The 122,180-nt window shown below is 43.6% G+C and overlaps 1 protein-coding gene across 7 annotated transcripts; it reads right to left on the reverse strand.

Moving 5' to 3' along the window:
• Positions 1-3,026: 3,026 nt before the first annotated feature.
• On the reverse strand, positions 3,027-116,893 carry LOC132394578 (large proline-rich protein BAG6-like). Of its 7 annotated transcripts, none has more exons than XM_059970887.1 (27): positions 116,701-116,893; positions 99,340-99,428; positions 97,341-97,458; positions 93,578-93,789; positions 90,454-90,525; positions 64,561-64,614; positions 60,060-60,134; positions 53,378-53,649; positions 49,385-49,514; positions 47,177-47,371; positions 43,713-43,962; positions 42,818-42,880; positions 42,081-42,185; positions 35,737-35,849; positions 28,142-28,262; positions 25,082-25,380; positions 23,287-23,602; positions 19,267-19,436; positions 18,162-18,215; positions 16,963-17,065; positions 15,854-15,978; positions 13,383-13,547; positions 10,981-11,049; positions 8,610-8,750; positions 7,006-7,113; positions 4,488-4,634; positions 3,027-3,324 (listed from the first exon to the last, which is right to left on the reverse strand). In XM_059970887.1, exons 2-27 carry the CDS (start codon positions 99,400-99,402, stop codon positions 3,229-3,231), a joined length of 3,636 nt encoding a protein of 1,211 aa, XP_059826870.1. In that variant the 5' UTR covers positions 99,403-99,428; positions 116,701-116,893; the 3' UTR covers positions 3,027-3,228. The 7 variants fall into 7 exon arrangements, with proteins under 7 accessions (XP_059826870.1, XP_059826869.1, XP_059826868.1 ...); XM_059970886.1 differs by having other exon boundaries at positions 43,713-43,965; XM_059970885.1 differs by having other exon boundaries at positions 47,177-47,401.
• Positions 116,894-122,180: the final 5,287 nt, after the last annotated feature.

Here is a 122,180-nt window from a genome sequence, read left to right on the forward strand (position 1 = left end):
TCATAAGCGAGTTGGCAGGGTGGATGTTGGCGAGTCACAAACAAAAAGATGTACCTTCAAAATAAGGCGCTGGTCATTTGAAACTGAGGTGTGTAGAATTTTTTTCTGTTAGGGTAGTGATTCTCTGCTATCAAGGATGTTGGTGGCCAGACTATTAGATAGATTTAAGATGGAAATCGAGCAGAGTATGAAAGATCGAGCAATTCGGTGCTCTGGGGATCTGGCACAGAAGGGGAGTAATGGATCAGCCATACTGAATGGCAGGACAGGCATGAGTGACCAAGCTGCCTACTTTTACTCCTATTTTTCTGTTAACAGCTTACAATCATCTCTTAACATGAGTAGGAGAGCAAAGGAGACTGACAAGTTTGTATACTGGGGTCGCTGATCTGCAAGGTCCAACTAAGGCTGTAGTTTCTGTTTTTACAATGACGAGAATCAAACAGAGAATTGATTGATTTGATTTAACTCAAAAAGAACCTACATCTCAAGTCAGACAATAAATTAACAAACAAGGATTGAAATTACACACAAATGCACTGAAGGAACTCAAAAGGGTCAGGAAACAGCTTTGGAGGGAAATGGACAGTCGATGTTTCAGGTCGAGACACTTCATCAGAAACCAGTCTAGATGAAGGTCTCAACTTGCAATTTCAACTGTCCATACTCCCTCTGTAGTGTGTTGCTCAAGATTTCCATATCTGCAGTCTCCTGTGTTTCCAATGATTGAGCTTCGTTGGTAAGAGGAGAAAAGGAGAATGTTGAGGGGAGAAAAGGATGCGTGATCCAGAACTCACTGCCCAAGAGGACATGGGGGTAGAGCTGCTGCCACATAACTCCAGAAACTTGAGTTCAATACTGACCTCTGGTGCTGTGTTGAATCTATATGTTCGCCCTGTTTCCGTGTGGGTTTCCCAACTTCTCCATACCCCTGCTCTTTGTAACAAACCTGGCTCAGAACCAATATTCTGCAGCTGTCTTGAGATTATTCGATAAAGCCAACCATGGATTCACCTAGGAGTCCATTTCTCCAGAGAAACTGCATTTGGTTTGCATTGGAGAGATTCTGTTGTCTGCTCTATTCAAACAGTGATCATGTTGCTGTCAGCCAAGCAGTGAGGCATTTCAAGGAGGTGGCACTGCTGGTAGAGCTCCAATGACCCAGGTTCGATCCTGATCTCCAGCACAGTTTATGTAGAGTCTGTACTTTCTTCCTGGGATCGTGTGGGTCTCCCCGGGCACTCCAAATTCTTCCCACGCCCAAAGCCAGTAGGTTGATTGACAGCTGTAAATGGACCCTAATGTATATTCGAGAAACATAATCTGGAGAGGGACAGTTGTTGGGAATGTGTGGGCAAATAGTGGGATTAGTGTATGTGGGTGGTTAATGATCAGCATGGACTCAGTAGGCCAAAGGGCTTCTTTCTGAGTTGCATGATGTCTCACGGCAAGGCCAATCAACAGAGGGACCTGTCATTGGCTCTGGAACTGTCATGACATAGTGAAGGCGACACAGAAGACAGAACTATCACACATTGTAAGGTCCTCTCACACCAGAGGAACAGAACTCTGGAAGAACTTAAACAGCATCTGAGGAGGTTCAAGATCCAGGTCGCATTTTGGGGATGAGGGGAAACTTCCTGTATCAGTGTAAGGGAGGGTTGAGTGGGTGGAACAAGGCAGGAAGAGGATAGTGGGCAGATGGAACTGGGTGGAGGATGGGGGAGGGTGGGTATAATAGGTAAGGAAGGAGATGATGAGAGAGGTGGATGGAGAGGTGTACGAGTCTGGGAGGAGAGCAGAGGGAAGGAATGAAAATTCAGCTTTCATAACAATGGGTTGCAGGTTACCCAAGCGGAATTTTAACTCCCCTCGCCATTCCTACAACAAGCCAGTCTGTCTTCAGTCCTTCAGGGTACTACCAAGCATTTAGTAATGGGATTGAAAGGTGATAGGGAGAAGACAGAGAAATAGAGTTGAAAAATAAAGCAGCCAATGTTGGATAGGGCTCAGACTTAATGGGCTGATGGCCTAATTTTGCTCCTCTCTCTTATGGCCTCAAAGAAAAACAAGAACAACAGCACCTGGCGTAGTCCACAACCTGATGGCATAACCATTCAATTCTCCAAATTCAGGTAACCCACACTTCCTTCCGTCCCGTCCTATATTCTCTTTTTCAGTCAGGTCCTCACAAAAGCCGGGGGGGGGGGGGGGGGGGATTTTTAATACTCCCTAATCCTCTGTTTCCCAGTTCCCCTCCCCTTCTTCAACCTGGTTCCATCTGCATATCATCTCACTCTAGCCTCAGGCCCCCAAACCCTGTGTCCTGCCATAGTTCCAGCTTTACCCACATCCCTCCAGTATGTGGTTCCCCTCATCCCCCTTAACCAGGTTCCACCATCTGTAGTCTTGTTGTCTCTGCCAATCCCTTCCATGCTCCACCCATCTCCAATCTCCCTTCCATCCCCTACCTCACCTGGATCCACCTATAAGCTTGCCAGCTCTTGCCCTAACAATACCACCCCCTTTCCCATTTCCTCTCTACATACTCAATCCTGTTACAGGGTCTCGACCTGAGATGTCGATTATACCTCCCGCTCCGCAGATCGCACCACCCACTAATTTTCTCCTGCAACCCTTCCTTTACTGCATTCTGGAATACAGCATGTCCATTTCCATTTGAGATTCAAGGACAGCCAACATGGGAGAATTGCAATCTCACTTAGAACCATAAAACACTACAGCACAGTACAGGTCCTTCAGCCCTCCATGTTGTGCTGAGCTATATAATCCTTGAAAAAAAGTACTAAACCCACACTACCCCATAACCCTCCATTTTTCTTTCATCCATGTGACGACTTGATGGGAAGCTCAGGATGGCTGCTGCGGACAGGACCTTAGATGTGCCTTGTACCTTGAGATGTGCAAGAATTTGGGAGGTGCTCCCTTCCACCAGCTAGTGGGAAAGGAGCAGAGTAGGGTGACAAAGAGCAGCTTTCCATTCACAGCAAAATGGGGATAGGCTGTCGAGTTTGTCAAGCTTCAGTGCAGCTTTGGACTGTGGTACTTTATTCAAGGCTTGTGACAAGAGAAAGTGCAACACCCAGAGTCCGGCAGAGAGAAATAATTAAAACACCACGTACAACGAGCGAATTCACGCAGGGTACAGGCTAGATGAAGCTCGAGGCCCGGTTCAGATGGAGGGAGAGAGGTTCGTCCCCGCTGGCACTAGGAACGCTCCTCGAAAGCGGTATGCGTGTTCGGGAACCGCTGGGGGTTGTACTCGGGGTCCTCTCTTATCCGCTTCTGGATGTCGGAATGGATCTGCCGGAAGAGAGGAGGAAAGATGATTGGGCTCAGGTATAATGTGTTTGAAACATTCAGCAGATGGGCAGCATCGGCGGGGGTGGGGGAACAGAGCCACAGCCAACACTTCAGGTTTATTCCCTGCTTTTGGCTTTTGTGAAATATCAATACTGCTCTTCCCTCCGCAGATGCTGCCTAACCTGCTGAGCGTTTTTAGCACTTACGGTTTAATCACCAATAACCCTCACCAATTTTTACAGACACATGATAAGAAGCATCCAATCCAGATACATGACGGCATGTATGTCAAATGCACTGCCCGAGACCACAAGGGATTGTAAACAGAAACCAGTCCATCACGCTAACCAGACTCTCCTCCAGAGATTCTGTCTACACTTCTCGCTGCTTTAGAAAAGCAGCCAACATAATCACAGATCCCTCCCACCCATCTCTCCTCCCACACCAGCCATTGAACATTAGATACAACAGCCTGAGAGCAAACCCACCAGACTGAAGGCCAGCTCCTATCCCATTGTTATCAGACTTTTGAACAGTTCTCTATGATGGACTCTTGAACTAACACTTTCCCTGTAACTGCAACACTATATTCTGTATTGTTATTGCTTTTCCCTTTGTACTACCTTTGTGTTTCGAAATGATCTACTGGATGACATGCAAAGAAATGCTTTTCACTGTATCTTGCCTACATCGCAGTACACAGCTTCTGCTCTGCCCCTTCCCAAAGGCTCCACAATGGGATGGAATGAGAGAAGGAGGCTGTGCTGCAGTGCCCTCCTGCATTGCATCCTTACTGACATTAATCAACCCTCTTCATCCTCCCCTCCAGTTTGCCCATCTGTGCTATTGCTGCCTGCTTACTGATACCCAGCTGAATGGGCTGTCCCCTGCTACTTTTAGCACAGGAACAGACTGAAACAAATGAAGGGGGGGGGGGGGCAGAGAACAGGAAGAGGGTAGTGGGGGGCAAGAGGGAGAGGCGAGCGTGGAGTGGGAGAGCACAGAGGGAGGGGGAGGGAAGGAGTGAGTGGGGATAGAGATTAATCGTTTTAGTTTAAACACAACGGGGGCACCCTCTCCCTCCCACCCACATCTCTTCCTTATTCCTTTGCCCCCTCCTTCCCCCCTTGTAGAAGCTGGAAATTAAGATAACAGTACACTACCTGTTGCCTGTAGGCCTCCTGTGCCTCAGTTCTCTCTAGGTCTCTGGCCAGGCTCTCTGCACTGGTGAGCGGCTTGACCCCGGCGGCCTTTGCGGCTTTACCCACGGCGTCAGCCAGCGAGAGTGGCGGACCCTCACACTGCATCGTCTGTAACAGATAGAGAGGTCAGGTGGGAGGTACTTGAAGCCTGGGGCACCCACACCATATCCAGGATGTAACCAGGGTCCCCAGGCAGAATGGCTCCCTGAAGAGACTTCCACACTCTTCCACCCGATAGACCATGTCCCATTGTGGACACTTGTGGAAGGGTTGGTTGTGCAGGTGGGTTGAGAGACAAGCTTTCTGGGTAACAGAGGTGGAGAGGGTCAGTAGCTTTAAATTTCTCAGCATTAATATAGAGGATCCATCTTGGGACCACCTCACAAAATAAGACACAAAAGCTCCTCTGCCTTCATTGAAAGTTTGTGTAGATTTGACATGTCACCAAAAACTTAACAAACCCCTAGAGGTGAACACTGGAGAGCATCCAATCTGGTTCCATCATGGCCCGGTATGGATACACCAATGCGCTAGAACAGAGGAGGCTACAAAAATTGGTGGATACAAGTAGTGCATCATGGACAAAGCCTTCCCCATCAATGAGCACATCTATAAGGAGTATTGCCACAAGAATGCATCATCCACCATCAAAACCCCCTCCATCCAGGACATGCTCTCTTCTCCCTACTACCATTGGGCAGAAGGCACAGAAGCCTTGGGTCCACCATCACCAGATGCAGGAACAGTTATTACTCACAAGCATCAGGATCCTGAACTGATGTGGATGACTTGATCAGCACAACTGTGAATAAATTCTACAACCTACAGATTCACTTCAAGCACTCTTTACAATCCATGGACTCAGTATAACTTAATTTGCACAGTTTGTCTTTTGCACACTGGTTGTTTGACAATTTCTGTCCATGTGTGGAGTTTTAATGATTTCTATTTTATTTCTCTTCTTTCCTGTAAATGGTTGCAAGAAAATAAATCTCAAGGTAGTACACGGCAACCTAAAAAGATGATTGTACACTTCCTTACATAGATGCTGCCTAACTCGCTGAGTTGCTCCAGTGTTTTGTGTACTGCCGTGTGTCTATGATGTCTGTTTCTGCCCCTTTAGCTGGCATCAAGTTTTAACACTAGTATTCAGACCTGTCATTACGCCACCATCGTGTAGCTTTCTCCAGCAATTGGACCCTGGCCAACAACAAACTGAGGCTGCGGGATGCCCAGCATTTCTAAATATCTACATATCGTGAGCAGAGGCAGCGCCTTGGGGTCAGAGAAGTGCAGCTTCTCTCCTTCATGATTCAAAAGCTTACTGAGATGCTTCTTAAGTGTTCTGAATCTCTGTCTCTGGCACCTCCTCAATGCAGTTGTTTCTAGATTCCAACCTCACTCTCCTTCAGATACTCTCCAAACCTCCTACATCTCAGACAGAAGCAATGCGCCTTCATCTTCAACACCTCCACAATGGAAACAGGTTCTTACCATTTACCCTATCTCGCCCCACTCATAATTTGGTATACCTGCTGATAAGCCAAAGCACTGCCTGAACTTGCTGACAATTTGCAGATGACTTCAGAACAAAATGCTGAAGAAATCTTTAATATTCTACAGTCATAAGGCACATCCCTCTAAACCATTAGTATCAACAGGAGTCACTGCCTTAAGAAGGCAACATCCATCGTCAAGGAGCCCCACCATTGGGGCCATACCACTGTCTAACAGCTACCATCGGGCAGGAGATAAAAAAGCCTGAAGTTCCACCCAACCAAGTTAAAAAAAAACAATTCCCTTCAACTATTCAGTTTTTGATTCAACCAGTACAAGTTCACTATGTCCAGTTAGGCTCTATCAATGGTGACACCTTGGATGTTGATGGTGGGAAGCTGGGAGCACCTGATGTCACAGGAACGGTGGCTGAAAGTAGTCACTGCTTGGCACGTTCACACCCCGACTATCAATTTCAACCTTGCTTAGTATCGTAGAGCACTACAACACACAATAGCCCTTCAGCCCATCTAGTCTGTGCTGACCTGATCTTCTGCCCAGTCTCATTTCATCCACATACCTATCCAAGCACCTCTTAAATGTTACAATTGAACCTGCACCTACTAGTTCTGCTGGCAGTTCATTCCACACTGCACCACCTTCTGACTGAAGATGATGCCCCTCAGGTTCCCCTGAAATATTGCGCTTTTCACCCTAATCCCATTATCTTTAGTTCTAGTCTCACGCAAAACTGAAGGGAAAAGGCCTGCATGCATTCATCCTATCTATACCCGTGATAACTTTGTGTGCCACTATAAGATCTCCCATCATCTCAGGTGATCCAGGGAATAAAGTCCTAACCTATTCAACTTTCCCCTTTCTCCATCTCCTGCGATACTTTCCAGATTAACTAAGAAACAATGTTCCATGGTGGAACGAGGAGCCAATGGATGACGGATAGGGTCAGAGAGGAGTTATCTACCTTTCGACGCTTGGCTGGCATGCCGCTGAGGTAGGCATCACTGAGAGGTGGCTGAGGTTTCATCTTCCTCTGGCTCTGGATATCTTGCCGGATGACAGGCACCCACTCCTGCAAGAGAAAACCATCAAGATATTCTCACTCTTCGTCACTCACGAAAGACCACAATTCCGGGGTCAATTAGTGACCCACTACCCACATCACACAAAAGGACTGCGAGATACATTGAAGGCATTCTTCAGGGAGCCATTCTGACAGAATCAAATTAAGTAAACTAGGGTGCTTTTCTCTTGCAAAGAGGAGAATGGCATAGGTAACACATACAAATGCTGGAGGAACTCAGCAAGTCAGGCAGCTTCTGTGGAGGGGCATAAACAGTCAACATTTCAGGCTCAGACCCTTCATCAGAACTGGAAAGGACAGGGGCAGAAACCAAAGCAAGTAGAAGGCAGGTGATGGGTGAGACCAGATGAGGGGGAAGGTGGGTGGGTGAAGTTGCTGCAGCAAGAAGCTGGGAGGAGATAGATGGAAAAGGGGATGAAGGAGGAATCTAATAGAGAGAGGGCAGTGGTCCAATGAAGAAATACAAGAGGGGAATCAGATGTGATGGCAGGCAGGAGAGGGGAAGACAAAGGGTGAGAGGATAACCAGCATAGAGAATGAAGGCGGGGGGGGGGTTATTACCAGAAATTAGACAAATTGATGTTGATGCCATCAGGTTCGAGGCTACTCAGATGGAATATGAGTGTTGCTCCGCCAACCTAAATTTGGCTTCATCATGGCAGTAGGTGGCATGGACACAGAGGTCTCCACAATTATAGCCAGGTTAGGTGGAGTACGTGGAGGGAAACTGTCTTGGGTCCAAGTCCATAGCTTCCTTAAAGTGGCCATACAAGCAGATAGGGTGGTAAGAAAGCCATACAGTATGCTTGCCTTCACTGCAGAGGGAATGAGTATCGAAGTCAGGTAGTCATGCTGCAACTTTAGCTAGAATGCACTTGGAACAGTGCTTGTAATTCTGAGAACCCCATTACAGAAAGGATGTGATGCTTTGGAAAGGGAGAAGAAGAGATTTGCCAGTACGCTGCCTGGGTTACAGGGTATGAGTAATTGGAAGAAGTTAGACAAGTTTGATTTTACTGCAGTATCAGAGGCTGAAAGGAGATGCCAGTTTATAAAATTATGAGAGGACGAGAAAAATACAGAATCTTTTTCTGAGGTGGAACTGCCAAGTTCTAGAGGAAACACATGTAAGCCGAGAGGGACAAAGTTTAAAGGAGATGTGCAAGGCAAATTTTCATTTTAAGAGCGGCAGTTGCTTGGAACAGGCTGCAAGGGATGGTACATAGTGGCATTTAAAAGACTTTTAGACAAACACATGGATATGTAGGGTAGGGAGGCATCTATATCATGTGTAGGCAGAAAGGGCTTAGTTTAATATGGCATTGTACCCATCACAGATATTGTAAGCTAAAGGGCCTGCTTTGTACCGTTCTATGTTCTTAGATATATGATCAAAACTATCAGTCACTAATAAATCCAATTAGGATGGCGCACACTTCCAGAGGGTACAGAGTACTAAGGAACTAAGTTAGTACACAACTCACCGGTGGAACAGCAGCCACCCAAGGCTCTGCCTCCGCTCCTTCCCTCTGTGTTGTGTCTGCACCCATGGACGCCACCGGCTCTGTCGACATCACCTCCTCCGCGGTGGTGGCTGGAGCAGGAGAAGCTGTTGAGTCCTTCCTCTGATGGCAAAGACAGGGGGAACATAAGAAATAGGAGCAGGAACTGGCCATCTGGCAGGTTGAGCCTGCTACACCATTCATCGATGATTTGGCCATTGACCCAGCTCCATGTACCTGCCATTTCCCCGTAATCATTAATTCCTCTTATATGGAATAATATCTGATTGTGTCTTAACCATTTTCAATGAGGTAGTCTCTACTACCTTCCCAGACACAGAGAATCAGAATCAGGTTTATTGTCACTGACAAGTCATGAAATTTGTTTTTCTGTGGCAGCAGTACCTTGTAAGATAAAGAAAAATTATTAAAAGCTCCAACAAAAAAAAAAATCACTAAAATCTAATTTCAAGAGGAATAGCAAGAATGTTCATGGATTGTTCAGAAATCTGATAGCAGAGGGGAAGGACATTGAGTGTAGGCCTTCAAGCTTGTGTACATCTTTCATGACGGTAGTGATGAGAAAAGGGTGTGTTATCAATGGTGAGGGTCCTTCATTTATTTAGTATTTTTTTAAAATTTAGAGATACAGCACAGCACCGTCCAGCAACCCACCAATTTAACATAAGCCTCATCTCAGAACAATTTACAATGACCAATTAACCTACTAACTGGTATCTTTGGACTGTGGAAAGAAACCACAGGAAGGAAACCCATGTGGTTACAGGGAGAATGTACAAACTCTTTACAGATGTTGGAGGAATTGAGCTCCAAACCCCAGAATGCCCCATGCTGTGAAAGCATCACACTAACTATGTGACCATGGTGCCTCAAATTTAATGATGGACATCATCTTCTTGAGAACACTACCTTTCAAAGATCTGCTACAACAAGGCACTGGAGAGGTTATGCCTGTTTGTCTTGGCGGTTGAGAAGGTTCTTGATCTAAGTCAATAAAATGTGCACAGAGGATAGTCTGCAGGAAATTTACCTTATGAGAGGTAAATAAAACTCAGGGAAACAGATTTAGGGTAAGAGGCAAGAGATTCAGACAGAATCTGAGGTAGACATCTATCACCAAGCCAGTAGCTGGAACACACTGCCTCCCTACCAGCAGAATATCTTTAAGAGGCACTGCCTAAAGGCATCCATCTCCAGTGACTTTCACCATATGAAACATACAGCTTCTTCATCTCCACCACCTTATTCCTGAATGGTCCATAATCCCATGAACATGACTTCTCAATTCATTTTTATTTGTATGATTTGCTTATTTTGCAATTTATAGCAATTTTATGTCTCGACATTGTACTGCTGCTACAAAACAACAAACTTTACATCACCTAAGTCAGTGATAATAAATCCTGATTCAGAGTGTAGAAGCAGAGTCATTGAGAGGATTTAAATGTGCAGACAAGCACCAAAATCACCTAGGCATTGAGGGCTGGGGGGGGTGGGGGAGAGCAAGAGAGTGACGGTGGGATTAACAAACAAAGTGCCTACTGGGGCAGTTAGAGTTATTTCCAATTTAAATGTATCTAAATCATAAGTCTAAGTACAGAACAGAACCAGGCCATTCAGCCCATCTAGTCCAGACAGAACCATTTAATCTGCCCTCTCCCATTGCCCTACACTGGGACCATAGCCCTACTGTCCATGTACCTATCTAAACTTCTTTTAAACGTTGAAATCAAGCTCACATGCACCACTTGTGCTGGAAGGTTGTTCCACACTCTCATGATTCTCTGAGTGAAAAAGTTTCCCTTCATGTCCCCCTTAAACTTTTTACCTCTCAACTTCAGTGGAAAAAGCCTGTCTGCATTTACCCTATCTATACCCCTCATAATTTTGTATAACTATCAAATAATCTTCTCTCAGTCTTCTATATCCCAATTAATAAAGTCCTAATCTATTCAGTTTTTCTTTAAGTGTTGGAGGGTGTGAGGAAATTTTCTAATCAGCTTGTTAATAAATACAGATTATGCACTGTAGTTGCATACAGCTTTTGCCGGCAGGTAAATACTCGGGACTGTGACTGTCCTTTTGTTCACAGCCCAAAAACGATTTGTGCCTCTTTGCTGCTGCCAGGTGCCCTGGGCTAAAGGCTCAGGGATGTAATGGGGTATGAGAAGGTTACCCGGGCTGGCGTGCATAGTGGGGCTACAACTCCTCAAGGAACAAGGAGGCAAACCAGTTTGAAATTCACTTTCATGCTTTCAAAATGGAGAGAGTGCGGTGAGGCGGGGGACAGAGCAGACACAGTGTGGGGATGGTTCATGGTGGTTCCCATTACCTGTGGCACTTCCTGCACATTCTCTTCAGATTCCATGGGATGATCCTCCACGTGTTCCTCTGGGACACTCTGAAAAAAAGTGCCATCAACATCAATTATGTGACTGGAGATAAGTGAAAAGCCCTCCAGCCCATCACATCCTGCTGTCTTTTACCCCGATTGTGTCCGTAGCCTTCTATGTACCTTCAGTAGTAGCACAGGGTGCTTCATCTGACCAGACTCTATCATTAGTCATACTGGAGGTTATCAAGTGCAGATGCTCAAGAACAAGTCCTATAACAAAGCTTTTAGGACATCTTTAGCAGCCATCCAACTGGTATCAGAGGATTTGACCTGGGACCAGCACACAAGTGTCTTCACAAAGAAGGCATGGCAGTGCCTCTACATTCTTAGAAGTTTGTGTAGATTCGGCATGTCACCAAAATCTTTATCAAGCTTCCACAGATGCACAGTGAAGAGAATTCTAACTGGTTGCAACATGGCCTGGTATGGAAACACCAATGCCCAGGAATGGGAAAAGTCTAGAGAACGTGACGGATAGTAATGCGAGGGAAAGCTTCCCATCATTGAGCATATTTACATGGAGCTCTAGCAGCATCTGTCATCAAAGACCCCAAACCATCTAAGACCATGTCTGCTTCCCACTACTACCATCGGGCAGAAGGTACCGAAGCCTTAGGTCCCACACCAGGGGGTTCAGGAAGTTATTACCCAACAACCATCAGGGTTCTGAACCAGTGTGGATAACTTCACTCGATACTGAATTGATTCTACAATCTGCTGACTCTACATTCAAGGATTCTTTACAACTTATGTTCTCAGTATTATTTTATTTGCAAAGTTTGTCTTCAGTTGGTCAGTGTTTATCTGCTTATGTAGAATTATTTTCACAAACTCTATTGTAGTTCATTTATTTCCCCTGCAAATGTCAGCAAAAAAATGCATCTCTAAGTAGCATATATGTACTCTGATAATACATATACTTTGAACTTGGGCAGCACCACTGCCTCAAAGCACCAGCACCCTGGAGTCAACCCTAACCTCGGATGCCATGTGGAGTTTTCACGTTCTCCCTATGGGTTCCTCCCACATCCCAAAGATGCGTGGGTTGTCGGGTAAATTGGCCACTGTAGATTGGCCCCAGTGTGCAGGTCGGTGGGAGAACCTGGGTGGAGTTGATGGGAATGTGTGAAGAATGGGCGTGATGTAGGATTAGTGTAAATGGGTGACTGATGGTCCTCATGGACTTGACTGGCCAAATGGCCCATTTCTGCACTTAGTGACTCCAAGAGGAGTAGTTGTGGGGCTTTAAAGAGCGAATTCCTCTCATGAGCTGGGCAGCTGACACAGCTACAAAAGATCTGAATAATGCAAGAAGAAACATTGCTGGAGGCAACCATCCTCATGCAGTCGCGAAGGAGGTGGGGCTTACACAATAAATGCCTCTCAGTGCTTCCAATCATCTTCAGGCAGTAAATGGAACATACAAACGAAACTAGATGCTGAAATAAAAACAGGAAATGCTGGTAACACTTAGCAGGTCAGCCAGCACCTGCTGAGAGAGGTACAAGTTCACAATCTCTTTCTTAGTTCTAAAGAAGGGCTCTTGATCTATATCGCAAATGGTCTCATTTTCCACAGATGCTGCCAGATCTGCTGTTCATTCCTAGCACTTTGCTTTCATTTCAAATTTTCAACATTTGCAATAAATAACAATATATATAAAAACAGCAGATGCTGGAAATCTGAACTAAAAACAAAAAGCTGTAAACACTCAGGTTTCCAGCAAGTCAGGCAGCATCCATGGAGAGGAGTAAACAGTTGATATTTCAGGCAGAGACTCTTCATCAGATGAATAATCAGGTCCTAATGAAGGGGCTAGGCCTGACTATTCCTTCCATAGATGTTGTCTGACCTGCTGAGTTTCTCTAGCACTGTGTGATCTGCAACACTTTTACTGCATGTGAAATAGAAATGGATATCGCTGATAATACTCAGCAGGCCAGGCAGCATCTATGGAGAGAAAACAGCCAGTGCCTTAGGGTCCTGGACCCGTCTGTAGCATGCTTCCCCTTTCCCCCACTACAGATGCTGCCCGGCTTGCTGGGTCTTTCCAATATATCCTGGTGTTCTAACTTTGATGCAAACCTTTTTTACAGAGTAAGGTGCAAAAGAGCCAGCTTCCAGTAGAGACTTTCCTGCAGAGTACAGGGAGTTAGGTCAGCGAGATGGTAAACAGATTATCAGTAGAATCTAGTTAAGAAGCAGTAGATTGATAAATCTTTCCACAACAAAAAAAATCTAAGGCACTGCAATCCTTCAGGGGACTAAGCCTCATTCCCAAGTACACAGCAGTGGGATGCAACGTGGCCCGCTTCATCATCAACCGGCTCCCCACTCACCTGCTGTGTCTCAGCCTCCTGTTGCTGAGATTCCCTCCTCCTGACATACTGTAGAATCTGCTCCTCCGTCACCGGCATGTGCTCCATGATCACCTGCAGCCGCATTGCCATCATGGTGGTCAGCCAGTTCACCAGGGAGGGGTTCACATCCACCGACATTCGGCGCTGGGCAGGCGGAGGGTGGGGGGGGAATGGGAGGAGAGATTAGATTACTAAGGGCAAATATCTGCTGCCTGTGTAAACGGAGAATGGTGGGTGGGGGGCACTAGTGAAGGAGAACAGATGTGGTGGCAGCTTCCAAGAGATCAGAACAAGGGGAACAATGATACGGGAACCTAAACAGGGCACTGAACTCCCAGAGCAACATGGACAGAATGCTGAAGGAACGCAACAGGTAGGCAGCATCAATAGAAAGGAATAAACATTCAACAGCCAAGACCCTTCTTCAGGACTGGAAAGGAAGATATCAAGACTAAAAAGGTGGGTGGGGGGGGGGGTGCAGGAGGAGAAGGACTGGCTTGAAGATGATAGGTGAAGCCAGGTGGGTGGGAAAGGTAAAGGGCTGGAATCTGATAGGAGGGCAGATTGGAACATGGGAGAAAGGGAAGGAGGGACACCAGAGAGAGGTGCTAGACAGGTGAGGAGAAGAGGCAAAGAGGCCAGAGTGGGGAATGGAAGGAGAGGGGGAAATTTTTTTTACTGTAAGGAGAAATCAGTGTTCATGCCATCATGTTGGCATCTACCCAAATGGAAAATCAGGTGTTGTTCCTCCACCCTGAGAATGGCCTCATCACGGCAAAAAAGCAGGCCACAGACTGACATGCCGGAATTGAATTAACTTCATTTCTTACGTCTTTCACATATATGAGGAGTAAAAATCTTTATGTTACGCCTCCATCTAAATGTGCAATCATACTAATTTATAATAAATAGAGCAGTCAACGTAATATAGAGTATACTCAAATCAGCGTGAGTTAATCAGTCTGATGGCATGGTGTAAGATAACTGTCCTGGAACCTGTTGTCTAGGCTTTTAAGCTGTGATACCGTTTCCCGGATGGTAGTAGCTGGAATAGATCGTGGTTGGGGTGACTCGGGTCCCCAATGATCCTACAGGCCCTTTTTAAACACCTGTCCTTGTAAATGCCCTGAATCATGAGAAGTTCACAACTACAGATGTGCCTGGCTGTCCGCACCACTCTCTGCAGACACCTGCGATTAAGCGAGGTACAGTTCCCATACCAGGCAGTGTTAGGAAAAAGGAAGGGGGATTGAATTAAAAATTTTGGCTGTTAGGAAATTCCGCTTTTGGCAGATAGTGTGAAGGAATTCCCAGTGTGTTTGGCCATTCAGTGATCAACCTTGTTAATTCTCCTGAATCCTACTATAAAATTCCAATCCCAACAAAATCGTCTAGATCTGTCTAGTCCACCCCAGGAGCAAAAATATATCAGCTTGTTGACCATCCCCAAGGTCATCCAGAGTAGTGAATACTTCAGATTTATGATCCTCCAAGGCAAGGTATTCTCATCTCAGATACTTGCCTTTGTCCTCGAGTGGTAGAGGTCAGATGTTGGGAGCAGCCCAAGTAACTGTAGTGCAAGCAACACACACAAAATGCTGGTGGCCTGACCTGCTGTGTTCCACCAGCATTTTGTGTGTGTTGCTTGAATTTCCAGCATCTGCAGATTTCGTGTTTGTAACTGCAGTGCAAGTTGTATTTGGTACACACTAATGGATGTGGTGGAGGGAGTGAATGTTTAGGGTGGTGGACAAGGTACCAATCAACTGGGCTGCTTTGCCCCACATGGTGCCGAGCTTCAACATCAGTGGTGCTATACTCATCCAGGCAAGTGGAGAGTGCTCCATTAAACACCTTTGATGGATGTTTGAGAATAAAGCCCTCCAGACCATTGAGCACATCTACAAAGAACGCTGCCACAAGATAGCAGCCTCCATGATCAAGGACCCCACCATCCAGGACATGCTCTCTACTTACTCCTGCCATCAGGAAGGAGGTACAGGAGGCTTAGGAACCACACTACCAGGTTGAGGAACAGTTATTACCCTTCAACAATCAGGCTGCTCATCTCATCACTGAACTGATTCCAAAAACTATGGACTCACTTTCAAGTACTCTACAACTCATGTTCTCAGTATGTATTTATAATTATTATTGTATTTGCACAGATTGTCTTCTTTTGCACATTGGCTGTTTGTCAGTCATTGTGTGTAGTTTTTCATTGATTCTACAGTATTTCGTTCTACTGTGAATATCTGCAAAAATGAATATTTTATGATGACATAAACATACTTTAATAATGAATTTACTTTGAACTATGTTGGTGGAAAGGCTTTGGGTTATTGGTAGGAAGAGGTTTCCCAACAAACTGAGTGAAAGGCTTAAATAACCGGCAAGGCTGATGCCGGCCTGGATCCCACTCTCTCCGCTTTGTCATACAGTTTACTTACGATCCTGTCATTGATCACGTTGGTCAGCGCACTTTGCTCCCCTTGGAGACTGTAGAGATTCAGAGCCAAGCACTCGAACAGTGCCTGATTACACAGCTCCAGGAGTCGGTGACCGAATGTGGCATCTGTGAGGACAAGAGTGACAGAGAAGAGTGCTGGTGGGCGAAAATGAGTTTATAAACATGCTGGCATAGGGGCCAAATATTATCTGACCTACTGATTACACTAAGCACCCACAGACAGCTTTTGGCTGTCTAACCCTGGGTCTGCGGGGACGGATGGGTGGGATTTCCAGGGTGACTATCCTCTCCCAATTGCCATTCACCAGGCTCTGGTGAGTTGCTCTGGTAAAGACAGAAATCTCCCAGCCCTTAGGTACCTAGCTGATTGTCTGTCAGGAATTCCATTAACAAGTACTTGGAAAAAGAACACAGGACTTCTGAGCAGCCTGTCAAAAATAATCCAGAAACAAGTCATAGAAAGTCATACACCATGGAAACAGGCTCTTTGGCCCATCAAACCCATTCTAACCACCAATATTTACACTAACCACTTATTCTCTTCCTGCACCCCTCCCCCATTCTCATGAACTCTGCTCCCAACTTTTCTACCTATTCATTGGAGACAATTTGCAGTGACTAATTAACCTACCCACCTGCGCACCTTTAGGAAGTGGGAGGTAAATGGAGCACAAGTTGGAAACCCACTGTTATACTGGAGTAAGCTGGCACTTCTGGCCCCTCGAGTCACACCACCTATCAACCCCCACTTTAATCACAGGACAATTTACAATGACCAATTCACCTACCAACCAGTACGCCTTCAGACTGTGGGATGAAGCCAGAGCACCTGGAGGAGACCCATGTGGTCACAGGGAGAATGTACAAACTCCTTACAGACAGCAGCAGGAATTGAACCTAGATTGCTGGATCTGTAAAACTTTGTGCTTACCACTGTGATGAAGAAATCATCAAATTGCACCAGAGGTCAGAATCGAACCCAGATCTCTGGCACTGCAAAGCGGTGTCTCCACCCGCAGTACCACTCCGCCAGCCAGAACAAAAGCAATATTCATTGACTATGATGGCAGAACCCTACTTGGTACGTACCAGTGCACTGGAGAATGTGGGTGGCTATCCTGTTGAATTGCTCCCGCAGGAAGTCCAAGTTTGTTCGCGTTATATCCACATCATCACGCACTACAACAGATGACTAGAAGGGCAGATAAGTAGAGTCAGATAAGATGATCAGGCAACCTGTTTTCTGGATAACAATCCAAGCTCTGCAATGGCCTCTAAACCACTATAGCTGGCCACAGAGTAAGGGCTGTGACAACCCTGACTCCTTTGCACATGCTCTCTCATGGCTCTGTGGAGCACTCGCTCTAAATTACAGGAGCTGTTAGCACCCTAGAACTTTTATCAAGGAATATGAATACTACCATACAATCCTCCAGCAGTTAGATATATATGGAACGTACAGACAGAATCATTAATAGTGACTGTTGAAAACCAAAAGGGTCAACCTTTGGGGAAGAATATTTGTTGCTCTCATCCAGTGTCTAGACTTTAGGTAACCTCACAGTGCGTCTTAAGAGATACAGCAGGGAAACACATCTTCGAAGTCCGACCAGGGTCTCGGACTGAAACATTCACTGCTTTTTCCTTTCCATGGATGCTGCATGACCTTCTGAGTTCTTCCAGCGTTTTGTACGTGTTATTTTGGATTTCCAGCAACTGCAGAATCTTTTGTTTATAACCACGCAGTTTACAGCAATCCTACAGTATTATTCTCCCCATACACTCATCAACTCCTCCCAGATTCTGTCTCTCACCTACATAGGAGGAATTTACAGTGGCCAATTATCCCACCAACCTGTATGTGGAAGGAAATTGGAGCATCTCTGGGAAACCCCATGTGGTCACAGGGAGAACGTGTGACATCCAGGCAGATAACAGCCAATGTCAGGATTGAACTAGGGTCTCAGTGCTGCAGGACAGCAGTTCTACCACCTGTACCACCCAGCGGTCGGCTCCTGTCCTCTGCCGTGCATTGAAATTGACAGCCTCTTATATGCACTTGACAGGGCAGATGGCTCACCTGGGAGGCAGAAATGGCATCAACCACAAACCTTTAAAACTGGTTTCTAGGACGAGGCAAATTGCAGGTCTCAAGAGGGGGAGAAAGGCATAAAAACTGAGTTAGAAGAGCAAATACACATCTGCACAAGGCAACTATCCATCCTGAATAACAATCTGGCTTCAAAGTAACTCCAAACTACTACTCCAATAGCTTGTTTCGTACTTACAAAACTTTCATGGATGTACTCCTCCAGACCATTTATCAACACGTTTGTTGATGCCTGAACAAAAGAAAAGAGATTTCATGAACTCTGCAGGAAAACTGAATTCTCCAATTAGATTCTGGTTTGTAGCACACTCCAGGGCAACAATAAGTATGACATACTCAAAGTATAAAAAACAATCTGAGTCCCTCAATTAGACGGCAGCCTGCACCCAACTTTCTGGTACCGATTATTCAATATATGAGCAACTTGAACCCTTTTAAGTTTCCAGAACATAGGTAGCACCCAGATATCCATTAAGCTAGGGGTCACCAACCTTTTTTTAATGTCATGGACCAATATCATTAAGCAAGGGGTCCGTGCACCCCAGTTGGGAACATCTGCATTAAACCACCTGAACCCCCATTTAGATTCCAAGATGTAGATGATTCCTAGGTACATGGAGCCCAGCGAGGGAGGGAGGGAGGGAGGGAGGGGCACTATCCCAGGGTTTGATAGGATTTAAAAACTGTGTCCAAGATCCATCTCCTCCTTATCCTTTTTATTCTCTTTCAGTGAAACCATACTGACGAACCAGTTAGGGTCTTATTTACAAAATATAGAACATTACAGCACAGTTCAAGCCCTTTAATGTCGTGCTGACCAACTTTTTAATCTGCCCTAAAATCAAACTTCCCTTCTACATAACCCCCCTTTTTAAAAAATTATCCATGTGCCTATCTAAGAGTCTCTTAAAAGTCCCTAATGTATCTGCCTCTAACATCATCCCTGGCAGGCATTCCACACACCTAATACTCATTCTATGAAAAACTTACCTCTGACACCCCCTTCCAATCACCGTAAAATTATACTCTTCTATCAGCCATTTCTGCCCTGGCAAAGTCTCTGGTTATACATTCAACAAGCTTCTTTTCACCTTGCACACCATCATCATGTCACCTCTCATCCTCATTTAGACCAACCTCATCCCTGAGAAGCTGGACTATTGGCTGCCAATAGTCCACTACCGACTATTCTTCATTACCGACTATGTGGCATCCTAGCATTTTAGGAGGGAGAGCCTAGTGAGTGGGTGCAGCCCCTCTCCCTCAGTCTGGCAACTCCTTACCCGGATGTTCTGCTCTGTAGGCTCCTGGTTGTTGAGGTACTGCTCTTGGAAGAATCGGTTGAGCTGAGGCTGGATGCGCTGCAGTGGCTGGAACTGGCCGTGAAGCAGCATGATCATGTCCACCATGGAGAAGTTTTGGCAGATGAGTGAGAGCAAGTCTCCGAAAAACCCTGCCGAGGGAACAGATTGCTCAAGAAACTCAGAAGGCACGGGATCAGGAGGAAAGTGTGGCTAAATTTTTAAGCCCCAAGAGGGATAGGACAACAAAGAAAGTTACCAGTGGAAGGTTGGGCACTGACACAATTCAGTACTAAGAAACTTAGAAAAATTGAACAGCACAACACAGTACACGCCCTTCAGCCATGATGCTATGCTAACCTTTAAACCTACATGTTTGATCTCACATTTATTCCTACACAGCTTCAGACCCTTCATTTTCTCGTTCATGTGCCTATCTTAAATGCCCCTAACGTACAAGCCTCTACCACCACACCTAGTGGTGTATTCCAGGCACCCACCACTCTGTATAAATAAACTCACCTCTGACATCTTCCCTAAACTTTCCCCCACTCTGCTTAAACAGATGTCCTCAGATATTGCTCACTGCCACCCCGGGGAAAAGGCGATAGCTGTCCACTCTATGAATCTTAAGTTGCCCTTCATCCTCTTCCACTCCAAAAAGAAAAGCCCTAGCTCACTCAACCTTTCCTCATAAGACATGCTCTCTAATCCTAATAGATCTCCTCTGCACCTTCTCTAAAGCTTCCATATCCTTCTTATAATGAGGTGACAATTCCCCAAGTGCAGTCCAACCAGTTTTATAGAGCTGCAACATTACCTCACAGCTCTTGAGTTCAATTCCACCTCCCTCAGATCCTAACTAATGAAGACCAACATACCATTCGCCTTTTCAACCATGCTATCAACAAGATTCCTGCTATTAACCTTGTGTTCTGTCTTCAACTTTGATCCTTCAAAGTGTATCAGTTCACACTTTTCTGGATTGAACTCCATCTGCTTCTTCAGCTTTGCAACCTATTCTATATCCCGTTGTGACCAAACAGCCTTCTACATTATACACAACGTCACCAACCTTCATGTCACAGACAGTCAGATATATTCCAACAAAAGGATCAAAGGGATGATGGAATCACGGGTTTGATCTATTCTCCCTCCGAGGAATTGCTAATAAAAAAATTAAATGTATAAAATTTGACCAACAAACTTCTCAACCTCTTTCCAAGTATATTGTTAAATCCTTACAGACAACTTGGTCTGTTGTTTCAAAGGCTGTCAGGGAGGAGCTTTCCAATACCATGGCCTGCTACTTCGTGTGGCCATGTCGGTGTATCAACCCACTATACTTACTGATGTCTCCCTCTGCATAACTCACATTACTCAACATCAACCTATTTAGCATCAAGGATACTTGGATGTGTGTTAATATCAGCTGCAGGCCTGGTAGGTCAAGACTCAATGGACAGGCATCATGTCTATGACTCAAGTCTACTTCTGAAGTCTGGAGGCCACATTCTAGTACTACACAGTACTGTGTAAACCCAAGACTTTTGCACAATACTGTATATTATGTGTGACCAAATAACACTTGATACCTCAGAGCTAATATAAAGCTAAGCACTTTTATGTATGTTTCCCAACTACCTTCCTATTTTAACCAATATGTTTAGTATTGTGCATAGTCTTTTGCACAGCACAGTTCATTTCTAGGATTCAATGACAATGCTCAAAGGTCTTCAGGGTGGATGTGAAGAGGTTGTTTCCTCCTGTTGGATAATCCAGAATCAAGGGGCTACTTTAAAAATAGGGGATTACCCACTTACAGTGAAGACTCTTTTCCTCTAAGTTATAACTGTGGCTTTTGCAATTCCTTTTGCATAGGATTTAAGATGATGGCCTGAGGCCATACAGGTGGACAAGAACATTTCAAATTAAGAGCTAGTGTAGGCTCCTTGGTCCTGCTTAAGGTTGTTGTATCATTGAATAAGACAATATGGCACACTGGATGGAGCCACTGCCCTGTGACACAGTTCTCTTGCTGGAGCTCTGGGTTCCTCCCACATCCCAAAGATGTGCGGGTTGGAAGATAAATTGGATATTGTAAACTGGCCCTAGCGTTTTGTGGTAGAATCTGGGGGACAATGATGGGAAAACTTTAAAAGATGGGAATAATGCAGGATTAGTGTAAATGGGTGGTAAATACTCAATGGCTGAAGGGCCCATTTTCATGCTGTTTTTCCTCCATGTCTCTAAAATCTCCTTGAAACCAACAGAAACTGAAGCCCACATCTCCATCGACCCATGCACCCCTTTCAACCACCTACCTCCAGCTCAAAAACATTCAAAGATTTTCTTTCTCTTCACTTTGAGGAAAAGAGCTCCAAAGACTTAAGACTTTCAGAAAAGGTGTGCGGGTTCATTGGTCTTAAATTGCTGATCCATTATTTTTAAAGGGATCCCTTAACACTAGATTCTCTCACTTCCATTCTAAGCATACTAATTGAATCTTAGAAATGTACAGTATAGTATCAAATGTACAATACCCCTTTTGCTCCATTTTGTCCACACCAACTAGGATGGTTGTCTACAGTAATTTTATTTGTTTGCATTGGGCTTGGATCTCTCTTCCTTTCCCATCCATGGAACACCTCTCCAAATGCCTTTTTAAACACTGTAACTGTATCCACTATCCCTCAGATCTCCTTTAAATTTCACCCCTCATTTTAAACCTACCTCAGTATTTTTTACACTAATTATATATTTTTGTAAATTTGAGTAATATTATCTCTTTGCACTGTACTGCTGCTGCAAAACAGCAAATTTCACATCATACAAAGTCAGTGCTAATAAACCTGACTCTGCCTTACGACGAGTGGCGGGGTACAGATACAACTCTACTAAGGAAGTGTAAGACACTCCTTCCCTCCGCTAGCCTGCAGGTCATCCTTGGGCAAAGTATATCATTGCTTAGCACCACCTCCACCCCCAGATCAGGGTCACGTGAAGCCATAGGAGCAGATGCTGGAAGGTTGTATGAGCAGCTGGTGCACAGCACAAGTTCTGGTTATGGACCACTGACTCCAGGCAATCTCTGAAGAGTATTGTTAATGGCTGGGGTCATTAATCTTGTAAACACCATGATTGTCGATGTCATAGGACATGGCACATGATGACGACCATGAGGAAAAGACTGATCATCCGTCTTTTCTTTAACTCCGATGAGTTTGTATGCCTCTGTAAGGTTACCCCTCAGCCTCCTTCACTCCAGCGAAAATAGTCCCAGCCAATCCAGTCACTAAACTCAAGCCTTTGAGGAGAGCCTGAATAAAACATGGAAACATGCCCACATTTGGACCGTATTCCCCCTAAACCATGTAATCATTCAAACTTATTTTATATGCTGTCACTGTACCTGCCTCAATCACTTCCACTGGCAGCTCATTCCACACACTGACCACCCTCTGGGTGAAAAGTTGCCCCTCAGATTCCTTCAAATCTTTCCCCTCTCACCTTATCACCTTAAACCTAAGCCCTCTGATTCTTGATTTCCCAAAGCTGGAAAAGCATTCACCTTGTCCATGTTTCTCATGATTTTACACATCTCTATAAAGTTGCCGTCCGTCTTATAGGAATAAGGTCTCAGCCTGCCCAACCTGTCCCCATAGCTCATGCCCTCATAAATCTTCTCTGCACTCTTTCCCACTTTAATGATTTCTTTCCTATAACAGGGCAACCAAAACTGTATATGGTACTCCAAGTGGGGCTTCACCAGTCTCAACAGACCCAAGAGTTTAATTCTACACTAAGATTCAAGGTACCATACTCTCTAACAGTGACTCCCATCCTTCCCGCTCTCTCACCACTACACACTCATCACTCTCACCACTACACAGTTTGGTCAGCAGGGTAGAACAACAATGAGAATTGCCTAGTAGCAATCCCCTGAGCACCCCAATGCCGCACCCAGAAACTGCTCCTTGGCCTGGCTAGTGCCAGTCATACCTATAGCTCCATCAGCACCCGGCTCGAAGATGTTGCTGGTGCCACTGAGCCGCTGGATGAAATCGGCGATGCTCTCTGTGCTGCCCTGCTGGGCATTGAGTGAACCCATCATGGAAGAGAGCACGCCCTGCACCACACTGGTGAAGAACTCCGGCGGCAGTGTATCTACCCCTGTCTGCTGCCGGCTCTCTCTGCCTTGACCCGGCTGTGACGTAGGTGGATCTTGCGTTGGGGCTGGGGTCTGAGGGGCCTGTGGGGCCTGTGGGGGAGCTCCTTGGGCAGGAGTCTGAGGAACTGTTGCTGCTCCCTGGGCTGCCTAGGGGAGAAAGGATGAGAAAAAGTGAGTTCCCAGTGTCAAAGCAGGCAACTGACCCATTCAAATAAACAGTTAAGTTGATTTATTGTCGTACAGTATTGTACAAATGTATTAGGCACATATATTTAGCTAGGGTGCCTAAGACTTTTGCACAGTACTTTGTCAATTTGGAGCATACAGCGAGTTTGTAAACCTGGCGGGATCAAAGAATGTTGGGAATGGCGAGGGTGAAGCATCACGGAAGGGGTGTGGGGAAGCGGGCAGAGAAAAAGTGCCAGGATTTGGGCGGGAGTGGTAGCAGGTGTACAGATACACCCAGTGCTGAGACACCAGACAAAATAATTGACTTGGTTTATTGATCATTACAGAACATGTCTCTGGTCCTTCCCGCTCTGTCTCCTCCCCCTTTCCCAACCACAATTAACAAATTTCACGTCACATGCCAGTAATAATAAACCTGATTCTGATTCCCCCCTCTCTGCCCCACTCCCACTCTGTTACAATAGATCCCAGATCAGAATCAGGTTTATCATAACTCACATATGTCACGAAATATGAATTTTTTGCAGCAGCAGCAGTGTAATCCTCTATTACAGTACACTCCAAAAGTCTTAGGCACCCTAGCTATATATATATGTGCCTAAGACTTTCGCACAGTAATGTATGTACTGAGGTACAGTTGAAAAGCTTGCCTTGCGTACAGATCCATTCATTACAAAAATGCACTCAGGAATTATGAAATAAAATTACTGTGTAAAGTTAAACCTACCAAGATAAACACTGTGCAGAATAAAGTGTCAGAGCTACCAAGAAAATGCAGTGCAGGTGGACAATAAAGTGCAAGGTTACAACTGAGGCAACTAATGAGGTCAAGCGTATAGCTTATCACATTAGGGAATATTCAATATTCCTATAACAGCAGAGTAAAAGCTGCATAGGGCACATTTAGAATATTGCATGTTGTTGTGGTCACCCCTTTAGAGGAAGGATATGGAAGTAGTGGAGAAGAGGTTCACCAGCATCTCAAAGATCCTGTTTCCATGCCAAACTACTGACTATTGTGAATCAATGACTTAATGTACTAGGGGACTGTTCACCAGTCTTCGAGCAGTTGGATTGAAGCTGTCCTGGAGACTGGTGATAGGTGCTTTCAGGCTTCTGCGTCTTCAGCCCAATGGGAGGGGACAGTAAAGAGAATCTTTGCGTCCCCTCATCCAGTGAGTACAGGCCCAAAACTCATTAAATAATCCTCATGTCAACCCTTTCATTCCACGAATCATTCTTGTGATCATCCCCTGGACCCTGAACAATGCTAGCACACCCTTTCTCAGATATGCGCCCATGTGTAGATACCAGAGGTCATTTGGCCCATTAAGCTTATATTGACCCTTTGAATTGGCCATCCAAATTCATCGCGCAGCTCTGCTCTTGCTCTGTAGACCCCAACCTCTGCGACTACAGGAACAGCCATCCACTCACCTGCAGAAACTCTGTCATCCCCTGCACAAAAGCTGGCATCCCCGGCAGGGTCACAGTGATGGTGGGTGAGCCTACGCTGGCCATGCCGGTACCAGCTGACCCCAGCAAAGTGCCCAGGAGCTGCGAGAGCTGGACATCGGGCTGGGTGCCAGAGTCTGGTGCAGCTGAACTGCTGGTGGTGGTCCCAGTGGAGCTGGTAGTGGTAGTAGTGGTGGATGTTCTGCTTGCCGTGGCGGAGGTGGTCGCAGAGCTGGTGTTGGTGGTGTCTGAGGGAGTGCTTCCTGCTGTCGTGGGTTGGGCTGCAGAGATGGAGAAAAGGGAGTGAGAGACAACATGATGGCCGTGGGACAAAACTCTCTCACAGTGAGGGGTACTGGAAGGCAGGACACCTGGTATTTTATACCAAAGCATCGCAGGGCCAACCTAAATTCCTTAGACTCCCCAGAACAGAGTTAAACTAACTGGTGTGTCCTGCTGTTACGGAGTCACAGAGAACTACAGCACACAGACCCTTCGGCCCATCCTGTCCCTACTGACCTGATCTCCTGCACAGTTGTATCTCCTTGAACATAGCCCCCCAAACCCATGTAGCCATATGGCTATACCTGGACAACAATCCTCCATTCATTTACTTATCCAAACCTTTTCTTCACTATCACAATTGAATCTGCACTTACCACTTCCACCGGCAGCTTGGACCACTTTCACACCACTCTCTGAATGAATAAGTTCCTCTTCACATTGCACTTTAAATATTTCGCCTTTCACCCCAAACCTATGACCTCCAGTTCTAATCTTACCCAAACCTGAAGGGATAGACCCTGCATGTATTCGCCTCATCCATACCCCTCATAATTTTATGTACGTCTATAAGATCTCCCCTCATTCTCCTGCACTCCAGGGAATACAGTCCTAACCTATTCAATCTTACTCTTAGCTTCCTTCAACCCCTCCCCTGTCTTCAACTCTCATAACAACGCCCAAATTCTCTAAGAAACAATGAGCTCCATGGTGGAATGAGGAGCCAGTAAGTCATGGATAAGTTCAAAGAGAAGGTGCCTGTCTTTTGACACTTGGCTGACATGCTGCCGAGGTAGGTGCCACTGAGAGGTGAGAATAAACCAGCCGATCCCACCCCTCCTTATGACTACAGCCCTCTATTCCAGGCAATGGAGACTCAGAGCACAGAAACAAGCTCTTTGGCCCAGCCAATCCTGGCTGACCTAGTCCAATCTACCTGCACCCTGACCACATCTCTCCAAACCCCTCCCATCATAGATCTGCCCAAACTTCTATTAAATGTTACTATTGAACCCATATTCACCACTTCAACAGCAGCTCGTCCCACACTGACCGGCCTGTGCTGTGCCCTTTTTAACAAGGTGTTACTACCCTCAGCATCATTCCACACTTACACAGACATATAGGACTAGAGCCAACATTTCCACAAGAGCAAGCAAGACTGGAATTGGGATTTGGTTTATCAATGCCACTGCAAAGCTTTTGTTTGAATGCCTCCAGGCAGATCACTCCATACGAGGTAGTGAAAAGAAAGCAGCAACTACTGTGTCCATGCCAGCGTTCTCCCAAATCAACATCCTATTTCTTCCTTCTAGCCCAGCGATTCCCAGCTTGGGATTCAGACTCCTCGGTTAATGGTAGGCGTCCATGGCATTAAAAATTATTTGGGAACCCCGATTCACCTCCTTTTCTGTAGCTTTGCATATTTTTCCATTGGCAATTTCCCCTCATACTGGAAATTGCCCCTGCTGCATTTCCAGGAGGTAAGATTCCAGATTTTAACCATGCCAGAAATATCAACAACTACTGTCTGCCAGCTGACTATCCTCACCTCTCCTGATCCACTCAGACCCTCCGACACACATGCCAGCCCAATGACCCTGATTCTTCCCCCTCCTCCACCAATCCACATGCCCATCAGCCACACACACCACTCACTGATTTTCCTTTCCCTCGGCTCCTCTTTTTGTGCCGTACTCCCTCACCAGGGGATCTCGCATGACTGGCACCAAGTAACAATGAACACTACTGGTTCATAGTGTAACACTTTCAAAAGTGATCAGGATTCAATTCCCGCTGCGGTCTGTACACCCTTCCCGTGACTGTGTGGTGTTCTGGTTCCCACACTCAAAAGGTGCACGGGTTTAGGGATAGTAAATGTGGGCATGCTAGGCCGTGGACTGCCCCCAGCATATCGTCAGGGTATGTTCATCACTGTTGCAAATGACACTTTGTCACTGTGTCGTCATTCTTGATGAATACATACCAAATAAAGCTAGTCTTTTACAACATGAAGCTATTTCCCAAACGCTTTTGGCACCATCATTCAGCAGCAGGTGAATTACAGGTTCTAACCACGTCGGTTAAAAACACTTTTCCCCATGACAGCTTTTCACTTCCTTTTAATCAGTCTAAATCTAATAAATAGTGATATTGCTCCACACACAAAATGCTCCCACAGGCTGGCCACAACTCTTATTTGCTAGCAGCTGACTTTCACCTCCTGATCTACTCGGTTCCTCATAAACACCTGTCAGTCTCTAAATTCTGTTTCTTTCCCCTCCTCCACTCACTGTACAACTCTACTCCTCTTACTGGTTCTCCTTCCAACTCTGTTCCCATCTGCTTTCCCCACGTTCCTCACGATCACATGCTGCAATTTCCTCTCTTATCAGCTTCCATTATCCATGGTGCTGTTGCCTTCATTTCAACCTCGATATCAATATTTACAATCCCCACCCCGACTTATAGCTCTTGCTCATCCCTTTCCCCCACCTCTGAGTACTGGCTACCTCGCAGTCCAGATAAGAGTCTCAATCTGAAATGTTGGAATGTCTATTCCCCCTGCTTATGCTGTCTGACCCAAGTTTCTCCCTCCATCATCTCATATCCTGGGACAGGAGGGGTTGGATAAGGGAGAAAAAGTATGTTCATATATGCAATCTATAGCCTGAGGCAGTTCAACCAGGCTGGACTACACAGCAACGGGAAGCAAGCGAGGACAAAGCAACAGCGAGGTCATGAAGAGCAACTACTCACCGACAGTAGCAGGCTGCATCAGAAGCTGTCCAACCAGCCCGGTGATCATCTGCGCCAGGGTGGCCGGGCCGGGACCAGGAGGTGGAGCAGGAGCAGGGGCACGAGCGGAGCCAGGAGGAACCTGCAGCAGGAAGTAATAGAAACAGTCTGGAAATAACACAAAACACAAAGTAACACAACGGATACGTCGCAGCGTTGACTCAGTATCTCAAGCTGCATGGGGCTCCAGGTTGCAAGATGTGCAATTGTGGCCCCTTGACTATCTTTGAGCATCTCCTGTTAACTGTTTAGTGGGTTTGGAAACAGTGAAACAGAAAATGCTCAAAAACTGTCAAGTCCCTTTTACTTCTGAACCAGGGTGGGGGTTGGTAGTGGAAATTAGAGTGCTAGAGCAGACAGAGGAGTGATTGTAGGGAAAGATATTGTGAAGCCTATATAGAAAGCCAGGATACGAAAGGGTCGAGCATGGTGGGACTAATGTTCTGAGGTGTCTACATTTCAAAGCAAGGAGTATAGTAGGAAAGACTGATGAGCTTAGGGCTGATCCACATGGAATTATTGCATTGTAGCCATTAGTGAGATGTGGCTGCAGGAGGGACAGGACTGGAAGCTCAATGTTCCCAGGTTCCGATGTTGCAGACACGATAGAGCAGGAGGTATTGAAGGAGGAAGGGTGGCATTATTAATCAGGGGAAGTATCACGGCAGTGCTCAGACTGGACAGGTTGCACAGCTCATCTGTATGGGGGAAACTGAAGAATAAGAAAAGGATGACCACATTAATGGGATTATATTACAAACAGCCCAATAGTCAGCGGGACTTAGAGGAGCAAATTTGCCAACTGCTGCAAGAAACATATGGTAGTGGGTGATTTTAACTTCCCACATATTGACTAGGATTTCCATACTGTAAGAGGGCTGGATGGGATACAGTTTGTCAAACTTCCTTAATCAGTACATAGAGGACCCAACTAGAGGGACAGCATTACTAGATCTCCCTTCAGGGAATGAGACAGGGCAGGTGACAGAAGGTTGTATAGGATAACACTTTGCCATTAGCGCCATTAGTTTCAAGGTAAATTATGGAAAAAGATAGATCTGGTCCTCATGTTGAGATTCTAAATTGGAGAAAGACCAATTTTGATGGTATCAGAAAGGATTTGGCAAGTGTGGATTGGGACAGGTGAAATTCCCAGAGCACAGAATTTGCATGTTCCTCTCAGAATAAAAGGCAAGCATAACAGGTGCAGGGAACCTTAGTTTTTGAGATATTGGGTTCCTGGCTAAGGAAGAGGAGGAGGAGGAGGTACATTGCAGGTATAGGCAAGCAGGAACCAGTGAGGTACTTGAGTATAAGAAATAAAAAAAAAACAAAGGAGGAGGAAATCAGGAGGACTTCTACAGATATATTATGAGCGAAAATATATCAAGGGACAAAAGTGGTCCTCTCTTGAGGAGCAGAGTCTGCCTGGAGCCGAAAGAAATGGAGGAGATCTTAAAAGGATTTTTGCATCTGTATTTACTCAAGTCTTTAGAAGTGAGACAAAATAGTCGTGAGGTCATGGGCCGTACACAGATGAGAGGATGAGGCGTTTGCTGTCTTGAAGCAAATTAGAATAGATAAATCCCCCAAGGCCTAACAAGGTGTTTCTTTGAACCCTGTGAGGGTCGTGCAGAAATTGCAGGGGCCCTAATAGAAATGTTTAAAGCGGCCTCAGCATTGGAGATTGGAGGATAGCAAATGTTGTTCTGTTGTTTAAGAAAGACTATAAAAATCTGGGATATTATAGACCAGTAAGCCTGATGTGAATAGTCTGTAAGTTATTGGAAGGAATTGTAAGGAACTGTATATACAAGTATTTGAATAGATAGGGACTGATAGGGGTAGTCAACATGACTTTGTGTATGGCAGGTTGTATCTAACCAACTTTATAGTGTTTTTTCTGAAGGAGTTACAAGGAAAGTTGATGGAGGAAAGGCAATGGATGTTGTCTATATGGACCTTAGCAAGACTTTCGACAAAGCCCTGCATGGCAGGTTGGTCAAAGTTCAGTCATTTAATTTCACGATGAGGTAATAAACTGGATTAGACAGTAGCTTTGAGGCAGAAGCCAGAGCAGTAGTAGATGGCTGCCTCTCTGACTAGAGGCTTATGACAAACATTGTGCCACAGGGATTCGTGCTGGGTCTGTTGTTGTTTGTCATCTAAATCAACAATCTGGATGATAATGTAGTAACTTGGATCAGCAAATTTGCAGACGATACCAAGGCTGAGTGGGGATTTGGACAGCAAGGAAGGCTATCAAAGCCTGCAACAGGATCTGGACCGGATGGAAATTTCGGCTGAAATTTAATGCAGACAAGTATGAGGTGTTATAATAAAAGCCTACAAAAAGTAGTGAATACAGCCCAGTCCATCATGGGTAAAGACTTCCCCAGCACTGAGCACATCTATAAGAGTGCTGTGGCAGCTAATCAGCATCTGTCATCAAGGACAACCACCAATCAGGTCATGCTCTCTTTTCGTTCTGCCATTAGGAAGAGGTACAGTAGCCTCGTGACCCACACCACCAGGTTCAAGAAGCTTTATTACCCCCCAACTATCAAGCTCTTGAATCAGAGGGGTTAACTTCATTCACCCCAATACTGAACTCTTCTAATAATCTATGGACTCACTTTCAAGGAATCATCTTATGTTCTCAATATTTATTGCTCATTTATTTATCATTTTGTTTTCTTCTTTTTGTATTTGCAGTATTAGTTGTCTTTTGCACACTGGCTGTTTGTCTGTCTTGTGTGCGGTTCTTCATTGATTTTACTGAGTTTGTATTTACAGTCGTCCCTTGGTATCCGCGGGGATTGATTCCAGGACCCCACACGGATACCAAAATCCATGGATGCTCGAGTCCCTTATATAAAATGGCGTAGTATTTGCATATAAACTACGCAATCCTCCCGCATATTTTAAATCATCTCTAGATTACTTAATAATATCTAATACAATGCAAATACTATGTAAATAGTTGTTATGCTGTATTGTTTAGGGAATAATGACAAGAGGCAAAAAGTCTGTACATGTCCAGTACAGACAATAGACAATAGGTGCAGAAGTACACCATTCGGCCCTTCGAGCGTGCACCGCCATTCTCAGATCATGGCTGATCATCTACTATCAATACCCAGTTCCTGCCTTGACCCCATATCCCTATCCATAAGATATCTATCGAGCTCCTTCTTGAAAGCATCCAGAGAATTGGCTTCCACTGCCTTCCGAGGCAGTGCATTCCAGACCCCCACAACTCTCTGGGAGAAGAAGTTTTTCCTCAACTCTGTCCTAAATGACCTACCCCTTATTTTCAAACCATGCCCTCTGGTACTGGACTCTCCCAGCATCTGGAACATATTTTCTGCCTCTATCTTGTCCAATCCCTTAATAATCTTATATGTTGCAATCAGATCCCCTCTCAATCTCAATTCCAGCGTGTACAAGCCCAGTCTCTCTAACCTCTCCTGCGTAAGACAGTCTGGACATCCCAGGAATTAACCTCGTGAATCTACGCTGCACTTCCTCTATAGCCAGGATGTCCTTCCTTAACCCTGGAGACCAAAACTGTACACAATACTCCAGTCGTGGTCTCACCAGGGCCCTGTACAAATGCAAAAGGATTTCCTTGCTCTTGTACTCAATTCCCTTTGTAATAAAGGCCAACATTCCATTAGCCTTCTTCACTGCCTGCTGCACTTGCTCATTCACCTTCAGTGACTGATGAACAAGATCTCCTAGATCTCTTTGTATTTCTCCCTTACCCAACTCTACACCATTCAGATAATAATCTGCCTTCCTGTTCTTACTCCCAAAGTGGATAACCTCACACTTATTCACATTAAACGTCATCTGCCAAGTATCTGCCCACTCACTCAGCCTATCCAAGTCACCCTGAATTCTCCTAACATCCTCATCACATGTCACACTGCCACCCAGCTTAGTATCATCAGCAAACTTGCTGATGTTATTCTCAATGCCTTCATCTAAATCGTTGATGTAAATCGTAAACAGCTGTGATCCCAATACCAAGCCCTGTGGCACCCCACTAGTCACCACCTGCCATTCCGAGAAACACCCATTCACTGCTACCCTTTGCTTTCTATTTGCCAACCAGTTTTCTGTCCATGTCAATATCTTCCCGCCCCCCCCCACCCCCCCCAATGCCATGAGCTCTGATTTTACCCACCAATCTCCTATATGGGACCTTGCCTTCTAAAAATCGGGGTACACTACATCCACTGGATCTCCCCCGTCTAACTTCCTGGTTACATCCTCGAAAAACTCCAATAGATTAGTCAAGCATGATTTGCCCTTGGTAAATCCATGCTGGCTCGGCCCAATCCTATCACTGCTATCTAGATATGCCACTATTTCATCTTTAATAATGGACTCTATCATCTTCCCCACTACTGATGTTAGGCTGACAGGACAACAGTTCTCTGTTTTCTCCCTCCCTCCTTTCTTAAAAAGTGGGATAACATTAGCCAGTCTCCAATCCTCAGGAACTGATCCTGAATCTAAGGAGCATTGGAAAATGATTACCAATGCATCCGCAATTTCCAGGGCTACCTCCTTCAGTACCCTAGGATGCAGACCATCTGGACCTGGGGATTTGTCAGCCTTCAGTCCCATCAGTCTACTCATCACTGTTTCCTTCCTAATGTCAATCTGTTTCATTTCCTCTGTTACCCTATGTCCTTGGCCCATCCATACATCTGGGAGATTGCTTGTGTCTTCCCTAGAGAAGACAGATCTAAAGTACTTATTAAATTCTTCTGTCATTTCTCTGTTTCCCATAAAAATTTCACCCAATTCATTCTTCAAGGGCCCAACATTGTTCTTAACTATCTTCTTTCTCTTCACATACCTAAAAAAGCTTTTGCTATCCTCCTTTATATTCCTGGCTAGCTTGCATTCGTACCTCATTTTTCCTCCCCTTATTGACTTTTTAGTTAAGTTCTGCTGTTCCTTAAAAATTTCCCAATCATCTGTCCTCCCACTCACCTTAGCTCTGTCATACTTCCTTTTTTTTTAATGCTATGCAATCTCTGATCTCCTTTTTCAACCACTGTGGCCCCTTCCCCCCTTTGAATCCTTCCTTCTCTGGGGGTGAACTGATTTTGCACCTTGTGCATTATTCCCAAGAATACCTGCCATTGCTGTTCCACTGTCTTGTCTGCTAGGATATCCGTCCAGTTAACTTTGGCCAGCTCCTCCCTCATGGCTCCATAGTTTCCCCATTCAACTGCAACACTGACACCTCTGATCCGCCCTTATCCTTCATAAATTGCAGATAAAAACTTATCATATTATGGTCTCTACCTCCTAATGGCTCCTTTACTTCAATCCTGTTCATTACACAAGACTAAATCCAGAATAGCCTTGTCTCTGGTTGGTTCTCATATAAGCTGTTCCAAGAATGCATCCCGTAGGCACTCTACAAACTCCCTATCCTGGGGTCCAGCACCAACCTGATTCTCCCAGTTCACCTGCATGTTGAAATCCCCCATAACTACTGCAACATTACCTTTGCCACATGCCAATGTTAACTCCCTATTCAACTTGCACCCAATATCCATGCTACTGTTTGGTGGCCTGTAGACAACACCCATTAGGGTCTTTTTGCCCTTAGTGTTCCTCAGTTCTATCCACACAGACTCTACTTCTCCTGATCCTACGTCCCCCCTTGCAAAGGACTGAATCTCATTCCTCACCAACAGGGCCACCCCACCCCCTCTGCCCACATTTCTGTCCCTATGATAGGACGTATACCCTTGTACATTTGTTTCCCAGGTCTGATCTTCCTGCAGCCATGTCTCAGTTATCCCAACAACATCATAGTTACCCATTCGCACCTGAGCTTCAAGCTCATCCGCCTTATTTCTGACACTTCATGCATTCAGATATAGAACTTTTAGCCCATTTCTCCTCTCTCTGCTTAAATCGCTTCCTATTGTGCTTAACCCAGCTCCCCGAACTCCCATCGGGCTATATGCCCCTTGAATTTTGTTGTCCTTCCAAAATTTACTTATTCTTTCTGCACATTTAACTACAAGTTCCGTCAGACCATCCCTCTGTACATGTGTCCTCCTTATTGCTTGTTCCGCCTCACCTTTCTCTACCACACACTTAAGATTCCAGAACCATGTAGTCCCCACCTGTCCTTTATTCTTCATCTCGCTATCCTCTCTTGCATTCTGGATCCCTGCCCCCTGCAAATTTAGTTTAAAACCTTCCCCCCCCCCCCCCCCGAGAAGCACTGGCAAACTTTCCTGCAAGAATGTTAGTACTGCTACAGTTCAGGTGTAAACTGTCTCATCGGAACAGATCCCACCTTCCCTGGAACAAAGCCCAATTATCTAAAAACCTGAAGCCCTCCCTCCTGCACCATCCTCTCAGCCACGTATTAATCTATATAATCCTTCTGTTCCTTGCCTCACTCGCAAGTGGCACAGGTAGCAATCCTGAGATTGTTACCCTGGAGGTCCTGCCCTTCAGCTTCACATCTAACTCCCTGAACTCACTACGCAGGACCCCCTCACTCATCCTACCCATGTCGTTGGTCCCTACATGGATCACAACATTTGGGTTCTTGCCCCCCCCCTCGAGAATAAACCGCACCCAATCTGAGATATCCCGGACCCCGGCACCAGGGAGGCAACATACCATCCGAGACTTCCGATCTTCCCCACAAAATCTCCTATCCGCCCCCCTGACTGTAGAATCCCCTATCACTACCAGACGCAACCATCGTAGCTCGTCTGGGAACTCTGATGCTGCCTCAGCATCAGCTGATGCCGATTCTCCTGTGATCTTTAAGTTCTTGAGGCTGTTGCACTTTACATAGCTAGCCAGCCATCCATTACTAGCCTTAAACTCCTTTGTCTCACTCCTTCGTAAACGAACGAGATGCAAGGCGAGCAATGCTCAAACAACAAGTGCTGGAGAGAGACTGAGGATCTGTGAGATGGCGGGAGGCTACATAAGGTATGCCTACACATCACTTCATTCAGGTGGATTCAGCGTAGTGCTCGGCATGTAGCAAATTCAAGTTTTGCTTTTTGGAACTTCCTGGAATGTTTTTTTCAAATATTTTCTGTCTGGTTGGCTGCATCCCCGGATGCGGAACCTGCAGATACAGAGGGCCGACTGTACTGTGAATACCCATAAGAAAATGAATTTCAGGTAGTATATTATGACATATATGCAGTTTGATAATAAATTTACTTTGAACTTTTGGGAATACAAACCAGGATAGGACTTGCATGATGAGTGACAGGGCATTGAAGAATGTGGTAGAACTGAAGGATCGGTAAACGTAGATCCATAATTCTTTGGAACTGGCGTCACAAGTAGACAAGAGTATAAATTAGCATTAGGCACATTGGCCTTCATAAATCAATGCATTGAGTAAAGGAGTTGGGATGTTATGTTGAAATTATATAAGAGATTGGCAAAACCAAATTCGCAGTACTGTGCGCAGCTCTATGCACTGGAAACAAGTTAGCATTGCAGCACCTGTCACCTTGCACACTTGTCCTGCCTGTTACCTGTGCTCCTGCTTGTGGCCCAGGTGCTGGCTGAGTCTGCCGTGGGGGAGGAGGTGGAGGTCTGGTTATTACCACCCTGGCCGGAGAAGGTTGAAAGCCTGTCACCTGCTGCCCTGTTGGGAGGGGACAAAAATAAATGAGAAATGAAGTGCAGGGACTTGGGTGTAAGAAACTTTTGACCAAGTCACCTCACTCCAAGCAGTAATACCTCCCTACCTACAGCCCACAATAACCCTCCTGACAGACACGCTGATCTACAGCAATTATCTAGACAGACATACTTTACTGATCCCGAGGGAGATTGGGTTTTGTTATAGTCGCAACAACCAAGAATAGTGTAGAAATATAGCAAAATAAAACCATAAATAATTAAATAGTAAGTAAATTAACATCGTCCGGCAGATGTTAAAGGACCGCAGTCTCCTCAGGAAGTAGAGACTGCTCTGACCCTTCTTGTAGACAGCCTCAGTGTTCTTTATTGTCAATTCGTATCCCCAGGTATCTGTAATCCTCCACCATGTCCACACCGAACCCTTGGATGGAAACAGGGGTCATCGGTGCCTTAGCCCTCCTCAGGTCCACCACCAGCTCCTTAGTCTTTTTCACATTAAGCTGCAGATGATTCTGCTCACACCATGTGACAAAGTATCCCACCATAGCCCTGTACTCTGCCTCATCTCCCTTGCTGAAGCATCCAACTATGGCAGAGAAATCAGAAAACTTCTGAAGATGGCAAAACTCTGTGCAGTAGTTGAAGTCCAAGGTGTAGATGGTGAAGAGAAAGGGAGACAGGACAGTCCCCTGTGGAGCCCCAGTGCTGCTGACCACTCTGTCTGACACACAGTGTTGCAAGTGCACATGCTGTGGTCTGCCAGTCAGGTAATCAATAATCCATGACACCGGGGGAAGAATCCACCTGCATCACTGTCAGCTTCTCACCCAGCAGAGCAGGGCGGATGCTGTTGAACGCACTGGAGAAGTCAAAAAACATGACCCTCACAGTGCTCGCTGGCTTGTCCAGGTGGGCGTAGACACAGTTCAGCAGGTAGACGATGGCACCCTCAACTCCTAGTCGGGGCTGGTAGGTGAACTGGAGGGGGTCAAAGTGTGGCTGAACCATAGGCTGGTGCTGCTCTAGAACAAGTCTCTCCAGGGTCTTCATGATGTGGGAGGTCAATGCCACTGGTCTGTAGTCATTGGAGCGCAGCGTCTTCAGTACAGGGACGAAGCAGGACGTCTTCCACAGAACAGGAACCCTCTGGAGACTCAGGCTCAGGTTGAAGACATGGTGAAGTACCCCACATAGCTGGGGGGCACAGGCTTTGAGCACCCTGGGGCTGACACCATCTGGGCCTGCAGCCTTGCTTGGGTGGAGACGTTTCAGCTGTCTTCTCAGCTGTTCAGCTGTGAAGCCCACTGTGGTGGTTTCAGGTGTGGGAGGGGTGTAGTCATGAGAGCAGGGTGGGGGCTGTGAGGAGGGGTAGGAGGGGAGAGTGGAGTATGAGTTATCATACCTGAACCAACAAGAAACCCAGATCTCGCCACAACAGCGAGGTAATAACAAACCTGTCTTTCCTGGCAATACAGAGTATAAACTACTTTAAGAACATAGACATTCAACACAAAAACAGACACATCAAACTTCTATTTAAACTAATCCTAAGAAAGAAAATCTGTGGGAACTCATGGTGAGCCACAACTGTTAATGGTTTGGGCTGAAACCCTGCATGTTAATCCTATAATTTTATTCTCCCAGATCCTCACCAATTAAGCCGCAGGTTGGATGTAGAAGCTTTAAAGAGGGTGCAGAGGAGACTTACCAAGATGCAGCCTATTTTAAAGTGCATGTCTTATAAGGATAGACTGAGTGAGCTAGGGCTTTTCCCTCAGGAGCAAAGGAGAATGAGAGGTGACATGATCGAGGTGGATATGTTGATAAGAGGCATAGATAGAGTGTAAATCATGAAGATGAGAAAGTCTGCAGAAATCCAGAGCAACACACACAAAATGCTGGAGGAACTCAACAGGTCAGGCGGCATCTATGGAAATGAATAAAGTCAATATTTCAAGCCGAAACCCCACTTCAGGACAGAAAGGGAAGAAGACTCCAGAATAAAAAGGTGGGGGAGGGGGAAGGAGGATAGCTAGAAGGCAAGTAAAGCAGGTGGGTGAGCAAGATACAGGGCTGGAGAAGAAGGAACCTGATAGGAAAGGAGAGTGGTTCATAGGGGAAAGGAAAGAAGCGGAAGTCCCAGTGAGAGGTGTTAGGCAGGTGAGAAGAGGTAAGAGGCAAGAGTGGTGAATGGAAGATGGGAGGGGAGGGGAGGGGGAGGAGGGGGAAAAAAAAAATCGGAAGAGAAATCAAAATCCATGCCATCAGGTTGGCGGTTCCCAAACGGAAGATAAGGTGTTGGTCTTCCACCATGAGGGTAGACTCATCCTGGCACAATAGGGTACCACGGATTGACAAATCAGAATGGAAATCAGAATTAAAATGTTCAGTCATCAGTAAGTTCTGCTTTTGGCAGATGGAGCAGAAGTGCTCAATGAAGTGGTCCCCTAATTTCCCACAGGTCTTAACAATGTAGAGGAGCTTGCATCTGGAGAACCAGACACAATAGACAACCCCAGCAGATTTGCAGGTAAAGTGTTGCCTCAGCTTAAAGGACTGCTTTGGGCACCGAGTGGAGGTGAGAGAGAAGAAAAATGGGGCAGGTGTAGCACTTAGGCCACTTGTAGGGATACAGTGACACTAAAAGTTTATTAACCCTAAAACTAGATAGAGAACCCAATTAAATAACACAAAAAACATTACACTTGCTTATCTATTTATTAAGAAAAATGATCCAGTATTACTTGTATTTGTTAGAAAAAGTATGTGAACCTTTGCTTTCAGTAACTGGTGTGACCCCGTTTCATAAACATTAACTTCAACTGGATGTTTCCAATAACTGTTATCAGTTCTGCTCATTGGCTTGGAGGAATTTCAGGCCATTCCTGCTGATAAAACCGCTTCAACTCTTGGAGGTTGGTGGGCTTCCTTGCGTGAACTACTTACTTCAAGTCCTACAACATTTCTTTCAGATCATTGTCTTGTTGCATTATCCAACTTCTTCAGGTGACCAACTGCTACCCTGATATTCTCCTGTAAAATGTCTTGCTACAATTTTGAATTCATTGTTCCCTCAACGATTGCAAGCTGTCCAGGCCCTGAGGCAGCAAAGCAGCCACAAACCATGCTTCTTCCTTCATTTGCTTCACAATTGGGATAAGGTTTTGGTGTTGATGTACAGTGCCCCTTTTTTCTCCAAACATAGCAATGTGTATTTCTGCCAAAACATTCAACTTTTGTCTCATCTGTCCACACAACACTGTCCCAGAAGTGGTGTGAACATCCAGGTGGTCTTTTGCAAACTTGAGACGTGCAGTAACTTTTTTTTGGAGAGCAGTGGTATCCTTCCATGAATATCATTCTTATTCACTATTTTTCTTATAGTGGACACATGAACAGAGACTTTTAACAAGTTCTGGTGATTTCTGCAGGTCTTTTGCTGTTACCCTTGGGTTCTTTTTCACCTGGTTTGGCATTGCACATTGTGCTCTTGGTGTGATCTTTGCAGGATGCCTCTAGGGAGAGCAGCAACAGTACTGAGTTCTCTCCATTTGTAGACAATTTCTCTTACTGTGGACTAAGAACACGCAGCTCTTTAGAAATGCTTTTGTAGCTTTTTCCAGCTTCATGCATCTCTACAAGTCTTCCAAGGTCCTCTGAAAGTTGTTTTGATCGAGGCATGGTGCACATAAACAGATTTTTCTTGAGAAGTGCAGGCACTGACTTTGTTTGTCTTTTTTATAGAGCAGGGCACTTCCACAGCCCGCACCTTCGATCTCATCTCATTGATTGGAACACCCGACTCCAAATAGCTCTTGTAGAAGGCATTACCGCAGAGATTCACATACTTTTTCCAAAAAAAATATCATCATTGGATAATTTTTTCAATAAATGAATGAAAAAGTATAATGTTTTTTGTGTTATTTAATTAATTGGGTTCTCTTTATCTAATGTAGGACTTGTGTGAAGATCTGATCACATTTTAGGTCATACTTATGAAGAAATAGAGAACATGCTACAGGGTTCACAAATTTTTAACACCAGACTTTTTAGCCTGCCCGGGGGGGGGGAGGGAGGGCAGAGAGATTAGTGGGGACTGACAAATGAACAAGGGAATCCCAGAGGGAGCAATCCCTGTGGAAATCAGAGGTGTTGGGGTGGCGGGGTAAGATATGTTTAGTGGTAGGATCTCTTTGGAGATCACAGAATTTGTGGAGGGAGACAAAGTGGACAGCCAGCACTTTTCTCCCAGAGCGGAAATGGCTAATAAAGGAGGGCATCATTTTAAGGTATTAGACAGAGTATGAGGAGGGGATGAATATCAGAGGTGAGTGTTTTCTTTAAAAACACTGAGTGTGGTAGGTGCGTGGAACGCATTGCTGGAGGTGGCGGTAGGGCAGATACATTCCAGACATTTAAGAGACTCTTAAACAGGCACATGGCTAAAAGAAAAATGGAGGACTAGATGGGAGTAAAGCACTGGATTCATCTCAGAGTAGGTTAAAAGTTCAGTACAACAATGTGAGCTGTAGGGACTGTACTATGCTGTTCTGTTCTATGATCTGTGTGTATACTGGGGCACAAGATGAAGTGCAAAGTTCTTAATTATGGTATTCCCAAGATCTCTCCCTGGCCGGGACACGTAATGCCAAACACAAGGAAACTGTTTTGATATTTATGCGTGTTAAATCTCCTTGCCCTATCCTTCAAAATTGCCCTTGGACAAAAAAAAACACAATTACTCTTTCACAAGAATTATGACATGCTCTATAATTACTTCCTGCTTCATTATGCAATGCAAATTCATGGATCCCACATCTCTCTCCACGAGCCCTAGAGCTATTTACATTAACATTTTACAGTGTAATTTTAATGCCCATGCTGTGCAAGTTACATAATGTGTGCATGCAAGAGGCGGCCAGTCAGCCCACTGGCTCTCTCTCTCTCTCTCTCTCCCCCCAGTTGAACCCACTTCCCAGTTTCTTTCCCTATTACCCAGAACTGCTTCTCTGTTACTTTGAAAATTACTGCAGTATTTGATTCCCAACCTGACAATGTGAAACCACTTTTCTCAAATTCCTCTATCAATTAATTGGACCCTATTACACAGTTGAGAGACAGTTAGAACCTTTGTCTCAGAGTAGAATGTTAAATACTATAGGATATGCATTTAAATTGAGAGGAAGGAAATTTAAAGAAGTGTGAGGCACTTCCAATGCACTGCCAAGTGTAGCGGTAGCAGATATGATATTGATGTTTAAGAGGCTGTTAGAGGTGAATGCTCAGGGAACAGAGGAATTTTGATCATGTGTAGGCAGAAAAGATTATGTCTAATTTTGGTATCATGGGCCAAAGGAAACACAAGTTTCAACCCAAAACATTGACAATTTTATTTTCTCCACAGATGCCACATGATCTACTAAACTTGCCCCAGCACACAGCTGTTGGCCAGAGGACTGCTTTGTATACTGTACTATTGTATCACCCTATCAGAGTTAAAATATTTCTCCAACCATGCTACATCATCAAATCCCCTCATTCACTTCAAAAACTTCCAGTATGTTGACATTACTGCATGTACCTCCCTCCCTAGTATAGGTGCTTGATTTGGAGTATTGTGAGTCCCATATCCAAGGAAGGATATTCTAGCATTAGTGGGTCCAGAGGAAGGTTACAAGAATAATCCTGGGAAAGGAAGGGTTAAGGTATGAAAAACGTTTGATGGCTCTGGGCCACTACACACTGGAGTGGCAGGGGGATCTGACTGAAATCTATCATATATTGAAGAGCATGGAGAGGATGTTTCCATTAGTGGGATAATCTAGGACCAGAGGGCACAGCCTCAGAATACAAAGATACCTCTAGAAGAGAGAGAAGAAGGAATCTCTTAAACAGAGAATGGTGAATTTATGGAATTCATTGCCACAACTGGCTGTTGAGGTCAAGTCATTTTTTTGACATATTTAAAACAGAGGTCGATAGTTTCTCGATTAGTAAAGGCGTCAAAGGTTTTGGGGGGGGGGAGGCAGAAGATTGGGGTTGAGGGATAATAAATCAGCCAAAACAGCATGACAGAGCAGACTCAATGGGCTGAATGGCCTAATTCTGCTCCAATGTCTTATGGTAGCCATAAGATGTCAATGTCAGTAGGTCCCTAAAACTGGACTGAGATTGACAAAAGGACTGCTTGGTTTCTACTCATTTACAGAGGCGTGGGGATGCTCGACCATACCTGAGCTTGCTCCGGCTGCTGCCATGGCTTGCTGGGTGATCTGGTGCATGATGGTCTGCATGAATTCAGTTGACATCCCTGGAATCTGGATATGCGGCATCCCACCTGACAGCAAAAATGGAGGACGTGGGGTTTAGAGATCACTACGTGCTTGCTGCCAGATCACAATTACAATTTAGAGATAAGCAAAAAGTAGTAAAACGATGCAAAGATAGTGCAAAAAGTAGCGCTGAGGTGACAATCACAGAAGAGGTAGAATGAGAAGCCCAAGAACACAGGAGCACCACCAGGAAGGGGATGTGAAAGAGCAACAAAAGATTATGCCTTCAAACGGTGCTACCCATCAGTAAGGACCCAGTCACTCAGGACATGATTTCCTCATTGCTACCATCAGGGAGGAGCTATAGGAGCTTGAGTTTTAGGAACAGCTTCTTCCCCTCTGCCATCTGAGTTCTGAAAGGACAATGAACCAACCCATGAACAGCACTTCACTATTTTTCCCTTATTTTTGTCCTACTATTTTTAAATATAATTCCTTATTGTAAATTATAGGGGTTTTTTTTTTTTAGGTATTGCACCGTACTACTGCTTCAAAACAGCAAATTTCACGACATGTACCAGTGAACCTGATTCTGATTCTGACTGATAACAGTGGGGAAGAAGCCATTCTGGGAGCGAGTGTAAAGGACTTGACACATCTTGCAGAGGTAGCATTACGATCAGCTAAATGGCATTACCTGGCCCAGAGGTCCCTGTGGCAGAAGAGGCTGTTGTAGAAGAATTACCCTGTGTGGCGGAATCTGTCAAAGAATGAATGAGTAAGAAGGTTGTAGTCGCAAACTGCTACACACGGCTGAAACTGTGAAGTTTGACAATAGATCAGATTCAATGAGAAGGGCAGGTTTATCACATACATTGAGAATAATGCACACATGTCCAAAAGAACCCTGTTAATCCAACACACTCAGGACTTGGGGGTGCCAGACAAGCAGATCTTCTGGAATATTGAAAATTATTAAAATGAATTCTCCAACATAATTTCAATTTTTGAGTTGTACATGGTAAAAACAATGTTTAGCGAAAATAAGGACCATAGTAACTGAGGCCTCATGTGAACCGAGGGCTCACTGGCTCAGAGGCAAGAATGGAAACAGTGCCCCATTGGCTCAGAAGCAAGCAGGGGAGTGGCATCCCATTGGCTCAGAAGCAAGCAGGGCAATGGGGCCCTGTGGGGTTCAAAAGTATGGCAAAGCAGGACTGAAGGAAGGCAAAACAGCAGTTCAAAGGGAGAACGAAGGCCACACTGATTAAGAACTGGGCTTCATTGATTCAGAAAGGAGTGCTGGAACCAGCACCCTGCTTGGTACAAGGGAACATAACTGGACCCCCATGAGTCAGAAGAGAGTCAAACTGTCAGGATTTTCAAACAGTTGGAAAGCAGAGTGCTGAAGATTCTCTGTGCCATGTCAGTGGCTCTCCAAGAGCAGTCAGGTATGAACCCATATGAAGATACTTTAGATGGTGGTCATTTCAACGTCACTAGAGATCCACCCATCAGATGGCAGACCACCTGCTCTCCCACCCCTCCCCAGGACAGGGATTCAACACAACTAGAGAGTTCTCTGGACGCACCTCCTTGTAGGTTCATCTGCATCATGACGACGGGCTCCATTGTTTGGTGAGTGATGCGAATGACCCGGGGGTGGGAGCCCTGGCTCTGGCTCTGCTGCCCCTGGTTCTCTGGGGCCTCCTGCGTCTCAGCACCTGATGACTGTGTGGGGGGAACAGTGCCAGAGGCTGCTGGGGCTGGTGACTGCCCCTCAGCATTGTGTTGCGCTCGGTTGCCATTGGTTGTCATGGTGACCGTCGTTCCGACATTGATCTGCTGGAAGGAGGAAGAGCTGAAATTTTAGTATCAGAGGAGATGGCGAGGGGTTGGGGGAAGGTGCAGAACAGACTGCACGTGTACAACCCACCCCCAACTATGGAGGCATGCTACTGTAATCTTTACACTGGCAGGGACACGTACAGGTAGAGGTTGGCCACCTCAGACCATAAAGTGAACAGAGACTTCTTTACTCAAGGAGATCATTAACCACTCCACTTGATTGAGAAATAGTAAGTAAGTTTGCAGGTGACGCTAAAAGTGGTGGGAGTTTTGGACAGTGAAGGTTATCCAAGATTACAACAGATCAACTAATCCCGTGGGCTGAGGAAAGGCAGACAGCATTTTAAAAAGATAAGTAAGAGTTTTTGCCTTCGATCTTGCAAGACGAACCACAGCAGAACTTGTGCAGGAAATGTTAGGGCTCTGGGGAGTATCAGAGCAGTTAGCTAGTTCCTTGAAAGTGATGACCCAGGTAGACAGGGTTGTGAAAGTAGCACTTGACACAGTGGCTGTGATCGGTCAGAATACTGAGCACAGGAGTTTGCACATCCTGATATACAAGACACTGACAAAGGTTCATTTGGAGTACTGCGTGCAGTTCTTGTGTCCCTGCTATAGGGAGAATGTTGTCAAACTAGAGAAGGCACAGAAAGGATTTACAAGGATGCTACCGAGACCGGAGGAGACTGGATGGGCTGGAACGTAGGAAGCTGAGGGTGACGTTAGAGACTTATAAAATCACGCACAGGGTGAACAGCTAAGGTTTTCTCCACAGGGTATCAGAAAGGCCTAATATAAAAAGGGAAAAATGTAAACAAGGCCTGAGGGGCAACTTCTTCACACAGAGGGTAGTGGGTATGTGGAATGAGTTACCCAAGCAGGTGGCAGAGGCAGGTACAGTACTGTGCAAATGTCTTAGGCACATACATGTAGCTAGGGTGCCTAAGCTATTTGCAAAGTATTCTATTCATAGTAACCTGGAGCAGAGAGCAAGTTCGTAAATTTAGCGGGAGTGAAGTATACTGGGAATGGCGAGGGTGGAATACTGCAAGAGGGATGTGGGACAGGTGGCAGAGGAAGATTGCCAGGCATGAGGGGTGACATCGGTGCAGACACACCCAGCCCTGAGACATGAGGCAAGGTCATTTGATTCCAAACAATTGGTTTAGTGATCATGACAGAATGTCTTTCTGGTGTTTCCATCCCCTTTTTCCCTCTCCCTGACCCTTTCCCACTCTCAGTCCCACAATGGAGTCACGTATCTGAATCAGGTCTATCGTCACTCACATATGTCATGAAATTTGCTTTTTTTTTTTGCAGCTGCAGTACAGTGCAATAGATAAAACTACAGTACAGTACAAAAGTCTTAGGCGTCCTTTAAAAAAGGCATTTAGACAAGTATATAGATAGGAAAGGTTTAGGGAGATGAGTGAAACACAGGCAAATGGGGCCAACTCAGGTAGGCATGGATGAACTGGAATAGGAATAATAGAGTCATAGGTACCGGGATACACTGAAAAGTTTGTCCTGCATACTGCTCATAGCAATCAGATCACTGCCCAATGCACTGAGGCACAACAAAGTAAAGCAATAACAGAATGCAGAATTAGGTGTAACAGGGTAGAGCACTGGCTGAATGGCAGGGGGCAAAGAGTGGGAATAAAGGGGTCGTTTCCGCTTGGCTGCCAGTGACTGGAGGTGTTCCACAGGGGTCGGTGTTGGATGATGGAATTAATGGCTTTGAGGCCAAACTTGTGGATGACATGAAGATAGGTGGAAGAGCAGGTAGTGTTGAGGAAGGGAGTCTACCGAAGGCCTTGAGACGCATTGGGAGAATGGGCAAAGTAGTGATAGATGGAATAGAATAATGTACAGACATGCAATTTGGGAGAAGGAATAAAGATGCAGACTATTTTCTAAATGGGAAGAAAAATCTAAATTCAAAGGTACAAAAGAAATTGGGAGTCCTCGTCCAAAATTCCTTAAAACTTGCAGGTTGAGTGCAATATTAGCATTAATTTCAAGAGGACTAGAATATAAAAAAAGGGATGTAATGCTGAGGCTTCAGAAGGCATTGGTCAGAGTGCACTTTGGAGTATCCTGAGCAGTTTTGGGCCACTAATTAAAGAAAAGATGTGCTAGCATTGGAGAAGATGCACAGGAGGTTCACAAAAATGATTCCGGGAATGAAAGGTTATAAGGAGTATGAGAAGCATTTGGTGGTCTAAGCCTGTACTAACTGGAGTTTAGAAGAATGGGGGGGGGGGGGGGGGGAGATCTTATTGAAACCTATCAGTTATTGAAAGGCCTAAATAGAGTGGATGCAGAGAGGATTTTTTTCTATAGTGGGAGAGTCTAGGATCTGAGGGCACAGCTTCAAAGGGGACGTCCATTTACAACAGAAATGAGGAGGAATTTCTTTAGCCAGGAGGAGGCAGTGAATCTGTGCCATAGATGGCTGTGAAGGTCAAGTCATTGGGTATATTTAAAACAGAAGTTAATAGGATCTTGATTAGTCAGGGTGTCACAGGTTACAGGGAGGAGGCAGGAGAATGGGGTTGAGAGACATAAAAAAAAATCAGCCAAAATGGAATGGTGGAGCAGATTCAATGCTGAATGGCCAAATTCTGCTTATAGCTACAGAGGAAGTGCAGTGCAGATAAACAATAAGGTGCAAGATCACAACAGGGGACCTTGTGAGGTGAAGAGTCATTGCACTAGGGAACTACTTATTAGTCTGATAATAAACTGTCCTTGAGCCTGGCGGTATGTGCTATCAGGCTTTTGTAGCTTCTACCCAATGGGAGAGGGGAGAAGAGAATGTCTGGGATGAGTGAGGCATTTGATTATGCACACTGCTTTGCTGAGTCCATAGAGGAGAGGCTGTTATCCGTAATGTGCTGAGTGTATCCACATCTACAGTTTATTGTTCTCACACGCAGAGCATTTGTCGTACCAAAATGTGATGTATTGGAAAAATGTGGTAGGGGTGGACAGGAAAAAATTTCTGGAGTTTAGCCAAAGAATCCATTTCTGTGCTAATTAACTGCATGACTATATTGTACTTGACAGATCAATTGTGAATTTCTGTTAGTCTATTCCCAACAGTGCAATCCTGGTCCTGGTGTGAGACACAGATAGGAAGATCCACACCACCTGATACCCATCACCCCCTCCACAGACAGGTCTCCCAAGTGTGGTAACTCACCTGAATGGGCAGGGCCTGCTGCAACACCACGGGTGAGGCGTAGTGGGACATCGGCCTCACCACGTGTAGGTGGCGAGGGGTGCTGGCCGCTAGGTTGCACCGGAGATCAGACAGGGCCACAAAGGTGTTGCCCAGAAAACGAAGGGCTTCTCCCACCAGATTGATGATCCTTTGGTCTTCTTCCCTGCTCTCTGTCTGTTGGAAGGAAAGGCGTGGGAAAGCCCACTGATAAGTACATAACTTGTACTAACAATTATTCCCTGGTTTCTGTATCTGGGTGTTGCTCTTCCAAGAACCGGGGACAGCGTACAAACTCCTTACAGGCAACGGCAGAAATGAACCTGGGTCATTGGCATTGTAATTACACTAACTACATTGCTGCCCCTTTCTAGTGAAAACCCCTTTCATACAGCAGGAAGCTAACTACAGACCCAGTAACTGAGCAATAAGATTCATAACCTTCAAAATCAAATGGGCCACGTATGGGAGTTTAGGAAACCACTGTTTGGGTGTTAGAAGTACAGTCCAAGGGAAGCAAACACTGACTCTGTTACCAGCTTTCTGTTACCAAAAAGAGTTAGTGCCTGCAGGTGCCAAAGAGGGGGAACAAAGATTAGATATGATCTCTTCCATAAGCTGGAACGAGGAGCAAGATGTTCCCATGTTCTGGAACATTCTCTGCCTGGCTGAATAGGTCTTAAAATGGGAAACAGACAAGGAATGAAACAACCTAGAGCTGCAGCAAGTTACACAGCCTCATCAAGAGCAGCTCAGCTCGGAGAATCATTGGCTCTTCAGCTCACTTATCCGTGCTGGTCAAAACAAAGATAACCAGCCTGACCTCATCTTCCAGCACAAGGTTCATCACCCAGCAGGTCCCAAATCTCCATCTATCCGCAAATTAATCTAAAATATGACGAGAGGTACTGCCTTCACCACCCTTTCACACAATTTGCTTCATACCCCTCAGTCAAAAGATTTTCCTCATCACTCCTCGAAGATCCATGCTTCCAGGTCTATGACCATGAGACATCGGAGCAGAATTAGGCCATTCAACCCATTGAGTCTGCTCCACCATTCCATCATGGCTGTTTTATTATCCCTCTCAACCCTATTCTCCTGCCTATTTCCTGTAACATTACAGATGCCCTTACTAACCAGGAACCTATCAATCTTAAATATACCCAATGACCTGGCCTCCACACCCTCCGGTGGAAATTAATTCCAGATTTACCATCCTCTGGCCAAAGAAATTCCTCATCTCTGTTCTAAAGGGACACGCCTATATTCTGAGGCAACAACCTCAAGAACTAGACTCACCCCACATTGGAAACATCCTCTCAATGCCAACTCTATTTAGACCTTTCAAAATTCAATAGTTTCAATGATTCTTCTTAACTCCAGTGAGTAAAGGCCCAGAGCCATCAAACGCTACTCATTCACTCCTCTTTAACTCTTCTATGCACCCATAAGAATTTTACAGTACTTATTAAGCCTCCTTACTTTCCCAAAACAGAACATTTCTACCATATCTCATAGTATAATATTCCAGTACAGGTAACATAAACCTCTGTCCCTTCTTTCACCTCAATGGGACAAGCCTGCTGCAGCTGACAGGTGATCAGGAATGGACTTTCCACATATTTCTTCTAATAAATTGAATGGAACTGTACCCAGTACTCAGGCATTGGGCTAACTAATCTTGTTTACAGTTCTTGTATAACCTTCCTACTTTTATATTTATGCCACATATAATAACAGAAAGCATTCAGTATGCCATTTTAAACTACCTGTTACCTTTACCTGTGGGTGTATGTAACAAGATCCCCTTGTTTCACAACATGACTCAATATCCTCCCGTTAACGGTATCTTGCCTGGTCTTGCTTCAGCCTCCTGAATGCTTTGCTCTTTGCACTTGGTCGGCTCCTCAACAATACTGTTGCTAATCTACTTGTCCTGATTCCCCACAACTCTGACCTCCTTTGTGTCCAGAATCATCTATACACGATCTATCCTAGATGGAGAATTCCCATGATTGAAACTTGTCACTTTAGTTCCAAATGGTCAACTAATACCCTGTCCCTCTACCAAGAACGTTAGGGGAAATTTGAATGAGTGACATTTGCAGAAGTAGTTGCGCTGAGGATGGTGGGTGGGGATGGGGGGGGGGGGTGGGAGTGTAGAGGGTTACCAATCTTTTGGCGTACATTGTTGTTGTAGTCTGCAGTAGTGGCTGTGCTCAAGATCTCCTGGTACCTCTGCACGAAGGGCTGCAGCCTCGACTCCACTCGCTGCAGCTCCATCAGGACCTCGAGATACTCTGTGGGGGATGGGTGACTGAAATAGAACAAGGGTCAAGTTAGAACACAAACTTCGACACAGCCTGCCTGTTCAGGTCATGCCCTCCCTTCCTGACAATTACAAAGGTTCTAAGGTCATTCTAAGAGCATGCATTTACAATAATTCCCTGTTCCAAATACTTAGCTCGAATTCTTTGCCTGCAAATGCTTTCTACTTAAGCTCTAAAGATAATGATCATGCTGTAAGTTGATATTCATCACTGTTTCCCAAGGCATTTTAAAACATTTACCATGTTAATATTATCAGTCTTCAACACCTAGAATCAACAAAGGCTTGCATTCTTTGTAATCAAATTGCTGACCTGAAAATTCAACTGTCATCTCCATAGACTTTCTGTGCACTGAACACTAACATCTTCGGACAAGAGAAAATCTGCAGATACTGCATTGCATGAATATTTTCAGTTAATTTCATTCCCCCCAACGAAGTTGAGTTCCTTGATGTCAGGAAGCATCCCACAACTAGAGTCAGAGGGAGCTACAGCACAAAAACAGGCCCTTTGGCCCATCTAGTCTATGCCGAACAAATTAAACTGCTTATTCCTATCAACCTGCACCAGGACCATAGCTCTCCGTACCCCGCTCATTCATGTACTTAAATGTTAAAAATTGAATCTGCATCCACCACTTCCTTGAGCAGCCTGTTCCACACTCTCACCACTCTCCGAGTGAAGAATTTCCCCCGCAGGATCCCCTTAAATATTTCAGCTTTCATCCTTAACCTGTGACCCCTATGTGACTCAATGGAAAAAAGCCTGTTCACATTTACCCTGTCTGAACCCCTCATAATTTTGTATATCTCAATCAAATCTCCCCTCACCTGTGCTCCAGTCCTAACCTATTCAATCTTTCCCTAATACTCAGGTGGTCTTTACCGGTGTATTAAGAGATTTGTAATGGCACTGTGGATTAGTGATCTATTGGACTACCTAGGTTGAAAAGGTTGAAAAAATCTTGCAGGAACACCACTCTGTACAAGGAATGGTGCTTACACTGAATGCATAGTAACAGCTTGGGCACATCACAATTTGGAAGCAGTCTTCCAACAAGCAAAGAGTTGCAGGGAAATATTAGCTTTATATTGCTATAATGTGTATCAAAACATAAATGAAATGCGTCCTTTGCGTCAAATCAAATCAGCAAAGATTGTGCGGGGTAAGTGGCTTCATGCTTCCAGACCCAACAGGGCAACGAAGGCAAGGTTAGGAGGGAAGGAAGTGCTGGGCTCAGGGAAGGAGGGGATGCAGACCATTGCCAGGAGCAACAGGGGTGAAGTGAATTTTGGGACCTAGAGCAGAGCTGACAGCTATAAGATTCAAGATTGTTAATTGTCATTCTTCAGTATACAGGTGTAAAGGAAGAACAAAATGATTGTTACTCTGGATCTGATGCAGCACAGAAAACACAATAAGCATACAGAACATAGTAAATAAATAGAAATAAAAAAGCAGCCCTTTAACAAAATACACAAGTAACTGTTATATACATAGACTCATTGTACGCACATAAGGTGACGCCATCCTTCAACTACAGAGCTAAGCAGAAGACTACAGTCTCCAATATTGCTGCTCAGGTGGTCAAAACAAAGCAATTCAAAAGACAATCAACTAATTTTGTTAACTTAAGATCAACACACAAAGAGGGAACAAGGAGGTAACCCTCACTGGTGGAGATGTCTTGCACCAGCCACAGCTGGGATTTTAAAAGCATATCAACTATCAGAGAGATTGCCAGGTAACCATAACCGCTTACAATCATAAGTCAGGCAAACAGAGATTCCACAACGAAGGACTGGAGGCAGCCTGTCCTGGAGTTGAAGGGTGAGGAAGGGGCCCGTTTTGCTGTTGCTGTCTTGTTTTGTTCAGCTTATGTTGTGTGTTCAGTGTTGTACATTGTGGGCATGCTGTGTTGATGCAGCAAGAGCAGCAGTACTAGTGAGCTTCCCCCAACAGATCCTTGGGTATGTTGGCTGCAACACAAACAATGCACTTCACTGTATAGTTTGATGTAACTATGATAAATAAATGTATATCTGAATAAAAAGATCTTCAATCTGTGCTACCTGTCAAGAGATCCTATGGAGTTTATGATAGCAGGGCCTAGTTTTGAGAAGGAACTACTGAGGATAGGGTGGTGTTCTTTGGAGCAAAGGGAGACTGAGGGAAAATTTAATCAAAATGCCTCAATAATTTGAACAGATAGAGCCTATTCCCTCGAGAGAGAAGATTAATCAAGCACTTGGATAATTTGAACACGGAACACACATTCCTCTCAACAGAGATGGAAGATTAGTGAGGTGCTGTATAATTTGAATAAGGAAGGCATATTCCTCAAAGCAGGTAGGTTAATTAAACAGAAATGTAGTTTTACTATCAAAAAAAATTTGCTGGGAGAGCTCAGTAGGTTGAGCAACACCTTGGAGGAAATGACAGGAACTGTTGATGCTTCAGGCTGAGATTGGAATGTAGAGAGGATGCGACTGATTTAAAGGAAAGTAGAAGTGCAGTAAAACCAGAGGAGGGGTAGTGATAGAGGTCACCACGGAACTCTTGTCAAAGAGAGCAGCAAAACTTTAACATCGACATGGCTTGAAGAGACTTCAGATGGAGTAGTAAAATGGAGACAGCAGATTGCAGATGCTGGAATCTACAATCCAGGGCAAAAGCACAACAAAGGTACAGAAATTGTGAATTTAAGGTAATTGGTATAGAATGGAGGTTAGTACAGACAATCACTGGATGTTGTTAAGGATTCAGTACACACACCAAGGCAAGATGTTGAAGCAGGAGCCATTGAAAATATGCTTGGCAAACACATTATCTGTAATCTACAAGGCCAAGACTCAAAAGTAATATAGTAAAGATTATTCTTTCTCAGGGCAACTTAAGACACAATGAACTTAATGACCAGGCAGCATCTATGAAAAAAAGTAGAGATGACGTTTTGAGAAAGGTTTCGTCCCAAAATGTCGACTACTTTTTTCCATAGATGCTAGCTGGCCTGCTGACTTCCTCCAGCATTTTGTGTGTGTTGCTCGGATTTCCAGCATCTGCAGATTTTCTCTTGCTTGGAACTTAATGACTGCCTCCTTGGTTATAGTATTAATGTCCATGATTGCAGTTCCCATAAAATTGCAACTTTCATTAAATCATCAAGGCTTTTGTCCAAGAAACCCTTCAATCAGTTAGACAAACTGAAAATGTTCCTTTCAGTGAAGATTCTGTGTTTCCCATCATAATAGTGTAAAATTGATTCAGTATGTACTCCAAACACAAGGGCAGCACCATAGATCCAAACTTACGTGAAATAGATTGCACAAAATAGGTATCCATTCTTTCCAGAACAAAAGCACAATTTGGACATTTAGAAAGATTTAAATTTAATTACAGTGCAACAATACACACACTTTGGCTCAGCAATGTGGTAAATGACCTGATAAAATGTTGGTTAGGTGTCGAGAGCCAGTCAGTATGGTGGCCAAGGGGCAGGTGCTGGCCAGGGCAGTACCAAGGGGTAAAGATTGTCCAGAATGCCTTGCGCATTCTTCAGCTAGCACTTCAAAATCCCTTTCATCCACGCAACTGGGCTGACCCACTTAACATCTCATTAGTCAGCAGCTCCAACGTTGCAATCAACTGAGATCATGGCCTCAAGACCCCACAGAGGAGAGTCAAACATCCAACTAACTTGAAGCCAAGAAGCTCATCAGTGTGCAAGGTGACACTCATGAGTGTCATGAACTACAGTACTCCTCTGGAGTTCTTTATATATGGCGTAAACAGAAGAAACCCCCAAAGAATCCTATATGTAAACTGGTTGACACATTTGGTTTGCACTTACTTGGGCCCAGGGGGAGCTTCCTCGGTCTGGGTAGTTGCCGATGACAAGCCCACGCTCGGCTCAGTGCCCTCCGAGGTGCTTGTGCCTTCCTCAGCAGTCCCTTCAGCCAGGGTTTCTGGAGGGTGATTTGCCGGGGCCGTTTGAGGCTCTGTGCCGGACGTCTCCATGGTGTCCCCAGAAACTGGTGCGCTTGGAGGTGTGGGTTCTCCCACCAAATCCGTAGCATCTGCTGGGCTCTGTGCTGACTCCTGAGGCGTGCCATTTGCTTGACCCTGGGAAAGATTTCAAACAACGTTGGGGAGTTACTAGTTGAAACTAACAAGTGGAATGGACAACACCGGTCAGCTGGTTCAGCTATTTAAATTCTACAAGATTTCACTTTCAATTTAGCAGGTGGAGCAGCATCTGTGCTGATGCAGCATTTCAACCTGAAATATCAACAACTCCTTTCCTCCCTAATAAGCTGCTTGACCCATTGAGTTCCTCCAGTAGATTGTTGCTCCAGATTTCAACGTCTTCCTCTCTGTTCAACCAACTTGTCTTATCTCCCTATCAATCCATTTACTGGCCAATCCATACAAGGTGTTCCCCAGGTTATAAACATCTGATTCATGGACACCAGTTGCATACAATGAGCGTTCGGGAGACTGGTGGGATGATTTGTATCTTCTACTGGGTGGGAACTGAACATTCACACTGATCTGAACATATGCCTTCTCTCTACATCCATCTCCTGAACCACAACAGTCAGGGGCTGGGTAGAGCCAAGCACAGTTGGATGTGCTGAGCAGACTCCTTGCTCACTCACTGACTCAGGAGGCCAGGTGACAGCCATTCTTCCCATGCTTGCTTGCTCTCTTACCACTGTTTCTGTGACCCTCTCCCACACAACTGTCTATTCATTTCACATTACCAACACTTCTCAGAAAAGGAGCCAGTAAAGGAATTGTTTATACTTCTTATAAAATGACCGCAGACCTCAAATGTCATCAATCTTTCAGGCGTCATTCTTTCTCTATTTCTCATTCATCACTGACGCTGCTTAACCTGAAGAGTATTTCCAATCACACCCTTCTAGTGACAAACCTGTGCCATCAAACATATTGGATCAAGCGGCATGCAGAGCCGCCCAACTATAGTAAAAAGATACACAATCATCATCTCTATTGCCTAGTGAAACAGTGAATGAATTTTTACAACCCGAGAGCAGAAAAATATTTTCACAGGAAATGTCTCACGCTGGCTTGACACCAGCTAGATGGTTATCAGAACAAATGACACTGGATAATACATTTTAAAATCCTCACAGCCCTGCTGTAAACATCAATATTTGGATAGTTAACCATTACAGTAACAATCCTATTTAGAAATTACTATTTACTATTTCTCTATTGCCATTTTAGAAAGATCAACACATTATTTTTGAACAAGTTTTCTAAAATACTTCATTTAATTCAAACTCTTTTATACTTTCATTAAAACAATAAATACAGATAACTAAGTAACAACACTCAACACACACAAAATGCTGGTGGAACACAGCAGGCCAGGTAGCATCTACAGGAAGAAGTACAATCGACGTTTTGGGCTGACACCCTTTATCAGGCCTGAAACATTGACAATGCTTCTTCCTATAGATGCTGCCTGGCCTGCTGCATTCCACTAGCATTTTGTGTGTGTTGCTTGAATTTCCAGCATCTGCAGATTTCCTCGTGTTTGCGTTTTTAAACACTCATCTTTTTCCTTTTAAAAGTCTATAATTGTTGTTACTAATCCACTAATCAATGATAATCTCAGCTCAAAATTACCATAAGTTCGTAAGTGAAGTTAGGCCATTCAGCCTATTGATCTTATTGCACCATTCCATCTTAGCTGATTTACTATTCCTCTCAACCCCATTCTCCCGCCTTCTCTCTGTAACCTTTGATGCCCTGACTAAACAAGAACCTATCAACCTCTGTTTTAAATATACCCAATAACTGCCTCCACTACTGTCTGTGGCAATGAATCCCCACAAATTTGCTATCTTCTGGCTAAAGAAATTCCTTGTCATCTCTGTTCTAAGCAGATGTCCCACTACTCTGAGGCTACGTCCTCTGGTCCAAGACACCCCCCACCCTCCACGATATATAACAGCCCCTCTGTGTCCACTCTACCTAGGACCACAGACATGAAAAGCTCCTCATGCATTAACCTTTACATTCCCAGAGTCATTCTTTTGAATGTCCCTTGGCCCCTCTCTGATACTTGCACATCTTTTCTTAGAAAAGGGGCCCAAACTGCTCAAAATACTCCAAATGCAGACTAAACAAAGCCTCATAAGCCTCAGCATTACATCCCATCAGGGTCTTATTATCCTTGCAGTTTCTTAATTGTACCCACAAGGAATCTACATCTTCCGATCCTACATCACTCTACTGCAGAGCTTATAAAAAGTTTTATGCTTTATTGTTTTACAACAGTGGACATGATCTGACATTTTGTTTGATACTGATCAACAGAAAAAGACTCTTTCATGTCAAGGTGTAAAGGATCTCTACAAAGTGATCTAAATTAATTACAAATATAAAACATAAAATAATTGCCTAAGTATTCACCCCCTTCAAGTCAGTATTTAGTAGATGCACCTTTGGCAGCAATTACAACCTTAACTCCATGTGGATAGGTCTCTTTCAGCTTTGCACACCTAGACACTGGAATTTTTCCCCATTCCTTTTTACAAAACTACTTAAGCTCTGTCAGAATTCAAGGGGTTTGTGAGTGAACAGCCCTTTTCCAATTCAGCCACAAATTCTCAATTGGATTGAGGTCTGGACTCTGATTTGGCCACTCCAGGACATGAACTTTGTTTATTTTTAAGCTATTCCTGTGTAGCTTTGGCTTTATGCTTGGGGTCATTGTCTTATTAGAAAACAAATCTTCTTCTAAGTGACAGTTCTCTTGCAGGCTGCGTCAGGATTTTCTTCAAGGTTTCCATGTATTTTTGTGCATTCGTTTTACTCTCTACCTTCACAAGCCTTCCAGGGCCTGCTGCCATGAAGCATTCCTACAGCATGATGCAGCCACCGCCATGCTTCACGGTAGGGATGGTGTGTTTTTGATGATGTGCACCGTGTGGCTTACATCAAAAAGTGTTTTGTCTGATGGCCAAAAAGCTCAATTTTGGATTCATCAGGCCATACACCCATTCTCCAGCAGATTTCAGTCTCTCACATGCCTTCTAGCAAACTCTAGCTGAGATTTCACATTGAGCTTTTACAACACTGGCTTTCTCTTTGCCACTCTCCCATTCTGTGACTGGTGAAGCACCCAGGCAACAGCTGTTATATGCACAGTCTTTCTCATCTCCACCACTGAAGCTTGTAACTCTTCCAGAGTTGCCAAAGGTGTTTTGGTGGCTTCTCGTACTAGTCCCCTTATTGCACGGTCACTCAAGTTTTTGCAGAGGGCTTGCTCTAGGCAGATTTACAACTGAGCCATATTCTTTCCAGTTCTTGATGATTGACAAATGTACTCCAAGGGATATTCAGTTACTTGGAAGTTTTCTTAATCTATCTCCTGACTTGTACTTTTCATTAACCTTTTTTGCAGAGTTGCTTGGAGTGTTCTTATGTCTTCATGGTGGAGTTTTTGCCGGGATACTGACTCAACAACAGTTGGACCTTCCAGATATAGGTATATAAAGGATTTCCCACTCAGGATCAATAATGTGTTTATTATTATTACTTTTACTACAATCAATTGCACACAGGTCTCCAAAAACATATCTCCATTTAACTAATTATGTGACTTCAAAAACCAATTGGCTACCAGTTATGATTTAGTGTGTCATATTAAGAGGGGGGGGGGGGGTGAATACTTATGCAATCAATTATTTTGTGTTTTATATTTGTAATTAATTTAAATTACTTTGTAGAGATCTGTTTTCACTTTGATCAACAGAAAAAGACTCTTTCATGTCAGTGTCAAAAAAGCCAAATTAATTGCACTGTGATTCAATATTGTAAAACAATAAAACATGAAGACTTCCAAGGCAGGTGCATACCTTTTATAGGCACTGTATAAACCATGGCAAGCGAGATATTTTTTTCAGATTGTTGCCAATTTGGGCACATGCTTTCAAAAAAGTTTGCCACTCCTGATCCAGGATAAAGGGCTTTTGATTGTCTGGAGACGTTCTTGAAGTACAGAAGCCATCTACTGGGGTGAAATTAATTGGCTTTCAAAATTGAGGATGGGCAACAAACAAGTGAAACTTAGTAAAGTGCTTTTCCCATTCACACCACTGAATATAATATAATAAGAGTTGACGTGGATAGGCTTTTTCCATTGAGAGTAGCGGAGATTCAAACAAGAGGACATAAGTTGAGAGTTAGGGGGCAAAAGTTTAGAGGTAACATGAGGGGGAATTTCTTTACTGAGAGAGTGGTAGCTGTGTGGAACAAGCTTCCAGTAGAAATGGTAGAGACATGTTCGATATTGTCATTTAAAGTAAAATTGGATAGGTATATGGACAGGAAAGGAATGGAGGGTTATGGGCTGAGTGCAGGTCAGTGGGATTAGGCAAGAGTAAGCGTTCGGCATGGACTAGAAGGGCTGAGATGGCCTGTTGCCGTGCTGTAATTGTTATATGGTTAGGATGAAAATAGAAAAAGGTGCCACTGTAAAGTAGCAGGTAACTTGACTCAATTATAGCTCAGGCCGTCAGAGTTTTGTGTTCAATTCTGGTGTCCTCTGTAAGGGGTCCGTACGCCTTCCCTGTGCAATGTGTCCGTTTTCTCTGGTTGTTTGGGTTTCCATAAGACATATGAGCAGAATTATGCCATTTGGCCCATCAAGTCTGCTCTGCCATTCAATCATGGCTGATCCTTTTCCCCCTCCTCAACCCCACTCCCTGGACTTCACCCCATAACCTTTGATGCCCTGGGCATCAAGAACCAAGCAAGCTCTGCCTTAAATACACCCAACTACCTGGCCTTCACAGTTGCCTGTGGTAACAAATTCATCACCCTCTGGCTAAAGAAATTTCTCCACATCTCAGTTTTAAATGGATGCCCCTCTATCCTGAGGCTATGCCCTCTTGCCTTGGATTCCCCACCATGGGAATTTTTCTTGGAACACTCTGCCATGGTGCACCACCTCTCTCTCAAAAAATCGATTTCCGAGATATTGTATGTAATTTGCAGGCATCAGTGAGCCGCTATCAATATGCGGGAGACTCCCAGAACTTCCGGGAGAGGTGGGATGTCTGCATTGTAAAGATAGGTTGATGCCAATTAGGATGATTGTGATGTACTGGTGTTCCTGCTGCGGAGAGCTGTTTGTGGAGAGAGCTTGTTTCCGGGTTGCAGGGTTTTACTTCTGGTCTTTTATGCTCAGTGCTCATTTTTCATTTTTTTTTCCGGGATCTATCAGGAAAGTCTCAAAGATCAACCGGTCAATTATGATCGACTGGTTGGTGACCACTACTTTAGAGTGTTCTGCACAAGGACTTCCAAGTCTCTTTGCATCTCAGATTTTTGGATTTTCTCCCTGTTTAAAAAAATAGTCAGCACATTTATTTCTACCACCAAAGTGCATGACCATGCATCTTCCAACATTTTTCAGTTACTTCTTTCTAGTCCATTCTCGTAATCTGTCAAGTCCTTCTACAGCCTACCAGTTTCCTCAATGCTACCTGTCCCTCCAGCAATCCTTGTATCATCTGCAAACTTGGCAACAAAGCCATCTATTCCGTCATCTCAATCATTGATACACTACATAGAAAAGCAGTCCCAACACTGACCCCTGCGGAACACTGGTAGTAACTGGCAGCCAACCAGAAAAGGATTTTTTCCCAGTCACTGCCTCCTACCAATCAGCCAATACTCTAACCATACCAGTAACTTTCTTGTAATACCATGGGCTCTTAACTTGGTAGGCACCTTGTCTAAGGCCTTCTGAAAGTCTAAATATACAATATCCACTGCATCCCCTTTATCTATCCTACATGTAATCTCCTCAAAGAATTCCAACAGGTTCGTCAGGCATGATTTTCTTTTAAGGAAACCATGCTGACTTTGTCCTATCTCGTCCTGTGTCACTAAATACTCCATAACCTCATCCTTAGCAATTGACTCTAACATCTTCCCAACCACTGAGGTCAGGCTAACTGGTCTATAATTTCCTTTCTGCTGCCTTCCTCCTTTCTTAAAGAGTGGAGTGACATTTGAAATCTTCTAGTCCTCTGGCACCATGCCTCACTGTATCTCAATAAATAATTATCTGATTCAGTGAAACAGTAGCAGGTTTAAACAGAGAGATACGTTATGGGTAGTTATTGAAACAGATGAGAGTACGATGCAACACAGAGAAAACAAAGTAATCTGGGGGGGGGGGGGGGCACTACCATTTTGGGTGCTAGACTTCTATCCTCAGTTTGGAGCAAATTCTTCCACACAGAGACAGATCAATTTAGAAAAAGGATTGACCATCTCTAAAAATATACCTATGAAAATCATCTTCCTCAGGGAATATTCCATACCTGTAACTGAAAACAGGAGTTTACAAAGCCACTTTTTTTTTTAGAAAAACAGTCACATCAAGCAGTACAAATTTTCTTCTGTGCACAGATGCTGTCTGACCTGCGGAGAATTAGCAGCACTTTGCTTTTATTACAAAGTTCACAAAGTTTGTTCCTCACCTCAAGCCTGTTCAAGATGCCCTGGATGTCCCTCAGCATGTGCTGTGCCAGCACCAGGCGAACTCGAGGCTCACTCTGTGTAAACAAAGATAAGTGTCATCAGCAGTGAGTACCTCTGATCTGGCTATCGATTTAACACAGTTTTGCACTCCTACAAAATGGTGTTATTCCGCAGACAGTTCCAAACACAAGAATTAGCAGAATGGGTGTTACTTAGTTTGATATTTTTATTTAGAGATACGGCACAGTCACAATCCTTTCGGCTTAATGAACCTGTGCTGCCCAATTACACCCATGTGACCAATTAAACTACTAATTCTTGCACCTTTGGAATGTGGGAGGAAGGCCACATGGTCATGGGAAGAATGCATAAACTCCTTGCAGAAGGTGTAATTGAACCTGGGTACCTGGGGCTGTAATAGCATTATGCTAACCCATACACTATCATGCCGGCCAAAATAAGACATTGTTTGAGGAAGGCAGAACCTTGAGCAGGGGCACCCAAGGGTGAAGTGAATGAAGCAAGCTAGTCCCACTCAAAGGGAACAACATCTTTACCATTATACACTGAGTTTTAGTCTTGCTTTAAAAAAATACAATTTGATTTGAATCACCATGGGCAAAAATGGGATTGAAGCAACCACAAAAAAGTGCAAAGTGGTATGCATGCATCAGTTTTTGGCAGGCCACTCTTGGTCTGGATGCATTTCTGGACCAATGATGGTGCAAGCTCTGGGAGGCTCTTGCAGTGAAAGGCAGCCTGTTTGGCTGGCCGCCAAGGGTACGAAGGGTGGGTCTGATACATCTGCACTCAGATGGCCTCTGCAAATCCAACGGTGGCATTTAACCCGCGTATGATGTGTGGTTTTATCAATTAAAGGAGAAGAAATGGGGGCTTCACTCAGCCAAGGAGAGAAGTGGGGTCAGGAACAAGGTGCAGTTGGGGATGGAAATACAACAGACCTTTGGGGTAAGAAAGAACAATACAAAGTATCACGATTAACATTTGTGAAATGACATCAAGCTAATAAATAAATTATTGTGCAGAAATAGGCCATGCCAGTCTTTATGCTCCACACATCTCCTTCCACCTCTCTATTCCTTTTTCCTTCATATGTCTATCTACTTCCCTAAACTGGAGCTGACTCAACTGCTCTCCATGGGGGTAGCTTCAATGACCTATCCAATATAGGGGGCTCCTCAGGTTACAGAAGACATGGCTTACTGACTTCATGCAAATTCTGTCATAAATGTTTTGCTAGCAAGATTAAAGTGTTTTGTGTTATCCACTAATGACCGGATGCAGAACCTTCCCACTTTACATCAATGTTTCCATTCCTGCGGGCTACTCGTAACAAGTAGGAATAAAGCTACGAACCAAGCCCATGCCCGGCAGATGATGCCTGCAGCCTCACTGTAGCTGACAAACCATCGGCTGGTGCCCCGAACACTTGTCCGCATCTACGGGCTGTACACAAGCAGGTGTCCGTAAGCTGGGTAAAACCTGCATGTTCTATTTGTTTAATTATGGGTGGTGTTAGAGTGAACACAGAAGGTATTCAATGAAAGTGTATGCAGATGATACCATGTGGGGAGTTACAGAAAGACAGTACTGAGACAAAAATGAGCACATCTGGAAAGAGGAGGCTCAACTATTTGAAGACAATGGATTTTTATCTTGTTTTAGGAGAAATTGCTCCTTTACATGGGGAAATAATGTAAATGCTTAATGGACAGTTCTCAGCATTGGAGCACTTACAGAACCCAGGTACTACCTCAGTCTGGTTGAATAAAACAATCCTCTTTCCTCAGTTAGTGGGTTTTGACCACAGTCTGACCATGCCAAATGGAGGGGTAACCACCGTGTCAACTTTACCACAAAGAGTTTCATCTCGCCAGTCCTGAGACCCGGCTTTTATGGAAGAAATATCTCAGTCTTACTACATCGACATTACCTTCCTGTTCTGATCTCATCCCTGAACATCTATCATGTATTTTGCTCTAGTGCCTCTGAAGTTGCTCAGAATGTTTCTTATTATTATGTCCCTTGCATCTCTCCCCAGCCCAGAAGCCAAAGTGAAGGATCTCCCTCTTATCATATCTAATGCTGTTGCTTTATAATCTGCAAGAGGTGCAATGTACAGGACACAGCAGATTGTGGCCCTGAGCTTTCCTTGCCCAGCATATCCAGGGCTTGTGTCTCCACTGCCCAAACAGATAACCATTCTAACAGATGCAAGAATGCAGAAGGCTGCAGGAAAAACAAACACTTATTGCTTTACCCATAAGCCAGGTCAACCTTTCAGTATAGAACACAGCAAAAATATACCAAACACCAAGCAGTTAGCAAAGCTAGTACAAGTATATTAGTATTCCTTAACAGCAGGTGATTTTAAATTCTTGCTGTCCCTTCAAACTACATCTCACTAGTTCTACAAGCAATAAAAATGCCAAGATAGAAGCTTGGTAACAACTTCAGCGACCCGAGTACATTCAACTGTAAATGCTGGCCAAACTTAACCATCTTATTTCCCACCAACTTAACTCTTCTCTCCTGAGAGCTGCAGCTTAGTTCTGGAGACAACACTCCCGAGTTTTGTCCCACCAGTATTATTTATCAGATCAACAGTTCGCTGGACATGGTCTTTCACCAGACCTGTGAACTCATTAGACATAAACATGCCAAAGGCAAAGATCATTCATGAACAGGACCCTTCTCATAATCCTAGGACAATGAGATCAAGTGGATCGTTCTCCCAACATGACAGATCAAACAGCCCAAGTCCAACTGTTGGTTGTCCATCATATCAATGAACAACAATGACAAGGGAGTTTTTAAATGTGGAAAAGTCATTGCACTGGGGCAATTCCACTGTATTGGCCTCTGAAGTCCAGGTCCAGTGGTACGAGTAGTTGTCACAAACTGGGGTCTATCTTGGTTGTAGTAGATGACCATGACATCTTCAGTGCCTCATCATGCCCTTTGCTCTCTACGAAGCATTGCAGAACCACCTTCCTGACCACTGGATGTCACTATGGATCTGGTCTGCCCATTTTGGCAGAGCTGACTTCTCATGCTAGGACAGGTACATCCCTGTCTCACTGAGTATAAGGCTGAATGACTACTCTCACCTGGTTTAGCCCTCCTGTTGAAGCAGTCACACCCCAGAACCAGCTCCACAGCATTAAGTGGGCAATTTACTGGATCCAGACAAGGTATGTGAACTTTAACCTGCATATGTTGGTTTTCAATACATCCTTCTAGAGGTGCAGGGAGAGAGGAAGGGGGTGTTGATGCAGTTCCATGTACCTACAATGTTCAAAAAGTTCTGACATGGCATTGTTTTAGAAAGCATTACTATTAGCAGAGATAATGCTAAGAACCAGCGTTCAGAACTGAGTATTTAAACAAATTAAGTAACATTTAAAAAAGACAGGTTTGCAAAGAAAGATCTGCATTGAACACACAATTTACTGGATCCAGACAATGGAAATGTACTATTTTTAAAAACCAGTAGACTTCAGTTTTCAAAACAGCCTTCAGGAGGGGGAGCAGAGACAGAGAGAGAGAGAGAGAGAGAGAGAGAGAGAGAGAGAGAGAGAAGAGTAAGCGTACAGTATGCAAGGGATGTTCCAAAGCATTTTGCAATCAGAAGTGAACTGTTGTGCTGAAGGTGGTGCAGCAGACCATATGTGGAGAACAAACTTCCAGAAACACCATTGTGTTAGATGAGAAACAAGCAGTGGCCAAGAAACCAAGATCATCACCCTCATCTTTCTTCAAAATGTGATGTCCCACTTTCATGAGGCAGTAGACTTAAATTCTCTGCTGAGAGTGCACAATACATAAAGGACATCCTTAAAGGAAAACAAACTCACTCAGTGATACCAGAAAACAGGCAAACAGCAGGATTAACTTCCAATGAGCCAAAGAGCACAAGTAATGGAAGGTTCAAAGCAACTTTGATCGGATTGATTCAATAGGCACTGAAACTTTAGATTCACACTGAGTCTGTAATTAAAAATTCCAAATCTAATCATTCTAATTGTATTTCAAAAGAAAACAGTATGTATAGATTGACCCATATCAGATTTCTGAAGATGTAGAAGACACAACACAAATAATTCCCAATGGTTGAAATATTTGAGGAGTCCCATCTTTCTTACTTTCCTGTAAATGACTGCAAGAAGTTTAACCTCAAGGTTGTGTATGGTAACATATACACACTTTGATAATAAATTTACTTTGACTTTTCCAGTCAAGCTTCCACAAATCCAATGTCCATCTCCTTAGTTCCAGATGGAATTGAGGAGGGAAGTCTGGGCTATACTGACCAAGCTCTATTTATGCTATACTGCATATAGTCTTGACACCTTATGCAATAGCCTTGCCAACCATCTGCAAAAAATGCAGATTTCCAAGATTCAAGCACGGATAAAGGTTACGATGGATGTTCGAGATGGAAGATGAGAGACGGAAGGAAAGAGGAACTGAAGTTACCTGAATAGGACTCTGTTCCACATTGATGTGCACATCCATCGATGATCCTTCACTCTTCAGGAGTGCAGAGGGAAGGAAGGAAAAAAGTACCAATCACAAAATAAGCAGCTACTCCCAGTCTCAGTACATCTGCCAGATTCATCCCACCTGACATTCTCAACCCCCTGTGCTACAGGCACTGAATGGAGACTCTGACACATTTCAATATGATTCATAGACTGTGCACCTCAAAATGGAAAGCAACCTCCAGACCTCTTTCAAAGCATTACTTTACACCTATCGGTAGACTCCAACCAGATGATAAACTCCAGAATAAATAAATCAAGCAGAATTCTAGTCCAACCTATTTACCTGATAAATTATGAGGCTATGCCTTAACAAATATCTGACTTTCCATAACATGTATGAACAGAGAGCTGTGGGGCTTCAAAGCTAGTAACACAGTGTTCTTTCACTGCATTACCCTTCAACCATCAGGATCTTGAACCAGAGGGAATAACTTCAATCACCCCAGCACAGAATTCATTCCACAACCTATGGACTCTCTTTTAAAGACTCAATAACTCATGTTGTTGAATATTAATTGCTTATTTATTATTATTGTTCTCCTTATGTATTTTCACTGTTTGCTGTCTTTTGCACACTGGTTGGTTGTCCATCTTTGTTGTGAATGGTTTCTCATTGATTCTACGGGGTTTCTTTCTATTTACTCTGAATGCCTGCAAGAAAATGAACTGCAGGGTAGTATACGGTGACATATATGTAACTTCATAATGAATTTACTATGCATCTTGCATTTGAAGAGGTTAAAAAGAGGCCCTCCAAATTAATTTATGCTACCACATAACTACCTCCCCCTACCACCTCCCTACCCACCCTACCCAACACATGCTCTCATACCAGGTAAGCGAAACAGAATCCCTGTGTCATTTGGGTTTAAGACCAGAAGGCCAGGAGATATAGGAGCACAATTAGGGCCATCTGTCCCTCTGTTTGATCATGACTAATTTATTACCCCTCTCAACACCATTCTCCTGCCTTCTCCCTGCAACCTTCTATACAAGGACTAATGAAGAATCTTCCAACCTTTGCTTTAAATCTACCCAATGACTTGGCCTCGACAATGAATTCCAGATTCACCCAGTCTCCTCATCTCTGCTCTAAACGGACACCCTTCTATTCTGAGGCTGTGCCTTCTGGAAGCACTCTCTTTACATCCACTCTGTCTAGACCTTTCAAAATTCAGGAGGTTTCAATCAGATCTCCTGTCATTCTTCTAAATTCCAGCGTGTACGGGCCCAGAGTCATGAAACTCTCCTCATACTTGAGTCCACTCATTCCTGGGATCATTCTTCTGAACATCCCCAGGACCTTCTCCAATGTCAGCACATCCATTCTTTGATAGGGGGCTCAAAACTGAAATGTAGTTTCTCAACGCATTATGAAGTTTCAGCATTATATCCTTACATCCAATGCATTCTCAATGAAAAAGGTACCATTTCCCACCCCATAAACACTTGTTTATTGGAATCAATGGCTTTAATGCATTTTAGTGGAGTGTGGGATGAGTGTGGGATTCAGAATTTCTTGAATCCACCCACCCCCACCCGCTGATAACCCGCAATCAGGGTTTCAAAGAGCCTTTAAATACAAATGTCAAGTGAACTTGCTCGTATAGCATTGAACTGTGTTATGTTTTATGCTGTTCCTTGAATCCCTTATCGTGCCAAATATGAATTATGCAAACATGAAGCAGATGAAAATTTCAGATGTTGAAAGTGAAACAGCAATACTGACATCAAGCCAATCAAACCAGCAAGCTAAACAGGGTCAGGGGTGGCTCATAAGTAATAGAATGAGACAGAAAAAATACACTTATGAATAGAATGCAGTAAGGTAAATCTGATGGAGATAAAAAAAATGGCTTGAGGAGGGCACTATATGAAAGAAGATTAAATGTCCACAGAAGTGGTGAACGACACAGTAGGACATTTGAAAACATAACAAGGCAGACCAGCTTGCTCTGTACTCATTAAATGAACCAATGAAAAGCTTCAGACACAACTTTGGAGCTCGTCTCTAAATTGGAGGTTACCAAGATGGAATGTAAGTTATTACTCCACCAACCTGAGTGTGGCTTCATCATGGCAGAAGTGAACGACATTGGAATAGGAATGGGAGCTGAAATTAAAATGGTCGGCCACTTGAAAATCCCATTTTTTGCAAATATAGAGGGGTTCAATAAATCAGTCCCCGATTCTACATCGGAGGAAGTGGATACAGTAGACGACAGCAACCAAATCAGAGGTGAACTCACCTGGCAGGACTGAATTGAAGTGACGAAGGAGGTGAATAAGCAGGTGTAGCACTTCTGCTTGCAGAGATAGATGCCGAGAGGGAGATTAGCGGAGAGGGAAAAATAGGCAAGGGAATCACAGAGGGAGTAATGCCTGTGGAAAGCAAAGGAAGCAATGCCTGTGCAATGTGGAGGTAAAGATGTGTCTGTGGGAGTATCCCATCGAAGACAGTGGAAAATGATTGGCTGGATGCAGAGGCTCATGGGCTGCTAGGCAAGGACAAGATAACCTCTATTCCTGTTAAGGAGGCAGGAAGATGGGGTGGGTGTGGATGTCCGGAAAACAGAGGCAATGAGGGCAATGGCAGCATCGAAGGGAAATCCCATTCATCTCTGATGTCCGAGAAAGGAAAGTATCATCCTGGGAACTCTTGCAGTGGAGACAAAGAAAATGACAGGGACAGTGTGGTAAGAGTTACAGTCGAGATAGCCGTGGGAGTTTGTAGATTTATAAAAGATGTCGGTTGACAGTTTGTCTCCAGTGATGGAGACAGAGAGATCGAGAAAGGGGAGAGAGGCGTCAGACAACCACCAAGTAAATTTAAAGGCAGGGTGGAAGTTGGAGGCAAAGTTGACAAAACTGAAGAACTCAGCATGGGTGTAATCGTCAATGTAGTGAAGAAAGTGTTGGGGAGCATTACCGGGGAATTACATGGACCATTCCACGTAGCCAATGAAAAGGCAGGCATAGCTGGAACACATGCAGATGGTCATGGCTACACATTGAGTTTGGAGAAAGTGAGAGAAGCCGAACGAGAAATTGTTGCGTCTGAGGACCAGTCCTACCAGACGGAGGAAGGTGGTGATGGAGGGAAACTAGTCGGGTCTGTTATCAAGAGAGAAGCAGAGAGCTTAAAAGTGCCGCTTGATGGGGGGTTAGAAGACTCTATGTTCATGGTGAAAATGAAACGATTAGGGCCAGAGAATCAAACATTTTTGAAGAGATCAAGAGAATGTGAAGTGTTCACGGATGTAGACTGGAAGGGACTAAAATGGAGCAGAGATATACAGACACAAGAGCAGTAGAGGAGGAGCAATTAGAAACAACAGGCTTACTCAGAGGCTGAGGTTTCTGCCTCTTGGGCAGGATGTAGAAACAAGCAGTGTGGGGAGAGGGTTGGTGGCAGTGAATAGGAGATCTCCAGATGAAGTTGGTGACGATGCTGCAGACAACGTCCTGATGATTCTGAGTGGGTCCTTTATCAAGGGGAAAGTAAAAGGTGAAGCCTTAGAGTTGCCACCTCGCCTCAGCAAGGTAAAGGTGAGTACATCAGACTACAGTAGCACCCACTTTATTTGCAGGTTTGATGAGGAGGCTTGGATTGGTGCAGGAAGAAAATTTGTGGCATCTGTAGGGGGGTGGGGTGTTCATGGATGGTAGAGTAGGAGGAAGATAGAGGCACTGAAGTCCTAAGAAGTGATGGAGTAACATAGAAACATAGGAGTAGGCCAAGAGACCCAGAGTTGGGGAGTAGTGGTGGGGGAACAGGAGCCCAGGGCATAGCAGCAGTGAACAAAATCAATTATCTTTGCAAATTAAATCAGAAGTGAATAATAAAGCAAGAACCTCTGGTGGAAATGAACAAAGTGATCAAAGGACAAATATCTGAACAGCATATCGCTTTGGTTAAACACTCCTGGCAAGAGCCCAGGAATTATTTAAGAAACAGTTACAAAAAAAACTCTGGCCCTATCAGAATCTGACAGGGTACCAGCAGGTTTTCCAGGATATTATTCCGATAGATTCACTAACACACATTTAATTCGCTCTCTGTTTAAGATGTTCCATGGCACTGTAATAAATTTTTAAGGGAACACAGTAAGTGAGAATAAAACAACAACAGAGAGCCAGAAACATCACCCAGAGAGCAAGATGTCAAAATACTGGGGTTTCTGAACAGTCAAAGTCTTTTATGGGAGTCATACTGGTATTGTGTATTCTATATTCCAAATCTGCACTTTACCCTCCAACTTTATTTTTGACATAATTCTTTATAATTGTTGAATGTTGTTGCTTTCTGTTGCATGTTGCTCTCTGACCAACACAGCACAGCAAATCCCAAATACATGTCGATATAGATGGCAGATGATATCTTTTATTTGAGGCGCCACAGTAGGGTAGCGGTTAGCGTGATGCTATTACTGTTTAGCGCATTGGAGTTCAATTCTGTTGTTCTCTGTAGCAGTTTGTGAGCACACGTGATTCCTCCAGGTGCTCCGGTTTCCTCCCACAGTCCAAAAACATACCAGTTAGTAGGTTAATTAGTTATTGCAATTTGTCCTGTGATTAGGCAAGGGTCAAATAGGCGGGCTGCTGGACGGCGTAGTTCATTGGGCCGGAAGGGTCTGTTCCGTGCTGTATCTCTAAATAAAGTAAAAGTAAAGTTGATCCTTAATTCTTCTACTGTATTTGGTAAAACAAGTGTTTTAAAACAAGAAGTTGTTTGACTGTTAGGGGAATGAGACTGGTTGTCAAAGAGCTGGCATGATGCAGGTTATGTGCTGGAGAATTCACATCAAGAGCACAGTGCACTCCAGAGACAGTACATGTCCACTGGGGTCAGTTCACTGACACCCGACGTCAAGACCACTTAATGGTGAAGTAAGCAGAAGATAAATGCCAGTCCAGAAATACTTCAAGGGTGCAAGGTGACAAACACCAATGCATGGGACACTCAAAATAAATCTTGTAAACACAAGAGATTCTGCAGGTGATGGAAATCCAGAGGAACACACACAAAATTCAGGAGGAACTTCCACAGGCCAGGCATCATCTATGAAGGGGAATAAAGTGTCAACATTCTGGGCTGAGACCATTCATCAGGACAAATTTCATTTCTCTTAGTGTGCTGTACTCCCTCACCAGTAGATCTAGTACCAAGCAGCAATGAAGCACAGGTCCGTTGCCAATTAACACGAAGCAATTTCATAAACACGTTTGGCAGTGATTGCAGAGCACCACCATTTCGCAGAATATTGGCAGTAATAACGCCATTACCAACACAGAACCCAGCCGGAGGTATATGAACCCACCATACAGAGTCTACTAATTGAAGTTATGTGGCTCGGAGACATTTCAAGGTGGAAAACTTTTAACGTCAGAACTGTGATATCAAACAACTTAAGTGTCTGGTATAGACTTGCTGCTTGTGTTACTTGAACTCCTGACTCATTTCCCCAGTATTCATTATCCAATATATAATTCCTTTATTAAATACCAGTTTGTGAGTCTCTCAGTTATCCACCCAAACATCCACACCCATTCAAGCTCCTGTGTATCGTGTTCTGACAGTGCACTAACCCATTCACAAGCCCAACAAAGCAGTGCTGCCATGGCAAAGGCTGAATTAAGAGATATGAAATTCTGTTAACTGACAGTGGTGGATGCCAAATCCATTCAGTGTTTTGCTAATCTTGCACAATCATTCTTAATCACAGATTGGATGCACATTACATGAGTGCATGCGTGGGAACACTGGCCCCGAGATGCACATCGGAAATTCCCTGGAATCTGCAGTTTATCCTAAAAATGTCAAGAAATTTTTTCCAGTGTTTCCAAGCGCAATGTCCCAATACTAAAATTAGCTTTATTTGTGATATCTACATCAAAAATTAGTGAAATGTGTCATTTGTATTAAATAAAATCAGCGAGGATGTACTGGGCAAGTGTCACTGGAACGCAGCATGTCCACAGCGTACTAAAACTAACACTATCTCTTTGGAAACTGGAGCACCTGGAGAGAACACATGCAGTCAATGGGAGAAGGTACAAACTTATTACAGCCAGCCGTGGGAATTGAAACCCGATCTTACAGCTTGAACTTTAATAACATTATGTGAACTGAGGGGTTCACAAACTATGCCCTGAATCCCTACAATTAACCAAGGGGTCCGTGGACTAACCACTGTACTAGTGTCAGCCCAAATGTCTTGGGTTTTGGTCTTGAGAAAAGCATCTCGAACAAGGCTAGTGTTTGTCCCACCAACATACCACCGTCCCTAACCACTAAGAAACAATGAGTGTGCTGTGAAAGTCAGTGAGTCGTACAAAATAGAAACAGGCCTTTCGGTTATGGGGGGGGTGGGGAGGGAGGGGAAGAGAGCATCTGTATTAACACCATCTTCCAGAACTTGTTCTACTACAGCCTTCATTATCTGTGATTCAAGTGCTCATTTAGACACTTGTTTAATGCTGCCAGCAACTCTGCTTCCACCACTCTCTTTTTATTATTATCCAAAATAACAAGAGCACATTGAAGTAGGTAACACTTACAATTCTCAACGGAAAAAAAACATTGTTTTAAAGATTGAAAAATATAGTGACACAAAAAAACCTTACTAAAGCAAAGTGAGAAAAAAAACCCATTAGGTGTTCAAGCCCGGAGCCCTGCATCATACAAAAAGCTTCTAAAGATAAACATCAAACCTCCAGCAAGAGAAATTATACCAAAATTTACAATTTGATCGTGGAGGAAATCTATCAATTAACTCAAATGGTAGTAACGAGCAAATGAACCCCATCTTTGCTCAAAATCAAACATAGGTTCAAAGGTTCGACTTCTAATTTTCTCCAAACTAAGACATAACATCACTTGAGAAAACCATTGTGACAGAGTGGGAGCCAATGTATCTTCCCACTTAACAGAATGGCCCTCCTAGCTATCAATGTAACAAACGCATTAACATTTGTCTGACAATTAACATTTGTCAGACAAAGAAATACTGCGGATAGTTTGAGGAATTATTCCAAAAAGCACAGTTAATTTGTTAGGTTGCAAGTTAATTTTAAGTGCTTTAGAAATTGTACAGAAAACTGACTTCCAGAACTGTTCCAGTATAGAACAAGACCAAAACATGTGTGTCAGTGTAGCTGTCTCAGTTTTATATCTATCACAATAACTATCAACATTAGGAAACATTCCACCACTTCTGCCACTCTCTCTAGCAGTCCAATCCAGGTACTTACTACTCTCTTCATGAAAAAGGTTTACTTCAAACCCACTCTAAATTCATTCGCCCTTACTTCATCTAAATCCAAATCCTCTGGTTTTATTCACCTCTAAGCAAAAGTTTCCTGCAGTCCCATGTCCCCTTTCAACCTCCGCTGCTCCAGGGTAAACAAAGCCAGTCTCTCCAGTCACATCTCAAAACTAAACAATCCATTCCAGGCAACATCCTGTTGAATCACCTTCGTATAGTGTGGTAGCCAGAAATGGAGGCTGAGGTCTCAATAATGTTTACTGAAGCTCCCTGCTCTTGTATTTGATTCCCCAAATAATGAAGGACATACATATGCCTTCTTACCCCATCTATCTGTACAGCCACCTTTAGGGATCTATGGATTTTGCACACCAAGGCCTTTTGGTTCCTCAATAAATCCAAGCACCCTACCATTCATGGTATATGTCCTAGTCTTGTTAGTACTCACAAAACACATTCTCTATACATTTAACCTCAGCTGCTCTTTCTCAGCCAACTGCACAAACACTTAATTCAATTACACCCTGCAACCCAAGACCACCATGTTAACAACTCCACCAATCTTAGTGGAACAGGTCCCAAAGAGGCCTCCTGGTACGTTTCTGGAAAGTCATGGACGGTAGCACAGTGACCAAAGTAGCAAACCTGGATCAATAATCTAAAGCATACATTCAAGTCCTTTGAAGACAGCAGAGAGAATTTAATTCACTTGATTTGGAAGGTCATGATGATACGAATGCAAATTCATTAATGATGAGGAATCTGCAACCACCAGAGACTATCACCAAAAACCCACCTGAGGATGACAAACAGCCATATAGAAAGGAAATCAGCCACTTCGCAATTATTCAGACTGAGTGCATGAAATGCTCCTTAGTTCAAGGTGGCCTACAAATAGCAGCCATAGCAATGACACCCTATCCCATAAAACAACAAAAAATGAAGTCAATGTCTCTCTTTTTAATGAACCTACAGCACAGGTGGAGGCCTCTCAGTCCATTGTTCCCATGCTGATTCTTTAAAAGCTTCCCGCAAATGCCCACTCATTTGCTTTTGCTCTGTACCCCTCCAGACATTTCCCACTCAAGCACCCAACAACTTTGATCAATCCATCTCCTTATTGGGCAGTGTTTAGTTAATGACTCTGAGGGAGTGCCACAGAACAGAAGGATGCCCCTTTAGAACAGGGATGAGGAGAAATTTCTCTAGCCAGAATTATCGAATTCACTGTCACAGACACACGCAGTGGCCAAGTGAATGGGGATATTTAAAGCGGAGGTTGATAGGTTCTTGTTTGGAAAGGGCACCAAAGGACCAAGGGAAAAAGCAGGATAATGGAATTGAGTAAGAAATCAGCCATGATCAAATGGCGGAGCAGACTCAATGGGCTATATAGCCTAATTCTCCTACTCCATTACCTCTTCTTTTACATGTAACCTTAACATGCGCCTTCTATTACTGATCCTCCTCTCATTTGAACCTATCATTGCATTAACCCTTTCCTGTATTACAAATGCAGTTCCACATTGGAGAGAACTTCACTGATCAGAAAGTGTTCAAGAGATGCCCTGAGGCCTGCCGTGTAAGTGCAAGTCTTGTTTATTTTCCACACCCTCCACTAGAATTACACTCACGTCACCAATTAACCTGCTAACCTGTAGGCCTTTGGTATGTGGGAGGAAACTAACATGCCCACAGGAAACTGACGTGGTCACTGGGGAGCATACAACTCCTTACAGGCAGCAGCCGGAATTGAAGCTGGGCCACTGACACCGAAATACATTACACTAACCATTATGCTACTACACTGCCCGTTTCCTGAAGCTGGAGCACAACTTCCCTGCTCATGTATTTGTTGGGTGGCCGGAAGGGTTTGTAGCTGTGCTGAATCACTAAATTAAAACTTAAATATTATTCTTCCCATCTGTAAACACATTGACTGGTTTGTCCCCTTCTTTCCTCATCATACTGTAACACATTTATTCTTCGCTCAGACCACGTTGCTTTTATGCCATAGAGTAAGAAGCCGCAAAAGCACTACAGACCAAGTAGGTAACCAGCCCCAGTCTGTGATGTGGCAATACCGGTGTCATTAGAAACCAACTGCACAGTTGTATTTTACTTTAAAAAAAATACTACCATTTCCAAACCCTTCGTTTGACCACTGGCTCAATTTGCCCACCTCCCCAGTTCTTGCAGTCATACAGCAAAGAAATAATGTATTTGGACCACTCTGTCCACATTGACGAACAATTAATCCATATATCAGCAATTGGTCTATCATCTTCTACAGTATGCCTTGGTAATTCATGTGTTATTTTAGATAGGACATCCATGCAGCAAATCTTGAACAACACACACGAAATGCTGGAGAAGCTCAGCAGGCCAGGCAACATCTATGGAAAGGAATAAACAGGCGGCGCTTTGGACTGAGACCCTTCATAAAAGTTTCTTTCAGGGATTCCACAACTCCCTTTATCGTTTTTTTTTAATTTGCTCAATTTGTCTTCTTTTGTACATTGGTTTGTCAATCTATATTTAGAGTTTTCATAAGTTCCATATCTATTTTCTATAAATGCCTGTAAGAAAATGAATCTCAACATTGTACATGGTAACACATATTGTACTTTGATAAGAAATTTATTGTGATTTTGACTTTAAATCTTGCTGAAAGTCTGCCTCCACGATATGCTCAAGCTCAGTTGTGTTCCACATTGTGGTGAACACCTACATACATAGGTTTTATCATCCAGGAATAGCAATTGGAATTGAAAGCATGAATCTTAATTATGCAGCAGAGGCTCATAGTCAAAATAAGACACTTAACCTGGTTAGGTTGTCTAAAAGCAGACAGCTTACTTGTGCAAAATGCTGACCTGGAGGACAACTCTATGATTTCCCTATTTCGTCACATTGCTCTCTGATCTCAACTGATTATATTTCCCATGTTATCATTAAGACAGTAATTTTCCCAATCATAAATTTCACAACAGTGGATTGTACAACTCACACAGCTTCAGGAACTGGCTGAAATTTTACTTTTCTTTTGAGAGCAATTATTCCTCATGAAGTGCTTTAGTCAGTGCCACAGATGGTACAACATCTTGCCTCATCCTCTGCGCTGGCCCACAGGTATCACAGTGATCCCCGTGCTGCTCTGCATTCCAGCTGAGGAGGGCTGTATACAATATACATTCTGCAAAACATCCACAAAAACAGAGAAGTGCCCCAAAGAATGAACAACAGTTAAACATGAGAACCCCAAAGTCTTCCCCTATGCCGTCCCCCCCCGCGCATTAGCAGCAGCGAGCAACAATCCCCCACTCCCCCCACAGGGAGAAAATAAAGCAAGCATCACCAACAAGTACTCAAGCTTGAGCAAGGAAATAGCAAAGACATCGACTTGCAGATACACCAAAGACTTCGCGTTTCATCCGGCATTCAACCTACCACAGGCTCTCTCTCTCTCTCTCTCCCCACCCCCCCCCCCTAAATAAGGGAGAGGGAGGTACCTCCATTTCCCCAGCAGGCGGGGAGACATAACAACTCGCTTGAGAAGTTAATTAATAATCTCATCTGTGAGATGCTTGGGACATTTCAGTTCATAAAGATGCTGTGCAAACACAGCTTACTGTAGGACCAGAGCAGACAGATCAGCTAAGCATCATTCATGAAGCAGAGAAAGGAATTCCAGCTAGTAAGATCACAAGATGTAGGAGCAGAATAAGGCCATTCGGCCTAGAGTTGCCTCGCCAGTCCATAACAGACGAGTTTCTTTCTCAACCTTATTCGCCTTGCTTCTCTCTATAACCTTTAATACCTTTACCAATCCAGAATCTATCAGTCTCTACCTTAAGTACACACAATGACTTGGCCTCCATGATTCTAGAATCCCTAGATTCTCATGTTCTGGTTGGAGAAATTCCTCCTCATCTGTTCTAATGGGGTTTCTCTTTATTCTAGGACTGTGTTCTCTGATCCTATACTCTTAATAATGTAAACATCCTCTCCACATCCCCTCTTTCCAGGTCTTTCAGTAAGTACAATAAGAAATACTCCAAACACAGCCCCAACCACCCCGTTGGAACTCCATCAAATACAGGCGCAGAGCCAAACAATTAGATAGTCATCTGCCTTCTCCTATTCTGAGATACAGTATGTTGACATGGCAAAAGAGTGGTTAGTCACAAGGGACTAGGATCTAGAGGTAGGATCTCAAACTACACCCGGTAGCTCTAAATTCAATTTATTTATTAACAGAATTTGAAAAAGAATTATGGGGATCTTAAAACCTACCAGATTGTTTAAAGGTCCACCTTTCAAGGCATGAACTGTCTTGCTTTAATGGTCTGGACTCCGTGTGTGACACCTAGCCCACAGCATTTGGAGCAGACTCTCTGAATATTGTCTGGCTGTACAAGCATGCCCACATTACAGCTGCTCAGATTAGAGAACTTTGTCATTACAGAACCCATGTGCTGGTGATGCGGGGGGTGGCATGGTGGAGGGAAAATTTTCTTCAACTCACATTTTGTGATGCAGGGGGAGATCTCAAATGAAAAAAAAAAAATCACAAAATGGTACCTTCTTCTAGGAATACTACCCTTTGCAATGCAGGACTCACTGGTACTATAACTGCTGTGTTACTGTAGCCATTGAGTGTTCTCAGTTGCACCTTCACAAGAGCCTTCAGAGATGGGCATTAAATGTCTGCCCTACCCAGACTTCAAAAACCAAGTCAATCTAAAGGCTGAGCAAATGAGTGCCTTCACTGATCCTACATGTACAGTGTCAAAGTTGATAACACTGTCTGGCCTGGCCAAGGTAAAGTCAATGGTCAAGCAAGAGAGTACAGGACCATAAAACATATAAACAGAGCTAGGCATTCAGCCCATCAAGCTGGCTCGGCCATTTGATCATATCTCAATCCCACTGAGACGTTCAGTTGCTCAGACTAAACACCTGAATGGGGAAGAGGTGCAGTCTTAGTGATTTTGACCCTGCTTCTTTGTGATTGTTCTCATAGGACTGTGGCTCCGGGACATCAATCTACAGGCCATGATACTCAAGGATTTGTGCTCATATTATTTTCCTGCTATCATAATCATATGTGCTGTGTGTACTATAGGTACTGTGTTTTGCACCTGGGCCACAAAGGAACGCTGTTTCATTTGGCTGTATTTACGTGTGTGGTTGAATGACATAAAACTTGAACTTTACCAGGGAATGATTGTTGGTGCTAGACAGTGTGGTTTGAGTATTTCAGAAACTGCTCATCTCCTGGGATTTTCACATACACAGTTTATAGAGAATGTTGCGAAAAACACAAAACATCCTGTTCTGTGGGTGACAACATCTTGTTAATCAGCAAGTTCAGAGAATGGCTAGACTGGTGAAACTGACAGGAAGTCAACAGTAACTCAAATAGCCACACATTACAATACTGGAGCACACAAGAGCACCTTTGAATGCACAACACGTCAAGCCTCATGTTGCATGGGCAACATCAGAAGACCACATACATATGCTGAGTATAATTTCAATGACATTGTCATGACAAAATGTGCTTTCCAACAGAGTAAACAATTAAAGATGCTTTACAAAAACTGCAAGGTTAGAAGAAACTGCTTAAAGTTTTCATTAAAGTAAGCCACTGCATAGGTAGCTATTTAGAAGATTATCTGTCACTACATTTTATGAAGCAGAATCCACTAAATTCTCTCAATGGGGGAATAATCCAACCATTTTCTTCCCAAAATTATAATCTAGGAAGGAATAGGAGAAAAAATATTAAACACACACACGCAAAATACTGGAGGAACCCAGCAGGTGAAGCAGCAGCCATAGAGAGAAATAAACAGTTAACGTTTCCGGGCAAGACCCTTCATCAGGATTTTGTGCATTAATCTGGATTTCCATAATTTGCGAAATCTCTTGCATTTAAAACATTAAAGCAAATTTTGCAATAGGAAAGTAATCCTTTTATGGTAGAGCAGATTCAATGGGGCCAAATGCCCTAATTCTGCTCTTGTCTTAATGGTCTTTTGCTTCACAAATTTCTATTATTCTGGGAGAGTTAAGACTATGAAAGACACAATAGATCCTCTCATTAAGCAATGGTCGTTGTCTTATAAGACTGCTAAAAATTAATATATGTTGAAATATGACTATGTCAAGGTACAAGTTAGGGCTAAGAGTTTGCTGTTTACATAAAAAATGACAGGGTCAATTAAGAACATTCTGTCTCCAGTGCTGTGTGTTATCAGTACATTCCAATGACAACCTTGTTTGTTTTCTCCCCAAACAACAGACAAGGATCTAAATGAAACACTTCAAATGCAATGGTGCAGAACGACACACAGGCATTGCAGGCCGAGGCAAGAGTAAACGTTGTATACTTCAGTCCTACGAACAAACTTGATCAAGGTCATTCCAGGTATGATCCAACCAACAGCAATGGAAGATAAGGTATGACTCCGGTGCCTGCATGCTAAAGTTCTTGCAGGCTCAATCAACCCTGCTGACAGCCACAAAATGGCTGATTCATGGAATAATCAAAGAACTGCAGCAAAAGATATGGAGAATATTTGATGCTGGACATGGAAGAGTTGTAGCCTATCAAGTGCATATCCAGATACTTTGTTAGAATGCTTTGAGGGTTTCTGGTTGTCCCACTATTTCAGGAGGTCAGTTCTTGACCACAACCAACTTTTGAGTAATTTTTATCTCCCACACCTTGGCTTCTTTCCAATCCTCATTTAGGGGTCAGCAGTGAAAAGGCCAAGCAGTTTCTTGATGTCAATAAATCCTTGTGAGATATTGCGGGCCCATAATAATGATGCAATCATAGTAAAGGCATGAGAGCAACTATACAGAGTTGGAGGAAATATCACATGTCACTAAGGCACCATTAAATTTCTACAGATGTACTGTGCAGAACATCCTAACAGATTGCGTCACTGTTTGATATAGAGGTTTCAATGCACAGGATCATCAGAGGGCTGAAGACACAGCCAGATCCATCATGGGCACAGGTACAACCCTCCCCATCATAAAGGACATCTTCAAAGGTTGGTGCCACAAGAAGGTGGCTTCCATCATTAAAGACTGTCACCATCTGGGACATGCACTCTTCTCATCACCACTCTGTGAGGAGGTACACAAGGTTGCTGATGACACAAAGGTTGGGGGTGTTGTGGAATTGTGTGGAGGGCTGTCAGAGGTTACAGCGGGGCATTGATAGGATGCAAAAATGAGCTGAGAAGTGGAAAAATGGAGCTCAACCCAGCTAAGTGTGAGGTGGTTCATTTTGGTAGGTTGAATATGATGACAGAATACAGTATTCATGGTAAGACTTGGCAGTGTGGAGGATCAGAGGGATCTTGGGTCCAAGTCCATAGGAAATTTAAGGCGGCTGCGTAGGTTGACGCTGTGGTTAAGAAAGCATACGGTGCCTTGGCCTTCATCAATCCTGGGATTGAGTTTAGATGATGAGAGGCACTGATCGTGTGGATAGTCAGAGGCTTTTTCACAGGGCTGAAATGGCTAGCACAGTTAAAGATGCTTGGAAGTGGGTACAAAGGAGCTATCAGCGGCAAGTTTTTTTTTTAAACGCAGAATGGTGAGTGCATGGAATGGGCTGCCAGCGACGGTGGTGGAGGCAGATACGGTAGGATCTTTTATGAGACTCCTGGACAGGTATATGGAGCTCAGGAAAATAGAGGGCTATGGGTAACCCCAGGTAATTTCTCAGGTAAGGACATGTTCGGCACAGCTTTGTAGGCCGAAGGGCCTGTATTGTGCTGTAGGTTTTCTATGTTCCCACACTCAACATTTTAGGAACAGCTTCCTCCCCTCCACCATTAGATTTTTGAACAGTCTATGAACTCATGAACACTACCTCACTATTCCACTTTTGCACTTTTTTAAAAAATTATTGTAACCTGTAGTAATTTTTCTGCCTCTTGCACTGTACTGCTGCCACAAAATAACAAATATCATCATTTATGCCAGTGACAGCCTGATTCCAGGCATGTTTGTTCCTGAGATCATCTCAGGCAATTAGGTCCTCCTTTTCTAGGCATCTCAAAATCTTATACCCCTCAACTGAGTGTCCTGTCCCTTCCCCACCCTCCTAGCCTGTCCTCAACTAAAAATTTGCAGTCCTAGAAACAGCTTTGTTATTTTCATCAGTATCATTTCCAGTGGGTTTAAAAAAAAACCATCAAGATGTATTAAGGAGGCTGATTCATTTACAGAATGGGATTCCCATTCTCCACAAATATTTCTTTTATTCTCTCTCATTATTGTAGGAAAGGCAGATAAGCTCCAGGCATGGATCAGCACCTGAAATTTCAATATTGTAGACTTGGTTGCATGAGGGGCAGGACTGACAGCTCAATATTCCAGGATTCCGTTGTTTTAGCAGTGACAGAGCAGGAGAGTGGTATTACAGACAAGGAAAAAAAATGCTCAGTAAGGAGAGACAAGAGAACTGAGTCTATGGGGCATTATGGGTTGAATTGAGAAGCTCTAATGAGAGAGTGCACAATACTTGATATGCTATTAGGGAATGAGACAGGCAGGTGACAGAACTTTGTGAAAGAGAACATTTTGCCTCTAGTGACCACAACGCCATTAGTTTCAAAGTAACTATGGAAAAAGATAGGTCTGGCCCGTGGGTAGAGATTCAAAAAGACAATTTTTATGGTATTAGAAAGATCTGTCAAGTGTGGATTGGGACAAGCTGTTTTTCCAGCAAAAGTGTACTTCGTAAGTCAGTCTTCAAAAGTGAAATTTTGAGAATACAAGGCTTGTATTTGCCTATCAGAATAAAAGGTAAAGATAACAGATGAAGGGAATGTTGGTTTTCAAGAGATGCTGAGGACCTGGTTACGAAAAAAAAAGGAGGTGCATAGCAGGTACAGGCAGGCAGGAACATATGAGGTGCTTATGGAGCATAAGAAATGCAAGAGAACACTAAAGAAAGAAATCAGGAAAGCTAAAAGAAGGCATGAGGTTGCTCTAGCAGACAAGCTGAAGGAGACTCCTAAGAGATTCTGCAGATATGTTAAGAGCAAAAGGTTTGCAAAGGTCAAAATTGGTCCTCAAAGATCAGAATGGCAGTTCAAAGCCATTTATTATCAAAGTATGCATACATTATACAATCTTGAGATTCATCTCCTAACAGGCAGCCACAAAGCAAAGAAACCCAAAAACAAAACCATTTATATATATATATATACACACTCTCTCTCTCTCTCTCTCTATATATATATATATATATACACACACACACACACAAACCGCATTTCCAGAAAAGTTGGGTATTTTCCAAATTGCAATAAAAACAAAAATCTGTCGGACACAGAGTTAACAGGAGTGAGGTAAGGCGGCATCAATCGCATGGACCCTGTACAGATTACAGAAGAGGAGGTGTTTGCTGTCCTGAGGCAAATTAGAGTGGATAAATCCCCAAGGTCTGACAAGGTGTTCCCTTGGACCCTGTGGGAGGCAAATAGAGAAATTACTGGGTCCCTAGCAGAGATATTTAAACCATCTTTAGCGAAAGGTGAGGTACCAGAGGATTGGAAGATAACTACTGTTGTTCTGCTATTCGAGAAATGCACAAAAAATAAACCAGGCTGGAGACCCTGACTTCAATAGTGGGAAGTTATTTGAAGGTATTCTGAGGGACCAGGTATATAAATATTTGGATAGACATAGACTGATTAAAGATAGTCAGCATAGCTTTGTGCATGGTAGGTCATGTCTAACCAGACATATAGAGTTTGTCAAGGAAGTTACCACAAATATTGATGAAGGCAAGGCAGTGGATGTTGTCCACATGGACTTCAGCAAGGCATCTGAGAAGGTCCTGCATGGGAGGTTGATCAAGAAGTTTCAGTTGCTCAATGGTCAAGATGTAAATTGGATTAGGCATTGGCTTTGTGGAAGAAACTAGAGAATAAGGGTTGCCTTTCTGACTAGTGGAGAGCTGCAGGGATCAGTGCTAGATCCGTTGTTGTTTGTCATCTATATCAATGATTTGGATAATAACGTGGTTAACTGGATCAACAAATTTGCGAATGACACCGAGATTGAGGGTGTAGTGGACAGCAAGGAAGATTATCATGGCTTGCAATGGAATCTGGACCTGCTGAGACAATGGGCTAAAAAATTGGCAGATGGAATTTAATCAGACAAGTGCGAGGTGTTGCACTTCGGTAGGACCAACCAGGGTAGATCTTACACAGTGAAAGGTAGGACACTGAGGAGTGTGGAAAAATAAGGGATCGGAGACCACAGGTCCATAGTTCATTGGAAGTGGTGTCCAAGTTGATAGGGTTGTAAAGAAAGCTTTTGGCACATTGGCCTATATAAATCCATGTACTGAGTGCAGGAAATGGGATGTTATTTTGAAGCTGTACAAGACATTGGTGAGGAAGATGTAAATAAGGTTGAAAGAGTACAGAAAAAATTACAAGGATGTTGCTGTGTCTGGAAGAGCTGAGCAATAGGAAAAATTGAATAGGTTAGGATCTATTCCTTGGAACATAGAAGATTGAGAGGAGATTTGATAGAAGTATACAAAATTTTGAGGGGTATAGATAGGGTAAATGCAAGAAGGGTTTTTCCACTGAGGGTGGGTGGGACCATAACCAAAGATCATGAGTTAAGGGTGAAAGGTATGATTAATTGGACCATAAGGGGAAATGTTTTCAGTGGGTCGTGAGAGCTTGGAACAAGCTGCCAGCAAAAGTGGTGCATGCAAGTACAATTTCAACACCTAAGAAAATTTTGGATAAGTACATGGATGGTAGGGGTATGGAGGGCTATGGTTCTGGTGCAGGTCCAAGGAAGTAGGCAGTTTAAATGGTTTGGCACAGTCTACATGGTCTGAAGGGCCTGTTTCTGTGCCGTACTTTTCTATGATATAACTGCATTGAATCCTAGCTCTGCTGATATATTATAGCATGCAAACCATTGTTGGAGGTCCAGAGGCATAACATGAATTGCAGCAACCCCATCAAGGGTCAATGTCCTCACTGCAACTGAACGACTGGTATTTTGCAACTGCTCCTTGAAGCTAAATGTCCTGTGCTCCATTCAGTAAGCACACAAGGGTTGTAATAATTTCAGAAACTTACTGATTGCATTCAATTCTGGTCAGCCCATTATAGGTAGAATGTGGAGGCACTGGAGGTGGGGGGGAGAGAAAGTTGACCAAGATGCTGCCTGGATTGGAGGGCATGTGCTTTAAGGAAAGGGTTGGTCAAAATTAGGTTGTTTTCTCTAGAACTTCTCTAGAGTAGTGCAGGCTGAGGGCAAATGTAAGGATACAGACATTGTGTAAACAGAAGGGACAAGATTAGTTGTCATTTAATTAGTTCAGGACAACATTGTAGGCTGAAGGGCCTGCTCCTGTGCTCCACTATGTTCCAGAACAGTACAGCACAGGAACAGGTAATGCTGTGCCAAACCAGTTAAAATAATAACGCCTAATTAAACTAATTCCTTCTACTATCACATTTCTTTGAAACACACAAAATGCTGAGGAACTCAGCAGGTCAGACAGCATCTATGGAAATGCTGAGGAACTCAGCAGGTCAGACAGCATCTATGGAAATGCTGAGGAACTCAGCAGGTCAGACAGCATCTATGGAAATTAATAAACTGTCAACATCTTGGGCCAACACCCTTCCTTAGAATTGAAAAGGAAGGAATAAACCAAAAGAATAAAAAAGGAGGGAGGGAGGGGAAGAGGAAGTATAGTGGGGAATAGAAGAAGAGGGGAGGAGGAAGGAAAAAAATACTTTTAAACCAGTAATTGATATTCATGCCATCAAGGTGGAATAAGACAAGATTCATAGCTGCCTAGAATAGATATGGATTGCCTGCATTTTGATGCTTTAGGGTAAAAATGTGCACATCATGATGAATTCTTCAAATATCAGTGCAAATGTCTAGTGGTGGTAAAACAGTCCCAGGATGTAACCCAACACAAAAGATACATGGACTGCAGTAGACAGACAGTGCTTTGCTCTCTTCCTGGCACAGAGTGAACTATGGGACTGGCAAGAGAGAGTTGAACAACCTGAAAAAGTGGCTCCAGAGCCACCAATACAACTGGCTTCCAAATGCCCTTCTGCTCCGAGGCAGCTCGGGTCAGACAATAAATATCAGAATTGCTATTGACATGTTCATACCATAAACAAGTCATGAGAAAATAATTGGCACATTTTGAGAAACGCACTTCTACTCACTTATTGATGTCAATACAAAATTTGCCTTTTACCATATTTGTCTGCTGCATCAGTTTAACAAAGTAAAATTTAAAAAAGAGAAAACCTTGGAACAGAACAAAAAGAATCTGAACTCTCAATCCTGATTACAGGCATGATGCGATTTAGCATTTCCTATTTAATCCAGTTCGAATATTCCATCCAATACTAAAGTGTGCGTGCTGAGAAATACATGCTACACCAGCAACCTCTGTCTATTGTATTAACTTTAAAAGCATTGCACGTTTATGGAAAACAAGTCTTCTTAATATAGAACCACACATACTCTTCAAGTCTCTAAGGAACTTCACAAGCAACAAAACTCTTTAAAGCCAGTCACCATCATGCAGACATCTTTATCACCCAGTAAAGCTCCAACAATTATAGTTCTATTAGCAGGAGAGTCTAGGATCAGAGGGTGTAGGTGCCTTTAGAATTGAGATAAGGAGGTATTTCTTCAGCCAGAGGTGAATATGTAGTTTGTTGCCACAGAGGGCTGTGGGGCCAAGTCATTGTGTGTACTTAAGGCAGGGATAGGCATGCTCCTGATTGGCAAGTAGGTTAAGGCTTATAGAGAAGGTGGCAAAGTATGGTCAAGAGAATAGTGCAGCAGCCTCAATGAGCTGAATTAGCTTAATCTGCTATCTCTCATGGTAAATTATGGGAGGAATATCAGCCAGGGCACTAAACAAACACAGCTTCTCTATGAACATGGTTAGACCACTGATAAAAATAGTTCAAAGTATCGCTGAAAAGTCAATAGCCTAGATATGCAGCATTCCCTCCAAATCACAGTTTAGATCACAAGTTTGATCCATAAATTTGGGTTATAATTCAAACCCTGGAGGTTAATCTGAACCACACAACCTTCATCTACAACAGGTGACTGCCCAACTGCCAGGTCAAGACAAACATGGATGATAAATAATAATAATCATGACTTCTCTGTCTAAATAAACTCAGCTGGTTGGGCAGCAACTGTGGAGGAAAATAAAACAGTTGAACTAAAAACGTGACTGCCTTATTTCTCTCCAAAGTACTGCCTTCCCAGAGTTTCTCCAGCATCTTGCGTATTGCTTGAGATTCCAGCATCCGTAGATTTAATCATCTAAATAAATAATCAATCTACCTCTTTTAACCTTCCACCTCAGCACTCTTGCATTCAATAAGCTTTGGAATAGAGTTCATATTCCGAGAAACAATGTGACAATGTTGCTTGTCACTATTACAAAGTGAAATAAGGTTTGGTAAAGCACACTGGGAGTCTCTATTGGCATACAGCGCCACCTACTGGTAACTAATTCAGTTCCACAACTGATGAGCTAAAAAAAACCCTTAAGAGGCAGTAATCACAATATGACTGAATTCATATGGTAATTTGAGAGGGAGAAACATAAGTCACATTTATCAGTATCACAATGGAATAAAGGGAATTACAGAGGCATGAGAGAAGCTTGCCCAGGTAGACTGAAGGAAGATACTGACGGGGATGACGGCAGAGCAGAGATGGCTGAAGTTTCTGGGAATAGTTCATAAGGTGCAGGATAGATATGTCCATGGAAGGAGTAGTTCTCAAATGGCAGGGGTAGGTAACAAGAAAGGACTGCCTAAAAGCCAAGGAAAGAGCATATAAGGTTATAATACAGTGGACAAATGCAATGTTTGCATTTATTTCAGGGGGAATAGAATATAAAAGCAAGAAGATAATGCTGAGCCTTTTATTATAAGACGCTAGTCAGGCTGCACTTGGGAGTACTGTCAGCAGTTTTGGTCCCCATACCTCAGGAAGTATGTGTGTTCATTTAGAGTCCAGAAGAGGTTCACAAAGATGAAGGAGTTAAACATTTGGTAGCTTTGGGCCTGAGCTCACTGGAATTTAGAAGAATGTGTGGGGATCTCACTGAAATCTACAGATTGTTGAAAAGACTAGATAAGGTGGAATGTAGAGATCTTTCCTGTGGTGGGAGTATACAGAACTACAGAGCACAGCCTCAAAATTGAGGGGCAACCTTTCAGAACAGAGTTAAAGAGGAATTATTTTAGCCACAGGGTAGTGAATCTGTGGAGTGCTCTGCCATGGACTGTGGTGGAGTCATAGTCTGTGCGTATATTTGAAGCAAAAGTTGATAGTTTCTTGATCAGGGCATCAAAGGAAATGGCGAGAAGGCAGGTATATGGGGTTGGGTGGGATCCGGGATCAGCCATCAGCCATGATGGAATGGCGGAGCAGACTCAATGGGCTGAATGGCCAAATTCTGCTCCTAGTTTTAGGGTCTAAAACACATAGTATATAGTAAACCCAAAAAGTTCTGCAGATGCTAGAAATCTACAGGCAAAATATACAAAATGCTGCAGGAGCTCAGCGGGTCACACAGCATCCACAGAAATGAGCAGAGTTGACTTTTCAAGCTGAGACCCTTCTTCAGGACTGGAAAGGAAGGGTAAAAAAATTCCAGAATAAGAAATGGGGGGGGGGGGGTGGGGGGGTGGGTGAGGAGTATAACTAGAAGGTGACAGGTAAAGCCAGGCAGGTGGAAAAGGTAAAGGGCTGGAGAGGAAGGACTAAGAGACACAAATGGGGAACAGAAAAAGAGGTGAGGGGAATGGAAAAATTCCTTCCTTCACTATCTATAGTACAGTACAGATAATGAAAGAGGAAAGTTAGATACCAACTTAAGAAAGAATCCATCAGCCTAAGTGCTCAAGTGAACACATTGTGAAGGAGCATTAGACTGGTGAAGCAAAGTTTAAATTGGACAGGAGGGTGGGAAACAAGCCCGCCACAGCTGCTACTGTTTATTGAGGAAGAGATTGAAAGAGGAAGATTGTTACCATATACTACCTCGAGATTCATTGTCTTGCAGATGTTCACAGGAAAAAGAAATAAAGCAGAAATTTACCAAAAAAACTATACATCAGCAAAGACTGACAACCAAACAACATGCAATCCTTGAAATCAAGTTGTGGAATCAGTTCAGCATTAAGGTGAACAAAGTTATCCACAATGGCTCAGAATTTTGATGGTTGTAGAGCAGTAACTCTTTCTGAACCTGGTGATATGGGACCTAAAGCTCATGTACCTTCTGCCAAATGGAAGTAGCAAAAAAAGGACACAACCTGGATAGTGGGGGTTCTTGATGATCGATGTTGCTATTTTGTGGGGAGGACTTTGTCAGTGATGGGCTTGGCTGTATCCACCACTTTCTGCTTTCTGTTCCTCCACATTGGCATTTCCATACCAGGCCATGATGCAACTAGTTAGGATACTCTCCACTGCGCATTTATACAAGTTTGTCAATTTTTCTGTTGACATGCCAAACCTACCCAAAGTAGAGGAAATACTGTGTCTTCTTTGTGATGACACTTATGTGGTCACAGGGCAAATTGTCTGAAATGTTAACACCAAGGAATTTAAAGCTGCTGACCCTCTCCACCTCTGTACCCCGAATGAGGACGGAAAATCAAAATCAAATTTTGTTACACTTGTATCAGACTTGGCAGGCTACTATTGAAAACTGAGCACAAACGAAATCTTCCTATTATTAAAACAGAACTAAAGCTCTGGGAACATAATGCAAGGAAAGGTGTATGAAGAAGATAGCAGAAACTAAAGATTAGATCTGAATAGAAAGGCCCCACACTTTTTACACTTACAGATGACTTTGCAAAATATGAATAAGTGCTGAAATAGAAAGAAATTCCCCACTTTTGAGAAATCTAAAACTGTCGCAAGGTGCAGAATGGTTACTAATACATCCAGCAGCGGTTACAATGCTGGTTTAGTATATGGAAGAGGCAATTTAGATATTTCTATAGAGAAAATGGAGAAATGCATAAGTGAAAAGGGATTAGAAAGGCAGGTTAAGTGTAAAAATACAGTGGATCAACTTGGAGTAGGTGGGCCAGATGTTCTATCCAATTTTATCCTTTCAATTACATTTTTGTCCTTATCGCACAATAATTAAAGTCCTCCTCTCAACAGACAACAATTAGATTAAAACATAACACTTATATTTAAACCATAACTGAGTAACAAGATACATATGGCATCAATGTCCAACTGCATGGGAACGAACCCCCAGCGACTGCCAAGCGTTCACTGGAACAGGTTGCATCGTGCAGAGTTCTAACTGTCTGCATCCAGTACAAGCAAAAAAGAAAGTTTCCCAGCATTGCAAGATTCGTACGAGCGTCAAGTCCAATGAGTAGACCTGGAACTGCATGGAGGGTCAAACCTATGGTGATATTTTCACCTTTTAGATATTATTTTGTTTGCCTCCTTTCCTTGGTGCAATCAATTACTTAGCAGTACTATATGGTTCCAGGACATGGCTACCACTGGCAATGCCAGCTTTCACTATCCATCTCTAATTGCCCCCAGCATTGAAGAGGAAGTAACACCCAACCAATTTGGTGGGACTGGAATTACAGAGTCTTGACCAAGTCTTAGGAGACACCTTCCTGAAAAGGATATTGTTCAAATAGCTATTACAAAAACCAGATTTTTCACCCACCCAAACTTCAATTTAACTGTCTCACTTAGAACAACTGTCTGTGCTATTATAATGAGGTCCATCACAAGCTTGCAGAACAACACTTCATCTTACATATGGGCATTCTGCAAATTCTCCAAATTTAAGTAACTTGCTGTATCCATCTTTCTCAGAACAAAATTAGATCCTCCTCAGCTTACTAAAACTCAACAAATGCACAGCCACTCCATAGAAGCAAGCATTTGGGAGACTGGCAGGATGGATTTGCAGCTTCTGCAGGGATGCAGGTATCTTCTGCTGCTTGGGAACTCAGTTTGTCCATATTTCCCACACGAGCCATCCAGTTTACAGGAGCAGGACCCTGCTGTATCGTGGGGAAGATCTTACTGAGTCCACACATCAGTCTTTCTCTCTCCATTGGTACACCTTAACCTGTTGGACATGTTCCATAGCCGTATTCACAGCAATGCACAACACAGAGAAAGCATCATCTAACTGCCCCATTAGTCTACTTGAATAGGTCTGGCCCTCAACACCGATATTCCTTTTGTTCTGGCCCTCCTTCCCACCACCTTTGCTGAAATTTACAATGACTCTTTTTAACCCACATTTCCTAGTATACACAAGGAACCTCTGACCTGAAAGAGTAATCATTTTCTTCCCTACAAATGCATACAGACTTGCTGACCATTTTTATCTAGATTTCCAACATACCCTTTTTAAAAAAAAAATCTTATTTCTTCTGTATTGTTTCTAGACACGTTACATACGCAGCCATCTCCAAGGGCCTTGTGTACCTGCAAACATACATTCCCTCCACTCCATTTAAAGTACATACCTTATAAAATATAACGTTGCACCTATTCACATATTCCTGTGCTCTTTTGCCAATCTTTTGCCAATAGCATGTACAAGCTGCATCATCTCAAAAATCTCTGCCTTCACACTCTAAACTTCAACCATCTTAATTTAGAATAAGGCCAGAGGAGCAGAATCAGGCCATCATACTTTCCCCCTCAACCTCATTCTCCTGCCTTCCCTCTGCAACCTTTGACTCCATCATTAATCAACAACCTATCAACCTCAGCTTTAAATATACCCAATGGCAAAGAACTCCACAGATTCTCCACACTCTGGCTACAGAAATTCCTCCTAATCTCTGTTCTGAGAGGACATCTTTTTATTCTGAAGCTGTGCCCTCTGGTCCTAGTCATAGAAATGTACAGAATAGAAACAGGTCCCTTCAGTCCTCTGTGACGATACTTATCCCATGTACTCGCATTAAGCGGTGCCCAATCGCCTTTCCTATTCAAGTACCTCTCCAAGTGCCTTTTTAATGTTTTCACTTGTGTCTGCCTCCACCAGCTCCTCTGACAGCTCACTCTAAAAATTCACTACCATGGCTCCAGGTAGAACTTATCAACTGCACAGCAGCCGAGATACAAGGGCCCTTATACAAGCTCTCTTGGCCAAATCCAGTAATTCCAGCAACTCCATAAATAAAAATAAAATGGATGCAAGTGGCTCAGCTTCCAACCATGTGGCTTTTAAAGGGCAAAATACTGAACGAAGACTACACAGTCAATAGAGTAAGCTCCGGAGATCAACCATCGTACCTGGATGTGAAAGTGCAAGGTTTTTTTATTGAAGGGAGTCATAACAGATTTAATTCTGGTTTTCAAGGCTGAAAAGGCGGCCATTGCACCAGGCAGCCTATACACCTGATATTCCCCGCACCCGAGTTACACGCAGGCACAAAGAGACACACACTATCACTTACCCCGGTGGAAGTTGCGGCTCGTGCATTCCGACCAGCCTCACCCAAACCTGCCATCACCTGCTGCACTGATTGCTGTAACAACACGGAAAGGAAACATCATCGGGGCGACACCGCAGCACCCGCGTGCAGACAGCCCCCCACCGTTAAATCGGTGGCATGTTCTTGGGTGTGGGGGTGAGGGTTGGGGGGTAGGGGGGAGTTGTGTTGCAACTCTTCTGCGATGTGCGTGCATTCACAAATTATCTGGAAGCCTCAAAGAGGTGAGCATGGCACAGCTGTAAGATGTGTGCAGGATACACCATGTGGATGAAGGTGACAGCCTCGATACTGTCTTTGACTATCTGCAAAGTCACACTTCACTCAATTCCTAATAGCAACCGTAAACATACTAATTTCTAGTGTTACCAGGTGATCTTGTGGCATCGTTCAATTGTTAAAACAGCAATTGGGGCCAATATTAATGGAAAATAGCTAACACACTGCCCTAGCAGGAAAGGTGCATATATGTCTGACTTATAACAGATGCTCACTTGATCATTTTAGACAAGGATACCTGACGCAATCATAGACTTAGTTATTTTCTGCTTGGTTGATGTATGAATGGTGGGACGACACAGGGTCAAGTTCTGCTAGGGGTAGGATAAAGGAATGATGACCTGTCGTAATAGGGCAGGATCGGAGGAAAATGTTGAAATATGGAGATTGTGGCCCAGCGGTGTAGTTCTGTTACTCGGCTACTTTTGCCCCACCTCACACCAAAGCAATGAAATTACACACTAACCACTGCCCTTAGCCTACTTAGTTAAAACCCGGGCTTCCCATTAAAAAAAAATCACAGCAACACGAAAGGCTGCCATTCAGATCATCATGTTCATGTCAACAAATGCAATCCAGCCGGTCCTATTTCACTGCTCTCCCATAGCCCTGCACATTTAATGTCTCTCACATAGAGTAAATTTGTATTTGTATTTGCTCCTCATGAACCTTATGGGTAAAGAGTTCCAGGCTGTCATCACACCTTGGGCATAAAAATTCCTGCTCACGTGTTCTGATGACCTTGATATTTCTCATGCATTCCTTAAACCCGTATCTCCTAATCCTTATACCAACCACTAATGAGAACAGCATTTCTTTATCTAACTTGCGCAGTCTTCTCCACATGTACCAATCCTTAGTTTCAAAGAGCATTTCCATCTTAACCAAGAAATTAAAATTCCTCACTCCTCAATTAATTCCCTGGATTGCACTGCATAGATCTCTGCATTTCTCATCTACCTTTTCCCTCAAGCGTGGCAACCAGACCAGGAATGATAATAGTTATGATCTAACCAAATCTTTATAAGAGTAGCACAACGTCCTTGTTTTTTTGTACTGAATATTTCTATTTCTAAAGCCTGCAATACACGTGATTCATTGACCATTTTCTCAACGTAACTGACCAATTTCAAAGACTGATGCTCTGGATCCTACTTTAAAACATATTTCCTAAAAGGTGTCAACTCACTTTTCAACCGTACTTTAACTTGTATACTTTGCTAACCTAATGCAGAAAACTGGTACCACCCTCTATTCATCATCTCATAGTGTGGTCATCAGCCAAAACGTTGCAAACTTCCCTCCAAAGAACAACATTCTTTTCAGGCCTATGATATTAAACAGGGAAAAAAAAGCATACGTTCTGGCTTTGACCTTTGAGGGACACCACTACCTGAGAAACAATGTCCTGCTGCTTTCTGTTTTATGACACTCTTGTTCCATTAGGCTCAATTTTCAAACCAGTTTGTGAAATATCTTTTTGCAATAGTCACTGAATTCCCTTCACCAAATTTTCCTGCCATTCCATAAATAAATCCAGCTAAGTTGGTCAAACAATCTGTGCTGGCTATCCTGAATTAAATAAAAGCACTCCACTAAGATTTCTCCCTGATAATTGTAAAACCTTACAGATTACCAACACTGAAATTACTGGCCTGTAATTACTAGATATGTCCTTGCATCCCCTTTTGAATACAGGTATCATATTTGCACATCCCAATGCACTGATTCCTTTTGTATCAATACTGCAGTCACTCCTTACGTTAACTTTACTTAGCATCCTGGGATGCAAAGTATCCAGACCAAGCAACTTACCAACTCCAACCACATAACTTTTCATGACTACTGATTTTCAGCCCATCCATTACCTCATCTGCCTTTAATTTTCTTAATATCTTATCATACCCTCTTGAAGTCAAAGAATCAAAGAGCACAGAAATGGGCCCTTTGCCCCAACTGGTCCACAGCAACCAAGATGCCTATCTAAGCTAGTCACATTTGCTTACGCTTGGCACATATTCCTTTCAAACTTCCTGTCCAAGTACCTTCTTAATATTGTTAATATATCTGTCAACCACTTCCTCGAACAATTTATTCCATATACTGAACACCATCTACATGAAAAAAAATTGCCTCTTGGATTCCTATGTTGTCTCCCGCTCCACACCTTAAACTTATGTAGTTTCCAACCTTGTGAGAAAAAGATTGTGCACACTTCATCTATGCCTTGTATGATTTTATACACCTCTATAAGATCACCCCCTATCTTTCTACACCCCAATGAATAATATCCCAACTTGTTCAACCTTTCTCCATTCCTCTAGTCCCAACAACATCCTCCTAAATCTCAACACTTTTTCCAGCTTAACTGCATCTTTCCTACAGCAGTCACCAATACTGAACACAATATTTCACACGCAGTCTCAGCAGCACCTTGTACAACTGCAACGTAACATTGATCACCCTCTTCCTGACAAGAGGCATTTGGACCATTGATTGAAATGCCACATTAACAGCTGTTGCTACCGAGGGTTACAGGTGAAGATGGACCTCAAATACTCATAGGCCCCAATCCAATACTATGGAGGTGTTAAGTTTTGGTGTTTAGGAATGCAAGCAGAAAGCTTGCAATAGACCTGAAGCAGAAAGTCTGACATGCCACCTGAGGTTAAAACACTGTTACATTTTGGATGGGGTGGGGAAAGGAGTGGAGGCAGCAACTGGGCAGGGTAAGGAGCTGCTGTTCACCGCTTTTAAAGCACATGGCTCCACTCGCTGCCCCCTAGCCCTCTGGTTCTCCACCACTGACCTGTATCTGCTGAGGGTCTAGAAGGTTGACTGGCAAATTGAAGGTGCCCACCATGACATAGCTGTTGGCATTCCGGTCATGGGGTCCGGCTGGCATCCCTCGTGTGCCACCAGGGTGTGGCATGGAAGTTCCTGCTGCCGAGGTCCCTCCTGTTGCTGACTGTGCCTGTGGCGGAGCACGCTCCACCAAATGGATAACTTTGTGGTGTACATCTGTAGGAGGAGGAACAACCAGAAATTAGTAATGAATGCAAACTCAGATTCGGAGTGCCCCTTCAATGCCACCACTGCAACAGCTGAGCTTCTATTCTGACGATTAATAATGCTGGATAACCAGCCTCCCATTGCAAGTTAAGCGTCAAGTGAAGTTTACTGCCATTTAACTACATTCATGTATATAACCATATAGAAACAAGACACTTTCTCTAAACCAAGGTGCAAAGCACAGTCGTACACATAATACACAATATCTTATGAAAGTAAGGATAAAGTCTACAGATGAATCACACATAAGTAACAAACTAAAATGCAGTAATATCAAATATTGTAAGGTATGAAACAGATGAATTAATGACACTCTGAATACAATGCAGCAGGGAGTTCAGAAGCCTAATAGCCTGGGGGAAGACACTGCTTCTCATCCTGACCAGTCTTGTTTTTACGCATCATAGTCTGTTACCTGATGGTAGAAAGTCAAAGAGGATACTGGATGGATGAGTGGGATCCTTAATAATACCACGGACCCTGCACATGTAGCAATCCTGATTAATATTCCCAATGGATCATAGAAGACTCCTATGATCCACTCAGCTGTTCTTACAGTCCTTCGCAGGACTTCTGGTCCGATGTTTAACTGCTCCCATACCAGATAGAGATGCAACTTGTCAGGATGCTCTCAATGGTGCTCCTGTAAAACACAATTAAGACAGGAGCAGGGAGCCTTGCTTGCTTCAATCTTGTTAACTGGAGGTGCTGACGGAGATGATACTAAGGGACCAGGTGAGGTCACCCATGATGTGAACTCCAAGGAACTTGTTGTACTTAACTCTGTCTATGGATGAGCCATATATTCACAGGGGGGGATGGATCATCTGCACCTTCCTGAAGTCCACAATGATTTCCTTTGTCTTCTCCACATTCAGGCTCAGGTCGTTCTTTTCACACCAATCCCCCAGCCTCACCACATCCTGTCTCCACTCCACTTTGTCATCTTCTTGATAATACCAACCACAGTTGTCATCCACAAACTTGATGTCACAGTTTGAGCTGCATCCTGTGAAGTAGTCACCAGTGTAAACAGTAGCAGACTGAGCACACATCCTCGGAAAGTGCTAGTGCTCACTGTAATGAGATGAGAGACATGGACTGACCGTGGCCTTACTGTTAAGAAGTGCAGTATCCATTTGCAGAGGGATATGTTGAGACCCAGCAAAGGCAGTTTCCTTACCTGTTTCTGAGGTACAATGGTGTCGAACACCAAACTGAAATCTATAAACAGCAATCTGGCAAATGAGATTCCATTTCCAGGTGGGACAGGACAGAGTGGAGGGCAGAGGCTATTGCATTGTAATAAGTGAACTGGAAAGGATCCAATGTTTATCATTATCCAATCATTATTTCGACATTCAATAGAGGAGGTGTAGAAGTGAGAAGGGGAAAGAAACTACTTGGTATAACAAATGCTCTACATGTGGTGGTCATCTCACTACAGGAAGGACATGGAAACCATAGAGGGTGCAGAGGAGATTTACAAGGATGTTGCCTGGATTGGGGAGCATGCCTTATGAGAATAGGTTGAGTGAACTCAGCCTTTTCTCCTTGGAGCAATGGAGAATGAGAGGTGATCTAATAGAGGTGTACAAGATAATGAGAGGCATTGATCGCGTGGATAGTCAGAGGCTTTTTCCCAGGGCTGAAATGGCTAGCACGAGAGTTTTAAGGTGCTTGGAAGTTGGTACAGAGGAGCTGACAGGAGTAAGTTTTTTTTATACAGAGAATGGTGAGTGCGTGGAATGGGCTGCCAACGACAGTGATGGAGTCAGAAATGATAAGGTCTTTTAAGAGACTCCTGGATGGATACATGGAGCTCAGAAAAACAGAGGGCTATGGGTAAGCCTACGTAATTCTAAGGTAAGGACATGTTCGGCACAGCTTTGTGGGCCAAAGGGCCTGTATTGTGCTGTAATTTTTCGATGTTTCTAAATCAGTTCACAGAATTCAGCCTCCCCTCCTTGGACTGTCTCTCTACATTTCTCACTGCCTCAGTAAAGCAGCCAGCATAATCAAAGACCCCACACACACCTGACATTCTCTTTCCTCCCTCTCCCATCAGGCAGAAGAAACAAAAGCCCGACTGCACGTACCACCAGACTGAAGGACAGCTTCTATCCCACTGCTATCACATCTTGAACGGATCTTTTGTATGATGTGATGGACTCTTGTCCTCAGTATACCTCACTCTATCGTTTACCTGCACTGCTATTTTGCAATAGGTTTTACACACTATTCTGCACTGTTATTTTTTTAACTTATTCTAGCTCAATACATTATGTAATATTTGATCTGTATGAACAATTTGTGAGACAAGCTTTACATCTTTAAAAGCATGACAATAATAAACCAAACCAAAGCATTAATTATAAGGGTCATGGGACTGGAGCCTGCTGCTGGAACATGTGATAGTGACATTTCAAAGGTTTCACAGGTGCTGTGGTCAATAACAAATTCAGCCAAGAAACAGAAAGCTAATCTCAATAGATCTTTCCCGAACTAAAATGGGTATAAAGGGCCTAATATGATTCATTAATTTCTTTGTTTCTAAAAGGCAAGATAAAACAATCAATACAGGACATCAGCAAACATCGGCCTTGACAAACAAGGAGGAAACTCTCGGGGAGTTATGCAGCAATGGACAGCTCGGCATTTAATCCAAGTGTAACAGAGAATTTGAGAGCTATTTGTTTATCAAATCCTACTAAGAAATTTATTCACGTTCTTGACCATTATTCATTTGATTAGCTGAACCCAGAAGCATAGGTACTTAGCATATTCTGTATGAAAACAAGGGGACAAAATGATTCTAAGATATCGCAGAAATAACTTGAGTAATGCCCTGACAATCAACACAAAATGCTAGGGGAACACAGCAGGTCAGGCAGCATCTTTGGAAATGAATAAACAGACAACAGTTCGAGCCGAGACTCTTCTTCAGTTGCTCTGGCATTTTGCATGTGTTGCTTTGGATTTCCAGTGTCAGCTGAGTTTCTTGTGACCTGACAAACAAACCTGTTGACCACACTGCTTTAAGTAACAGAGATATTTTTTATTTGTTCCTAATTTTAATGCAATCATCATTGACTCGCTGTGATTTGTTGCTGAAAAAATTAGCTTGCCTTTATTCATAGAAGTTCCATTTTGTGTGACTTCTCTTGAAGTAGATTTGGCTAGCAGACCTATCAGATTTGCCAGCTATATAATCTACTGCCTGCTGCGAGTCTAGTCGTAAGTCCTGCTCCACAATTAACCCAAATGTTTCGGAACAATGGAGTTATTTCATTATCAATCTATACCAAGACATTTCTTTATGTTCTTGTCAATTATCCACTTGACTAGTGGCTGACTTGTGGTCAATAAAGATTCCGATAAAATTGTATTTAAAGCATATGCCTATTCCATGACAGCACAGGTTTCAGGAGATGAACTGGAGACTAAGAAAAAGAGCATGAAAAACAAGATGAAATAAGAATGTTGTGGTTAACACTTGCCATAATCTTTCAACTTCTTGTCATCTTGTAAGACACGGCCCTGGTAAATGAGCCTCTGTTTGTCAGCTGGGATGTTCACCGAGCTGGAGATATGGTCTTTGAATTCTTTGACTGTAAACTGAAAGGGAACAAATATCAGCATTAAGCACACCACCCTCACAAGCCCACCAAAACAAAGACAGAGATAAGTACAATGAATAATGGGCTACATGTTCATAGTTGTGATTTCCATAGGTTCTGCTCCACACACTGAGCTGACATGAATTTTTTAAACAAAGACCAGGTGGTTTCCCACAAGGAATATAAGGAGACAGCATTCCAAGAATTCAACTCCTCCATGGGCAGTCCCAAGCCTGGATACAAAAGGAGGAGAGTTGGGCATGGGGCTAGCAAACCCATCTCATAAAAAACCCAATGCTGCAGTAATGCCAATAGATATTTGAGAGGCCTTGCCCCTGGGAGAGAAAGGATTTCAAAGATGGGCTACACCTGGGGAGTTTGAAGGACAGGGCCAGAACAGAAAGACTGATGACCTGCTGTCCATAGCCTATGCCTCAGTAGGCTTAAGAAGAAGAGAAGATTGCTAGAATTTAAGGAATGGTACAACAAAGGAAACCATTCACCCTATTCAAACCCAAGCTATCTTCAGTAAAGCTCCAAAATGCAGTATCAATTTATAAGAAAATTCCCATAGTTCAATATCTGCCTCACTAGGTCATGTTTACTACATTCCCCACCACTTGCCAGGACTCCAGATTCTGATCTACCCTCCCAACTGAGGTCTCAATTCCTGTGTTCCCACTCGTTGGGGCCCCAGTCCGCTTGCTCCATTTAGTTCACTGAATTCACTAAGGAATTTATATAGTACAGTCGGCCCTCCTTATATGCGGATTCCACATGTGCAGATTCAACCAACCACGGAGCGGGAAAACCCAGAAGTTCTCTCTCCAGCACTCATTATTTGAGCATATACAGACTATTTTTTCTTGTCATTATTCCCTAAACAATACAGTATAACAACTATTTGCATAGAATTTACATTGCTTTAGATACTAGAAGTAATCTAGAGATGATTTAAAAGTACAGGCAGTCCTCAGGTTATGAAGGAGTTCTGTTCCTGAGTCTGTCTTTAAGTCAGATTTGAAGTCGGAACAGGTACATCTGGTATTATTTAGCGTCAGCTAGTCAAACATTTTTCTTAGTACATAATACATATTTTACCTTTCTCTGCATATAAAACACTTAGAAAACATATGTATTTCAATAATTAAACCACTGCATTGCTTAGTAATACTTGTAGCTTTCATCGGGGCAGGGCCTTTCACATGCTCTATTAAAATTGTTCTGATCGTTGATCGACTGTAGTCTAACGCTTTTCCAATGACCGTTAACATTTTACCTCTTTCTGATCACTTTATTACTTCCACCTTATTTTCAATCATGATCGTGATTTTTTCATAAACAGAAACATTGCTAATTCAGAGCTGCGCCAAGTCCTAATGCCCACCAGACTGAGACAGGATAAATAAACTCCAGGGTTCCGCTGAGTCCAAAAGACCACCGAACTCAGACAGGTTAAATAAGGGACTTGAGCATCCGTGATTTTTGGTATCCGCAGGGGGTCCCAGAACCAATCTCCTGTGGATAAGGAGGGCCAACTGTATATAACGTTTTGTTAACATCCAAATAAACTAAAAGTTTGATGAGTATTATTAAACAACATCGAACAGTCTGCTAGTCAAGCACCACCCAAGTCCTGTGCATGCCAGACCTTAAGAATTATTCTTACAACACAGAAACAGGTCATTTGGCACAACTGGTCCATGATAACCAAGATTCCAATCAAAGCTTGTCTCATTTGCCTGCATTTGGCCCACATCTCTCTAAACCTTTCATATTCATCCAATATCACCCAATCCCACCAAAGGGGGAAAAAATGGATAATTCAGTCAGCTTACTGTGACTGCTACCAGTAGTTAGGTCAAAAGAGGATACTCACCTCTTCTTCAACTTCATAGGTTCTGCTCTGAGAGTCCAGAGTCTTCACTGTAACCTCTATCATGGCGATCCACGGCTTTTACTTCTCCTCTGCAAAAGAACAGAAGATTCTGAATTTAAATCGGCTTCTGGGTAAAATTTTACTTGTAAAAAATGTCTAGTGTCTAAAGGGACAAGCAGCTGTTGGCTGCCTAGCGCAATTAAGATTAGCTGTTGTGTCATAGATAGTGTAAGAACATGGAAGCAAATAAATGTCTGTCCCTTTCTTACCTCCTTTCTTTAAAATATCTCCCAGTCAGTACACCTGTTTCTTACCACCAATAATCAACGCCATCCAGCAATCTTTTGCCTTACACTTTATTTCTTTCTCAGCCACTTTGAAAACTAGAACTTCTCCGTGCTTAACCCGGTTCTGAGGAAGTGCCCCTGATAGACGTGGATCGGTTTATCATTCTGTAGATGCAGTTTGACTGGCTGAGTTCGTCCAACATTTTCAAAGTCAAAGTAAAATTTATCGATATATCTGTTACCATGAGAGTAATTTTCTTGAAGGCATTTACAGAAACATAAAGAAATACAAAAGAATTTATGAAGAACTATACACAAGCTAAAACTGACAAACAACTAATGTGCAAAAGACAAAGTACACAAATATAAAATATAATAATGGATCATAAGTTTTAGTCCTCGAAAGTGAGTCTGTAGGTTGGAAAATCAGTTCAGAGTCGTGGTGACTGAAGTTATCCACACTGGTTCAAGGAGCCTGATGGTTGTAGGGTAATAACTGCTCCTGAACTTGGTGGTAAGGGACCCAAGGTACCTCCCCAACTCTGACCTTTCACTTCCACTCACCTGCCTAATACTTCGCCCTGGGTTCCCTCCTCCTTCCTTTTCTCTTATGGTTCACTCTCCTCACCTATCAGATTCTTTCTTCTCCAGCCTTTGACCTTTCCCATTCACCCAGCTTCACCTAAAATCTTCCAGCTGGCCTCTTTCTCCTCCCTCTCCCCACCTTTTTATTCTGCCATCTTCCCCCCTTCCTTCTAAATGCTGAAGAGGAGTCTTGGCCCAAAATGTCGACTGCTTACTCTTTTCCATAGATGTTGCCTGACCTGCTGAGCTCCTCCAGCATTGTCTGTGTTGCTTTCGATTTCCAGCATATTCAAATTTTCTCATGTCCTGTATCTCCTGCCTGATGGTAGCAGCAAGAAGACAACATTGCCTTGATTGTGGGTGTCTTTGATGATGCTCCCTTGTGATAGTGCTCCATGTTAATATGCTCAACTGGGAGGTAGGCTTAGACTGCACTGCACAACTTTCTGTTTCTGGGCCTGACTGTCGTGCAACCAGTTGGGATACTCTCCACTGTGTATCAATAGAAGTTTGTCAACGTTTTTGCCAAAAGGGAGGATAGGGAGGTGATAGAGATGGGACATACTCAGACCGATGGTTTGAGATGTGTCTATTTTAATGTGAGGAGTATCATGAATAAAGCAGATGAGCTTACAGCGTGGATCAGAACTTGGAGCTATGATGTTGTAGCCATTACAGAAACTTGGATTGTGCAGAGGCAGGAATTGCTACTTAGAGTGTCAAGCTTTAGATGTTTCAGGAAGGATAGGGAGGGAGGCAAAAGAGATGGGGGCGTAGCACTGTTGATCAGAGATAGTGTCATGGCTGCAGAAAAGGAGGAAGTCATGGAAGGGTTGTCAACGGAGTCTCTGTGGATGGAAGTTAGGAACAGGAAGGGGTCAATAACTCTACTTTGTGTTTTTTTTTGACAGACCACCCAGTACTAACAGGGACATCGAGGAGCAGATAGGGAGACAGATTCTAGAAAGGAGTAATAATAACAGGGTTGTTGTGGTGGGAGATTTTAATTTCCCAAATATCGACTGGCATCTCCCTAGAGCAGGCATGGGCAAACTACGGCCCGCGGGCCATATGCGGCCCGTTAAGCTTTTTAATCCGGCCCGCAGAACTTGATGAAATTATATTAATAAACCTTGTTAACGTTTTTTCCCCGCAATTCTGGCGTTTTCCCAATAGATGACGTACTCTATATACATTGACCTTTGTTGAGGTGCAGCATTACTCCACATTTGCGCTTTACTTTGTGACCTTGTGTCGACCCATTTCCTGGCACATCTGAACCGGCTCACAATTAGCCAGCGTTCCGGCTAAGGGAGATAGCCTGCAGGGATTTGCGAGCACAGAGCTCCGCATATTGGCGCGCTCTCACTGTTCTGTCATTGTGCGGGTCGTTGTTGAGTTTTGGCACAGGGGACAATTGAATAAGAAAGAGACCTGCATCTCCTACCGTTTTTGAAATAAAGACAGTCAGGAGGAGAGTGATGATGATAATATCTTGAAGGATAACAGAATTTTCAGTGCTTTAAAATAATAACTGTTACTATTAAAAAAAGCTGTATTTTATTCATTTAATTTTCAGTGTTTTAAAAGACATTTCAATAAATAGCTAAATACCATGGGACTTCAAAGACAGATATTTTGTTGAAATGCATTTGTTCATTTTCAATTGAAATTGAAGCACATGTTTTCTACATATCCCATGATATTTTATTTTCTCTTATGAGGTGTATTACCAAAACACTCCGTCCATCTGCTCCTGGTCCGGCCCCCCTGTCAAATTTTAGAACCCTTTGTGGCCCGCAAGTCAAAAAGTTTGCCCACCCCTGCCCTAGAGTGAGGTGTTCAGATGGGGTAGAGTTTGTTAGGTGTGTTCAGGAAGGTTTCTCAACACAGTATGTAGATAAGCTTACAAGAGGAGAGGCTATACTTGATGTGGTATTGGGAAATAAACCTGGTTAGGTGTCAGGTCTCTCAGTGGGAGAGCATTTTGGAGATAATGATCACAATTCTATCTCCTTTACTATAGCATTAGAGAGGGATAGGAACAGACAAGTTAGGGAAACGTTTAATTGGAGTAAGGGGAAATATGAGGCTATCAGGCAGGATCTTGGAAGCATAAATTGGAAACAGATGTTCTCAGGGAAACGTACAGAAGAAATGTGGCAAATGTTCAGGGGATATTTGCGTAGGGTTCTGAGTAGGTACGTTCCAATGAGACAGGGAAAGGATGGTAGGGTACAGGGACCGTGGTGTACAAAGGCTCTTCAATATCTAGTCATGAAGAAAAGAAGAGCTTACAAGAGTTTCAAAAAACTATGTGATGATAGGAATCTGGAAGATTATAAAGTTAGCGGGAAGGAGCTGCAGAATGAAATTAGGAGAACCAGAAGGGACCATGAGAAGGTCTTGGCAAGCAGGATCAAAGAAAACCCTAAGGCATTCTACAAGTACGTGAAGAGCAAAAGGATAAGACGTGAGAGAATAGGACCTATCAAGTGTGACAGTGGAAAAGTGTGTATGGAACCAGAGGAAATAGCGGAGGTACTTAATGAATATGTTGCTTCAGTATTCACTACGGAAAAGGATCTTGGCGATTGTAGGAATGACTTGCAGTGGACTGAAAAGCTTGAGCATGTAGTTAAGGAACAGGATGTGCTGGAGCATTTGGAAAGCTTCAAGTTGGATAAGTCACCGGGACCAGACGGAATGTACCCCAGGCTATTGTGGGAAGTGAGGGAGGAGACTGCTGAGCCTCTGGCAACGATCTTTGCATCATCAATGAGGATGGGAGAGGTTCCAGGGGATTGGAGGTTGCAGATGTTTTTCCCTTATTCAAGAAACGGAGTAGGGATAGCAAAGGAAATTATAGCCAGTGAATCTTACTTCAGTGGTTGGTAAGCTGATGGAGAAGATCCTGAGAGGCAGGATTTAGGAACATTTGGAGAGGCATAATATGATTAGGAATAGTCAGCATGGCTTTGTCAAAGGCAGGTCATACCTTAGGAGCATGGCCGAATTTTTTTTGAGGATGTGACTAAACACATTGATGATGGTAGAGCCATAAATAAAGAATATGGATTTCAGCAAGGCATTTGATAAGGTTACCCATACAAGGATTATTGAGAAAGTAAGGAGGCATGGGATCCAAGGGGACATTGCTTTGTGGATCCAGAATTGGCTTGCTCACAGAAGGCAAACAGTGGTTCTAGACGAGTCATATTTAGCATGGAGGTCTGTGACCAATGGTGTGTCACAGGGATCTTTTCTGGGATCCCTTCTTCATGATTTTTATAAATGACCTGGATGAGGAAGTGGAGGGATGGGTTAGTAAATATGATGATGACACAAAGGTTGGGGGTGTTGTGGATGGTGTGGAGGGCTGTCAGAAGTTACAACAGGACATTGATAAGATGCAAAACCGGGCTGAGAAGTGGCAGATGGAGTTCAACCCAGATAAGTGTGAGGTGCATCAGAAAAGCAAACAGCATTATGAAGGACCCCATGCACCCCCCCATATAAACTCTTCTCCCACCTGCCATCTGGGAAAAGGTATCATAGCATTCCGGCTCTCACGACCAGTCTATGTAACAGTACCTTCCCCAAAGCTATCAGACTCCTCGATACCCAGAGCTTGGACTGACACAACTTACTGCCCTATTGTTTTGTTTATTATTTATTGTAATGCCTGCACTGTTTTGTGCACTTTATGCAGTCCTGGGTTGATCTGTAGTCTAGTGTAGTTTTTTTTTTACGTAGTTCAGTCTAGTTTTTGCACTGTTTCATGTAACACCATGGTCCTGAAAAACGTTGTCTCGTTTTTACCGTGTACTGTGCCAGCAGTTATGGTCGAAATGACAATAAAAAGAGACTTGACTTGAGGTGGTTCATTTTGGTAGGTCAAATATGATGGCAGAATATAGCATTAATTGTAAGTGTGGAGGACCGGAGGGATCTTGGGGTCAGAGTCCATAGGACACTCAAAGTTGCTATGCAGGTTGACTCTGTGGTTAAGGCAGCATATGGTGTATTGGCCATTATCAATCGTGGGATTGAGTTTAAGAGCCGAGAGGTAATGTTGCAGTTATATAGGACCCTGGTCAGACCCCACTTGGAGTACTGTGCTCAGTTCTGGTCACCTCACTGCAGGAAGGAGGTAGAAACCATAGAACGGGTGCAGAGGAGATTTAGAATGATTGCCTGGATTGGGGAGCATGGCTTACTAGAATAGGTTGAGTGAATTCGGCCTTTTCTCCTTTGAGTGACAGAGGATGAGAAGTGATCTGATAGAGGTGTACAAAATGAGAGGCTTTGATTGTGTGGATAGTCGGAGGCTTTTCCCCAGGGCTAAAATGGCTAGCATGAGAGGGCATAGTTTTAAGGTGCTTGGAAATATGTACAGAGGAAATTTCAGGGGTAAGTTTTTTTTTATGCAGAGTGTTGAGTGCCTGGAATGGGCTGCCGGCAGCGAAGGCAGAAATGATAGGATCTTTTAACAGACTCCTGGATGGCTAAATGGAGCTTAGAAAAATAGAGGGCTATGGGTAAAGCCTAGGTAGCTCTAAGGTAGGGACATGTTCAGCTTTGTGGGCCAAAGGGCTTGTATTGTGCTGTATGTTTTCTATGTTTCTATTATGCTAAATCTACACAAACTTCTAAGCAAAGGCGCTGCTGTGCATTCTTTGTGATGGCACATATATGCTCGTCCAAGGATAAATCCACTGATATCGCCAAGGAATTTAAATGCACTGACTCTTTCCACCTCCAATCACAGTCCACTACTGACACTCGAGCACAAAATCTAGGACAAGACTTTGTACCACTGTCAGCGGCTACATTAAACACAAGTCTTGAAATTTTCGCTTAGTGGTGGGACTGTTTTGTGGCAGGTCGATATATGCAGTGTCTAGTGGGCCACATATGATGGGTGGAGCCAGCCTGACCGGCTGGGAATATCACTCTGCTCTGCGTTTTGCAATTCCTACAATCCTTCGTCTAGCTTCTGACTCTCTGACTGCTCCCATTCAGTCATTAAGCAGACAACCTTATTTATGGCTTATCCCCAGGGCCAACTCAGTTACAGCAGGATGTCCACCCTCCCTGGAGCTTTTTTCCTAACTAACAAAGGATTTTCAAATTGAAATGTCAGCTCCGTTTCTCTTGCTACAGATGCAGCCTGAGCTGAGCATTTCTAGCGTTTTTATTTAAGATTGCTATTTGCCTGAACAGGTTGACCAGCTCACTTCCAACATTTCAACAGTGACATCTCTTAAACAAGCAATTTATCAACTGTAATGAATCTGTAACGTACTGTGCTGAGATTGTGAAAGGTACCACAAAGATTGAAAACATTTTAGGCATGCAAAATGCACTGCTACAGTCCTGGTTGGGAAGTGCATCAAAATGAAGAATGGTCTCACGCTGGATTAACACAACAACCAGCAATGCTGACCATAGATGACAAAATATGAAGAAGCCTCTTCTCCATCAGCACCGACCATTATGCAGAAAATAGCGACTGTGGAGAGCATTCTGACTGGTTGCATCACATGGTACGGAAGCTCCAAAGCATAGCATCACAAGAGGCTTGAAAGGGTTGTAAATTCAACCGGCTCCATCACAGGCGCTAGTCCCCCACTACTGAGGACATCTTCAACAGGCAGTGCCTTATGAAGGCGATTTACATTATTAAGGGTCCTCACCCTATGAAACATGTCCTTTTCTCATTACCACCACCACAGGTGGTATAGGAGCCTGAAGACACACACTCATCATTTTAGGAACAGCTTCTTACCTTGCGCCATCAGTTTTCTGAATGGTTTATGAAATTATGTACACTTATTATTCCCCTTTTGCAGGACATTATTTATCTTTAAAATCCTTGTAACTTACAGAAATTTGTTATATCTGCACTTTACTGCTGCCACTGACATCAGTGCCAATAAACATGACTGATCTTTTACCAAACTTGGGGTTAAAAGGTATGGCAGAAATACTGAAACAAGTACACACTTGAACTTGACCATATCTGGCTCAATCTCCAGCTGAATTGTTGGCTGAGCTTATTTACTTAGAATCAAAACACAATCTCAAAACCTACGTGACATTTTCCCACGACTTAAGTAACCACCGGTGCATCAACACAACACATGCAGAATGTGCGAATGGCAGCATTATTAGGGCCATGAAGAAGCCTGCAGCAGACATGTCATGCAGTGTTTTCATATGTATAAACAGGTGGTACAAGTAGGAACAGGAACAGATCAAAGCAGCGCATTTGAGACAGTATCATAAATATATTCAGCAATGGATCAAACATTTAGGACCAGTTTCAAAGTCTACCATTCAGGCTCCACATTTAACCATATAACAATTTACTCTGTCATAATTCTGACACAAGTACAGTTACCAGTTAAAATGTTCAAAGTAAACTTACTATCAAAGTACATGTATGCCACAATGTACTAACCTGAGAGTCATTTTACTGCAGGCATTCACAGTAAATACAAAGAATCAACGAAAGACCGCACGCAAAAGGACAAATAAAATGTGCAAAAGACAATAAACTGAGCAAAAAGAATGGTAAAAAAGTGAAGATAGACAGACAGACAACAATCATCAAGAACATGAGGGGAAGAGTGCTTAAAAGCAAGTCCACATGTTGTGGGAAGAGTTGATGTGAGCAAAGTTATTCCCCGCTGGTTAAAGAGCCTGATGGGTGAGGGGTAATTTCTGTTCCTGAAGCTAGTGGTAGAATTTGAGGGTCCTACACCTCCTTCCTGATGGCAGCAGCGAGAAAAAAGCGTGACCTAGATGGAGGGGGCTTTCCTGCGACCATGCTCCTTGTAAATATACTCAATGATAGGTTGAGATTTACCTATGATAGACTGGGCTGTTTCCACCACATTTTGTAGGCTTTTCCATTCAAGGGCATCGGTGTTCCCATGCCAGGCCATGATGCAACCACTCAGTATACCTTCCACCAAACACTTAGAGAAGTTTGTCAAAGTTTTAGATGACGCACCAATGCTGCGCAAACTTCTAAGAAAGTAGAGGTGTTGCTATGCCTTCTTTGTAATAGCATTTAGATGCTGGATCCAGGACAGATCCTCTAAAACGATAACACTGAGGAATTTAAAGTTGTTGACCTGCTCCACCTCTGATGCCCTGATGAGGACTGGACTATGGACTAACGAGTTCCTCCTCCTGTAGTCAATAATCAGCTCTTCGGTTTCCTGACGTTGAGTAACAGGCTGCTGTTATGACACTGTTCAGCCAGATTTTTAATCTCCCTCCTATATGCTGATTCTTCACCATGTTTGATTCAGCCCACAAAAGTGGTGTTGTCAGCAAACTTAAATATGGCACTTGAGCTGCACTTGGACTCTCAGTCGTAACTGTAAAGGAAATACAGCGGGACTAAGCACACAACCTGCAGTGCACCTGTGCTGATGAGGATTGTGGAGGAGATGTTGCCGCCAATCTGAACTGGCTGGGCTCTGCAAGTTCCATCTTTCTGCCTATTACTTACAATGCAGCTCCTGTAAAAGTCAAACATCTCTCAGCTTTCAGGGTATTCGATTGAGCCACCTAGAACACTAATGAGACCAAATATAATCACAGGAGGCAGTCTGGGGTAAAGTTTTCTGACCCGCAGAATAAATTCTTCTTCATTTCCCTCATTCAGAAAGTAAGTCCTTTAAATCTTAAACCATAGCCCTTCCAGACTGAAAGCAGGAAATGCTGGAGACACTCAGAAAGTCAGGCAGCATCTGTGATCTGTGTTGCTTCATATCTAGGACTCTCCCTCAGAACTGGGAAAGGGAAAAACAGGTTTGCTTGCAACAGCAGAGAAATGGGGAACAAGATGGATGCAACGAAAGGAATCCTTTCTGACAGGGTTTCATGTGGGTTAATTGGAGCAGTATTGTGTAAGCAGACTGGGATGCTAGGCGTACAATGGCCCTGCAGCCTGCATTGACTAGCGGTGCAGCGTTAAACTGAAAAGCAGCATCCATCATCGATGATCTCCACCACCCAGGCCATGCTCTTTTCTCGCTGCTGTCATCAGGTGCAAGGCCTTTGGACTCGCAACACCAGGTACAAGAACAATTACTAACCCTCAACCATCAGGCTCTTGGAAAGAGGATAACTACACTCAACTGTTGAGATGTTCCCACAATCAATGATCTCACTTTAAATTCTTTATCTTGTTATTTCATGCTCTCATTATTTACTGCTATTTATTTATATTTGCATTTGCCCAATTTGTTGTCTTCTATGCTCTTGCTCTTTCATTGATCCTGTCTACAGTTATTTTTCTACAGATTTGCTGAGTGTGCTTGCAAGAAAAAGAGTATCAGGGTTGTATGTGGTGACATATATGTGCTCTGATAAAAAATTTCACTTTGAAATGAACTGAACACTACTGGTTTGATGGTTGATATTCTATATGTTGTTCACTTTTGCTGTTTGCTCATTTTGGGTTTTTTTTTAATGCATTGGGTGTTCGAAATTTTCTTGAGCGTGTTTCTTTGTTCCATGGCTGCCTGTAGGACAAACATCGGAATTGGATTCTGCATACATACTTTGATAATAAATATACTTTGAATCTTTAAATATTGTATCAGTAACTTATTATATGTAGATGGTAGCAATGCTGCTGGAATGCCATAAGAGTAAGCAACATCTCAGCAATAATCCTGCCAAGACCCTTGTTTCAAGAAGATGACCTTTTTTCTTTAATTCCATGAATATAATCCCATGAAGAGGAACTTACTATGAAGATACCATTTCCACCTCTGAATTGTATCATTTCTCATCCGTCAACCCCAATATCCTGGGAATCAGCAGTCAACACTCATGTTGCAACGAGCTTGCTCAAGCACCAGACACCAGATGAGTCCATGGCCAGATCAGACATGAACTTATTTAATGATGGAGAAGGATCAATGGGCTAGATGGCCTATTCCTGCTCCTATTTCTTATGTTCTTATCTGCAGTTATTCACGTCATCAGCTTTCGACACATGGTGATTCAATCATTCGCCTGAATGTTCTGAGAGTCTCTGCCTTCATCAGCTCCTAGAGCAGTCCAGTTCATTTTTCAGCTCGTCGAAAATAACCTTCGAATCCATTTCCCTTACCCTAACCTGTGCTATAGGCACCTCTGGGAAAATCATTTACGTCTATGCACTTCATAAATTTGCATATCTCAATCAAGTCCCACCACCCCAGCGGTACCTGCTCCAACGTATTAAGTCTCTGCTTATAGATGATAAGTACATCACCTCTACACTGTTCCAACACGATTAATCACTCCTAATGTATAGCAACCTGACTTACGCACAATTCTCCAACTATGACCTAAACAAAGCTGCACCATAACCTCCCTGTGCTTATATCCAATGCATGGACTAATGAAGACAAGTAGCACGTTAGTTGGAGACGCAAGAGACTGCAGATGCTACTATCTGGAATAACAAACAAACTACTGGAGGAACTCAGCAGGTCGAGCAATATCTGTGGGGGAAGTAACTGCTCATTTAAGTGGTCAGTTGCCTTCACAGATCCTTGGACATATGCATCAACATACCACTGTTTTTCTGCTTTTATAGTGAATTACCTTAAGTTTCTCTGACCTGAATTCCATTTGCCACCACCCTGGCCATTTTACCTTGTGTAAATGAAGACCATCCCCTCAATAGCAACCACACCAACAATCATCTACACTCACATCCAGATCATCAACTCACATAGTAACAGCAAGTGTCATGGGTTTCCACTGTCAACCACCATTTACTGCCTCCCTTCACCGACATAATTTTAGAAAACATTTGCCAGCTTGAACTGTTTCCAGGGCATCTTACTCTCTTACCAGTCTCAGGTCAAAGGTCTAGCCATAACCATAACATAAACTATATCCTGGCATTGAATGCAAACTTTCTTGATACAAGCTTATTTATTTGGAGATACAACATGGTAACAGGCCCTTCTGGCCCAATGAGCCTGTGATGCCCAATTCCACCTATGTGACCAATTAAACTACTAAGCCATACATCCTTGGAATGTGGAAAGCAACAGGAGCAAACCTACATGATCACAGAGAGATTGTACAAACTCCAGTGGCAAGAATAGAAACCCAATTGCAGGCGCTGTAACGGGGTTGTGTTAATTACTACATTTTCTGACCTTGTTCTTGCAAGTTAATTTGAATTATTCTGGGTAGCCCCTCCTGTTCATTGGTTGCTTAGTTATTTTCCAAGCTGTTGTTGAAGAGAATTTGCAATGTTACCCAGCAGAAATGGTCCAAAGCAGCACTGATTTTACACCCTGCCTTATATTACTCTCCTTTAAAACAATTTCAGTCCTTAAGTTAAACGTAAGCAAAATTGTTACTCCCACCCTAGCCATTAGTCACCCGATTAGTCATTATAATTTAGGTTAGGTTTAAATCATGCCAATTACATTCTGTAACTCAAAAAACAAAACAAAATCAGCAATGATTGAATGGCGGGGTAGACTCCATGGGTTGAATGGTCTAACTGTGCTCCTGTCTTATGGACAAACATCACTGATACTGGAAAATTGTAAACTTGGTGAAGAAAGAACTTGGTGTGCCTAAAACTTATTTGCCTTACAACATCAAGATATACTCACTACAGCTAGTGTTGTTGAGTGGCACATTTAACAGTGCAAAGGTCCAGCTACTGCAATGACTCTGCCGAGGAAAAACCAGTGTCAGGTCCTGCCACCAGTAGACACTCCAAGGCTGGGTCCTGTGTAAAGGCTGATTTATACTTGTGTGTACAGGCTATGCCAGAACCCTGATTTACACTTCTGTGTCGCTCTACAACAGAGCGAGCATGTGCTGGTGTGCGCCAAAATGCTGGTTGGTGGTGGGGTTTCTATGCCACTGTGTTGCTTCTTCGTGAGAGACATGGACGAGGAAATGCATTTCAAACATTTTTGTATGTCGGCAGGTAGATTTGACGATTTGGTTCATCTATTTCGTATCGGTGTACACACAGCCTACAGATTGTCAGAGAAGAAATAACCAGAAATGCGCGGGAGGAAATGCGATGCTACCAAGCAGACCAATCACAGTTGTTGCGGTCTGTGTCGCCATGACACGCGAGGAACTTTTCCGGAGAGGTGCATATCACCCTACTGTGTAGGGTACAGCGTAGGTACCGCGTAAAGTACACGATATCTATGGCGTAGATGCGACGCCCAAGTATAAATCAGCCTTAACAGCCTAACACTTCATGGATGTATTTTTTTTAAGGAGGCATTGATGCATTGTAAGAGATTGCTTTGAAGTAATGGTACAGTGAATATAGTGAAAAACTGATTTACTATATTTATTATGAACAAAATAATTTTTAAAATACCAAAAACACAAGAGCACCTTTGTAATTCTGAATTCGGACCTTAGGAGCAGAATTAGGCCATTCAGACCATTGAGTCTGCTCCATCAGTCACTTATGGCTGATCCCGGATTCAATTCAACCCTATATACTTGCCTTCTCGCCATATCCTTTAATGCCCTGACCAATCAGGACGCAATCAACTTCTGCCTTACAAAAACGCATGGACTTGACCTCCACCACAGTCTGTGGCAGAACATTCCACAGATTTACTACTCTCTGGCTAAAAAATAACTCCTTAATTCTGTTTTAAAGGGATGCCCCTCATTTTGAGGCTGTGCCCTCTAGTTCTGGATGCCCTCACCACAGGAAATATCCTCTCCACATCCACCCTAACTAGTCCTTTCAACACGTGGTGGGTTTCAATTAGATTCCCCCCCATATTCTTCTAAATCGAGTTCAGACTGAAATTTGAGAGGGAAAAAAATTAAATCCAATGTGTCAGTATTTCAGTGGAATAAAATTACAATGGCATGAGGGGGGAACTGACCGAAGGTGACTGGAAAGGGACATTTGTAGGAAACACGGCAGACCAGCAATGGCTGCAGCTTCTGTGAAAAACGAGGGAAGTGCAAGACAGATGTATTCCAAATAAACAGAGATTTTCAGATGGAAGGAAGACACTACCGTGGCTGACAAGTGAAGTCAGAGTCAAAGTAAAAGCAAAGGGAGGGTATACAAGGAAGCCAGAGCTGGTGGGAAGATAGAGGACTGGGGAGCTTTTAAAAACTTGCAGAAGGAAACTAAGAAGGTCATTTGGAAGGAAAAGATGAACTATGAGAGGAAGCTGGCAATTAATATCAAAGATACTATAAGCTTTTTTAAGTGTATAAAGGGTAAAAGAGAGTTGAAGGTAGATATAGAACCAAGAGAAAATGATGCTGGAGATACTGTAATGAGAGACACACAGAGATGGCAGAGGAACTGAATGCGTATTTTCCATCAATGTTCACAGTGGAAGACACCTGCAGTATACCGGATATTCAAGAGTGTCAGGGAAAAGAAGTATGTGCAGTGAAAATTATGACTGAGAAGGTGCTTAGGAAGCTTATTTGTCTGAGGGTGGATAGATCTCCTGGACCTGATGGAATGCACCCTTGAGTTGAGGAAAGTAGTTGGAGAGATTGTGGAGGCATTAATGATGACCTTTCGAGAATCGATATTCTGGCATTGTACTGGATGACCGGAAAATTGCAAATGTTACTGCGCTATTTAAGAAGGGTGGGAGGCAGCAGAAAGGAAACTACAGACCTGTTAGTCTGACATCAGTGGTTGGAAAGTTGTTGGAATTGATTGTTAAGGGATGAGATTACAAAGTACCTGGAGGCACATGACAAAATAGGCCAAAGCCAGCATGGTTTCCTGAAAGGCAAATCCTGCCTGACAAACCTACTGCAATTCTTTGAAGAAATTACAAGCAGGGTAGACAGAGGAGATGCAGTAGATGTGGTGTACAGGTGCTCCTCCCCCCCCCCACCACTTTACAAAGGTAGAGCATTCCTATGAATCCTTTAAGCCGAAATGACGTAAAGCAAAGAAACATTAATTCACATGGGAAAAGTTTTTGTAAAAGTGAAAATCCTTTTTGTAATGCGAAAATAGGTTACTAATGTAGGTCTTTTGTAAAAGCAAAGCGGCGTAAAGCGAACATTCACAAAGCGGGGAACACCTGTGCTTGGAATTTCAGAAGGCCTTTGACAAAGTGCCACACATGAGGCTGCTGAATAAGATAAGAACTACAGGGAAGTTACTAGCGTGGGTGGAGCATTGGCTGGTCTGCAGAAAACAGAGAGTGCGGGAAAAAGGGATCCTGTTCTAGCTGGCTGCCAGTTACCAGTGGAGTTTCACTAGGGTCGGTGCTGGGTCCGCTGCTTTTTACGATGTAAGTCATTGATTTGGACTACTGTATTACCGGATTTGTGGCTAAATTTGCTGATGAAACAAAGATAGGTGGAGAAGCGGGTAGTGCTGAGGAAACAGAGTGTCTGCAGAGATTTAGACTATTTAGGGATATGGGCAAAGTGGCAAATGAAATATAATATTGGAAAGTGTATGGATATGCACTTTGGTTTGGTGGAAGAAATAAACAGGCAGACTATTATTTAGATGGGGATAGAATTCAAAATGCAGAGATGCAAAGACTTGGAAGTCCTTGTGCAAGATACCCTAAAGGTTCACCACCAGTTTGAGTCAGTTATGAAGAAGGCAAATGCAACATTAGTATTCATTTCCAGTGGTATAGAATAAAAGAGCAGGGATGTGATGTTGAGGCTGTATAAGGCACTCATGAGACCACACTATGTGCAATTTTGGGCTCCTTATTTTAAAAAGGATATACTGACATCGGAGAGGGTTCAGAGAAGATTCATGAGAATGATTCCAGGAATGAAAGGGTTACCATATGAGGAACGTCTGGGAGCTCTTGGGCTGTATTCCCTGGAGTTCAGGATCTCATAGAAATATTCCAAATGTTAAAAGGCCTGAACAAATTAGATATGGCAAAGTTATTTCTCATGGTAGGGGATTCTAGGACAAGAGGGCACAACTTCAGGATTGAAGGATGTCCTTTTAGAACTGAGATGCAGAGAAATTAAAGGGTATAGGGTGAAAGCAGGAGAATGGGGATGACTGAAGAACTGGATTAGCCCATGACTGAATGGCAGAGCAGACTCGATGGGCTGAATGACCTACTTCTGCCCTATATCTTATAGTCTAATTACAGTGAGCACAGATCAAAGCTGCCAAACACTCCTCATATGTTAACCCCTACATTACCAGAATCATTCTTGTACACCTCCTCTGGACTCTTCTCCAGTGACAACACATCCTTTGAGATATGGGGCCCAAAACTGTTGGCAATACTCCCAAGTGCAGCCCAACTAGTGTCTTATAAAGGCTGAGCATTATCTCCTTGCTTTTGTATTCTATTCCCCTTGAAATAAATGCCAACATTGCATTTGCCTTCTTTACCACAAACTCAACATGCGAATTAACCATCTGGAAATCCTACACGAGGACTCCCAAGTCCCTCTGCACCTCTGATGTTTGAACCTTCTCCTCATTAAGATAATAGTCTGCACAACTATTCCTTTTACTAAAATGCATTTTCATACATTTCACAATACTGTATCCATCTTCTACCTTTTGGCCCATTCTTCCAATTTGTCTACACGCTGTTGCAATCACATTGCTTCCTCAACACTATCTACCCCTCCACCTATCTTCGTACTATCTGCAAACTTTGCCACAAAGCCATCAATTCCATTATCCAAATCATTAACAGGCAACGTGAAAAGTAGTGGTCCCAATACCGACCCCTGAAGAATACCACCAGTCATCGGCAGCCAACCAGAAAAGGTCACTTTTATTCCCACTCACTGCCTCCTGCCTGTCAGCCATTCCGCTGTCTATGCCAGTATCTTTCCTGTAATGTCATAGGAGTTTATCTTGTTAACCAGCCTCATGTATGGCACCTTATCAAACGTCTTCTGAAAATCCAAGTAAATGATATTCACTGCCGAAGAGCCTTAGCCCAAAATGTTGACTACTCATTTCCACAGATACTGCCTGGCCCTCTGAGTTTCTCCAGCATTTTGAGTGTGTTGTTTGGATTTCTAGCATCTGCATACTTCCTCTTGTTTGTGACATCCACTGCCTCTCCTTTGTCCACCCCGCTTGTTACTTCCTCAAATAACTCAAAGGTTTGCCAGAGAAGATGTCCCTTTACAGACTTTGCGTTATTAGTCTCCAAGTACCCCGAAACCTCATCCTTAATAGACTCAAACACCTTCCCAACCACTGAGGTTAGGCTAACTGGCCTATAATTTCCTTTCCTTTGTCTTCCTCCCTTCTTAAAATATGGAGTGACATTTGCAATCTTCCAGCCCTCTGGGACCAAGACAGAATCAAATGATTCATGAAAGATCATAAGCAAAGCATCCGTTATCTCTTCAGCAAACTCTCTCAGGATTCTGGAATGTAGTCCATCTGGTCCAGGGGACTTATCCACCTTAAGACCTTTGAGCTTGCCTAGCACTTTTTCCTTTGTAATAGCAATGCCTCTCACTCCTGCTCACTGACACTCATGGACCTCTGAAACACAACCAGCGTCTTATAGTATGCATTAAGTTCACCTGCCATTTCTTTGTCCCCCATTACTACCTCATCAGCATCATCTTCCAGCAGTCCAATATTAACTCTCACCTTCCTTTTACTCTTTACACAACTGAAAACACTTTTGGTATCCTGCATTATATTATTGGCCAGTCAGTCCTCAAATTTCATCCTTTCCCTGCTCCTTCTTAAAGCTTTTTAGTTGTCTTTTATCGGATTTTAAAAAGCTTCCCACTCTCTTTTGCTACCTTATATGCCCTTTCCTTGGCTTCTACGTAATCCTTAACTTCCTTTGTCAGCAACAGTTGCTGACAAACAGTTGTCAGCATCCGAGTTGTCAGCTCTCTCGGCAGAACCTCAGAGATTAAGGAATGTGTTTGACCATATGGTATAGAGGTGACTGATAATACCAATGAAGGACCACAGTATCTACCATAGGTGGGTCAGGAAGCATTTTAAAGATCAGGGGGAGGGATAGGTAGGTTGTGATGTAGTGTCCCCTTAAGTATTTACAGAGAGTGAAAAACTGGCGCCCCACTCAACTTGAAGGATTAAAAAATATTTTCTCATTATTAAGATCAGAAAATCACAGTACGAACACCCCAATTATCCATAATTATGACAATAACGAGCCAACCACCAAAGGCACTGAGAAACACCAGTTCGAACACTATAGCGCCTCACCCCCATCACAAAGCTCTCGATTATCACAATACCTTAGTGCAGCTTCTTTAATTAACACCCCTCCGTACCCTCAATGGTCACATTTCCCGGCCCCCTCCCGCTCCAGCTCCCTTAATCTCCTCCCCACGATCACTTGTACCCCACTCCCCTTGCGTCGTCCCCCACCCCTTTCTCCGCCTATCCCCGTAGCCCCGCGTCCTTACCCTCTCCATCCTCCCCCCCGACCCCAATTGCTTCCCCGATCCCGTTGTGCGCGCGCGCACTCACCTTCAGTCCTCTCCCTTCCACCGCCTATCTCCTGCCTCACCCTCTCCGCCTGACTTTTACTCCTTCCGTCGGCTGCCCGTTTCTGCTGGCCCTGCTGCGCACCGCTCTCCCCGCTCCGACACTTGCGGGCCGAGGCCGGACCGCTCCTTCTCTCCGCGTCGGACCGCGCAGCTGCCTCTGCACCTGCGCCTGCGCACTGCCGCAGCCCCAGGACCCCATGCTGCCTGGAGACAGCGGCTGACCGCGCGGCGCCTGATCAGAGAGCAGCGACAGCATCCACCCTCCTAAGTCCTGATCTCATCAGCAACTAGTTTTTCCTCATCAGTGCCACATCTACCCCAGCAATTATTCTCCACATGTAGCCAATCTCTCTCTCTCTGTTCATACAGACAGCCAGTCTTCACCCCCCGCCCCCAACAGCGCTTTGTTTAGCAGAGGCAAACCTCCTCCAGCAGATATTTCCCCCAACAGCAGCAGCTAGTCCCTCTTCCACCCCTTTCTCCTACCCTCCTCCGCCCCACCACCAAACACACACACTAATAGCAAGATTCTCCCCACAGCAGTGGCAGGTCTCTTCCCCCAACACTTGTTCCATAAGAGACAGGAGCAAAATTTATTGCAGTTTCGCCCATGGAGTCTGCTCCGCCATTTAATCGTGGCTGATCCAATTTTCCTCTCAGCCCCAATTTCCTGCCTTCTCCCAGTATCCTTTCATGCTCTGGTTTATCAATAAACAACCTCTACCTTAAATATGCATATGGAATTGGCCTTCACAGCTGTCTGTGGCAAAGAATTCCATTGATTCACCACTCTGGCTAAAAAAAGTTCCCTTCCTCTCCCCTCTATTCTGAGGCTGTGTCCTCTGGTTGACTCTCCTACCACAGGAAATATCTTCTGCATTCCACCATCTGATAGGTTTCAATGAGGTCACCCCTCATTCTTCTGAATTCGAATGAATACAGGCTAGAGCCTTCAAACATTTAATCCTGGAATCATTTTCATGAACTTCCTTTGAACCCTCTCCAGTTTCAGCACATCCTTTCTAAGATAAGGGGCCCAAAACTGCTCACAATACTCCAAGTGAGGCGCTACCAGTGCTTTATAAATTCTCAACATTCCATCCTTGCTTTTATATTCTAGTCCTCTTGAAATTGATGCTGATGTTGCATTTGCCTTCTCCACCAATGACTCAACCAGCAAATTAACCTTCAGGGAATCCTAAACAAGGACTCACAGGTCCCTTCGCGCCTCAGTTTGTTGTATTTTCTAAATTTTCCCCATTTAGAAAATAGTCAACTCTTTCATTTCTTCTACCAAAGTGCATGACCAGACTCTTCCCAACACTTTACCCATTTTTCAAATCAGTGTCAGTCCTTCTGTAGCCTCTCTACTTCTTCAAAACTACCTACCTTCATATCGTCTGCAAACTTTGCAATTAAGCCATCAATTCCATCATCCAAGTCATTGACATATAACATAAAAAGAATCGGTCCCAACACAGACCCCTGTGGAACAACACTAGTCACCAGCAGCCAACCAGAAAAGGTTCCCTTTATTCCCACTCTTTGCCACTTGCTAATCAGCTTTATTTTTGCTAGAATCTTTCCTGTAGTACCATGGGCTCATAACTTGTTAAGCAGCCTTATGTGTGGCACCTTGTCAAAGTGTTTCTGAAAATCCAAGTATACACACCTATTGATTCTCCTTTGTCTATCCTGCTTGTTATTTCCTCAAAGAATTCCAACAGATTTGTCAGGCATGATTTTCCCTTGAGGAAGCAATGCTGACTATGGCCTATTTTATCATGTGCTTCCAAGTACTCTGAGACCTCAAACTTAATAATCGATTCCAACATCTTCACAATCACTGAGATCACACTGACTGGCCTATAGTTTCCTTTCTTCTGCCTCTCTCCCTTCTTGACGAATGGAGTGACACTTGCAATTTTCCAGTCTTCTGGAACCATTCCAGGATCTAGTGATTCTTGAAAGATCATTACTAATGCTCCCCAATCTATTCAGCCACCTCCTTCAGAATCCTTTAGTGTATACCATCTGATCCAAGTGACTTAGCTACCCGCAGACCTTTCATTTTCCCAGCAACCTTCTCTCTAGTTATGGTAACTTCACACACTTCATGACCCTGACACCTGGAACATCCACCATACTGCTAGTATCTTTCGTAGTGAAAATGATGCAAAGTATTTATTCAGTTCATCTGTCATTTTCTTGTCCATGATTACCGCACCTCCAGCATCTTTTTCCCATGTTCCAATATCCACTCTCACCTTTCTTTTACACTTTATGTATCTGAAGAAACTTTTGGTATCCTCTTAAATACTATTGGCTAGTGTACTTTTCATATTCCATCTTTACCTTAATGATATTTTCAGTTGCTTTCTGTTGATTTTTAAAAGCTTCCCAATCCTCTAACTTCCCTTTCATTTTCTCTGTATTTTATACCCTCTCTTTGGCTTTTATGTTGACTTTGACTCCTCTTGTTAGCCACGGTTATGTCATCTTTCCTTTAGAATACTTCCTCCTCTTTGGGATGTATATATCCTGTGCCTTTCAAAGTGCTTCCAGAAATACCAGCCATCACTGCTCTGCCATCATCCCTGGCAGTGTTCTCCAATCAATTCTGGCCAACTCCTTTCTCATGCCTCTGTAATTCCCTTTACTCCACTGTAATACTGATACAACTAACTTTCGCTTCTCCTTCTCAAATCTCAGGATGAATTTGATCGTGTTATGATCACCTTCCCCTAAGGGTTCTTTTACCTTAAGCTCTCTGATCAATTCTGTTTCACTGTACAACATCCAGTCCAGAATAGCTGATCCCCTGAAAGGGTTCAACCAGAATCAGCACTAAAAAGCCACCTCATAGGCACTCAAGAAATTTTCCCTCCTAGAATCCAGCACCAGCCTGATTTTCCCAATCTACCTGCATATTGAAACATTGACCTTTTGGCATGCATTTTCCATCTCCTGTGGCAATTTGTACTCCTTAAACCCCTTCCCCTTCCTGACTGTCACCGTTTCAAGAGAATTACACCTTAAGTGTAACCTCCCAATATGTCATATCATCACTCCCTCAGCTTCCAGAATGATCTGGAGTTCATCCGGTTTCAGCAGCTTCTTAACGTTCATTGCCAGAAGCTGGATGCACTTCTCGCCATTCTAGTTAACAGGGATACTGGCGGTTTCCCTTTTTTACCACATCCCACAGGAGGAGCATTTCGCTCTGCTGCCTCGCATCTCTACTGTCCTAGCTGAGTAGAAATGAAGAAGGGAAGGAACAAAAATCTTAACCTGGAGCTTTTGTTTCCTTTGCTTTCTCTGACTAAAGCCTCAAAGAGCTAAAGCCTCAAGATCACCATTCCGACTCTGTCCACTCAGGTGATGGCCGCTGCACTTGTTCTTGCCTTCCTTTAATTTCCTCTTGCTAATCAATCCCAAATTCATGTTGGAAGCTCTTTTTCACTGTAGTAACCCGATACTGCCATGTATACTCGGGCAGTGGACCTGATCCAAGTCCCCTCCTCTCAAAACTTCTGATATCCGGACTGGCCACTGGTCAAAGCTCTTTTTCCCCCCAGCAGTCATCAGTTTTTCCCAGCAGCAGGCAGATTCTTCTCACCAACACACAATCTCTCACCTTGCCAGCAGCTATGCTCTCCCACCAGCAGCGGGTTTTCTCGCCCACTACCAGCTAGAGTCTCGCCAGGAGCAAGCCTTCCCCAGAGAGGTAGGTCCGACACAACAGCAGCAAGTGGGCTTTCCCGTCAGACTCACCCAGCAGCTAACGTCTTTCAGCAACAGCCAGACATTCCCGATAGCTAGGAGTCCCTCCCAGCAGCGGGTGTCTCCTCACAGCTTGTCCAGTAGCAAGCTATTCCTTTACACTGCAAGTTCTGTCCTTTACAGCCTTTCGTACTGTTTACTCCTTCTTTATCTTTCCCTTGTTTACATCTCCCCAACAGCAAGTTAATTTGTACAAAGTTACTCTTTGCTATTTATTGTTACGTCACCAACACATAATCAGGCTCTGTCAGGATCTTTTCATGAGTTTCTGCAGGTTTCTTGGAGTCAGCACTGTGGTGCGGTGAGTAAAGCTGCTGCCTTACAGTTCCTGTGACTCTGGTTCGATCCCAGCCTTGGGCGTTGTCTGTGTGGAGTTTACATGGTCCACTATGGCCGCCTGGGACTCCCCCGCTACCCCTGCTGGGTGTTCCAGTTTTCTTCCACATCCCAAGGACACGTGGGTCGGTCAAGTAAATTGCCCCTGGAGTGTAGGTGAGGGGTAAAATCTGATGACAATTCAGGTAAAATAAAATGGGTGTAGCGAGCCGAGGTAGAGTCATAGAGAAGTACAATTCAGAAACAGGCCCTTTGGGACCTTCTAGTCCATGCCAAAGCCATTTAAACTGCCTACTCCCATCGATCTGCTCCGGGACCATATCCCTACTATCCATGAACCTATCCAAACTTCTCCTAAATTTTGAAATTGAGCTTGCAATCGAGACTCATTCCACACTCTCACAACCCTCTGAGTGATTGGAATGACACAATGCGGGTGCAGGACATGAGAAAGAATGAGACTGTGTGTTACTTGTGGACATCAGGAATTCAATAACTGCCTCCTCAATACTTAACAAGCTTCAAAACCTGGACCTCTGTACCTCCCCTTCCAGCATGGATCCTTGACTCCTCCACTGGGAGACCACAGTCTGTGCAGATCGATAAAAACATCTCCACCTCTCTGGGGAGGCACTGTGAGACTGGCTGAGATGGGAATGGAGGCTTGTTGGCCAGGATTTGGGACAGTTGAACAGCATGGAACTCTCTACAAATGACACATTTGAACAGCTGGTAGAATTACTGAGCCACAGTTACCGATGGGAGGGTGTAGAAGGTGCAGGCTAGGAAGGGTCTTTAATTATGTTGGCTGTTTTTCCAAGATGGTGGGTAATCTGAGTCAGGGAGGCTGGTTGGGAGCTGATGGGTTTGAGGTTCACACTGTAGAGGGGGCCAAGTTTCTCCCTGGGAGTTCTGGTTATGGCTGGGTTGAAAGAAGATGACATTAAAGGTGACCTGGTGATCAATTAATGACCTTGGAAGAAGGGGGGGAGGGGAATCTCATTGAAGCCTGTCGAACATTGAAAGGTCGAGATAGGGTGGATGTGGTGAGAATGTTTCTTATAGTGGGGTTTAGGACCAGAGGCCACTGCCTTTGAAAGCAAGGATGTCCTTTTAAAACAGAGATGAGGAGGGTGGTGAAATTTATTGCCGCATATGGCTAAGGAAAACAAGTCATTGGGCATATTGAAAACAGAGGTTGATAGGTTCTTGATTCATCAGGGCATCAAAGGTAATAGCCTCCAAGAGGACCTCAACTTTGTGGTTTGGAGGCTTGCATGCCTCAATGACCCAGAGAGCTATGTTGGCTGGAGCAGGACTGTGCTCTGGCTCTTGGTAGGG

The sequence above is a fragment of the Hypanus sabinus genome, chromosome 5 (assembly GCF_030144855.1).
Source record: "Hypanus sabinus isolate sHypSab1 chromosome 5, sHypSab1.hap1, whole genome shotgun sequence".
In the NCBI taxonomy this organism is placed as follows: Eukaryota; Metazoa; Chordata; class Chondrichthyes; order Myliobatiformes; family Dasyatidae; genus Hypanus; species Hypanus sabinus.

Coding starts and splice junctions, on each gene's coding strand:
- LOC132394578 (XM_059970884.1), bottom strand. CDS start 99,402: ATGATAGAGGTTACAGTGAAGACTCTGGACTCTCAGAGCAGAACCTAT. Junction 42,881..43,712: donor GCAGATGAACCTACAAGGAG/GTGCGTCCAGAG, acceptor ATTCTTTGACAG/ATTCCGCCACACAGGGTAAT. Junction 7,114..8,609: donor GGGTGGCTGCTGTTCCACCG/GTGAGTTGTGTA, acceptor TTTCTCTTGCAG/GAGTGGGTGCCTGTCATCCG.